Source organism: Oncorhynchus tshawytscha, linkage group LG04 (assembly GCF_018296145.1).
Source record: "Oncorhynchus tshawytscha isolate Ot180627B linkage group LG04, Otsh_v2.0, whole genome shotgun sequence".
Lineage (NCBI taxonomy): Eukaryota > Metazoa > Chordata > Actinopteri > Salmoniformes > Salmonidae > Oncorhynchus > Oncorhynchus tshawytscha.
In genome coordinates this window covers 11,732,779-11,876,957 of record NC_056432.1, presented here as the reverse complement: position 1 = coordinate 11,876,957, position 144,179 = coordinate 11,732,779, and the positions used below count along the sequence as shown (strand labels likewise).

The window sequence follows — 144,179 nt, the reverse complement described above, 5'->3', positions numbered from 1 at the left end:
AACTTGTTCAGGATCGGTGTCCCGTCCGTGGGACGGTTGAGCTAACGTAGGCTAATGTGATTAGCATGAGGTTGTAAGAAACAAACAAAAAATCCCAGGACATAGACATATCTGATTTGGGCAGAACGCTTAAATTCTTGTTAATCTAACTGCACTGTCCAATTTACAGTAGCTATTACAGTGAAATAATACCATGCTATTGTTTGAGGAGAGTGCACAATTATGAACTTGAAAATGCATGAATTAACCCATTAGGCATATTTGGGCAGTCTTGATATAACATTTTGAACAGATATGCAGGATTTCACTGGATCACTCTAAAACTTTACACATACAGTGCTGCCACCTAGTGGCCAAAGTCTAAATTGCGCCTGGGCTTGAATAATTCGTTATGCCCTTTCTCTTGCATTTCAAAATGATGGTACAAAAAAATACACAAAAACGTTTTTTTTTTCTTTGTATTATCTTTTACCAGATCTAAAGAGTTATATTCTACTACATTCCTTTCACATTTCTACAAACTTCAAAGTGTTTAGAATATGCATATCCTTGCTTCAGGGCCTTAGCTACAGGCAGTTAGGTTTGTGTATGTCATTTTAGGTGAAAATTGAAAATAAAGGGGTGGATCCTATATATATATATATATATTTAAGAGTGTTGTTCCATTTACTTAGCTGTGTCAACTGCAGTATTTCAATTCCCAGTTTCTCTCCCTTTGATTTCTACTTTTCAGATGGGTGCTGTTTAGGTCAGGGTGATGTCTGTACAAAAACAAAACAGGCTATTTTAGGTCACCCATATTGAAAAGAATTAGAACAATTAGACACCCTATTACACACGCATGTATCAATCTGATTAATGTGTTGTGCGGTAAGCAGACTCAGGTGTATACAGTGGGGAGAACAAGTATTTGACACACTGCCGATTTTGCAGGTTTTCCTACTTACAACGCATGTAGAGAGGCCTGTAATTTTTTTAATCATAGGTACACTTCAACTGTGAGAGACGGAATCTAAAACAAAAATCAATTTTCAGTATAGGGTACCCTTCAGCCACTTAGTGTGGACACCAGGTGAGGCCACACACACAGATTCCTTTAGAACACTGTCTCTTTAACTACCTTATATTCTCAATATTAGTCTCTCTCCTTCACTTCACCCCTCTTCCCCCTAAATCCTCTAGGTTATATCAGCTGCAACGGTAAACCCCTCTTGCCTCTGAACTGGCTACATAGAGGGCATTGCATGAGCAGAGGTCACCTGGTCGGGTCAACAGGAAATATTATTAAAGAGATGCTTTAGATAGAGATGTAATAGTCCCAGAGTTAATGATCCAAGGTCAGTTTTGCATTTCACCTCCTGATGATTATGATGACTGGCAGTGTTAGAATAAAATATTTTTTAAAAACAAGGCTTAAGCATGCTCTCTCTCTCCATCTGTCTCTCGTGTGCAGGTATGTTTTGATGTGAGAGAGGATGCCAACTCCCAGTCCCGTCATCGCCACCTCACCGGCTCTTAAGATAACCTTTGGGCCGACTGGGAGCCCAAGGCTGGTTAGGAGACGCCACTAGGGACACTTATGTAATTGTGATGAACTGAGAGTATATTAATTCTAGCACTGTGATTCATTAATCATATGCTGTCTTCCCTGCTCCTCTGTTCTTACCTCTTTCCCTTTCTGTCTTCTACACCTCTATCACCACATCCTCTTTCTTCCTCTGTTTTTATAATGCACACCAGATGTGCATTGCAGTACATATTTAACTTGTATTTATAATATATTTATAATGCATGTATTATCTATTTATAACACTTAGATAATGAACGTCGTTCAGAAAGGCGTTTCACATTCTCTACTGGTTGAAATTAAGTCTCTCATTTGATGAAATACTACACATTATCCTGTGTCCTCAGATCAATGCAGATTAAGGAAATTAGATATTGAGATGAATTGGTTTTAGAGTATTTACATGATACACATAGGAAGTGTAGTGGTGTACTGTTTAAATTTGTATTTGATTTCTGTATATATGAATTACAAATCAGCTTTTAACTAGTTAAATCATGATTCTAGTCTATTGCATAGTTACAATTTGTAACCAGTGAGGTCCCAGGACCAGGATTGGTAAACACTGTTGAAGTGTACACCACAGGTATGACAAAACATTTATTTTTTTCTTCTAATTATGTAACCAGTTTATAATAGCAATAAGGCACCTCAGGGGTTTGTGGTATATGGCCAATATACCACAGTTAGTGGCTGTGTCAAGGCATTCCACATTTGGCTGTATGTATTTTTAGATATAGGCCTATTGTAAATGTGCATTGCTGCGTTGTCTTTATTGAAGAAAGAAAAAGTACACATATAACTTGAAGCTACACATTATTGACAAAGGTAATGAACAGTCCATTGATCAGTACAGCAATTGATAAAACAAGACTATGTTTGAAACACAAGTGGTTCTGAGCTTTTGTCAATATTACACAGGTAAGCTAACAGCTAGCAGACATCTGTCTCCAACACACTACCTACCACCTGTTATGTTGGGCACCTATTGACCAAAAAAGGATGTTATGATCATTTATTGAAATGACATGTATTGCTATAATAAAGGTTTAAGGAAATACAGCCATGCACCAGAATACTACAAGACAAAACAGCTCAATCATGCCTGATGGTCTTGTATGTGTTGAGCGGAGCGACACGGGGGAACCCAAGAGCAGACTCAGATGAGGACACGGGGGAACCCAAGAGCAGACTCAGATGAGGACACGGGGGAACCCAAGAGCAGACTCAGATGAGGACACGGGGGAACCCAAGAGCAGACTCAGATGAGGACACGGGGGAACCCAAGAGCAGACTCAGATGAGGACACGGGGGAACCCAAGAGCAGACTCAGATGAGGACACGGGGGAACCCAAGAGCAGACTCAGATGAGGACACGGGGAACCCAAGAGCAGACTCAGATGAGGACACGGGGAACCCAAGAGCAGACTCAGATGAGGACACGGGGAACCCAAGAGCAGACTCAGATGAGGACACGGGGGAACCCAAGAGCAGACTCAGATGAGGACACGGGGAACCCAAGAGCAGACTCAGATGAGGACACGGGGGAACCCAAGAGCAGACTCAGATGAGGACACGGGGGAACCCAAGAGCAGACTCAGATGAGGACACGGGGGAACCCAAGAGCAGACTCAGATGAGGACACGGGGATGAATGAACCAAAATATTTGTTACACAGAGCGATATGGAGTGCAGATCCGCGGAAGCTCAGATGAGTTGCAGAAAAACAGATGTGGAGACTGAGGTTGGAGTTGGCTGAGTAGAACAGGGTGAACAGGTCCTGAGGGGAATCCAAGGTAGTGATGGTGAATAAAATCCAGAGCATGGTAGATGTGGAACAGGAGACAGAGAGAGCGGTAACTGCAATGAGAGGATAAACCGTGTGAGGCAGGGAAACAGGCACAACAGCGTAACAGGATCTTGCCTAATCATACATGGCTAGAATAATAACTGACTGAGCAGAGATTACGATCTGGCAGAGTGGAAGTGGCAGGATTGAGTATTTGTAGAGGTGTTGATTATGGAACGAGTTGCATCTGCTCTGACTCCAAAACACCTGTTTCCAACCCCACAATCACACAGAGAGGGAGAGAGAGAGAGAGAGTGTACAGGGGGAGTAACTGCAGGTTAAGGAGACACCGGATGAACACCAGAGGGCGGAGCAGGAGAAGATGTGACAGTAAGTATAAAAGCTAAACTAGCTTTCATTTAATTTTAAAAAAAAAACTTTAAAAAGGTACAGTGAGGGGAAAAAGTATTTGATCCCCTGCTGATTTTGTACCTTTTTCCCACTTACAAAGAAATTATCAGTCTATAATTTTAATGGTAGGTTTATTTGAACAGTGAGAGACAGAATAACAAAAAAATCCATGTCAAAAATGTTAGAAATTGATTTGCATTTTAATGAGGGAAATAAGTATTTGACCCCTCTGCAAAACATGACTTAGTACTTGGTGGCAAAACCCTTATTGGCAATCACAGAGGTCAGACGTTTCTTGTAGTTGGCCACCAGGTTTGCACACATCTCAGGAGGGATTTTGTCCCACTCCTCTTTGCAGATCTTCTCCAAGTCATTAAGGTTTCGAGGCTGACGTTTGGCAACTCAAACCTTCAGCTCCCTCCACAGATTTTCTTTGGGATTAGGGACTGGAGACTGGCTAGGCCACTCCAGGACCTTAAATGTGCTTCTTCTTAAGCCACTCCTTTGTTGCCTTGGCCGTGTGTTTTGGGTCATTGTCATGCTGGAATACCCACCCATGACCCATTTTCACTGCCCTGGCTGAGGGAAGGAGGTTCTCACCCAAGATTTGACGGTACATGGTCCCGTCCATCGTCCCTTTGATGTGGTGAAGTTGTCCCCTTAGCAGAGAAACACCCCCAAAGCATAATGTTTCCACCTCCATGTTTGACATTCATTTCCTCCACCTCCAAACACGGCGAGTTGAGTTGATGCCAAAGAGCTCCATTTTGGTCTCATCTGACCACAACACTTTCACCCAGTTGTCCTCTGAATCATTCAGATGTTCATTGGCAAACTTCAGACGGGCATGTATATGTGCTTTCTTTAGCAGGGGGACCTTGCAGGATTTCAGTCCTTCACGGTATAGTGTGTTACCAATTGTTTTCTTGGTGACTATGGTCCCAGCTGCCTTGAGATCATTGACAAGATCCTCCCGCGTAGTTCTGGGCTGATTCATCACCGTTCTCATGATCATTGCAACTCCACGAGGTGAGATCTTGCATGGAGCCCCAGGCCGAGGGAGATTGACAGTTCTTTTGTGTTTCTTCCATTTGCGAATAATCGCACCAACTGTTGTCACCTTCTCACCAAGCTGCTTGGCGATGGTCTTGACATCCTTGGATAGCTCTTTGGTCTTGGTCATGGTGGAGAGTTTGGAATCTGATTGATTGATTGCTTCTGTGGATAGGTGTCTTTTATACAGGTAACAAACTGAGATTAGGAGCACTCCCTTTAAGAGTGTTCTCCTAATCTCAGCTCGTTACCTGTATAAGACACATGGGAGCCAGAAATCTTTCTGATTGAGAGGGGGTCAAATATTTATTTCCCTCATTAAAATGCAAATCAATTTATAACATTTTTGACATGCTTTTTGACATGCTTTTTGTCTCACTGTTCAAATAAACCTACCATTAAAATTATAGACCGATAATTTCTTTGTCAGTGGGCAAACGTACAAAATCAGTAGGGGATCAAATACTTTTTTCCCTCACTGTAGCTTAATGGGATAATGTCTTACTGTGGTGTGTGAAGAATCCAATACTTTACCTTGCATGCAGTACAAATGGCATTCTTGTGGAAACACCTCCTCTAAGAGTATGAACTAGGCTGTTTGAGAAGGTTTGAATCCTAAGCAACCTGCCTACACACGGTTTGAAGTACAATACCAACATAGCTACTGTAGTAGGTCAAAGCTGTGTGCTGGAAAACCTTGGTAGAGCATGGATGGAATAGACATTGTGGTGCTCGTGAATTTCCTTCCTTTTTTGGCTTCAGACCAACAACTAGGTAGAGTGAGCATAGAGCTATAAGAGAATTAGTAGATATACAAATATACTGTGGGTATACACAGTTGATATACAGTGGATGTACAAATGTGCAGTATCAATATGAATATATCTAAATGCAGAAGTGCAAATGCAGTATAGCGCAGTTATTTCTGTGTAGGCTACCGTTCAGAGAATGCTTGATGCAGTGTGCAGCATAGAGTGCATAGTCCATAGGATGTTTTCAGGTGGTGTGGTTCTGGTCATGAGTGACTTGAACTGCCTGCCAGAGGTTCATTTTTTTCTTCTTTCCTGCACGCTTCCTTGCTCTGGAGCTAGGTGCATGACCCTCTGCAGACAGAACAATGCGTGGCAGTTTGCCCTTGTAGCGGGCAGACGCAGACCCAAGCCAGACTCTGATGGAGGAGGTGAGGATGGACTCAACGATTGATGCGTAAAACCAGGTCAGGCTTGACTGGGAGACATTGAGTTTTTTAAGCTGTCACAAGTAGGTAATACATGTATCTGCTGGTGTGTGCCTTCTTGGTGACTGCTGTGATGTTGCCTTCTTGGTGACTGCTGTGATGTTGCCTTCTTGGTTGTCCTCCCACTTGAAGTTGTGGGAGATTATGGTCCCCAGGAATTTTTATGATTCAGCAGTGCCATCAATCTTCAAATCAAATTGTATTTGCCGAATACAACAGGTATAGACTTAACATGAAATGCTTACTTACAAGCCCTTAACCAACAATTTCGTTTTAAGAAAATATTCACTTAATAAACTAAATTTTAACACAATAAATTAACAATAATGAAGCGTCATACAGGGGGTACCGGTACCGTGCGGTAGCAGAGAGAACAGTCTATGACTTGGGAGAACATTGAGGAGGGAGAGACGGTGGGGGTGTTTTCTGAAGTCAACCACCATCTCCACAGTTTTGTCTGTTGAGTTCCAAGTTATTGCGACTGTACCATTAGTCTTGAGTCATCCTGATCTCGCACGCTCACATTCCATTTCGCTACACGGGTCATCCTGATCTCGCAAGCTCACATTCCATTTCGCTACACGGGTCATCCTGATCTCGCACGCTCACATTCCATTTCGCTACCCGGGTCATCCTGATCTCACACACTCACATTCCATTTTGCTACACGGGTCATCCTGATCTCGCACGCTCACATTCCATTTCGCTACACGGGTCATCCTGATCTCGCAAGCTCACATTCCATTTTGCTACACAGGTTATCCTGATACATCTGTGTAGTGAAAGAGAATGCGAGATCAGGATGATATCGTATGAAGCTATTGCACCAGGCCACCAGCCAGTTGACCTCTCCACGGTACATGGACTTTCACCGTGAGTCATGAGACCGAACAGTGGTGTCATCTGCAAACTTGAGTAGTTTGACAGATGCGTTGTTGGAGGTGCAGTCATTGCAGTAGAGGTGAGAGCAGAAAGATAGTCAGAAAGGTGTTTTCCCATCTTCACGTGTTGTGGCCCGTTTGTCAGGAAGTCAGTCATCCACTGACAGATAGCGCTGGACACATTCAGCTGGGAGTTTTGTTTTGTAGCAGTTCTGGGATGATGGTATTGACGCAGAGCTGAAGTCCAATAACAATATCCTTGCATACGTCTTTGGGTTATCGAGGTGTTTGAGGATGTAGTGTAGGCCCATGTTGACAGCGTTGTCCACAGACCTGTTAGGTCTGTAGGCGATCTGCAGTGGGTCAAGGGAGGCATCAGTGATGGTTTAGAGAGGGGACAGTACCAGGCTCTCAAAGGTTTTCATGATGAACGAGGTGAGCGCGACAGGTTTGAAGTCGTTCAGGTAGGACACTTTTTTACAAGACTGGAACAACAACGGAGGATTGGAAACAAAAAAAATACAATAAGTCCTTGTAACACTAATAAATACAAAAATGTAATAAATTGTCAATGTAGATTCGGTCATAGTGTTTTAATCATCTCTATAATATATGTATTGATAAATTAAAAGGACTAGAAATTAGGCCCGACTACCCATTCCATACACCTCGGTCGTCAGTAGTTAAAGTCATAAACCCCCCTATTTCTACAATGTACCTTCTTAAAATGTGATTTTAAACCTAACCTTAAAATGAACCACACTGCTAAACGAATTGACCCACAACTCTAACCTTAATTTAAGATCCAAAAGCACATTTTGGTTTTTATGAATTTTTACAATATAGCAAAGTAGAAATTAGTTTGTAGCGACATCTGGTAAAGTGAAGCATTTTGCTTTAATTTAGAGACAACACAACCCTATTGTCCCATCTGGACTAGTCACCTGATGTTGAATTTAATGCCAACCATTTCAGTTTCCTCGCTCACATTAAATTCACATTTATTCTACAGACATTGTTATACCTTTAACTAGGCAAGTCAGTTAAGAACACATTTTTATTTTCAATGACTGCCTAGGAACAGTTAACTGCCTTGTTCAGGGGCAGAACGACAGTTTGTACCTTGTCAGCTCGGGGATTCAATCTTGCAACCTTTCAGTTATTAGTCCAACGTTCTAACCACTAGGCTACGCTGCCAACACAGAAACTGGCATCAGTTTAGCATCAAAAAAGTTTCCAATTCAAGAGAGGAAAACAGCCCAACATGAACAACTGTATTCATTCGAACATTGAAATCAAGGATACACACCTGGACAAAACAAGAATCTTTCAGCTGTTTTTATTGATTTGTTTAAATTACTTATAGGTAATGCTCATAGTATTATAAGTTCAGTCATTCATTCATTCAGGGGTGAGCAGCTGAAGGTAATTGCATTACTGTCTCTAGACACAATCCCATCTTGCCACATGGAAACAGGACATTCTTCTGGCAGTAGTGTACTAAAATATTTTGGTATTCTTTCCATGAAGTTGACCACAAACAGATTACAAAAGTATAAAGAAGCATTGGGTTGTCATCATTCCATTTTTAGCACACTGGATATAGAGGTATCATGCTGTGCAATGTCTCATCCAATAATTTGACATACTCCAAATGTCATAGAATTAAAAAAGGGAACTGTAACTCAGTACCAAATGTCCACCTAGTGTCAGATTTTTTTTAAACATAGTAATTAATAACATACAACTGATCATTCACTCAGTCACAATCACATCTATACCAACCACCTGTAGCCTGTTCAGGATCTTTACTGGCTTTCCACAAATTGATTTTCCATTACTTGTCCTACCATATGTTTGGCACAAGTAACAGACTTGTCTAAATCTACCAGTCTAGTATGGTATGACCAGAAAACAGAAAAGGCCCCCCTAAAAAATATAACAAATTAAAACTGGGTTATTCCATTATAGGTAAATGTATATTTAAAAAAAGTGACTAATGAAAATACTGTGCGTTAGATCTGGCCAAATGGATTGAGCCATTGTCACAAACGAACAAAAATTGCACTAAAAGGTGTGGTTTGGCAAAAACGAAAGGCAGATAAAAGCATTGGGTAGGCCTACACTTATTATTAGATTACTGTCAATGACAGGTTTGGGAGGAAAATCATAAGGCCCAGGTTAAAAAGAGAGAGAAGAATGTTCTAAATATGTAAACCATTGCTTGAGCAAAATTAATGTGGTATAAAGAATGAATGCACCGGTGTTCATTCTTCTATGGTCCCCTTTCAAAACCTCCGATGAAATGGAATGAAATGCATTTTCTCAACCATGTATATGTACTGATTTCTATTATGTGTCAGAGACACTCAATTCAGTAACAATCAGGGGGTCATCCTTTCTTTTGTGAATATAACAATGGTAGAACACAACAACGATAGAGAAAGTGATAAGTGATCGTAGTTTCTGATTGGAAAAAAACTACAACAAAAAAAGACTGTAAATACAAAGATTTTCCTTAAAAATAAACATCCAAAATGTACCATAGACTCATAGAAATGTAGTGACAGACAGTCATAGGACAACACATCATATTCCCACTGGCCCACAAGACCTAAAAATACCAGGAAAGTGCTGCTTTTAGAAAATCAACCAGCTCCACAGACTGCCCCAAGGGTTTGGAATTTTAAGGACACGCTCTCTGGCATTAAAATCAAGGTATTTTGGGGTGAAACAATCCTGCGAAGTGACAAGTGCCCTTTCTAATAATGGCTAACAGCTTGGCTGTGAGGTGAGGGGGAGGGAGGGGCGCCTCAATGGCTCTGAAGCCACTCCACCCTCAGTTCAGCCACCTCTTTTCCGTACCAGTCGTGAAGTTTGGAGAAGCACCCAGTCCCGGGGGAGACAGGACTCTCAAGAGATGCACCCCTCCTGCGCGGAGGGACGGGCGGAGGCCTGAACCCATCGCCCCCTCCATTCCCATTTCCCTCCCACTGCACACCAGAGTGGGGGCCCTCACCAAACCCATTGACCAGAGCAGAAGGCTTGCTCCAGGCCACCCCGTTCTCTTTAGAGGTGCCTGACGGGAGCTGCACCTCCTCCTGAAGGCTGCGAGCATGAGCCGAACCCTGTGCGAGCGCTGCACCTGTAACCTGGGTAGAGGGCACGTGGGAAGCGCTGAATGATGCTCCTGATTTGGAGCGTGCCACCCCCCCAGCCTTCTTGGAGGACTTGGACCTGCCCTGCAGCCCAGCAGCCCCCTCCTGGATTTCTTCCAGCTGCCTCTCCAACTCCCGCACCACCAGCCGCATGTAGTCGAAGCTGGCTCGCGACAGAGCCTTAACCCACGACTCCATGGCCGCTTGGTTCTCCGCCGCCATCTTGTAGACACGCGCCTTGGCGCAGTCAAACTTGATGGCAAAGGCGAACTCCTCAGCTGACTCGCAGAGCTCTACGGTGCAGCCCTCCAACACGATGACGCCGATGGGTTCCCGGCTCTCACGCTCCTCAAAGTAGAACAGCATGTTGCCCTTCAGGATCAACCAACGCCGATGGTAGGCTGTGTTTCGCTCCCCCTTCTTGAAGAGGAAGCCTGTCTTGTCTGGCGGCGAGTCGCAGGTGGCATAGTGAGCCACACTACGTTCATTCAGCTTCATCACACCTTCTCCACAGGGGTGTTCTTAAAAAAATGTTTAAAAAATAAATAAATCACAATACAGCATCTGGGTACTAGTCCAGCTCATCAATAAGATGAATTAATCAATTGTTTAGGTATACACACCTCGCACAACAAAGGTCAGAGGCATCTAGGATTAGACTACTGTAAACAAATTAAACAGCTCACAAGTCCTATACCTGCCCATTTGTAGTTTACAAGTACTGTAGCTTGCGAACAAAGACAGGGGTCAGGAAAGAGGTCACTGTAACGATCTCTGCTAGCTAGAGAAACTTAGCTTAATGCAGCGTTTCTCAAACACTGTCCTGGGGAACCCAAGGGGTGCATGTTTTGGTTTTTGCCCAGGCCAGCAGTCTGGGGAGCTCATCAACTTGATTATTTGAATCAGCTGTGTAGTGCTAGGGCAAAAAAATATATATAAAAAAATCCCGAGGACCGAGTTTGGGAAACGCTGGCGTATTGGCACCGATGTTATTTCATTGAACAGGTGAAAGTGAGTGATCTGCCATATATATTTAACCTTTCCAGATAAAAAATATATCACTGATTAGACTTATGTATCACAACAGGGTAGTGGTGCAAAAAAAGCGTTTTATATTTAACAGCATTTTCAGTCAATAGCGCCGAAGACTGGATGTAGACTATGGATATACTCACAGATCTCTCTCATATCCAGTTGGTGAACCCTTTACCGCAGGCCTGTTTGATCTCACAACAGCATCGCAGGTCAGAAATCACCATCCCCTTTCTCTCCGCTGGAGCTAGAAAAACACCGCAAATCTTACACTGTAATTTCGAAAACAAAAGGACAGTCTCACACCACAGGAAAGAAAAAAACGGCCTTTAAGTACCAACACATAAATGTTTCAGGAATAACGTTAGCCAGCTATACTTTCAATGGCTTAGATTGGACACGTCACCAGCACAAGGATGCAACGTTACCAATAACTCCCCTTGAAAACAGTACTAGCTAACCAATCCAACTACTGAAAGAAAGCTAACGTTAGCTAGCAAACACACACCTAGCTTGATGCCCCTAGCTAACTGGCTAAATGTTTTTGGTCCAGACAGTGAAAATTATCCAACGTCAGCAAATACAGTTTCCTCGCCTTAAAACAGGATACTTAATACTATGTCTGACATTTAAATATATAACATTATATATACATACATACAATTGTCCCATTTCCACAAGTGTTTTTTTTCTCATACCTTGCAGTGTTGTTTGAGCTCTTTTTCACCTTTTTCTCTTTAGCCTTTCATTCCTTTTTCACCCTATTCAGTCACGTGTTCTTTCGACACAGCATCACCCTAACCAGCAGAAGGCACACTTGCTGTCCCTCGCTCCGTGCGGGAGGTTCTTCTTTCAGTTTTATTGGCAAATCACTACCAACTGACATGTGCATACACTGCCACCTACTGTACTGGAGGGTAAGGCTGGTCACGACCGAAAGTTGAAGTCCGAGGTTTACAAACACTTAGGTTGGAGACAATAAAACTCGTTTTTCAACCACTCCACACATTTCTTGTTAACAAACTATACTTATAGGACTATAGTCGGTTAGGACATCTACTTTGTGCATCAAAAGAAATCAGCCAAGACCTCAGAAAACAAATTGTAGACCTCCACAAGTCTGGTTCATCCTTGGGAGCAATTTCTAAACGCCTGAAGGTACCACGTTCATCTGTACAAACAATAGTACGCAAGTATAAACACCATGGGACCACGCAGCTGTCATACCGCTCAGGAAGGAGATGCATTCTGTCTTCTAGAGATGAACGTACTTTGGTGCGAAAAGTGCAAATCAATCCCAGAACAACAGCAAAGGTCCTTGTGAAGATGATGTAGGAAACAGGTACAAAAGTATCTATATCCACAGTAAAACAAGTCTTATATTAACATAACTTGAAAGGCCGCTCAGCAAGGAATAAGCCACTGCTCCAAAACCGCCATAAAAAAAGCCAGACTACGGTTTGCAACTGCACATGGGGACAAATATGGTACTTTTTGGAGAAATGTCCTCTGGGCTGATGAAACAAAAATAAAACTGTTTGGCCATAATGACCATCGTTATGTTTGGAGGAAAAGGGGGGAATATTGCAAGCCGAAGAACATGTCCCAACCGTGAAGCATTGGGGATGGCAGCATGATAAGATAATTATGTTCTCCAGATACATCACCCAATTTAATTATATTACTCTCTGTCTGCAAACCATAATTTGTAAGATCCTGGTCGAATGAAACAGACGGAGATCCAGCTAAATAGACAAAAAGGTTTATTCACGGAACGTTCTGAAGTCAAGAATACAAAAAATTATTTTTATACTGACTTCTCACGCCCACACATTCACACAGCCATACGCACACATTCACACAGCCATACGCGCACACACACACACACACACACACACACACACACACACACACACACACACACATATCCACACACACATGCACACAAACAGACGCACACACATGTCCTGCTACGCACACACGGTCTGTCTCACTACCCAGCCGACAGAGATAGTGACCTTGTCCTTGAGACGTACTCCCCGTTCTCTCCCAAATCTCTAGTCAGGTTAGCACCGAGCTCAGACAGTCTGTGTTTAAAATACCATAAAGACATATTGTTTTACCCTAATTCTGACTAGGACTACACATTTATTGATTATGATTTTATACATTCTAATCAATTCCATACAATTATATGTTTCAGGGCGGGAATATTCTAATCATTCAATGAACAGACAATTCTCACCTATCACAGCATCATGTTGTGGGGGTGCTTTGCTGCAGGAGGGACTGGTGCACTTCCCAAAATAGATGGCATCATGAGGTAGGAAAAGTATGTGGACATATTAAAGCAACATCTCAAGACATCAGTCAAGAACTTACAGTTTTTTTCGATTGCTAAACGACAGTGGGCACAACTGGAGTCACATGTGCAAAACTCTAACTACAGTCTGCACTACCAACAGTCACCTGAGCTAAACAGTTCACATCACCTGCAAAACTCATTCCAAGCAACACAACTCTTAACACATGGCTCAAAACACGCTCAGTGCAGCCAAACACTATGCACAACCCTCACTGAGATAACACACACTGTCACTCAGAACACACTGAGAGTAAAAACACTAGCATCAAACACCAATACAGAAAATACAAACTTTTCATCTTTACAGTTTGAACAATTTCAGTGACTTCATACAAAGTAATATTTTCTTCAAAGAAAAGAGTGACATTCTTTCACATGATTTATTACATTTTTTAGAACATAACAATTCTTTAAGGTAAATGAAAATTAGCAGTTTGCTTCAATAATCTGTAGTAATTTACGGAATTACAGTAATGAGAAAAAAAAGGTAGAAACTAAAAGTACATACTGCAATTCGAACAAATAATTGAGGGGCTAATCCTGCCTCTCTCTAGCATCAGGCCACAGGTTTTCTTCAACATCACATCTAATGTTTTCTCTTGCCATGCACCTGGGGAAGAACCTTCTGGAGTGCCTTATCCATCCCTGGCAGTCCTCTGGACTCGTGTCTCACATCCGGCACGCATGGCTTCCAAAAGAGACATTTGGTCATGTGGGTGGTGACCAAACACTTTCCACCTCCAGGCAGAGAAAACTCCTCTATTGGGTTGAGGAAGGGTGAATATGCAGGCAGGTACAAAACCATAAATCTGTGATGTGCTGCAAATCAATCTGTGACAGCTTCAGAGTGGTGAAAAGCAACGTTATCGCAAACTATGACAAAAACTTGGGGGTTTCTTACTGGCTCCCCCTGTTCTGCTGGCACTAGCTGAGCATAGAGCTGTTCTAGGAAAGCTATAAGCCTTTCTGTGTTGTATGGGCCAATGAGTGGTGTGTTGAGAAGCAAACCATCATTGGCCATTGCAGCACACATGGTGATATTTCCCCCCCTTTGACCTATAACATTCCTTCCTCTGCGCCGTGTTTTGGCAAGGTTAAATCGAGCTTCATCGATAAATACAAATGAATGTGGTCTTTCCAGTGCTTCCACCTCCATTACTCTCTGAAAAACAGTAAGTGCACAGTTTTACTGTAGAAATGCTAGTGTTTTTTTTTTACTGTAAATATTTTGTATAGCTGTGTACGTAACCTCAGACGTCTTACCTGGACATATTGGTATCTTTGCTCTTTTACCCGTTCACTGTTTCTCTCGAACAGTACAGTGTATAACTGTTTCATTGTAACTTGGTGTTCCTTTAGGACTCGAGCAATAGTTGTTGTGCTGACAGAATTAACATTTTCAAATATATCATTATCAGCCAGCACTCTTATCTTGAATCTCCCGCAGTTTTATTGCATTGTTGACAACAACCATGTCAACAATAGCATTTTCCTGCGCATCTGAAAATATTTTTCCTCTTCCACCTGTTGGGGGCAGCCTTTGGGTCCTGTTGTAAAAATATATTTTACAGTCAAACTTACTGTTATATATATCTGTGTAAATATTCTATAATTGCAATACAAAATAGATTCCTGTAATGTTTTCATTTACTGTAAGGATGTACCTCTCACCTGTTTGCATGATGGAAAATTCGCATTACAGATGCCACTGTGGATCTTTGCAGATTGGGTTGCACCCTCAACCCTGCCTCTCTCAATGAGAGACCATGGTTCACGACATGGTCTATAAGTGTAGCCCTTATTTCATCTGAAATAACAGCTCTTTGTCTTCTTTGTCTTCCTCCACGCATCCGCCCTCTCCCTGCCACCCATCTCCCTCCACGAACCCATCTCCTTGTTCCATTTCCAAAATGAGTCTTTCTGAGCTCTACCTATATATACTGTAATATGTGTGTGTGTTCACTAACAAGTCTAAAACAAGACACCTGCTTAGCCTTTCAGCTGAAATTGCAATCAGCAGTGTTTGAAAGGCACAAGGCTGAAATCTATTCCGTTTTGAATGTGTGGTTCACAGTTTTGACAGCAGTGTGTTAGCATTTGAACAATGTGCTGTAAATCCACAGTGTTGTGCAGGTTGTGGTTAAAGTCATGGGATAAGTGTGTAGAGTTTTGAAAACTGTGTTCAAGCAATGAAAAACGAACTAGAGTTTGGTCCACATGAACTGCTGCTGTGCAGACTGTAGTTAGAGTTTTGCACATGTGACTCCAGTTGTGTCCACTGTCGTTTAGCAATCGAAAAAAACTGTAAAGCTTGGTGGGAAATGGATCTTCCAAATGGACAATGACCCCAAGCATTCTTCCAAAGTTGTGGCAAATGGCTTATTAAGGACAACAAAGTCAAGGTATTGGAGTGGCCATCAGAAAGCTCTGACCTCAATCCTATAGAAAATTTGTGGGCAGGACTAAAAAGTGTGTGCGAGCAAGGAGGCCTACAAACCTGACTCAGTTACACCAGCTCTGTCAGGAGGAATGGGCCAAAATTCACCCAACTTATTGTGGGAAGCTTGTGGAAGGCTACCCGAAACGTTTGAGCCAAGTTAAGCAATTTAAAGGCAATGCTACCAAATACTAATTGAGTGTATGTAAACTTCTGACCCACTGGGAATGTGATGAAATAAATCAAATCTGAAAGAAATAATTCTCTCTAATATTATTCTGACATTTCACGTTCTTAAAATAAAGTGGTGATCCTAACTGACCTAAAACAGAACATTTTAAATGTATTTGGCTAAGGTCTATGTAAACTTCCAACTTCAACTATATTTATACCACTATATTTTCTTAATTAACTGACCCAGAATTTCTAATAAAATAAAATAATTCCCAACAAACCTCACTACTCCCATTACCCCAACCCAAAATACCACCCACTCCCCTTTCCCATCCAACCTCTCTGACCCCATCAAACAACCTATCCCTTTCTACATCATACATTTCACAATATAAAAATACATGATCAACCATTTCCTCTACCATACAGCCATTACACATTCCAGGACCATGTTTCCCTATCAATTTCAAAGATGAATTCAATCGCATATTCCTAATATCATCCTACACAACATAACCTCCTCCCTTCTGTTCCCATTATATGACACTATCTCCCGTGCAGATTTCATTGTATCATAACAATTTCTGCCCTTACTATTTTCATCCCATTGTCTCTGCCAGCAATCTAACCCATTTTCCCGAATCAATGTTTTATTTTTCCCTCTACCCAACAACATTATATCCACAATATTCTTTCTCACTGCTCTTTTTGTTATTATATCTACTGTGTCATTTCCATTAACTGTATGAGCCGGAATTCAAAATAACTGAATTTCAATACCATGTCTTTATAAACCCAACAGCATCATTATTTCTACCCATAAATCCTCACGTTCTAACGTTCCTGATCTTAAACTACACTAAACTGATGCAGAGTCCCAACATATTACTAGTCTTCTTGATTGTGCCTCCTCTATCCATTGGACTCCAACAATTATAGCAACCGTTTCTGTTGAACATGCAGATAAATCATTTGTTAGTCTCTTGCATAGATTAATATAGAAATCAGGAATGAATACACCTGCTCCTGTCTTCCCAATCATGAGATCATTTGAACCATCTGTATACACTGCAAGACAAGAATAAAACGTATTACTACTATAATGACCCACTATTGTTCCTACATTATCTTCTCACACCACTGTTTCTTTTCTTCTGTCAGGCTCAGATCAACATGTGGTCTTGTATAAAACCACAGTGGCACATTTCCTATTGCCACAGATGGCCTTATAACAACATCTCTGAGTCCATATTCATCAACCCTTTTTCCAATCTCTGGGCCAAAACCCCTCTTTTGATATTGTTCATATTCCCAGCACTCTTCCAGTACTGACAGTATATGATGGTCTACCATACTACCCTTCAATCCAGTATGCCAGGGCTGGCTTAACTCTTCTAAGGGATAGTGGCATTTACCCAGTATCTACTTGTGAAGCCTCAACCGGTGTAGTTTTAAATGAACCATTGCACATCCTGAGTGCCCTCGCTTGCATCCTATCAAGGTGCAACAGCGATGCAAAAGCCGCAGAACCATATACAAAGTACTCAATCTAAATATTAATTCTAAATATTCAGTAAATATTGCCGCTCTGCCCCCCAATCATGCCCAACTATTGTCGTCACAATATGTAAGACTTTCTCATATTTAGTATCAATATACAGTGGGAGAACAAGTATTTGATACACTGCCGATTTTGCAGGTTTTCCTACTTACAAAGCATGTACAGGAAATCACATTGTATGATTTTTAAGTAATTAATTTGCATTTTATTGCATGACATAAGTATTTGATACATCAGAAAAGCAGAACTTAATGTTTGGTACAGAAACCTTTGTTTGCAATTACAGAGATCATGCGTTTCCTGTAGTTCTTGACCAGATTTGCACACACCGCAGCAGGGATTTTGGCCCACTCCTCCATACAGACCTTCTCCAGATCCTTCAGGTTTCGGGGCTGTCGCTGGGCAATACGGACTTTCAGCTCCCTCCAAAGATTTTCTATTGGGTTCAGGTCTGGTGACTGGCTAGGCCACTCCAGGACCTTGAGATGCTTCTTACGGTACCACTCCTTAGTTGCCCTGGCTGTGTGTTTCGGGTCGTTGTCATGCTGGAAGACCCAGCCACGACCCATCTTCAATGCTCTTACTGAGGGAAGGAGGTTGTTGGCCAAGATCTCGCGATACATGGCACCATCCATCCTCCCCTCAATACGGTGCAGTCGTCCTGTCCCCTTTGCAGAAAAGCATCCCCAATGAATGATGTTTCCACCTCCATGCTTCACGGTTGGGATGGTGTTCTTGGGGTTGTACTCATCCTTCTTCTTCCTCCAAACACGGCGAGTGGAGTTTAGACCTAAAAGCTCTATTTTTGTCTCATCGGACTACATGACCTTCTCCCATTCCTCCTCTGGATCATCCAGATGGTCATTGGCAAACTTCAGATGGGCCTGGACATGCGCTGGCTTGAGCAGGGGGACCTTGCATGCGCTGTAGGATTTTAATCCATGACGGCATAGTGTATTACTAATGGTTTTCTTTGAGACTGTGTCCCAGCTCTCTTCAGGTCATTGACCAGGTCCTGCCGTGTAGTTCTGGGCTGATCCCACACCTTCCTCATGATCATTGATGCCCCACGAGGTGAGATCTTGCATGGAGCCCCAGACCGAGGGTGATTTACCGTCATCTTGAACTTCTTCCATTTTCTAATAATTGCGCCAACAGTTGTTGCCTTCTCACCAAGCTGCTTGCCTATTGTCCTGTAGCCCATCCCAGCCTTGTGCAGGTCTACAATTTTTGTCTCTGATGTCCTTACACAGCTGTCTGGTCTTGGCCATTGTGGAGAGGTTGGAGTCTGTTTGATTGAGTGTGTGGACAGTTGTCTTTTATACAGGTAACGAGTTCAAACAGGTGCAGTTAATACAGGAATGAGTAGAGAACAGGAGGGCTTCTTAAAGAAAAACTAACAGGTCTGTGAGAGCTGGAATTCTTACTGGTTGGTAGGTGATCAAATACTTATGTCATGCAATAAAATGCTAATTAATTACTAAAAATCATACAATGTGATTATCTGGATTTTTGTTTTAGATTCCGCCTCTCACAGTTGAAGTGTACCTATGATAAAATTACAGGCCTCTACATGCTTTGTAAGTAGGAAAACCTGCAAAATCGTCAGTGTATCAAATACTTGTTCTCCCCACTGTATGTAATATGTCTCCATGTAAGCTTTTCATAATACCATTGCCCTAAATACTTTAATTCTGTTACCCTTTCCATTCATATTGCATATAATAGAACACTGACATCTTCCTTAAATCTTTTTATTGGTGAACAACATACGGCAACATGGCAACAACCCCATGATAAGGACCATTCCTTTACTGCTACAACAGCACCTTGTATTGTCTCTATTACATAAGGAATATTTCTTCCCATTTTCCAAATGGCACCATCATCTGCATATAATGCCTCCCCTACACCCTGTCCGATACCCCAAAGATATCATCAAACATCAATGTGAAATAAGATAGGACTAACAGCACTACCCTGTGGAGCTCCATTTTCTACCTCATATTCTCTTGATAACGCCAATCCCACTGTGACCTGGAAAGTTAGGTCAAACAAGAACTCCATAATCCAGTTATACATTCTCCCACCCTGCCTATTTCATTCAATTTAATCAGTAAACCTTCCCGCCACATTGTATCATATGCTTTTTCAATATCAAAATATACTATTGACGGCCTCCCGAGTGGCCCAGTGGTCTAAGGCACTGCATCGCACTGTGCCACGAGAGATTCTTGGCTCGAGTCCAGGCTCTGTTGCAGCTGGCCGTGACCGGGAGACCCATGGGGTGGCACACAATTGGCCCAGCATCGTCCAGGTTAGGGGAGGGTTTGGATGGCAGGGATGTCCTTGTCCCCTCGTGCACTAGCGAGTCCTGTGGCGGGCCGGGCGCAGTGCACGCTGACACAGTCACCAGGTGTACGGTGTTTCCTCAGACACGTTGGCTGCAGCTGCGGGTGGTGTACAGGAGGGCAGGTAGTTTGCCCTCTTGAGCATGGGAACAAGAAAGGGCGGTGCATTGAATATGTCTCCGGGTTAAGTGGGCGTTGTGTCAAGAAGCAGTGCAGCTTGGTTTGGTTGTGTTTCGGAGGACGCACGGCTCTCGACCTTCGCCTCTCCCGAGTCCATACATGAGTTGCAACGGTGAGACAAGACTGTAACTACAAATTGGATACCATGAAATTGGAGAGAAAAAGGGATGAATAATAAAAGAGATATATATATATATACTATTGACATAACTTCCTTCATTGCCTAAGCCTTGGTCACCTCCAGTACCAACTTTAACGAATGCATCAAGGCTAGTTCTTCATTTTCTGAATCCACTCTGGTGTGGACGTAATAGACCCCTATGTTCCAGATAATACATCAATCTTCCTACAATCAACTTTTCCATTAATTTACAGAGATTTGATGCAAGTGCAATATCAATCAATCAATCAATACAATTTATTTATAAAGCCCTTCTTACATCAGCTGATGTCACAAAGTGCTGTACAGAAACCCAGCCTAAAACCCCAAATACCAAGCAATGCAGGTGTAGAAGCACGGTGGCTGGGAAAAACTCCCTATAAAGAACAGAACCTAGGAAGAAACCTAGAGAGGAACCAGGCTATGAGGGGTAGCCAGTCCTCTTCTGGCTGTGCCAGATGGAGATTATAACAGAACATGGCCAAGATGTTCAAATGTTCATAGATGACCAGCAGGGTCAAATAATAATAATCACAGTGGTTGTCGAGGTCTGTAACTAGCAGGACTGGATGGATCTTTACCAGGTTTCACAAAAAGAATATGCAGATCCTGATGATAGCACTCCTGTCCTCCATATTTTGTTAAATACAATCAAAATATTTCCTAAATCTTCTGTAGGAAAATGTTTAAACAAAATGTAGCATAATCAATCCTCACCTGGAGCAGTGCAACCAAAGACCTCATTATTTCAAACGTGGCGAATTCAGCATCCAGAGATAATCCAGAATCACACTTCTTACGGTATACATCTTCATGTGTTCTTAGCTTTTCTTCCTGACATCTTTTACATTCATCACTTAGATTGTGAACTTTATTGCACTGCTGTAAAATCTCTTCCTAGAGCATCTGCTTTTTCTTTGTTTGAAACAGCCATAACATTGTCCTCAACTAACATAGTTATCTGCACTGTCTTTCCTTTCCCCATCATCCTCTTTAACATTTTCCACACATCCCCCAGTTGTTTCCCTCCCTATAGAAGAACAGAATTCCTGCCATGCACCTTTCTTGGCACTCTTAAGGATGTGTGGAAAAGTACCTTAGGAGAAGGTACTGATCACTGCAAACAGTACAATTCAGCAAGAGAAAGTTTTGAAATTTAACTCACTAAATGGGGGTCGGGTGGAATGTCACATTCCCAGTACTATGTCTCAAATGAGAGGAGTAATTGTTGGAATGTCACATTCCCAGTACTATGTCTCAAATGAGAGTAGTAAGTGGTGGATTGTCACATTCCCAGTACTATGTCTCAAATGAGAGTAGTAATTGGTGGAATGTCACATTCCCAGTACTATGTCTCAAATGAGAGTAGTAATTGTTGGAATGTCACATTCCCAGTACTATGTCTCAAATGAGAGTAGTAATTGTTGGAATGTCACATTCCCAGTACCAGTACTATGTCTCAAATGAGAGCAGTAATTGTTGGAATGTCACATTCCCAGTACTATGTCTCAAATGAGAGTAGTAATTGTTGGAATGTCACATTCCCAGTACTATGTCTCAAATGAGAGTAGTAATTGTTGGAATGTCACATTCCCAGTACTATGTCTCAAATGAGAGTAGTAATTGTTGGAATGTCACATTCCCAGTACTATGTCTCAAATGAGAGTAGTAATTCACATTCCCAGTGGTCTCAAATGTCACATTCCCAGTACTATGTCTCAAATGAGAGTAGTAATAATGTCACATTCCCAGTGTCTCAAATGAGAGTAGTAATTGTTGGAATGTCACATTCCCAGTACTACTATGTCTCAAATGAGAGCAGTAATTGTTGGAATGTCACATTCCCAGTACTATGTCTCAAATGAGAGCAGTAATTGTACTGGAATGTCACATTCCCAGTACTATGTCTCAAATGAGAGTAGTAATTGTTGGAATGTCACATTCCCAGTACTATGTCTCAAATGAGAGCAGTAATTGTTGGAATGTCACATTCCCAGTACTATGTCTCAAATGAGAGTAGTAATTGTTGGAATGTCACATTCCCAGTACTATGTCTCAAATGAGAGTAGTAATTGTTGGAATGTCACATTCCCAGTACTATGTCTCAAATGAGAGTAGTAATTGTTGGAATGTCACATTCCCAGTACTATGTCTCAAATGAGAGTAGTAATTGTTGGAATGTCACATTCCCAGTACTATGTCTCAAATGAGAGTAGTAATTGTTGGAATGTCACATTCCCAGTACTATGTCTCAAATGAGAGTAGTAATTGTTGGAATGTCACATTCCCAGTACTATGTCTCAAATGAGAGTAGTAATTGTTGGAATGTCAATGGAAAAAGTTAAGGCTTCCCTGAAAGGAGGAAAAATTATTGACGCTAAAAGGATGAAAAGCAAAAGAAGTGGCAGTTGAGTGGACACTACAACTGTACTGTTACAATTAGAAGGGAAGCTGCAGAATAGGGTGCAGCTAGGATCCCTCAGTTATCCGGTTAGAGAGTACGTGCCGCCTCTGTGCTTCAAGTGCCAACGGATGGAGCATGTTGCTAATGTGTGCAAAGGTAAAATGAGAAGTGCAAAGTGTGGTAGGGATCACGTGTATGGGAAATGTGGGTGTAACGGTTCTCTTGTGGTGAAGGAGAGTCGGACCAAAATGCAGCGTGTAGATTGCGACCCATGTTTAATCAAACAAACGTAACACGAATACACACAAAACACTACAAAACAATAAACGTAACGAAAACAGAAACAGCCTATACTTGTGTCAACTAACACAGCGACAGGAACAAAGACACTAAGGACAATCACCCACACCAAACTCAAAGAATATGGCTGCCTAAATATGGTTCCCAATCAGAGACAACGATAGACACCTGCCTCTGATTGAGAACCACTTCAGACAGCCATAGACTTATCTAGAACACCCCACTAGCTACAATCCCCCATATATACACACCACATACAAAAACCCATGCCACACCCTGGCCTGACCAAATAAATAAAGATAAACACAAAATACTTCGACCAGGGCGTGACAGAACCCCCCCCCCCCTAAGTTGCGGACTCCCGAACGCACCTCAAAACAAATAGGGAGGGTCCGGGTGGGCGTCTGTCCATGGTGGCGGCTCCGGCGCGGGACGTGGACCCCACTCAATTAATGTCTTAGTCCCCTCTCCTCGCGTCCCTGGATAGTCCACCCTCGCCGCCGACCATGGCCTAGTAGTCCTCACCCAGAAACCCACTGGACTGAGGAGCAGATCGGGACTGAGGGGCAGCTCGGGACTGAGGGGCAGCTCGGGACTGTGGGGAAGCTCAGGAGTGAGAGGAAGCTCAGGAGTGAGAGGAAGCTCAGGAGTGAGAGGAAGCTCAGGAGTGTAGATAAATCTACCAGATCCTGGCTGGCTGGTGGTTTCGGCAGATCCTGGCTGACTGGCAGATCCCGGCTGACTGGCAGATCCTGGCCGGCTGGCGGATCTGGCAGATCCTGGCCGACTGGCGGATCTGGCAGATCCTGGCCGACTGGCGGATACTGGCCGACTGGCAGATCCTGGCCGACTGGCAGATCCTGGCCGACTGGCGGATCTGGCAGGCAGATCCTGGCCGACTGGCAGATCCTGGCCGATCTGGAAGAGTCTGGCTGACTGGCGGATCTGGAAGAGTCTGGTTGACTAGCAGATCTGGAAGAGTCTGGTTGACTAGCAGATCTGGAAGAGTCTGGTTGACTAGCAGATCTGGAAGAGTCTGGTTGACTGGCAGATCTGGAAGAGTCTGGCTGACTGGCGGATCTGGAAGAGTCTGGCTGACTGGCGGATCTGGAAGAGTCTGGCTGACTGGCGGATCTGGAAGAGTCTGGCTGACTGGCAGATCTGGAAGAGTCTGGTTGACTGGCAGATCTGGAAGAGTCTGGTTGACTGGCAGATCTGGAAGAGTCTGGTTGACTGGCAGATCTGGAAGAGTCTGGTTGACTAGCAGATCTGGAAGGGTCTGGCTGACTGGCGGATCCTGGCAGACTGAAAGATCTGGCTGCTCCATGCTGACTGGCGGCTCTGGCTGCTCCATGCTGACTGGCGGCCTCTGGCTGCTCCATGTAGGCTGACAGCTCTGGTGGCTTTTTACAGACTGGCAGCTCTGGCGGCTCCGTGCAGACTGGCAGCACCTTGCAGACTGGCAGCTCCGTGCAGACTGGCAGCTCCTTGCAGACTGGCAGCTCCTTGCAGACTGGCAGCTCCTTGCAGACTGACAACTCTGGCTGCTCCATGCAGACTGACAGCTCTGGCTGCTCCATGCAGACTGACAGCTCTGGCTGCTCCATGCAGACTGACATCTCTGGCTGCTCCATGCCGACTGACATCTCTGGCTGCTCCATGCAGACTGACAGCTCTGACTGCTCCATGCAGACTGACAGCTCTGACTGCTCCATGCAGACTGACAGCTCTGACTGCTCCATGCAGACTGACAGCTCTGACTGCTCCATGCAGACTGACAGCTCTGGCTGCTTCATGCAAACTGACAGCTCTGGCTGCTCCATGCAGACTGACAGCTCTGGCTGCTTCATGCAGACTGGCAGCTCTGGCTGCGCTGAACAGGCGGGAGACTCCGGCAGCGCTGTAGAGGAGGAAGGCTCTGGCTGCGCTGAGACTCCTGCAGGCTGGGGAGACTCTGGCTGCGCTGAGGCGGGAGACTGGCAGATGAGGAAAGCTCTAACAGCGCTAGATAGGCGGGAGACTCCGGCAGCGCAGGAGAGGAGAAAGGCTCCGACAGCGCTGGAGAGGCGAGGCGCACTGTAGGCCTGATGCGTGGTGCTGGTACTGGTGGTACTGGACCGAGGACACGCACAGGAAGCCTGGTGCGGGGAGCTGCTACCGGAGGGCTGGGGTGTGGAGGTGGTACTGGATAGACCGGACCGTGCAGGCGCACTGGAGCTCTTGAGCACCGAGCCTGCCCAACCTTACCTGGCTCGATGCCCACTCTAGCCCGGCCGATCCGAGGAGCTGGAATATACCTCACCGGGCTATCCACCCGCACTGGGGACACCGTGTGCACCAATGCATAACACGGTGCCTGCCCGGTCTCTCTAGCCCCCCGGTAAGCACAGGGAGTTTGCGCAGGTCTCCTACCTGGCGTAGCCATACTCCCTGTGAGCCCCCCCCAAGAATTTTTTGGGGCTGACTCCCGGGCTTCCATCCGCTCTGCCGTGCTAGCTCCTCATAATGCCGCCTCTCTGCTTTTGCTGCCTCCAGCTCGGCTTTGGGGCGACAATAATCTCCAGGCTGATCCCAGGGTCCTTTACCGTCCAGTTCCTCCTCCCATGTCCATTTCTCCAGGTGGTGCAACCTCTCCCACTGTAGCTGCTGCTGCTCCTGCTGCTGCTGCCTCTGTTGCCTCTTCTCCTGTTTCACCTTTGGGCGGCTACACTCCCCTGGTTTAGACCAGGGTCCTCTCCCGTCGAGGATCTCCTCCCATGTCCAGAAATCCTTCTTACGCATCTCCTCTTTGGGCTGCTCCTGCCTGTTGACACGCTGCTTTGTCCGTTTGTGGTGGGTGATTCTGTAACGGTTCTCTTGTGGTGAAGGAGAGTCGGACCAAAATGCAGCGTGTAGATTGCGATCCATGTTTAATCAAACAAACGTAACACGAATACACACAAAACACTACAAAACAATAAACGTAACGAAAACCTAAACAGCCTATACTTGTGTCAACTAACACAGCGACAGGAACAAAGACACTAAGGACAATCACCCACACCAAACTCAAAGAATATGGCTGCCTAAATATGGTTCCCAATCAGAGACAACGATAAACACCTGCCTCTGATTGAGAACCACTTCAGACAGCCATAGACTTATCTAGAACACCCCACTAGCTACAATCCCCCATATATACACACCACATACAAAAACCCATGCCACACCCTGGCCTGATCAAATAAATAAAGATAAACACAAAATACTTCGACCAGGGCGTGACAGTGGGCCTGATGCTAGAGTTAAATGTTATAACTGTGAGGGCGGATTTGAAGTACAACAGGAAGCCATGGAAGCACAGAGGTACACAATTACAAACAACATATCCTATGCTGAGACTATTTGGAAAGTGAATAACAAACCTAGTGTTCAAAATACCCCAAATACAACATATTAGCAGATAGTCAACGCTCCTAGGACGCCTGTGGAACCTCAGCCCGATTGATATGCGAGCATAAACGCTTGATTACATAGAAAGATCATGGTAGAAGATTGTGTACACTTCTTGGCCTTCATGTGTAGGGCAATCAATATGACTGCTCCAGGTAAGCACAGGACTGCACAAATAAAATAATTAGTGAAGGCAGCCAAAGATATTCTGGGGATTTCTGAAGTTATGTAGAAATGATACATTGGATGCTGAACCAAAATTCAAATGATGATCAGCATAATACATAGTATTAATAATAATAGTAACAGTATTATGGTGTTTCATGTTGTTCAATGGAATGCTAGGAGTTTGATTGCCAATGGACAAGAATTTAAGAAGTGTGTACATGATTTAGATGTTTTACAGGACGTGATGTGTGAAAAAGGAAATGGTTTAAACCTCAATTGGATTCTATTATACCTGATCTCTGTGAGAAGTGATAGAAATTAGAGTTGGTGGGTTTCATTAATTAAAGAAGATGTAGCACTTAGAGAGATTCATGGTTTCAAAGAACATGAATGTGTGGCACTGGAGATTTGTAGAGAAGGGGGTAATATCACATTGTTTAATACTACCATAAACCTTGTAAACCTGTCTCTGAAAACCCGTATGGGTTGTAAACCCGTATCTGAATCTAGTTGCGATATCCAGTAAAGGTGATAATGAGATACAGTATGGTGTGGAGATTTCAGTGTGCATAACAGCTTGTGGGGCAGCAATATCACAGATGCTAATGGTTTAGTGGCTGAAGACTTTATGGAGCTTAAGGGGACTAGTTGGTATAAATTATGTTCGGGGGACATGGATAAATGTGACTAAAGCTGCATTGTCATGCTTAGATCTTACATTGGGTCCTCCTCCATTGCTGGTACACAGTATGCACATGGGGTGTAAATATAGAATCCACAATAGGTAGTGATCATTTTCCAGTCACATGAACATAGATCTTGAAGTACAGTATCAGTCAAAAGTTCGGATACACCTACTCATTCCAGGGTTTTTCTTTATTTTTGCTATTTTCTACATTGTAGAATAATAGTGAAGACATCAAAACTATGAAATAACACATATGGAATCATGTAGTAACCAAACATGTGTTAAACAAATCCAAATATATTTTATATTTGAGATTCTTCAAAGTAGCCACCCTTTGCTTTGCATACTCTTGGCATTCTCTCAACAAGCTTCATGGGGTAGTCACCGGGAATGCGTTTCAATTAAAACATGTGCCTTGTTAAGTTCATTTGTGGAATTTCTTTCCTTCTTTAATGTGTTTGAGCCAATCAGTTGTGTTGTGACAATGTAGGGGGGTATACATAAGATAGCCCTATTTGATAAGAGACCAAGTCCATAGTGTCACGACTACCGCCAAAGTTGGCTCCTCTCCTTGTTTGGGCGGCGTTCGGTGGTCGACGTCACCGGCTTTCTAGCCATCGCCGCTCCATTTTTCTTATGTCCATTTGTTTTGTCTTGTTCCCATACACACCTGGTTTTCATTCCCTAATCACACTGCATATATTTATTCCTCTGTTCACCTCCATGTCTTTGTGTGAAATTGTTTTTGTTACATGTTCTTGTGTACGCACCAGGCTGGGTTTTCCCCCGTTATTCCGTGGCTTTTCACGAGGGATGTTGATTGTACAACATTTGCAAAATTTTTGTGACAGTTTCGCCCATAGCACTTTTACCTTTGGCTGGAGGTTTGGACGCAGTGGCGTCTGACTGTTTTATTTGCCTCTGCCTTAATAAAGTGTTCACAACTCTCTGCTCTCCTGACTTCTCCACCAGTAGCGCACACCTTGACACAAAGTATGGCAAGAACAGCTCAAATAAGCAAAGGGAAACAACAGTCCATAATTACTTTAAGACATGAAGGTCAGTCAATCCGGAAAATTTCAAGAACTTTCACGTGCAGTCGCAAAAACCATCAAGCTCTATGATGAAATTGGCTCTCAGAAAGACAGCTACAGGAAAGGAAGACCCCGTTACCTCTGCTGCAGAGGATAAGTTTATGAGAGTTAACTGAACCTCAGATTGCAGCCCAAATAAATGTTTCACAGAGTCCAAGTAATAGACACATCTCAACATCAACTGTTCAGAGGAGACTGCGTGAATCAGGCCTTCATGGTCGAATTGCTGCAAAGAAACCACTACTCAAGGACACCAATAAGAAGAAGACTTGCTTGGGCCAAGAAACACGAGCAATGGACATTAGACCGGTGGAAATCTCTCCTTTGGTCTGATGAGTCCAAATCTGGGATTTTTGGTTCTAACCGCCGTGTCTTTGTGAGATGCAGAATAGGTGAACGGATGATCTCCACATGTGTGGTTCCCACCGTGAAGCATGGAGGAGAAGGTGGGATGGTATGGGGGTGCTTTGCAGGTGACATTGTCTGTGATGTATTTAGAATTCAAGGCACACTTAACCAGCATGGCTACCACAGAAATCTGCAGCGATACGCCATCCCATAAGGTTTGCGTTTAGTCAAATCAAACTTCATTTGTTACATGCGCCGAATACAACAAGTGTAGACTTTACAGTGAAATGCTTACTTACAAGCCCTTAATAACCAACAGTGCAGTTCAAGAAGAAGAAAATATTTACCAAGTAGACTAAAATTAAAAGTAATAATAAAAAGTAACACAATAAGAATAACAATAACGAGGCTACAGTATATACTATATCTGGCACCGGTATCGAGTCAGTGTGCGGGGGTACAGGCTAGTTGAGGTAATCTGTACATGTAGGTGGGGGCAAAGTGACTGTGCATCGGTTACAAACAACCAGAGAGTAGCAGCAGTATACAAAAGGTGGGGGGGGGCTCAATGTAAACTGTCCGGTGGCGATTTTATGAATGGTTGGGGGTAGAAGCTTGGGGGTAAAAGCTGTTGAGGAGCCTTTTGGTCCTAGACTTGGCGCTCCGGTACCTCTTGCTGTGTGGTAGCAGTGAAAAAAAGTCTATAACTAGGGTGGCTGGAGTCTCTGACAAAGGACAATCATTTGTTTATCTCTGACAAAGGATTATCATTTGTTTATCAACAGGACAATGACCCAAAACACACCTCCAGGCTGTGAAAAGGCTATTTGACCAAGGAGAGTGATGGAGTGCTGCATCAGACGACCTGGCCTCCACAATTACCCGACCTCAACCCAATTGAAAAGGTGTGGGATGAGTTGGACCTCAGAGTGAAGGACAAGCACCCAACATGTGGGAACTGTTGGAAAAGCATTCCTTATGAGGCTGGTTGAGAGAATGCCAAGAGTGTGCATAGCTGTCATCAAGGCAAATGGTAACTACTCTGAATAATTTGTTTAACACTTTTTTTGGTTACTACATGATACCCAATGTAATATTTCATAGTTTTGATGTCTTCACTATTATTCTGCAATGTAGAAAATAGTACAAATAAACAAAAACCCTAGAATGAGTAGGTGTGTCCAAACCTTTGACTGGTACTGTAAGTATACAGGTGGTAGACGAAAGATAGTTCCTTGGTGCCTGAAGTATGTAATAAAGCCATCAATGATCGTGAAAATACTTTTAAAACTTTGAAGAATAATTTGACATTTGATAGCATGATAGTCTCTCAGGGAAAGAGAGTGTTGGCTAAGAAAGTCATTAATAACCCCAATCTCTTCCCAAATATGTTTTTGTCAAATGCAAAGGATGGAAGTACTTACTTGCTGGTTCTGGGAACACTACCATAACTTTGCAACTTTCGACTCCAACCTCTTTGTCTAGTGGTCCTGCGCTTTACAGATCTACTCTCAACACTCTCATGGTTTCCCCAGCAGTGTTCGTCCCTCCATCACCCTCATTGCCATGTCTCTTACTCCTGTTCGTCCTATTTACAACAGGTGTAAATAGCTGATCATCACTGGTCATATCATCATTTACAATATCAGTTGCCCTAACGCTACCATCTGAACTATCTGCCATGCCAACCACAGCCACAGAACAAACAAACAAAGATACAGCTTGTTACTGACCATCCGTAGGCCACGTTCGCAGCTACGCTCGCGCCTGGGAGGTTGCAGAATGGTTCTAAACTAGAGCACATGGCATGCCCAGCCTGCCAGACACGCCCGATCCGATAAATCAATGGCATTATAGGGGTGGCAGAGGTGTTGTTTCTGGACTCTTGTTTTGCTTTTAACCCATTGACAGTAAAACAATAAGGTTGTCAATATTCACTACATGACCAAAGGTATGTGGATACCTGCTCATCGAACAGCTCATTTCAAAGTCATGGGCATATCAATATGGAGTTGGTCCCCCCTTTGCTGCTATAAGAGCATCCACACTTCTGGGAAGGCTTTCCATTAGAAATTGGAACATTTCTGCAGGGTCTTGCTCCCATTCAACCACAAGCATTAGTGAGGTCGGGCACGGATGTTGGGCGATTAGGCCTGGCTTGCAGTCGGCGTTCCAATTCATCACAAAGGTGTTCGATGGGGTTGAGGTCAGGGCTCTGTGCAGGCCCTGTTCTTCCACACTAATCTCGACAAACCATTTCTATATGGACCTTTCTTTGTGTACGGGGGCATTGTCATACTGATGCTACAACGTTGGAAGCACAGAATCGTATAGAATGTCATTGTATGCTGTAGCGTTAAGATTTCCCTTCACTGGAACTAAGGGGCATAGGCCGAACAATAAAAAACAGTCCCAGATAATTATTCCTCCTCCACCAATCTGTACAGTGGGCACTATGCATTGGGGCAGGTAGCATTCTCCTAAACCCAGATTCGTCCGTCGGACTGCCAGATGGTGAAGCGTGATTCAAATCAAATCAAATTGTATATGTCACATGCACTGAATACAACAGGTGTAGACCTTACCGTGAAATGCTTACTTACAAGCCCTTAACCAACAATGCAGTTCAAATCAAATCAAATCATCAAATCAAATTTTATTTGTCACATACACATGGTTAGCAGATGTTAATGCGAGTGTAGAGAAATGCTTGTGCTTCTAGTTCCGACAATGCAGTAATAACCAACAAGTAATCTAGCTAACAATTCCAAAACTACTACCTTATAGACACAAGTGTAAGGGGATAAAGAATATGTACATAAAGATATATGAGTGAGTGATGGTACAGAGCGGCATAGGCAAGAGACAGTAGATGGTATTGAGTGCAGTATATACATATGAGATGAGTATGTAAACAAAGTGGCATAGTTAAAGTGGCTAGTGATACATGTATTACATAAAGATGCAGTAGATGATATAGAGTACAGTATATACATATACATATGAGATGAATAATGTAGGGTATGTAAACATTATATTAGGTAGCATTGTTTAAAGTGGCTAGTGATATATTTGACATCATTTCCCATCAATTCCCATTATTAAAGTGGCTGGAGTTGAGTCAGTGTGTTGGCAGCAGCCACTCAATGTTAGTGATGGCTGTTTAACAGTCTGATGGCCTTGAGATAGAAGCTGTTTTTCAGTCTCTCGGTCCCAGCTTTGATGCACCTGTACTGACCTCGCCTTCTGGATGATAGCGGGGTGAACAGGCAGTGGCTCGGGTGGTTGTTGTCCTTGATGATCTTTATGGCCTTCCTGTGACATCGGGTGGTGTAGGTGTCCTGGAGGGCAGGTAGTTTGCCCCCGGTGATGCGTTGTGCAGACCTCACTACCCTCTGGAGAGCCTTACGGTTGTGGGCGGAGCAGTTGCCGTACCAGGCGGTGATACAGCCCGACAGGATGCTCTCGATTGTGCATCTGTAGAAGTTTGTGAGTGCTTTTGGTGACAAGCCAAATTTCTTCAGCCTCCTGAGGTTGAAGAGGCGCTGCTGCGCCTTCTTCACGATGCTGTCTGTGTGGGTGGACCAATTCAGTTTGTCTGTGATGTGTACGCCGAGGAACTTAAAACTTACTACCCTCTCCACTACTGTTCCATCAACGTGGATAGGGGGGTGTTCCCTCTGCTGTTTCCTGAAGTCCACAATCATCTCCTTAGTTTTGTTGACGTTGAGTGTGAGGTTATTTTCCTGACACCACACTCCGAGGGCCCTCACCTCCTCCCTGTAGGCCGTCTCGTCGTTGTTGGTAATCAAGCCTACCACTGTTGTGTCGTCCGCAAACTTGATGATTGAGTTGGAGGCGTGCGTGGCCACGCAGTCATGGGTGAACAGGGAGTACAGGAGAGGGCTCAGAACGCACCCTTGTGGGGCCCCAGTGTTGAGGATCAGCGGGGTGGAAATGTTGTTGCCTACCCTCACCACCTGGGGGCGGCCCGTCAGGAAGTCCAGTATCCAGTTGCACAGGGCGGGGTCGAGACCCAGGGTCTCGAGCTTGATGACGAGCTTGGAGGGCACTATGGTGTTAAATGCCGAGCTGTAGTCGATGAACAGCATTCTCACATAGGTATTCCTCTTGTCCAGATGGGTTAGGGCAGTGTGCAGTGTGGTTGAGATTGCATCGTCTGTGGACCTATTTGGGCGGTAAGCAAATTGGTGTGGGTCTAGGGTGTCAGGTAGGGTGGAGGTGATATGGTCCTTGACTAGTCTCTCAAAGCACTTCATGATGACGGAAGTGAGTGCTACGGGGCGGTAGTCGTTTAGCTCAGTTACCTTAGCTTTCTTGGGAACAGGAACAATGGTGGCCCTCTTGAAGCATGTGGGAACAACAGACTGGGATAGGGATTGATTGAATATGTCCGTAAACACACCAGCCAGCTGGTCTGCGCATGCTCTGAGGACGCGGCTGGGGATGCCGTCTGGGTTCAAGAAATAGAAGTAAGAAAATATTTACTAAATAAACTAAAGTTAAAAAAATGACATAACAACAATGAGGCTATATACAATAATTGTTCAGCAGTCTTAGGCTTGGGGGTAGAAGATGTTAAGGAGCCTTTGGTCCTAGACTTGGTGCTCCGGTAGCGCTTGCCGTGCATTAGCAGAGAAAACAGTCTATGACTTGGGTGACTGGAGTATTTGACAATTTTTTGGGCCTTCCTCTGACACAGCCTAGTATATAGGTCCTGGATGTCAGGAAGCTTGGCCCCAGTTATGTACTGGGCTGTACGCACTACCCACTGTAGGGTCAGATGCCGAGCAGTTGCCATACCAGGCGGTGATGCAACCGGTCTATAATGCTCTCGATGGTGCAGCTGTAGAACATTTTGAGGATCTGGGGACACATGCCAAATCTTTTCATTCTCCTGAGGGGGAAAAGCTGTTGTCGTTCCCTCTTCACAACTGTCTTGCTGGGTTTGGACCATGATAGTTCTTTGGTGATGTGGACACCAAGGAACTTGAAACTCTCAACCCGCTCCACGTCAGCCCCGTCGATGAGAATGGGGGCCTGTTCGGCCCTCCTTTTCCTATAGTCCCAAATCATCTCCTTTGTCTGGCTCACATTGAGGGAGAGGATGTTGTCCTGGCACAACACTGCCAGGTCTCTGACCTTCACCCTATAGGCTGTCTCATCGTTGTCGGTGATCAGGCCTACCACTGTTGTGGCGTCAGCAAATGTAATGATGGTGTTGGAGTCGTGCTTGGCCACACAGTCGTAAGTGAACAGGGAGTACAGGAGGGGACTAAGCACACACCCCTGAGGGTCCCCAGTGTTGAGGATCAGCATGGCACATGTGTTGTTGCCTACCCTTACAACCTGGGTGTAGCCAGTCAGGAAGTCAAGGATCCAGTTGCAGAGGGAGGTGTTTAGTCCCAGTGTCCTTAGCTTAGTGATGAGCTTCGGGGGCACTATGGTGTTGAACGCTGAGCTGTAGTCAATGAACAGCATTCTCACAAAGGTGTTCCTTTTGTCCAGGTGGGAAAGGGCAGTGTGGAGTGTGATTGAGATTGCGTCATCTGTGGATCTGTTGGGGCGGTTTGCAAATTGGAGTGGGTCTAGGGTTTCCAGCATGATGATGTTATGTGAGCCATGACCAGCCTATCAAAGCACCTCATGGCTACCGGCGTGAGTCCTACGGGAAGGTAATCATTTAGGCAGGTTACCTTCGCTTCTTGGGCACAGGGACTATGGTGGTCTGTTTGAAACATGTAGGCATTACAGATTCGGTCAGGAAGAGGTTGAAAATGTCAGTGAGGACACTTGCCAGTTGGTCCGCTCATGCTCTGAGTACACGTCCTGGTAATCCGTCTGGCCCCACGGCTTTATGAATGTTGACCTGTTTAAAGGTCTTGCTCACATCGGCTACGGAGAGCGGGATCACACAGTCGTCCGGAACAGCTGGTGCTCTCATGCATGCTTCAGTGTTGCTTGCCTCGAAGCAAGCATAAAAGACATTTAGCTCATCTGGTAGGCTCGCATCACTGGGCAGCTCGTGGCTGTAGTCCGTAATATTTTTCAAGCCCTGCAACATCCGACGAGCGTCAGAGCCGGAGTAGTAGTATTCCTCACTCCAGAGAACGCGTTTCCACTGCTACAGAGTCCAATGGCGGCGAGCTTTACACCACTCCAGCCAACGCTTGGCGAATGGTGATCTTAGGCTTGTGTGCAGCTGCTTGGCTATAGAACCCCATTTCATGAAGCTCCCGACAAACAGTTATTGTGCTGACGTTGCTTCCAGAGGCAGTTTGGAACTCTGTAGTGAGTGTTGCAACGAAGGACAGACGATTTTTACTCTTTGCGCACCTCAGCACTCAGCGATCCCATTCTGTGAGCTTGTGTGGCCTACCACTTCGCGGCTGAGCCGTTGTTACTCCTAGAGGTTTCCACTTCACAATAACATCACTTACAGTTGACCGGAGCAGCTCTAGCAGGGCAGACATTTGACAAACTGACTTGTTGGAAAGGTGGCATCCTATGACGGTGCCACATTGAAAGTCACTGAGCTCTTCAGTAAGGCCATTCTACTGCCAATGTCTGTCTATGGAGATTGCATGGCTGTGTGCTCGATTTTATACACCAGTCAGCAACGGGTGTGACTGAAATAGCTGAATCCACTAATTTGAAGGGGTGTCCACATACACGTGTATATATAGTGTAGGCTATATATTTCCTTACACAGTGTAGTATCATGGATGACACCTCTGGAAGTGTGCTCCAGTTGCATAAAAATGTGCTCTAGCAACAGCTGGGGCTCTTGAACAAAGGTAGACCACTATCAGAGGGATCTATTTGACCCAGTTCCTTTGATTCCAAATGGAGAATCTATGGGTATTATAATTATATTCATTCCATGTTTGTTTTTTACAATGAACGTCTTCAGCTAATTGGGACGATGGTCTTACATGGTACAATGATTACATTTTTTATTTAACCAGGCAAGTCAGTTAAGAACAAATTATTATTTACAGTGATGGCCTACCCCAGCCGACGCTGGGCCAATTATGCGCCGCCCTATGGACTCCTAATCACAGTCGGATGTGATGCAGCCTGGATTCGAACGAGGAACTGCAGTGACCCCTCTTCCACTGAGATGCGGTGCCTTAGACTGCTGCACCACTCAGGAGCCCAGATATCAATTGTCTTCCTTTTGCCTCTTGTCTTCATTCACTTTGAAATAGGTTTTTGACTCTCACTGGAAATCTGAGATAACGACAGTAGCACTAGCTTGGATGAGCGTTAATACTAACTTTTTCATTTGACTTACAGCGGGGTGATATACTGTAGGTCATTGACCTTTCAAATAGCTTTAGAAGCAAGCATTACCATTTCAAATCAACACAATCAACACTTACTTGAAATGATTCTGTAATTAACATGTTAAAGGAAAAACAAAGTATAAAGACTAACATAAGTGCAAAGTGCAAATGATGTCCAAAGATGTGGACATTGTTTCCCCAACACGTCATTGACAATGTTTTTTTATTTCCCGAGAGAACACAGTCACAAAGTCCGCATCGACTAAGGGTGGGCCGAAGTGAGGTGCACTCCAGTTGGTGGATCCTAACAGCCGCTCCAGGAAATGCATAGCAGACGACAGCGATGACAGGAGGAAGTGGTAAAAGAATCAGTCATGCATTCATTCAGTATCATTCCTCCTCTGATAAGCACAACAATGTATTTGGTTTAATCTAGTTTGCTTTCACATTTGACACAATTTTTTCCACCCCTATACCATAACAATAATGTGTTTATATATATATACATATATATATATACTCTCTCACTATATAAATAAATGATCCAGATATGCCCTGCAGAAACACATGTACTTTCAGAAGAATGACAGCCTTCTTTAAAACACGCCTTTCATCCCACGGAATAAAAAAAATATCCTCTTTTTAAATGTTACAATCTCTGTAGAAAGGTTTTATAAATATATAAATATATACAAATAAAATGTAATGCAAGTTATTCTTGCTTTAAGTGCATGCCATATCTTTGCAAGCAACTCGTATGACATTGATCACACATAGATTTCTTTACGCTCAACATAGCATTCCGAACACAAATTAGTGAACATCCTCAATTCCTATATTTTAGCCATTTAACTTGCCTCATATTGTATGATGGATTTTCAATATGACACATGTATGTATTTCATGTTCCTGTATATTAAGAGCAGTCACTGCAGATCAACAAATCTTGTCCAGCAGATTTTACTGACTGTTTATGTCTAATATCCCACAATTCACAAAAACCTGAAACCAACACATACAATTATGAACTGAGTGTGTCTGTTCTTGTTCAAATTATGTCATAAGAAAGTAACATGAACATGGTTATGTTTCTCTCTTTCTCACTTTCAATAGGAATGTCTGCTATAAGCAGACTTCCCACCCTTGAAGAGTTCTCAGAATGCTGGGGACATCAGTAATTCCACTGCCTATAATTATACATAGAATCTCCATTTCAATTGTAAATGAACCAGTCACATTTGGATGCAATGTTTTCATCTTATGTTTGCATTACATTTGAACTTTTACCATGCTTATCCCATGAATAAAACTGTGCTACTATGTCTTCCAATTCTCTATGAGGATTCATTATTTGGCCTTGGCTCAGAGGATTTGGTATTCTGTCAAAGGTATAGGGAGCCTCGGTCTCAGTGACTGTATGATGAACCAAAATTGATCCGTTTCATGTCAGTAAAGGCTGTTTCGACTTTTACCCAGAAGGACCTGCAGGGGAAACAAGGAAAACACATTAATGTGAGCATTCTGATAGGAAGAGGAAAATGCAATTGAACTTGCATAACAGCAGTAGCCATGGGAATGAACAGATTAAAAAAGAACATGACCACAATTCAAATAAAAGGATGGGGATGTTTTTTTGGTCAGAACATTATTTCACAATTCCTTTCAGTACATTCAAGGTTACATTAAACTTATTTGTTCATAAAATCACAAAAATGGTGAACAAAATAATACATTGTGAATTCTCTTATGTTTTTGATGTGCATGCAGCTACACCATAATAGCCAACATCAATAATCCAGTATGTGGTCGGAACCTTATACTTTTTAACTCACAGATAGATGTTGGTCAACTTGAATGCCTTGTACTTTGACTAAAAATCTTTATCTAATCATCAAATTTAAATGGATTACTTCAATGGTGATTACACATTATAGTAGAATGTTGATACTGTCCCTTTCTTTACAGTCTCTGAGTGACATAAAATCTTCTGCATTTTAAGTGTCAGACAGAGGAAGTGGCAGACAGAGGAACTGTGTGTGTTTCGTACATTCTTCATAGTCTCTTGACCAATTCTTCCACTTGACAAATTCTTGACTGTAGATCTGTACAGCTGTATCACCATTTGAAAAACAAACAAGTCCCAATTGCAATATTGTTTATCTTAAAAAAGGAGATGCAGCTGATGTCTCTCCTTTTAGTCTCCAAAGGAGCATAATAATCTGATGTCTCTCCTTTTAGTCTCCAAAGGAGCATAATAATCTGATGCCTCTCCCTTTAGTCTCCAAAGGAGCATAATAATCTGATGTCTCTCCTTTTAGCCTCCAAAGGAGCATAATAATCTGATGTCTCTCCTTTAAATAGTCTCAAAAGAAGCATAATAATCTGATGCCTCTCTTTTCAGTCTCCAGAGGAGCATAATAATCTGATGTCTCTCCTTCAAATAGTCTCCAAAGAAGCATAATAATCTGATGTCTCTCCTTTTAGTCTACAAATGAGCATAATAATCTGCTGTCTCTCCTTTTAGCCTCCAAAGGAGCATCATAATCTGATGTCTCTCCTTTAAATAGTCTCCAAAGAAGCATAATAATCTGATGTCTCTCCTTTTAGTCTCCAAAGGAGCATAATAATCTGATGTCTCTCCTTTTAGTCTCCAAAGGAGCATAATAATCTGATGTCTCTCCTTTTAGTCTCAAAAGAAGCATAATAATCTGATGTCTCTCTTTTCAGTCTCCAGAGGAGCATAATAATCTGATGTCTCTCCTTCAAATAGTCTCCGAAGGAGCATAATAATCTGATGCCTCTCCTTTTAGTCTCCAAAGGAGCATAATAATCTGATGTCTCTCCTTTTAGTCTCCAACAGAGCATAATAATCTGATATCTCTCCTCTTAATAGTCTACAAAGGAGCATAATAATCTGATGTATCTCCTTTAAATAGTCTCAAAAGAAGCATAATAATCTGATGTCTCTCTTTTCAGTCTCCAGAGGAGCATAATAATCTGATGTCTCTCCTTCAAATAGTCTCCAAAGGAGCATAATAATCTGATGCCTCTCCTTTTAGTCTCCAAAGGAGCATAATAATCTGATGTCTCTCATTTTAGTCTCCAACAGAGCATAATAATCTGATGTCTCTCCTTTTAGTCTCCAAAGGAGCATAATTATCTGATATCTCTCCTTTTAATAGTCTCTAAAGGAGCATGATAATCTCTCTCATTTTAGTCTCCAAAGGAGCATATTAATCTGATGTCTAAAAAGGAGCATAATAATCTGATGTCTCTCCTTTTAGTCTCCAACAGAGCATAATAATCTGAATGTAATAATCTGATGTCTCTCATTTTAGTCTCCAAAGGAGCATAATAATCTGATGTCTCTCCTTTTAATAGTCTCTAAAGGAGCATAATAATCTGATGTCTCTCTTTCAGACTCCAAAGGAGCATGATAATCTGATGTCTCTCATTTTAATAGTCTCCAAAGAAGCATAATTAAGTCTGATGTCTCTCCTTTTAGCCTCTCAAAGGAGGATGTCATAATAATCTGATGTCTCTCATTTTAGTCTCCAACAGAGCATAATAATCTGATGTCTCTCCTTTTAGTCTCCAAAGGAGCATAATTATCTGATATCTCTCCTTTTAATAGTCTCTAAAGGAGCATAATAATCTGATGTCTCTCCTTTCAGCCTCCAAAGGAGCATGATAATCTGATGTCTCTCATTTTAATAGTCTCCAAAGAAGCATATTAATCTGATGTCTCTCCTTTTAGTCTCAAAAGGAGCATAATAATCTGATGTCTCTCCTTTGAATCTCCAACAGAGCATAATAATCTGATGTCTCTCATTTTAGTCTCCAAAGGAGCATAATAATCTGATGTCTCTCCTTTTAATAGTCTCTAAAGGAGCATAATAATCTGATGTCTCTCATTTCAGACTCCAAAGGAGCATGATAATCTGATGTCTCTCATTTTAATAGTCTCCAAAGAAGCATAATAATCTGATGTCTCTCCTTTTAGTCTACAAATGAGCATAATAATCTGCTGTCTCTCCTTTTAGCCTCCAAAGGAGCATAATAATCTGATGTCTCTCCTTTTAGTCTCCAAAGGAGCATAATAATCTGATGTCTCTCCTTTCAATAGTCTCTAAAGGAGTATAATAATCTGATGTCTCTCTTTTCAGTCTCCAAAGGAGCATAATAATCTGATGTCTCTCCTTTAAATAGTCTCCAAAGAAGTATAATAATCTGATGTCTCTCCTTTTAATAGTCTCCAAAGGAGCATAATAATCTTGGATTACTTCACAACTTTCTCAAAAATGCTTCACAACTTTCTCAAAAATGCTCTCTCTCTCTCTCTCTCTCTCTCTCTCCCAATATGTATGAGATGTATTATTAGCACTCTGATGTTTTGATAATGTACTGTAGGTGAACATTATTTTGATATCTCCATTATGGACGGAACGCCTCTGGAACAAAACTGTATTATTTGTCTTTTCACTTTCCTTTTTGTTTAATTTCCTTTCACTTTATTTCAATTTAGGAAGCGTGTATCCAATTGAAATTAAAGACCTAACCAAGTGATACATGTTGAGTATATCAACAATTGTGTCTGGCACTGTAGGACGATATGGAAGAGTATGATAGCTAATTGTTAATTGAAACAACTGTAATTGTGTCACATTTATGCATATTCCTCTTTGCCAGGTCGGCAAGTGATGATGTCACACAGAATTTTTAGCCATCAGTTTTGCACAACAAGTTTTACACCAGCATTCTAAATGTCTAGAATAGTTTCCCACCCACAGGTACATGCAGAACATGTACTGTAGCTGGGTGGGTGGGATTCATCATTGCGATAGATACCTCTATATATAGTTCTGCTGTGGGCACACTCTTGTGGAAGTCTTTTCTAATCACCCTACAATGCCCATTTCCTTTTAGTGCATTTATGCATTTATGCATTTCAAGGGAATTGTTCTTAATTTGTTAGTATTCAATATGACATACATAGAGCTGTACTACTTGATGAAGGTTAAGACATTTATTTTATTTCTCCAGAATAAAATGTTTTTTACTAATCTCATCCACAATGCGACCAGGCGAAGCAAGCCTGCAGGGCATAAGCTGATATCGCTACATCCTTCATGGCATTCCTCATGTTTGTTACATTTTTTCATGTTTCTGTTTATTTAAAATGCTTGAATAAGCACCAATCCCTATCTAAATGTTGAATGCGGGTTAGTAAGCTTGTCCATGAGAGCAAAGACATTGAATCTCAGCAGCGTTCACATCCCACTTTTTTGTCTTTGTTCCCACAGACTCACCCACATTTTACACACACATCGCTTTCCCATGTCTACTTTAGAGCATTGTCAACATTTGTGTTGGTACAAAGGCAGTATGAAATAGTGTTATCGGCACAGTAATAGCCTAATCCTGCTCATTAGAAGGCTTGCTAGCAGGAGGTGCTACTATTTCCATCCACCTCCAGGGTATGCCTAATTTCCTCCCTTCCAAAGCACTGAAATGCTTTCATACCCTTTTGATCATTCCTTTCTGAATGACACGATAACATAATGAAGCACCCACACACAGCCACTACTGTTTAATTACAGTTCTATAAATTAATGGTAAATTAAGATTAAAATACCAACATATGTTGAATGGTAATACATCTAACTAAGATTTAACCTCAAAACATCTGAGGTTAAACACTTTCGAATAGTGTCTGTTCAGTCCACCATGGGAGATTTGACATGGTTCGTCTTCGCAAGCTAAACTCAATGTGACTATATTTATTTGACATCTTCCTATAACCTAAGCCACCAGTAGATGTTGCTCTAGATTCAGTAGTGTGACACACCCTCCCCATCTCAAGAAGTGAAGTATGGCAGTGAATCAATATCGGGTGACAAAAGATAGTATATGCCATCATTGTATTACTGTCTCAGCCCTATACACAGAGGTGTACTGTAGTATCTGGGTCAGCGGTCGGATTTGAGGCAAGCTTGATTTGTTGTTTAACCCAGAGCATAAATGTTCTAACACAGCTTCTTGTTTCTGAAAAAATCCCTTAAAAAAATATGATACAATGTTACTTCACATCTCTCAAACCAATCCTGCCAAACCCTTACACTAGCAGGACAGTTGTTAGCTGCCACTCACTCACCTCACCGTTCATTCTCTCCTTGTGCATTTCTGAGCTCAAGGCCACGTCTTCTAGCGCTCTTTTTTCCTCATCGTTTAGATAATCCACGTTTGACTGGAGTAGAAAGTGCTCATGAAATAGAAAACACTATAAATAATTTAGAAATATTTAAATGAAGGGTGATTAACATCAAACCGTTGTGGTGGTTGATTTTCGAAGGATGGTTTTCTGTGGTTTCAGGGAAGGGTTAGAATGAGGCACACAAGGCAGTTTTGTAGGAGGGAAACTATGGCTGACACTTAGACCGCCATTTTCTAACGTGAGCTGGGATGGTGGTGAGGAGGAGGAACACTGATGGACAGGGCTCATGTCATCAGTAAATTCTGTCTGTAAGTGCATATCTGTGTTGTCAACGTCATATTGCAGGTCACAGTCAGGGCAGTACCCGTGATACTGGACCTTTTCACTGAATCGGACCCTCTCCCGGGTTGCCTGGGGGCATTTGGTCTTTTCATGCCGTAGCAAAGGCATAGGCAAAAGTCCTCTCTCTTCCTTTGTACTATTAGAGATGCAACACGATAAGTCTCTGTTTGGCTTCCCTGGGAAAACACCATTACGCATAAGAGTCCCGTTAGCCTTGGCTAGTAGGCTCCCTGACAGTGGGTTCTTGTTGTGCTCCTCTGCTTTGATAGGTGTCAGCCTGGGAGGGGGCAGCGGAGGGTGGGGCTTCTTCATCACGGTCAGGATGGCGTGGCTGACAGACGGGGGCCTAAAGATGGCGATCTTGATCTTGTCGATGCTGGAGGCTGTGGTGGTGGTGGTGGTGCTGCTAGAGCTGCTGTTCAGGGTGTCTGTCTTGGAACTGTCTGTCATCTCCTCCTCCAGCTGTAGGTCACACGTGAGGGAGTCGATCTCATGCACAACCTGCACCAGGAGAAAAGGAAAAGGAGGACAGTACATATTTAGTTTGACAGACATCGAAATATAACAGACTAATAGAGTAGAAAATACAGCAGCAGCCAAAATGTATGAAGCACTTGTTGTTGTGCAACCTGGCTAGTAAATAGTTAGGCAGGGGAAGGGGCTTCTACTAGGCTAACATATGGAATTGTTTTAAGATGGTCATACCAAGGATCATTTACCCATTTGATTTTGAGTTTTAGGAACCCTTTAGGTATATAACAAAAAATATATGCATACATATATATGCAAAAAATATTTGATCAAACATTGAATTTGGCCTTACTGCTATTAGCCCATAGAAACACATTGAATAACAGATTCATACATAGTCCAAAAAATGTGTGCAAAAGAATTTTGTTTTAAAGTGTCTGTCCTATAGCTGAGAGATATAAGAAAGATACGGAAATTATTTGTAATTTTTTTTAACCCATATTTACCCCATTTTTCTTTTGCACTGAACTACTTCCATATAGATATACACTACATGACCAAAGGTATGTGGACACCTGCTCGTCTAACATCTCATTCCAAAATCATGGGCATTAATATGGAGTTGGCCCCCCCTATGCTATCTATTCTTCTGGGAAGGTTTTCCACTAGATGTTGGATCATTGCTGCAGGGACTTGCTTCCTTTCAGCCACAAGAGTATCAGTGAGGTTGGGCACTGACATTGGGCGATTAGGCTTGGCTCACAGTCGGCATTCCAATCCATCCCAAAGGTGTTCGATGGGGTTGAGGTCAGGGCTTTGTGCAGGCCAGTCAAGTTTTTCCACACTCATCTTGACAAACCATTTCTGTATGGACCTCGCTTTGTGCACGGGGGCATTGTCATGCTGAAACAGGAAAGAGACTTCCCCAAACTGATGCCACAAAGATGGAAGCACAGACTTGTCTAGAATGTCGGAATAAAGCTAAGCACAGGTATGCTGTAGCGTTACGATTTCCCTAAGGGGCCTAGCCAGAACAATAAAAAACAGCCCCAGATAATTATTCCTCATCCACCAAACTTTACAGTTGGCAGTTTACATTGGGGCAGGTAGCGTTCTCCTGGCATCTGCCAAACCCAGATACGTCTGTCGGACTGTCAGATGGTGAAGCGTGATTCTTCACTCCAGAGAGCGCCTTTCCACTGAGTCTAATGGCGGCGAGCTTTACACCACTCCAGCCGACGCAGGCATTGCGCATGCTGATCTTAGATTTGTGTGCGGCTGCTCTACAATGGAATCCCACTTAATGAAGCTCCCGACGAACAGATGATGTTGCTTTCAGAGGCAATTTGGAACTCTGTAGTGAGTGCTACAACTGAGGACGGACTATTTTTACGCACTACGCGCTTTAACTCTCGGCGATCATGTTCTGTGGGCTCGTGTGGCCTACCACTTCGCGGCTGAGCCTTTGTTGCTCCTAGACGTTTCCACTTCACAATAACAGCACTTACAGTTGACCGGGGCTGCTATAGCAGGACAGAAATTTTACGAACTGACTTGTTGTAAAGGTGGCATCCTAAGACTGTGCCACGTTAAAAGTAATTGAGCTCTTCAATATGGTCATTCTACTGCCAATGTTTGGCTGTAACCTCAATGTTATACACCTGTCAGCAAAACAACCAACGTGTATGTGTTTGTGAGAGTCTCACTTTTTCATCGAGGCATATTCATATGTAGCCAAACAGTTTGGACGCTACTGCAGAAGTTTTCGTGAGAAGACCAATTTTTGTGATGTCTCAGGGTCTGACAAACACCGCTGTAGCTCGGCAACCTTCCACCAAAGATGCGGAAGGCCGTCATTGGTGGATGCGGTAGAATGAGACATAGACGTGGACATCGACTCTAGGGCGTTATAAAGGCCCACTGCAGTCAAAAACTTGTTTTACAGTGCCTTCAGAAAGTATTCACACATTTTCCACATTTTGTTGTGTTGAATTTAAAATAGATTAAATTGAGATTTTGTGTCACTGGCCTACACACAATACCCCGTAATGTTCAAGTGGAATTTTGTTTTTAGACATTTTTACAAAGTTTATATTTTTTTGAGTCAATAAGTATTCAACCCCTTTGTTATAATAAGTTCAGGAGTAAACATTTGCCTAACAAGTGACATAATAAGCGACATGGACACTCTGTGTGCAATTGTAGTGTTTAACATGATTTTTGAATGACTACCTCATCTCTGTACCCCACACATACAATTATAAGGTCCCTCAGACTTGCAGTGAATTTCAAACAGAGATCCAACCACAAAGACCAGGGAGGTTTTCCCAATGCCTCGCAAAGAAGGGCACATATTGGTAGATGGGTAAAAATCATAAAGCAGACATTGAATATCCCTTTGAGCATGGTGAAGTTATTAATTACACTTTGGATGGTTCATCAATACCCCCAGTCACTACAAAGAAACAGGCGTCCTTCCTAACTCCGCATGCGGAGAGGAAGGAAACCGCTCAGAGATTTCACCATGAGGCCAATGGTGACTTTAAAACAGTTACAGAGTTTAATTGCTGTGATAGGAGGCTGAGGATGAATCAACAGCATTGTATTTACTTCACAATACTAACCAAAATGACAGAGTGAAAAGAAGGAAGCCTCTACAGAAAGAAATAATTATGTTTGCAATAAGGCACTAAAGTAATACTGAAAAAGGTGTGGCAAAGAAATGAACTTTATGTCCTGAATACAAAGCGTTATGTTTTGGGCAAATCCAACATGACACATCACTGAGTACCACTCTTCATATTTTCAAGCATGGTGGTGGCTGCATCATGTTATGGGTATGCTTGCCATCAGCAAGGACCAGGGAATTTTTTTAGGATAAAAAGAAACGGAATAGAGCTAAGCACAGGTAAAATCCTAGAGGAAAACCTGGTTCAGTCTGCCTTCCAATAGACACTGGGAGACAAATTCACTTTTCAGTAGGACAATAACCAAAAACACAAGGCCAAATATACAATGGAGTTGTTTACCAAGATGACATTGAATGTTCCTGAGTGGCCTAGTTACAGTTTTGACTCAAATCGTCTTGAAAATCTATGGCAAGACTTGAAAATGGGTGTTCAGCAATGGTCAACACCGAACTTGAAAGAGTTCGGAAAAGAAGTACTAATATTGTACAATCCATGTGTGCAAAGCTCTTAAAAAGGTACCCAGAAGGACTCCCAGCTGTAATTGCTGGCAATGGTGATTCTAACATGTATACTTACAGTAAAAAGTTTGGACACCCCTACTCATTCCGGGGTTTTTCTTTATTTGTACTATTTTCTACATTGTAGAATAATAGTGAAGACATCAAACTATATTTATTTTTATTTTTTTATTTTATTTCACCTTTATTTAACCAGGTAGGCTAGTTGAGAACAAGTTCTCATTTACAACTGCGACCTGGCCAAGATAAAGCATAGCAGTGTGAGCAGACAACACAGAGTTACACATGGAATAAACAAATTAACAAGTCAATAACACAGTAGAAAACAAAGGGGGAGTCTATATACAATGTACAATGTGTGCAAAAGGCATGAGGAGGTAGACGAATAGTTACAATTTTGCAGATTAACACTGGAGTGATATATTATCAGATGGTCATGTACAGGTAGAGATATTGGTGTGCAAAAGAGCAGAAAAGTAAATAAATAAAAACAGTATGGGGATGAGGTAGGTGAAAATGGGTGGGCTATTTACCAATAGACTATGTACAGCTGCAGCGATCGGTTAGCTGCTCAGATAGCTGATGTTTGAAGTTGGTGAGGGAGATAAAAGTCTCCAACTTCAGCGATTTTTGCAATTCGTTCCAGTCACAGGCAGCAGAGTACTGGAACGAAAGGCGGCCAAATGAGGTGTTGGCTTTAGGGATGATCAGTGAGATACACCTGCTGGAGCACGTGCTACGGATGGGTGTTGCCATCGTGACCAGTGAACTGAGATAAGGCGGAGCTTTACCTAGCATGGACTTGTAGATGACCTGGAGCCAGTGGGTCTGGCGACGAATATGTAGCGAGGGCCAGCCGACTAGAGCATACAAGTCGCAGTGGTGGGTGGTATAAGGTGCTTTAGTGACAAAACGGATGGCACTGTGATATACTGCATCCAGTTTGCTGAGTAGAGTGTTGGAAGCCATTTTGTAGATGACATCGCCGAAGTCGAGGATTGGTAGGATAGTCAGTTTTACTAGGGTAAGCTTGGCGGCGTGAGTGAAGGAGGCTTTGTTGCGGAATAGAAAGCCGACTCTTGATTTGATTTTTGATTGGAGGTGTTTGATATGAGTCTGGAAGGAGAATTTGCAGTCTAGCCAGACACCTAGGTACTTATAGATGTCCACATATTCAAGGTCGGAACCATCCAGGGTGGTGATGCTAGTAAAATCATGGAATCATGTAGTAGCATAAGAAGTGTTAAAGAAATCAAAATATTTTTTTATATTTGAGATTCTTCAAAATAGCCAACCTTTGCCTTGAGGACAGCTTTGCACACTCTTGGCATTCTCTCAACCAGCTTCATGAGGTGGTCACCTGCAATGCATTTAAATTAACAGGTGTGCCTTGTTAAAAGCTCATTTGTGGAATTTCTTTCCTTCTTAATGAGCCAATCAGTTGTGTTGTGACAAGGTAGAGGTGATATACAGAAGATAACCCTATTTGGTAAATTACCAAGTCCATATTATGGCAAGAACAGCTCAAATAAGCAAAGAGAAACGACAGTCCATCATTACCTTAAGACATGAAGGTCAGTCAATCTGGAAAATGTCAAGAACTTTAAAAGTTTATTCACGTGCAGTCGCAAAAAACCATCAAGCGCTATGATGAAGCTGGCTCTCATGAGGACCGCCACAGGAAAGGAAGACCCAGAGTTACCTCTGCTGCAGAGGAAAAGTTCATTAGAGTTACTAGCCTCAGATTTCAGCCCAAATAAATGCTTCACAGAGTTCAAGTAACAGATACATCTCAACATCAACTGTTCAGAGGAGACTGCGTGAATCAGGTCTTTATGGTCAAATTGCTGCAAAGAAACCACTACTCAAGGACACCAATAATAAGAGACTTGCTTGGGCCAAGAAACACCAGCAATGGACATTAGACCAGTGGAAATCTGTCCTTTGGTCGGATGTGTCCAAATTTGAAATGTTTGGTTCCAACAGGTGTGTGTTTGTGAGACGCAGAGTAGATGAATGGATTATCTCCGCATGTGTGGTTCCCAAAGTGAAGCGTAGAGGAGGAGGTGTTATGGTGTGGGGGTGCTTTGCTGGTGACACTGTCAGTGATTTATTTAGAATTCAAGGCACACTTAACAAGTGTGGCTACCACAGCATTCTGCAGCGATACGCCATCCCATCTGGTTTGCGATTAGTGGGACTATCATTTGTTTTTCAACAGGGCAATGACCCAAAACACACCTCCAGGCTCTGTAAGGGCTATTTGACCAAGAAAGAGAGTGATGGAGTGCTGCATCAGCTTATCTGGCCTTCACACTTACCCGACCTCAACCCAACTGAGATGGTTTGGGATGAGTTGGACCGCAGAGTGAAGGAAAAGCAGCCATTGAGTGCTCAGCATATGTGAGAACTCCTTCAAGACTGTTGGAAAAGCATTCCTGATAAAGCTGGTTGAGAGAATACCAAGAGTGTGCAAAGCTGTCATCATGGTAAAAGTGTGGCTACGTTGAAGAATCTAAAATCTCAAATATATTTTGATATATACCTTTTTGGTTACTACATGATTACATATGTGTTATTTCATCATTTTGATGTCTTCACTATTATTCTACAATGTAAAAAATAAAGAAAACCCCTTGAAAGAGTAGGTGTGTCCAAACTTTTGACTGGTACTGTATGTAAATGAGATATTTCTGTATTTAATTTTCAATAAATGTGCATTATACGGTATTGGGGGTAGATGGGTGAGAAAAAAACTTTCTGAAGGCACTGTATATAATGTATATTTCCACACTATGTGGTTGGAATAATATTGTGAAATTGTGAAAATGATGATAATGTCCTTCTAGTGTAAGAGCTGTTTGAAAAGTCTGCCTGAAATTTCAGCCTGTTTTGGTGGGATGGAGTTTTGGCCTGCCTGGTGACATCACCAGGTGGTTAATTAGTTAATAGACCAATAAGAGAGTTTTCAAACCTCTTCCAATAACAGCTTGTCTTCCGTTTCCCCTCCCCACTCAGACCACTCGCAGACAGTCCTAGCTAAATTTTTGCTTGAGAAATTGCTCATTGCTGAGAAGCTATTTTTGCTTCTTTTTGACTATTTTAGTTGAAAACAATCACAGTAAGGTACTTAATTGTTACCAGAAATGATTTGATATGGAAATAAAAACTGCTTAATTTGGCATTTAAACTAATTAATTATTCTAATAACTTTGTAGACATATGGTCCTCTCAAGCCAGATTCGCATGCAACACAACAATATTACACAGTATTCTCTGATTAATTGCAGGTCGTGTTTGATTAATTAATTTGCTAGACGTGTATTTGTAAGGTAAGGGCAAACTAGAAACTACCCATAATAATCCAATGAAAAGAACACACACCAAACTGTATGAAGACTCTAAATCAAAAGCAAGACCCTCCGGCTATAGCAATACTAACTTGATAACATACATGATCAGTTTATGTAAGAATGAATTCTGTGAGTATGCTCTTGCACGTGTTGGACATAATAAGATGAAATTGAAATTGTTGAAAGCACATACTTGGCCCCTCCATACATTCATGGTTGAGGTGATAATAATATACCTACATGACAGGCAGTGAAATTTGCAAAGACATCTCTTTGTAGCAAATGACTACATCTTCCCTTAGGTATGTTTACTAGTTTTGAGTAGAAATAAACCTTGATTACTCTATGTGTATGTGCATGTATAAAATACACAATGTTCAACACTATTATGGAGAGTCTGAAATGACTTGTTATTTTGTAATCTATTACTGACACAATACCTACTAATTATGACCTATGGTATAAGTTGCCTATCATTTCACATTTCAGTGGTAGCCAATACTTTGCCAAACCATATCTGCGAACAGTATCCACATAGTATACCATTTTAAAAGTCATTATATTTTAAAGTAATTGACGCTAGTGAAGTAATATCAGCATATCCACATTTAATGGAATATAAAACTGAGGTTGGGTAAAAAGCTCATGTAGAGTGAAATCTCCATACAGTCTTTAATGGATCATTTAGTGGGACACAAAAGAGAGTCACAGTATCCATTGCAACATGCTTAGGGGCATGATGGTTCTCTCTGTGCCAAGCATCTGGGTTCAGCTCCTCTTAAACATAGGCTTGAATCCAATAATTCAAGTGTGTGAGTTGCACTAGATAAATACTGCATCTAAATGGGATTTACTGAAACATTGGCTTTGACAATGAACTGACAATCCCCGAGGTGGGTTGTTTTAGTAGTGCACACTCTCCTAAATAGAATATTGATTTGTATGTTTTATTTCTTATTTAACCTTTATTTAACTAAGCAAGTCAGTTAAGAAAAAAAATCTTGTTTACAATGGCGGCCTAGGAACAGTGGGTTAACTGCCTTTTTCTGGGGCAGAAGAACAGATTTTTACCTTGTCAGTTCAGGGATTCGATCTAGCAACCTTTGGGTTAGATCGACGCTCTAACCACTAGGCTACCTTCTGCCCCAGATTGATGTTTCTATAACATTGTGTTTAATTCAAATACTTGTTGAAAATGTTGAAAGATCAGCATTATGTCAGAGGAAATGTGTGTCATGTATCCATCCATTACATACATCAATTAAGAAGAACAGTGTAGGTTTCATCTAAAGTGACAACCTGTCGTGTAAGGGTGGGTATTTCAGGTCCAGCAGGCCGGACAGTTCCTTTCGTACAAACATCTAGGTAGGCTACATCCACGCGTCAAAGCAGGTTAGATTGCGTGTCATTATAGGGACGATGGAAGACCACAAGGATCAATGTGTGAAATCAACAGAAAACAAATATAGTATGAGTTAAATGAATGAATGCTCTAAAATTGATATTCCTAACAATTGTATATCACTTAGACACAATGACAGCGCTGACACAATCCTGATACTGTAACAAGGTGCCTATCGAGAAGAGAGCTACTGTATAATTTGACAGGAGACAATTATAATAAAAACAGTAGGCTAGACTGCATTTAGATGATGAAATGCAATGCAAAACCATACCGGTGAACTACACGTGATTAATCATGATACATGTTTGCACTTCAATTATCAAAGCCCAGTGTTCGCACTAAGGCGCAGCTGCGTTGTCATCCTTCGCACATACAACGTGTCCTATATGTCTTTTATGTTCACTGATAAGATATGTGGTCACATACGAAAGGGCAATGCACAGGCCATGGACTTAATTATATCTGAGCCTTCAGATGTTTATTATAGAACAATCTTTTTCCCAATCAGTAAAAAATCTATACCCTAAACATACCTGCATTAAAACAAAAACAATGTTCATCTCAAATAAAAAACACAAAACATAAGCCAGACATAGGAAACCTATTCCACTAACCTCTTTGAGTTCCTTAGCTACATCCCTCAAGTCTCCCAGTATGGTCTCCAAATCCTTCACGATTGTCTTGATCTGCTTTTTGACTTTAACTTTGGAGACTACTCCTTCAGCAGATTCTACATTTGATGTCCCTGACATTCTTCGTTGGCACAACGTATTTTTAAGGATTACAAGTAAATCCTTCCGCTGCCGTCAGACCACTTTGCCTATGCATTTTAATGTTCTGTTTTCTTCACTTTCCTCCCATACAGGCTAAATCACGCAATAATGTAGCGAAGCGTGGTGACAGCGTCCCGGCCAGCACGCATGCGCAATAGAGCATAGCAAAAATAATATTATCTTAAAAATGTTTTATAAAATAATGTTGCTGAAGAGGTGTTTCTAGACAGTCGCTCGTGATCATTCCGCCGTTACCTTTTAACATTTCTGTCAAAAATACAAATGCTGATATGTCACATTTCCTTGTGGCAAGATGCCTAGTCAGATATTCGGTCCGTCATTTTAATCAGACTGAAATAATAAGAGAATGAAAAGGAACATGGTACATAGTACACATCAATCCAATCCACGTCCAATATTCTAATCATAATGGTCCATAGGCTGCGCCAGACATCCCCATTGAACGGATTGTCTCTAAAAAAATACATGTATATTCTATAGGTTACATACGACAGGCATAATATATTCATAAACTGCAGTTACTTTGCTGAATAAATGACAAGTGATAATAATCCCTTCTTCACATTGCATCTACATCGAAGCCTCCGTGGTGTCTGATAGCCTGCCCATACACCAGGGGAGAGAATGGTCTCTGCACGGCTGCGCGTGTCATGACACGCGCGCCGCAGAAGCAGGTCACCTTAGGCTGCTCTTCATGTTTTGATTCGAAAAGTGATACATCCGTGTTACTCACCATTATTTCCATAGTGTTATGGTTAAAACAATGTTTCCCGAACCGGTACACGTGACGTGTCATTACCCTCAGCCAGCACTTTCACATAGGCTATGTCATCTATTCCAACACTAGCACACCTGATTCAAGTAGCCAACTACAGTTGGATCAGGTGTACTAGATGAAATAGTCTTTAGATCACATTTGTCGAACGGCCGCGGTTCCGGATGACAGGTTCCTGGGTTAAAGCAAGGCTGCATTGAAGCAGTTTGGGAAAGTTTTGCACATTTCTAGGCTTTTGTTGGGGGGTAAATATTACGGCCTCTTTAGACTTTCTAACATAGGAACAACATAGAAAGCTTTCCAACTCACTATTACACAACATTCATCAAGTTCCTGGAATATTTCCCAATGGGCTTGTTTCTTCTGTTGGGACAACTCATCTTATATTGCCTGCATGTTTATATGAGAAAAGCTTTTGACTTCTGCTTTTTGGGTGATTATGCCTATAGACAAACTTTAAGATGTAATGAAATAATATTTCCAACCATACTAATCGACAATACTGTAGGCTATTTTAAACAATACTGTAGGCCTCGCTGTATGTCTCTCTCAAATGTCAATATGCCTTGTATACTGTTGCTCAGGTTAGTTATCATTGTTTTAGTTCACAATGGAGCCCCTAGTTCTACTCTTCATACCCCTGATACCTCCTTTGTCCCACCTCCTACACATGCGGTGACCTCACCCATTACAACCAGCATGTCCAGAGATACAACCTCTCTCATCATCACCCAGTGCCTGGGCTTACCTCCGCTGTACCCGCACCCCACCATACCCCTGTCTGCGCATTATGCCCTGAATATATTCTACCATGCCCAGAAACCTGCTCCTCTTATTCTCTGTCCCCAACGCTCTAGGCGACCAGTTTTGATAGCCTTTAGCCGCACCCTCATATTACTCCTTCTCTGTTCCGCGGGTGATGTGGAGGTAAACCCAGGCCCTGCATGTCCCCAGGCTCCCTCATTTGTTGACTTCTGTGATCGTAAAAGCCTTGGTTTCATGCATGTCAACATCAGAAGCCTCCTCCCTAAGTTTGTTTTACTCACTGCTCTAGCACACTCTGCTAACCCTGATGTCCTTGCTGTGTCTGAATCCTGGCTCAGGAAGGCCACCAAAAATTCAGAGATTTCCATACCCAACTATAACATCTTCCGTCAAGATAGATCTGCCAAAGGGGGAGGAGTTGCAGTCTACTGCAGAGATAGCCTGCAAAGTAATGTCATACTTTCCAGGTCCATACCCAAACAGTTCGAACTACTAATTTTGAAAATTACTCTCTCCAGAAATAAGTCTCTCACTGTTGCCGCCTGCTACCGACCCCCTCAGCTCCCAGCTGTGCCCTGGACACCATTTGTGAATTGATCGCCCCCCATCTAGCCTCAGAGTTTGTTCTGTTAAGTGACCTAAACTGGGATATGCTTAACACCCCGCCAGTCCTACAATCTAAGCTAGATGCCCTCAATCTCACACAAATCATCAAGGAACCCACCAGGTACAACCCTAACTCTGTAAACAAGGGCACCCTCATAGACGTCATCCTGACCAACTGGCCCTCCAAATACACCTCTGCTGTCTTCAACCAGGATCTCAGCGATCACTGCCTCATTGCCTGTATCCGCTACGGAGCCGCAGTCAAACGACCACCCCTCATCACGGTCAAACGCTCCCTAAAACACTTCTGTGAGCAGGCCTTTCTAATCGACCTGGCCCGTGTATCCTGGAAGGACATCGACCTCATCCCGTCAGTTGAGGATGCCTGGTCATTCTTTAAAAGTAACTTCCTCACCATTTTAGATAAGCATGCTCCGTTCAAAAATGCAGAACTAAGAACAGATACAGTCCTTGGTTCACCCCAGACCTGACTGCCCTCGACCAGCACAAAAACATCCTGTGGCGGACTGCAATAGCATCGAATAGTCCCCGTGATATGCAACTGTTCAGGGAAGTCCGGAACCAATACACGCAGTCAGTCAGGAAAGCTAAGGCCAGCTTCTTCAGGCAGAAGTTTGCATCCTGTAGCTCCAACTCCAAAAAGTTCTGGGACACTGTGAAGTCCATGGAGAACAAGAGCACCTCCTCCCAGCTGCCCACTGCACTGAGGCTAGGTAACACGGTCACCACCGATAAATCCATGATTATCGAAAACTTCAATAAGCATTTCTCAACGGCTGGCCATGCCTTCCGCCTGGCTACTCCAACCTCGGCCAACAGCTCCTCCCCCGGCAGCTCCTCGCCCAAGCCTCTCCAAGTTCTCCTTTACCCAAATCCAGATAGCAGATGTTCTGAAAGAGCTGCAAAACCTGGACCCGTACAAATCAGCTGGGCTTGACAATCTGGACCCCCTATTTCTGAAACTATCCGCCGCCATTGTCGCAACCCCTATTACCAGCCTGTTCAACCTCTCTTTCATATCGTCTGAGATCCCCAAGGATTGGAAAGCTGCCGCAGTCATCCCCCTCTTCAAAGGGGGAGACACCCTGGACCCAAACTGTTACAGACCTATATCCATCCTGCCCTGCCTATCTAAGGTCTTCGAAAGCCAAGTCAACAAACAGGTCACTGACCATCTCGAATCCCACCGTACCTTCTCCGCTGTGCAATCTGGCTTCCGAGCCGGTCACGGGTGCACCTCAGCCACACTCAAGGTACTAAACGATATCATAACCGCCATCGATAAAAGACAGTACTGTGCAGCCGTCTTCATCGACCTTGCCAAGGCTTTCGACTCTGTCAATCACCATATTCTCATCGGCAGACTCAGTAGCCTCGGTTTTTCGGATGACTGCCTTGCCTGGTTCACCAATTACTTTGCAGACAGAGTTCAGTGTGTCAAATCGGAGGGCATGCTGTCCGGTCCTCTGGCAGTCTCTATGGGGGTACCACAGGGTTCAATTCTCGGGCCGACTCTTTTCTCTGTGTATATCAATGATGTTGCTCTTGCTGCGGGCGATTCCCTGATCCACCTCTACGCAGACGACACCATTCTATATACTTTCGGCCCGTCATTGGACACTGTGCTATCTAACCTCCAAACAAGCTTCAATGCCATACAACACTCCTTCCGTGGCCTCCAACTCCTCTTAAACGCTAGTAAAACCAAATGCATGCTTTTCAACCGATCGCTGCCTGCACCCGCATGCCCGACTAGCATCACCACCCTGGATGGTTCCGACCTTGAATATGTGGACATCTATAAGTACCTAGGTGTCTGGCTAGACTGCAAACTCTCCTTCCAGACTCATATCAAACACCTCCAATCAAAAATCAAATCAAGAGTCGGCTTTCTATTCCGCAACAAAGCCTCCTTCACTCACGCCGCCAAGCTTACCCTAGTAAAACTGACTATCCTACCAATCCTCGACTTCGGCGATGTCATCTACAAAATGGCTTCCAACACTCTACTCAGCAAACTGGATGCAGTATATCACAGTGCCATCCGTTTTGTCACTAAAGCACCTTATACCACCCACCACTGCGACTTGTATGCTCTAGTCGGCTGGCCCTCGCTACATATTCGTCGCCAGACCCACTGGCTCCAGGTCATCTACAAGTCCATGCTAGGTAAAGCTCCGCCTTATCTCAGTTCACGATGGCAACACCCATCCGTAGCACGCGCTCCAGCAGGTGTATCTCACTGATCATCCCTAAAGCCAACACCTCATTTGGCCGCCTTTCGTTCCAGTACTCTGCTGCCTGTGACTGGAACGAATTGCAAAAATCGCTGAAGTTGGAGACTTTTATCTCCCTCACCAACTTCAAACATCAGCTATCTGAGCAGCTAACCGATCGCTGCAGCTGTACATAGTCTATTGGTAAATAGCCCACCCATTTTCACCTACCTCATCCCCATACTGTTTTTATTTATTTACTTTTCTGCTCTTTTGCACACCAATATCTCTGCCTGTACATGACCATCTGATCATATATCACTCCAGTGTTAATCTGCAAAATTGTAACTATTCGTCTACCTCCTCATGCCTTTTGCACACATTGTACATTGTATATAGACTCCCCCTTTGTTTTCTACTGTGTTATTGACTTGTTAATTTGTTTATTCCATGTGTAACTCTGTGTTGTCTGCTCACACTGCTATGCTTTATCTTGGCCAGGTCGCAGTTGTAAATGAGAACTTGTTCTCAACTAGCCTACCTGGTTAAATAAAGGTGAAATAAAATAAATAAATAAATATTTTAATGGGCAGGGTAATTTACTCTTGAAAATCTCACATCCAAGTTAAGCAATCACATCCATCATCATTGACCTGGGTGTGTCTTGCACACAACACAAGGCATGGATTGCTTGCCCAGGGTAAGCAGTCATTTATAATACTTAGGCCCCACTTGGACATCTAGTTCAATTTTGGAATAAGGGTGCTTCTGGTTTGGTCTGTATCCTCAAACCTAGACCCTATAGGCTATTTTTGCCATATATGTTCAGAGACAGGTGTGATCAATGATTTCATTTGAATAACTTCATATAGGCCCTATGACACGGTAGGCTATGTGAACAGACTAGAGATATTGGCTTTGTGAAGCTGTGGTTTTTAATTTGAGAAAAAAAATGAAAGGACATTTAAATGCTCCCACTGCTTTTCATTGATTTTCTCATAATAATGCAAAATGCTGAAGGCATACAATTGCAAGTATGTATCAGTCCAAGTTGAGTCAGTCAAACGCCCACTAAATTGTCATAATTCTTCCTCACTCAAACAAAGTGATTTGGCTGGTAGTGCTGCAGCCTTGGTTGTATGTCAAGAATTTATCTAAGATCCCATGATTGAGGAGCCCTTTAAAAAGTGCTCCTCAGTGTAATTTTCGAACTATAGCCTAGACTATAGCCTATTAACTCACCTGTATGTCTTATTGGCCAGAGTCAGAGCAGGGTCATCATCACTTATGTTGAGCCTAGTATTAAATTAGGCTACAACCTTCTTAAGATATATTTTGTTTGCTTGGAGAACTCAATGACAATGCCGTGCCATCCACAATGGTTTGGAGAGTTGTGACATTTGTTTGACCAGCTTCTTTTTGTTGTTGTTGTGCATCCGATAATTTTAATTAATTTGTGCATCAAATATGCACTGGATCATTATAGCAAAAGGTTCAGCTCAAGACGTAAGCACTTTTCAGCAGAGGGCATTTAAGTAATTAACAGGTTAAATTATCTTGGATTTATAATGGTTTGTACTTGGATCTCTGTGATTGGTTGTTGTTACCTTTGATTACCCAGCGCCCCTCTTGCGGAAGTAAGGCAAAGTTCACCCTGATAGCTGTTAACACTCTAGTCGTTGCCCTGCTGTCTTCACATACTACCAGCACAGTTTTGAATCTGGACACAAAGTTAAAATCCAGAACTAATTCATCATGTTAGAGCCTTTGGTTTTCGACGGGAAAGTTGTTATTGTCACTGGGGCCGGTGGAGGTAAATGACTGCTATCTTTTGCTAACATAGCTAGCTTCATTGGGATATGCTCATCTTGTTAATTGGTAACGTTTCGTTGTGCAAGGTGGTGTTGTGTTTTAGTGGTGGTTGACATGGTTGTGAATCCATTGTAAGGATTATGGCCAGGGGTATTCTTATTTGTCTGGTAGCAACCGTGGCTAAATAACTAGCTATCCTAACCAGCAGTAGTGCTTGGTGGCTATGCGCTATGTCAGAAAGTAGCCAGCTTGCTAAATTACTGGAGCAAGTTACCCACTGCTGTCATTGTTGCAACACTTAATACTTGAATCTGATATCGCTCGGCCACACAGGACAAAGTACATTTCGCTAATTCCAGATACCTTATGTGAGGGCATTCTTGCAACAAAGTGCCCAGTAGCCCATCGCATCCACGCATGAATACAACATGTACTGTGCTGGACACTTTGCTGCAACCGTAAGTCCCATTTTACTTTTTCATTTGACCGAGTATTAACTTAAACTTATTTCCATAGGACTTGGGAGAGAATATGCATTGGCTTTTGGTGTGAGGGGTGCCTCAGTAGTTGGTAAGTATTGTGAATGTATATTTTTAAGATGTACATTTTAAATAAGCTGGCAACTATACAGAAAATATGCTGTTCAATGCTTAGTTATTGGTTTAATTGTTTATCTTTTCTCTGCACACAGTTAATGACCTCGGAGGAGATATTAAAGGGGGAGGGAAGAGCTCCAATGCTGCTGATAAAGTTGTGGAAGAGATAAAAGCCAAGGGAGGCAAAGCAGTGGCTAACTATGGTGGGTAGATGGACCAAGTTATCTAACTCCATTTGAACTTTTGCACATGGTTCCAGAGTCTTGCGTGGCCAACCTTCCAAATCCTGTCTAGAGCCCTGTAATCTGAAGTTAGGTTCAAGGCTATGTGGGCAGGTTACAGGGCAAAATCACAGCCTTGAGTCTCAAATTCCATCCTTCCATTGCCCAATTTTACTTCCTTGTGTTTTTTTTGAGCCCTCAATGAAACTACGACTGTAGACATCCAGAACTGTTTAGGAGCATTATTATATCAGCTGTGAAAAGAAGCCATGCACATTTGTCTACTGTTTGACGTTTCCCTTTTTTACCTTGCCACCCAGAAGAGCATAGACTGGTTTCTTTCTTCCCAGAGTTTCTTTGCCACCCTCACACCTTGGTTAGGCATTTATTTATTTATTATTGTCATGTATGCCCCACAGATTCTGTAGAAGATGGTGAGAAATTGATCCAGACTGCCCTGGATGCTTTTGGGCGAATAGGTGCGTATTTAGACAACTGTTTTCCTTGTTTTAAAACCAATAACACAATGCACATTTTAACAATTTTAAACATAGCATGGCTGATGGTGTTAAGTCAAGCCTGATTATACAGTGCATTTGGAAAATATTCAGACTCTTGGACCTTACAAAAACATTTTTTTTATGTTACAGCTTTGTCTTTTTGGGTATGATGCTACAAGTTTGGGGAAAAACTCTCCAAATGCAGGTGTGATGTTCTTTGCAGATCCCCTCAAGTTCGGTCAGGTTGGATGTGGAGCGTCGCTGCACAGCTTTTTTCAGATCTCTCCAGAGATGTTCAAGACCGGGCTCTGGTTGGGCCACTCAAGGACATTCAGAGACTTGTCCAGAAGCCACTCCTGTGTTGTCTTGACTGTGTCCTTAGGTTTGTCCTGTTGGAAGGTGAACCTTTGCCACAGCCTGAGGTTCTGAGCACTCTGGAGCAGATTTTCATCAAGGATCTCTGTACTTTTCTCTGTTCATCTTTCCCTCGAGCTTGACCAGTCTCCCAGTCCCTGCCACTGGAAAAACATCCCCATAGCATGCTGCTGCCACCACCGTGCTTCACCCTAGGAATGGTGCCAAGTCTCCTCCAGGTGTGATGCTTGGCATTCAGGCCAAAGAGTTACATTTTGGTTATTAGCCCAGCAAATCTTGTTTCTCATTTTCTGAGAGTCTTTTGGGTGACTTTTGGCTAACTTCAAGGGGACTGTCATGTGGCTTCCCTCTGGCCACTCTACCATATAGGCCTGATTGGTGGAGTGCTGCAGTGATGGTTGTCCATCTGGAAGGTTCTCCCATCTGCACAGAGAAACTCGAGAGCTCTGTCAGTGACCATTGGGTTCTTCGTCAAGGAGGTGACCAAGGCTCTTCTCTGATTGCTCAGTCTGGCCAGGCTGCTAGCTCTAGGAAGAGTCTTGGTGGTTCCAAACTTCTTCCATTTAACATGGCTGGAGAACTGATTTCTTGGGGACCTTTAATGCTGCAGACAATTTTTGGTACCCTTCCTCAGATCTGTGCCTCCACACAATCCTGTCTCTGAGCTCTACAGACAATTCTTCGCTTTGTCATTTGGGGGGGTCTGAATAAGGCTGTAACAAAAGTCAAGGGGTCAGAATACTTTCCGACTGCATTGTATGTTCAGGCTTGCTTGATTGTGCAAATGGTTTGTTTTGGTATCTTACAGTACATGATTTGGTGATAAGAATTTTGATTTAAACAGACCTGTTGCTTATCTTTTCCAGATATTATTGTTAATAATGCTGGGTAAGGATGTGATTTATCTAAAATCCTTTTAATCAGATTTGATGACCACTTCTTTACAAAATAAACTAAACTGTAGTGTTTCAGATGGATATGTGACATGGAAAACTATTCCATTTTACTCAATGTATATAATAGAATAGAGGCCAAAGTGAACAACACCCTGTTTCATTGATTTCAAGGATACTTCGGGATCGTTCCTTTGGCAGAACGAGTGATTTGGATTGGGGTAAGGAGTTTATTTCTGAGTACACATTCATTCTGTCAATCATCACGGAAGGAGAATATTGCATATTAAACAGTCCTATGGAATGAATAGTAAATGTCTATCAGGCTGGAGAAGAGCTTTAATTCCAAGGACTTCAGCGTAGAGAAATTAATGACAAATACAGTCTGAGTAATAATTTGCAAGAACAGGATAACCTCTACATAGTTATTGTAATGCATCATTTGAGCCTGGTTTCTTCCTGGTTCTGGCCTTTTCTAGGGAGTTTTTCCTAGCCACTGTGCTTCTACATTTGCTTTGTTTGCTGTTTGTGTTTTTAGGCTGGGTTTCTGTACAGCACTTTGTGACAACGGCTGATGTAAAAAGGCCTTTATAAATACATTTGCTTGTATTTCAGACCTCATCCATAGAGTCCACCTGAGAGGGTCCTTCATGGTCACTAGAGCTGCCTGGAACCACATGAAGAAGCAGAAGTTTGGGAGGTGATGTCAAGGGTCAGACCCAGCACCATGTTGCCTATGTAAAAGGAAGTAGAGCTGACTGTTCTGCTGAATCCCAAATCGTACCCTAGAGCAGGCTCTGCAGTCCTGTAGATCAGTGTGGATTGGATAAGAATAAGCAACATGGTAATTGCCTTCTGATAGCCTGGATGGAATTCTCACCACCGCTTTGCTGTCATCTTTTCCAGGGGTTCTTAAAGTGGGGTCCATGGAGGTACTTCAGGGGTTGTGGCTAGACCCCCCCCAACTCCATACTCCCCAAATTGTACTTTTTATCCCCCCCCCAACTCCATATGACAAATTGTGCAGAATTGCAGGAAATTTGCTTGAAAATGGCACAATTTGCAACCCATGCCAAGAGATGGGCCTTTAAAATGTTCCTGCTCTGGACTTGGTTTGTCCGGACATGTACTGCCACAGTCCTAGTAATGCTATCCCTGCATGCTATTTTTTTTTTTTTTATCTCACTCAAGTTGTTCTGATTATGAGGGGGGTCCCTGATGACTCGGTCCAAGGACCCAAAAAGTTTGAGAACCCCTTGACCCACTCAATAATTTCAGCTCATAAGCAGTGCCTAGGGATTCAGAATTCCTTTTGTACATCCAATCAATCCAGCTCTCATACTGAACACACTCCAAACAGTTAGGTAATGGCCGGTGCGGAGTACAGAGCTGTTTCAGTTAGGGAATGGCCGGTGCCGAGTATAGAGCTGTTTCAGGTTTGCGCACAGGTGGACCCTGTCTTAAATTAATGTTGAGAAATCATCCTTATGATACCCCTTGATTTGCAGCATTGGCACCAAGAATAGAATAGTTTTTAGGTGGTTGTTAGCTTTTGACAGGCAGTGAAGCGGATGGGTTTCTTAACTATTGTTATTGCCACGTGCTTGAAACAGCCGTGGCGCTTCAGTCTAATTCGGTGCACAGTGTTGAATCAACGTGCCACGGTGCCCTGTCTGTTCCCAGGATCATCATGACTTCATCGGCTGCTGGCATCTATGGCAATTTTGGGCAGGCGAACTATAGCGCGGCGAAGCTGGGTCTGCTGGGATTGGCCAACACCCTAGCTATAGAGGGCCAAAAGTACAACATCCACTGCAACACCATCGCCCCGACCGCAGGCTCGCGCCTCACAGAGACTGTTATGCCCCCAGGTCAGAGGAGCCGCTGAGGAACTGCTCTGAACAGGCTGAGCAGCACACATTACTGGGTCATCTTATTAAGACTCAATGATTTCAGTTGATCTGTTGTGTAATATTGCGATGAGTTACCAGTGCTTGACATGTACTGATGGGTGCCTGTACTCACTGTGGGTGCCGGTATTGTTTTTATTTAGATGCAGGAGCTCTACATACTTTTGAGCTAATATTCTATTAAAGCAATAAGGCCTATGGGGTTGTGGTATATGGCCGATATACCACGGCTACGGGCAGCTCTTATGTGCGACTGAACATGGTGTGCCTGGATACAGCCCAGAGCCGTGGTATATTGGCAATATACCACAAATCCCAGAGGTGCCTTATTGCTATTACAAACTGGGTACCAATGTAATTAGAGCAGTAAAAATAAATATTTTTGGCATACCTGTGGTATATGGCCTGAAATACCATGGCTTTCAGTCAATCAGCATTCAGGGCTCAAACCACCCAGTTTAATACAGGAACTCGAGCAGTAGAAAACATTTGAGGTACCGGTTCTCTGCTCTAGTGATCTGCCTAAGTCTAGCACTGGTGCATCATGTAATATTGACATGTAAATGTGTTACTAAAGTTTGTCAAACTAGTGCACTCACAAACTGAGTAAACACAGATTAATCATGCGTTCTGACAAATGACGTTTAATAATGGGTTGGGCATTTAATGAGGTGTCGTAGATTGCTTTGGTGGGCTTGGCTGACATCTGTGATTTTTCTGCTGTGGTGTCTGCCACGTGATGTCCTTTTCATATCCCATATGAAAGTCGTGTGATACGGTCCCCTTTGCTGGTATAAAAAAAAAAAGTATCTTAAACTGTAGGACATGGGTGTCAAACTCATTCCACGGAGGGCCGAGTGTCTCGCGTTTTCACTCCTCCCTTGTACTTGATTGCTGAATTAAGGTCACTAATTAGTAAGGAACTCCCCTCACCTGGTTGTTTGGGTCTTCATTGAGAGGAAAAAACAGATCTGCGGACACTCGGCCCTCTGTGGAATGAGTTCGACACGCCTGTCCTATGGTTTATGAAGATTAAAAAATATATATGGATATACCAACATATCCCCACAATGTGCATACCTTTTCATGTTTTTCGCAACTTAACATGTAGCTTTTTTTGTCGTAGTTCTGTGTGAGTCCTTGAAAGCAGAATACGTGGCGCCCCTAGTTCTGTGGCTGTCTCATGACCAGTGTCAGGAAAATGGAGGCCTGTTCGAGGTTTGTTTGAGAACTGTATGAAATGTTCACTTATGCCTTAAACTGTGTCGCCTTACTCCCAATCCTTCCTGATTATTCTGTTCATGTTCTCCCTGTTAAGGTTGGTGCTGGCTGGATTGGAAAATGTGAGTTGAATTTATTATTCTCATTTGGGAGTATTTTCACCGTTCTACAATATTTTCCATCAATGTGTTTTGTGTAGTGCGCTGGGAGCGTTCACAGGGCCGCATTGTGAGGAAGAAGAACCAGGGCATGTTTCCTGAGACTGTACGAGACCAGTGGGACAACATCTGTGACTTCACCAATGCCACCAAACCTGCCAACATCAATGGTAACCAAGTCAAGCAGCCCTTAGACTGAACACCTATGCTGGCATATTTTGCCTCTGTCAGATACATTACAGATATTAGTCATTGACTTATCCACAGATGTATTGAATTTAAACTTTTTTTTGACAATAGTATAAAATGCAGAAAATTACTGACTAGGTAGGTGTCAGTGAAACATTCAATAGTCCACCTGCAGTAAATGCTGGAACTCTTTTGGTGTTGTAATAACAACCAATTTCATGGGACAAGGTCTGCAGTGTAAACCGAGTGGCTGACCAGGGATCAAACCTCTAAGAGGAGTGCACAAACTCATTTGCTTGTGCTGTTATGACACAATGTCAATTCCACCACTGGTATTTCCCCCTCGTCTTTGAATGACGAGCACAGTACAGAATCGAGCGGAGCGCCTTTGGGTCAGACACAGAAGAGAACATGACAAGGGTTCATTATTCTCTCCTCCCTCGGCTTGCCCTTGGATGTGCAGCAGCAGCATGGGGGTGGCAGCCTCCAGAGGAGTGCCTCATTACCATGACTTTGTAGTGCTCCTCATTTGTACCTTATTAGAGGACTTTTGGCTGTCTTTGTTCCACAACATCCTTATTGAGTGAAGATAATGAACCTCCTCTTATCCCATTTTTTTTTTTTTTTAGAGTCCGTGGCCACATTGGTGGAGGTGCTGTCAAGAGTGGAGACTGATGAGGGTATTGCCCCCAACCCCACCAGCGCTATGGCCACTGCTGCATCTGGGATCAGTCCTGTGAGTGGAGAGGTCAACAGTACTAGGCTGGAATGAAGTGAAGTCATGCATGTTGGTGACAGATGGTCTCATAATGATGCTCTGTGGGCCATGTCTTCAAAGATGTCTGTTTGGAGTGTCTTTGACACCAAGGGGCCATGGCTCCAAATCAAACAGTCCCTGGCAGGCTGATGTCAATGTACCCTAGCTGACCTACGGGGCCTGGTTCTACCTAAAATGCATGCTTAGTAACGACATGGCTTGTGTCCACTTTGTTCTGTGCTGATTTGTCGCTGTGCTTCCCCTTCAGCTGGAGGCGGTGGGACAGAAGCTTCCGGAGTCGACCTTCAGCTACTCCCAAACTCAGTGCATCCTGTACGCCCTAGGAGTGGGCATGTCCACCAAGGATGACGACCACCTCAAGTTCCTGTACGAGGGCCACGAGGACTTTAGCTGTCTGCCCACCTTCGGGGTCATCCCCTCCCAGGCAGCCATGATGGACGGAGGGCTAGGTTCTGTGCCTGGACTCAACTTTGACTTCACCAGGGTAAAAGCTCCAGGAAACAATCCCAATCATCTTTATTTCCCCAAGTACAGTAGAATTGACAGTTTATATGCATTATATAGAAAATAGATGCAGTAAACTCAGAACTCATCCCATACAGAAGTGGCAAGCAACTGTTGCTGTTCTCACACATGTCATTTAGTGGGTAAATATAATACATTTTATTTTGCTTGGAGCAAAGACTGAGACTGCTATTGTAACCATAACCAATTTACTCACCTTTGTTCATTCTGATATTGTCACTCAGTTGTTGCATGGAGAGCAGTATCTGGAGCTTTTCAAACCATTACCCACCTCCGGTATGTGTGCCCATTACACAAGTATCTCTGAGAACAACATTTTCTGCTTACAAAAGCCTGTTATTTAAAATAATTTGTCTGCATTTGCAGGAACACTGACGTCTCAGGCTAGAATCGCAGATGTGTTAGACAAAGGATCTGGCGCAGTTATTCTCCTGGATGGTTAGTTTTGTTAAGCTTACTTCCTTGTCCCTGAGAATTAGTGTGGTAGAGTAAAGGGTTTATAAGTGACGTTCCACAGGGTTGCATGAGATGAGCAAAGAAATAGCAGAGGAACTTTAACAATTAGTTATGGACCTGATATTAAAGGAAGGAAATTGAACACATGCAGTCTAAAGATTCTTTCAGAGAAACTTGAAAGAATATTTTATTTTCTCCTGTGGAATGTATTTAATTTTTTTTATTTTTTAAAAGTTTCATTATTGGTGAAAAAAAAGAAGCCATTTAGCAGGCACTTTTATGCAAAGCGACTTCATCTGCACACTGAAGTCCACTGTCTTGGCATTGCAAGCACCATGCTGTACCAACTGAGCTACAGAGGACCATTTGGAAGATAACAACGTTGTCTTTCTCCACAGTCCACACGTACAGTGGTAAAGAGCTGTTGTGTTACAACCAGTACTCTCTGTTCATCGTGGGGGCTGGTGGCTTTGGAGGAAAGAGAACATCTGATAAAGCCATGGTAACAAGGAGTCTGTTAACACCAATGCTTTCAAACTATTCAGAAGTACTACCATTATTTTTTTCTAGAACAAAATGGTTGACTCTTACTATTTTTCTTTCACCGTAACTTAACCTCACTCTTTCAGAGCACAGTAGCGCATCCAAACAGAACTCCTGATGCTGTGATGACTGACACCACAACAAGGGACCAGGTTTGTTGTTCCATCTAGTGTATACACTGATTTTTACTACTGGTGCCCAAACTGTTAGGATTTTTACAAAGGTTGAAGCATCAAATAAGTAGCCATAATGGCTCAACGGGAGCCTGACTCTCAGGATATTTCTAAAAGGAGTGACTTGACATTGATTCCATGCTTTCAGGCTGCCTTGTATCGTCTGAGTGGGGACTGGAACCCCCTCCACATAGACCCCAGCTTTGCAGCAATGGGAGGTGAGTCTTCTGACCTGGTACCAGATCTGTTTTGGCAATCGTGTCAACTCCTTGTCATGCCAAAAGAAGAGTGCCAAGGAGTTGACATGATTGCACCAAGCTTTGACTCTTTTATATGAATAAAACACTGCACGGTGTTATGCAGGATATTGTGTTGAATCATAAAGACCTCTTCTCTCCATTGTTCAGGATTCAAATCCCCTATTCTGCATGGCCTGTGCTCCTTTGGGTTTGCGGCTAGGCATGTGCTGAAGCAGTATGCCAACAACGATGCCTCCAGATTCAAGTCCATCAAGGTGAAGCACGATCTTGGCAGTAACGTCATAGACTGAATAGAACGGCCGTTCCCATTCAAGTCAATGATGTCATAATGGGGCAACTGGCAGACGTTGCGAGTGTACCCATCAATCTGTGCTGTGATTTGAGTCAGCTCAACTGACATTACAAAAAATATATTAAATTGCATGAGCGACATGAATTAACTTTCTACATTACCGTGGAAACCAGGCAGCCATTGCGAGTGTACCCTTGAGTTTACCGGTCAAATTGCCGGGGTTAGAGGTTCCAAGCCTGTTAAGTTCCCTATAAGAACACCCTACCGCTGCTCTTTTTCTTACACTTCTCTTAACTATCACTGACTTTGCTGATAGCTGCTTTGAGGAAGGTTTGACTTATGACTGTGAGATGTGGTTGTCTCACCTAGCTACCTTTTTAAGATGGGTGCTCTAACTGTAAGTCACTCTGGATAAGAGTGTTTGCTAAATGTCTAGAATTGAAAATGTAATAAGCTGTTTTTAAACAACTTTTTCCTGGTTCCTACTGTATCCTTCAGGTTCGCTTTGTAAAGCCAGTGCTACCAGGCCAGTCTCTACAGACTGAGATGTGGAAAGAAGGAAACCGAATTCACATTCAGTGCAAAGTAAGCAGTTTTATCATGGTTGTGCTAGAGGTTAATAGTGATCCATTAAGATTGAAAGAATTACCCAAATTAAGTCCAGTAACCTCTTTCCATGTGATAACCCAATCAATTTAACATGGATATTCGGTATGTCTTATTCCTCAGGTCAAGGAGAGCGGTGCTGTGGTTTTGTCAGGTGCCTATGTGGACTTGCATGCTGCTGCAGATGGCTCCCCACAAATTCTTCCTGAGGTACATCAGTCAGACTATTCATGTGTGATGCAAAATCCCAAAGGTGGAAATGACCTCTGACTAGTTTTTCCTGTTTTGAACCCTTCTAGGCAGGGGGACTCAAGAGTGAGCTGGTGTTTGCTGAGATCGGCCGTCGCATTAAGGACCTAGGGGCTGAGATGGTGAAGAAGGTCAATGCAGTGTTTGGCTGGGAGATCACCAAGGGAGGAAACACTGCAGCCCAGTGGAGTAAGTGAACCCTTGTTGCTTTACAAGCCCTCCTGTCAATCAATGCAGTCATGTTGAACCTATGCAGCCTGCTTCCCGGGCTCTGATTACGCCAAGTCCTGGACTAAAAATGATTCTCCATGGAGAATTACCATTGTGCACTTTAGTCTACTACTAAACTTAATCTGGATCTGGGAAACTGGCCCCATAGTGTTAATGCCTCAACCATAATTTCATTATGCTCTCCCCCAGCCATTGATTTGAAAACTGGAGCTGGCGCCTTGCACAAGGGCCCATACAGTGGCAAAACCGATGTGACCATCACTGTATCTGATGATGACTTCATGGAAGTAGTGCAGGGAAAACTCAACCCTCAGAAGGTACAGACATCTCCCCTAGCCTACATGCCTGGCAACATCTGAGACACTGTAGAAAGCTGCAAGGTGACTCAGCAGAAAACTGCCAATGTGTAGCACATTACACTTCAAAGGTTTTTAAAACTTGTTAAAAAAAATAAGTACATCCCAGTAAGAGTGGGTTTTCTTGGCAGGAATGAGCTACATTTCACCTTTCATTGTTTTGTGACTTTAGATCAGGGATGGATAACTGGCGGCCCTCCTTTCTGTAGGCCCGCGGATCAATTTCGGTAAAATAAAATGAGGGGTGGAGGGAACAATTTAATGTTGAGAGGTAGAATACACAAGTTGCAGTTTTGAGAAACTGCTGATGCATAACAAATTTCAACAAGTTCACTTAGGGCCCCCAAAAGGCTAGGATAGCCTTTTACTGCCTGTGTGCCACTGCAGCCCATCATGAGTGAAGTTTTTTTTTGTGGCTCCCACCCCAATCAAAGTTGCCCTTCCCTGATTTTTATACAGAACAAAAATGTTGGTTTCATGTGCTGAAATAATATCCCAGACATTTTTCATATGCGCAAAAAGCTTTTCTCAAGTTGTGCACAAATGTGTTGACATCCCTGTTAGTGAGCATGTCTCCTTTGCCAAGATAATCCATCTACCTGACAGGTGTGGCATATCAAGCAGCTGAGGAAACAGCAGTGAAGAAGAAAAAAAAATTTTTTTTTAGAGTGGCCTTTTATTTTCCCACACCTGAAAATAAAAGGCCACTCTAAAATTGTTTTTTTTTCTTCACACAACACAATGCCACAGATGTCTTGAGGGAGTGTGTAGTTAGCATGCTGACTACAGGAAAGTCCACCAGAGCTGTTGCAAGAGAATTGCTCATTTCTCTACCATAAGCTGTCTTAATGTAATTTTAGAGAATTTGGCAGTATGTCACAACCGCAGACCACGTGGAAGTCCTGGGTTGGCGTGGTTTACACATCTGGCTTCTACACGTGTGGGTTGTTCTGAGACATGCCACCTGGACAGCTGATAAATATGGGTTTGCACAACCAAAGAATTACTGCACGAACTGTCAGAAACCGTCTCTGGGAAGTTCAGCTGCGTGCTCGTTGTTCTCACCAGGGTGTTGACCTGACTGCAGTTCAGCATCGCAATTCCTGGAAGCTGAAAATTTCCCAGTTCTTCCATGGCCTGCATACTCCCCAGACATGTCACCGTTGAGTCTATTTGGAAATCAAATCAAATCAAATCTTATTTGTCACATACACATGGTTAGCAGATGTTAATGCGAGTGTAGCGAAATGCTTGTGCTTCTAGTTCCGACAATGCAGTAATAACGAACAAGTAATCTAACTAACAATTCCAAAAAAACTACTGTCTTATAACACAGTGTAAGGGGATAAAGAATATGTACATAAGGATATATGAATGAGTGATGGTACAGAGCAGCATAGGCAAGATACAGTAGATGATATCGAGTACAGTATATACATATGAGATAAGCATGTAAACCAAGTGGCATAGTTAAAGTGGCTAGTGATACATGTATTACATAAGGATGCAGTCGATGATATAGAGTACAGTATCAACGTATGCATATGAGATGAATAATGTAGGGTAAGTAACATTATATAAGGTAGTATTGTCTCTTGATGCTACCCATCCCGGATCCGGGATCGTGACTACGGCTCAAGCTCATTAGCATAACGCAAAATGCAAAAAAATATTCTTAGAAATATTTAACCTCAACACCTACACAAGTCCAATAGCTCAAATGAAAGATAAACACCTTGTTCATCTACCCAGCAAGTCAGATTTCTAAAATGTTTTACGGCGAAAACATAGCACACATTTATATTAGACCACCACCGAAACAAAAGGCAAGCGGCGGCCATTTTGTCCCAGAAAATATCAAATTTAAAAGTAGGATTAAAAAATAAATAATTCACTAACCTTTTGAAAATCTTCATCAGATGACAGTAATATTACATGTTACACAGTACATTTTTTTTTTTTCAATAATATGCCATTAATATCCATAAATCTCTGTTTACAATGACGACATTTCAAAAAATGCTACTCAAAATGTCCGGAGAAATTATGATAGCTCCGACAGATAACATCAGATAACAAGCAATAAACATGACTAAATATACATGTTCTACATATAGTTACAAAGATACACTTCTTCTTAATACAACCGCTGTGTTACATTTTTTAACGTTACAGAATTCGTTCACTAGTCTATGCTATGAGTCGGCGCTCAGATATTAGCAGTGTCTCCTCTACGTTTGGAGTCCACAGAAACCCAAAATAACCACAAATATTCCCTTACCTTTGATGTTCTTTGATCAGAAGACGTAGAAGGAGTCATACTTACCCAATACATCGTTTGGTTTCAAGTTGTGCGTCTTTGTATTAGCATATGCTAACAGCTTCAGCTGAAATGCACCCAAAATAACTTCTGCTCCTTCTGGTCCCGCACTCTTGCGCATCAAATCTTCAAAATTACATATTATATGTCGACTAAACTGGTCAAACTAAGTGCAGAATCGAGCAAAATGATGTTTTTATCATGTAAAACAATGATCATTGCGAACAAACGAACCGGCTTCAACTGGTGTCTATTGGAAAAGAACGTTCCCCAAATCGGCCGCGCGCAATAGAGTGCATGTATGTGAGAGTGAACCGGGCATTTTCGCCCGCCAAAGGATGAGGGAGCGTGAAATTCAAACAATGAACGTGCCAATTGAAAGCAGACATCGCGCTGAACAAATACATACTGTTCCCAGATCGGTAGCTGCCTGGGAAGGGTGGGGGCGATGACGTCAAAGTTGACCCAACTTTTCTCTTGACAAGAGAGAGTTTGGGAGAAAGGCTGCCCTGAGAGTTCTGCTTTACATACAGACATAATTTAAACGGTTTTAGAAACGTTAGTGTTTTCTATTCAATAATTATTATTATATGCATATAATAATTATTATTATATGCATATATTAGCAATTTTGGAAAAAAATATTTTCAGTTTACTATGGGCACGCACTTCCTCCAACGGGGGCAGTATTGAGCCATAAGCTCAAGAGGTTAAAGTGGCTAGTGATATATTTACATTTCCCATCAATTCCCATGATTAAAGTGGCTGGAGTAGAGTCAGTGTCATTGACAGTGTGTTGGCAGTAGCCACTCAATGTTAGTGGTGGCTGTTTAACAGTCTGATGGCCTTGAGATAGAAGCTGTTTTTCAGTCTCTCGGTCCCAGCTTTGATGCACCTGTACTGACCTCGCCTTCTGGATGACAGCGGGGTGAACAGGCAGTGGCTCGGGTGGTTGATGTCCTTGATGATCTTTATGGCCTTCCTGTAGCATCGGGTGGTGTAGGTGTCCTGGAGGGCAGGTAGTTTGCCCCCGGTGATGCGTTGTGCAGACCTCGCTACCCTCTGGAGAGCCTTACGGTTGAGGGCGGTGCAGTTGCCATACCAGGCGGTGATACAGCCCGCCAGGATGCTCTCGATTGTGCATCTGTAGAAGTTTGTGAGTGCTTTTGGTGACAAGCCAAATTTCTTCAGCCTCCTGAGGTTGAAGAGGCGCTGCTGCGCCTTCCTCACGATGCTGTCTGTGTGAGTGGACCAATTCAGTTTGTCTGTGATGTGTATGCCGAGGAACTTAAAACTTGCTACCCTCTCCACTACTGTTCCATCGATGTGGATGGGGGTGTTCCCTCTGCTGTTTCCTGAAGTCCACAATCATCTCCTTAGTTTTGTTGACGTTGAGTGTGAGGTTATTTTCCTGACACCACACTCCGAGGGCCCTCACCTCCTCCCTGTAGGCCGTCTCGTCGTTGTTGGTAATCAAGCCTACCACTGTTGTGTCGTCCGCAAACTTGATGATTGAGTTGGAGGCGTGCGTGGCCACGCAGTCGTGGGTGAACAGGGAGTACAGGAGAGGGCTCAGAACGCACCCTTGTGGGGCCCCAGTGTTGAGGATCAGCGGGGAGGAGATGTTGTTGCCTACCCTCACCACCTGGGGGCGGCCCGTCAGGAAGTCCAGTACCCAGTTGCACAGGGCGGGGTCGAGACCCAGGGTCTCGAGCTTGATGACGAGCTTGGAGGGTACTATGGTGTTGAATGCCGAGCTGTAGTCGATGAACAGCATTCTCACATAGGTATTCCTCTTGTCCAGATGGGTTAGGGCAGTGTGCAGTGTGGTTGAGATTGCATCGTCTGTGGACCTATTTGGGCGGTAAGCAAATTGGAGTGGGTCAAGGGTGTCAGGTAGGGTGGAGGTGATGTGGTCCTTGACTAGTCTCTCAAAGCACTTCATGATGACGGATGTGAGTGCTACGGGACGGTAGTCGTTTAGCTCAGTTACCTTAGCTTTCTTGGGAACAGGAACAATGGTGGCCCTCTTGAAGCATGTGGGAACAGCAGACTGGTATAGGGATTGATTGAATATGTCCGTAAACACACAGGCCAGCTGGTCTGCGCATGCTCTGAGGGCGCGGCTGGGGATGCCGTCTGGGCCTGCAGCCTTGCGAGGGTTAACACGTTTAAATGTCTTACTCACTTCGGCTGCAGTGAAGGAGAGACCGCATGTTTCCGTTGCAGGCCGTGTCAGTGGCACTGTATTGTCCTCAAAGCGGGCAAAAAGTTATTTAGTCTGCCTGGGAGCAAGACATCCTGGTCCGTGACTGGGCTGGGTTTCTTCCTGTAGTCCGTGATTGACTGTAGACCCTGCCACATGCCTCTTGTGTCTGAGCCGTTGAATTGAGATTCTACTTTGTCTCTGTACTGGCGCTTAGCTTGTTTGATAGCCTTGCGGAGGGAATAGCTGCACTGTTTGTATTCAGTCATGTTACCAGACACCTTGCCCTGATTAAAAGCAGTGGTTCGTGCCTTCAGTTTCACACGAATGCTGCCATCAATCCACGGTTTCTGGTTAGGGAATGTTTTAATCGTTGCTATGGGAAATGCTCTGGATCGATGTGTGCGACAGCGTGTTCCTGTTCCCACCAATAGCCATCAACTTCACACATGCCAGTGAAGGAGACAACATTCCTCAGGCCACACAAATCAACAACCTGAGCAAATATGCGAAGGAGATGGTATCACCAGATACTGACTGGTTTTCTGATCCGACCCTACCAAAACAAATCTGACCAACCTATTCATATGAAATCCATAGATTAGGCCCTAATTTATTTTTTCAATTGACTGATTTCCTTATGAACCAACTCATATTTTTCATTTAGTGTAGCTCCAGGAAGCCCTTAGCTTATGACCGTATATTTTTCTCAGTGACCTGAGACTTGTACTTGTTCTTCCAGGCATTCTTTGCAGGCAAGCTGAAAGTGCGAGGGAACATCATGCTGAGCCAGAAGCTGGAGGTGATCCTTAAAGACTATGCTAAACTGTGAGGTTGAGTGAAAGGAGAACCACTCAGTTATCTAATGTTTGTTTCACCTGAGGTAGCAGCATTAATTGCCAATGTGCATAAAGATGGCAGAAGTCACATCATTGTTTTAACACCATCCACAGAGTTCTCTAATGTGCCAATAAATCAGCACAATGTTATTTTCTTTGTTTTTTTCAAATTGCACCTCTTCCGTTGCAGTAATTTGACCTGGATTCCAATGCATCATATCCGGTGAAATGTTTAAATGATAATATAATGCTATTTCAACAACTAGCCACATTAGTGTTAGCTGGGATCATGATTTTTACTTTGACGCTGATGAAATGTATAGGGACGTTTATTAAACAGCTTTGATGGTTAAGATAGTGCAATTCTGAATGTCAAGTCAGATGACGGGTGCATGGGGCCAATATACTATGTCTCCTGGGGATGCTTGCTGTATTCCAGGGCAATGAAGAAAAGGCTAGCAGAACATGTCTGCTGTAATACATCTTTTCACTAAAATAGCATTTGTGCTCCCAGATTAGGCATAGTTTAAGTGTCCTGATTTCCCTAGAATCCAATGTAACCCACATTAACAAGTGTTGGCTTGGTGCAACATGCTACACTAATTTCTAATAAATCTTACGCACTTTCATCATGTGGCTTCTGACGGGGGATCAACTTTTTAATACCCTTTAATCAAGGTTCCAAACAGACAAGTGTACATTACAATAAGTTGCTTTATTATATTACACTTGTAAATCTGACTTAATCAACATATTCATAAAATTAGCTTTCTGAGCATATTCACAGTGTAAAGGAAGAAAAACAAGGAACCCCTATTGTATATGATGGTTCTAGTTAAATACTCATCCCTTGTCTGCGATAGCATATTACACTAAGCAATTTGTATCAGGAAATTAACGTATCTCCTACGCATTGTTGATTAAAGATTTTATTCAATTACTTTGCAATGAGTATGCAGTGATGTGTTTTACAGGGACAGCCATAGTTGTACTGCACCCCAGGAGGAAATTAGGGTTAAGTGCCTTACTCAAGAGCACAGCGACCTTTCGGTTACTGGCCCAACGCTCTAACCATAAATCAATGTACTTTGATTCTTATATCTGCATCATGATCAGGCACTATTGTTTAAACACAATCCATAAATATTACTGGTATTTCACAGAATTCTCTTCATAAAGCATCACAGTAAAGTTGTGAGGTGTAGTTTGTTCTATTTACAGAATGCAATAACTTAAGAAATCCTTTTCACCAGCTTATACCCCAAATATAGATTTGTCTACAGCAGCTGTGACACAATATGCCAAGGGGATGAAGTTATTGGGAATAATAGATATCTCAATCTATAAGTTACAAGGTCATTTCGTAAAAATAAAAAGCTATTGTTCAAACCACACAAGTACCCACATTCTTTTTATAGCTATCAGATGTGATTGGATAAAAGATAATTGGGCTGCTTGTCTAAATGCATCCTCACTGACGAGCTACTAAAGTCAATTTCATGTCAGCAAAGGTAAATCCACGATTTAAATGACTTATCTATGCATTTGTGGTTGATTTGGGGATGGGAGGAGGAAAGTGCTGTGTTGGAATAAAACAGTTTCTTACTCAAGACACTCATTGAAATTAGTGCTCTCTTTCTCTTATTGGCTAAAGAATAGGGTGCTTACGTGGTGTTACTATAAGCTACTTGATAGTTACAGCATTCTGTCTAAAATAGTCAAGGGGAAGAGCAGACCAATTATATTGGGTTTCCCTGATAAGTGGGTCCTTAAAGCTGTGTGTACCTCAATGATCACTTGATTGATCAATTGCACACAAGGTTCAACCAGAACTAAATACCACTCAACAATACCTAGGGGAAATGGGTGCAGTACCAGTATGAGTTAGATTTATAAGGACACATCACCACTGTTTTGAATCTAGACCACAACAATACTAAACAGAATATTATACTTAAGGCTTGGCTTGCTCTCTGGGATCTAAACTATGCACTGCATATCATTTTACCTTATTTATGAGCAAACAGAGCGAATTCCTTATGATTCGATAATGTGCTTTATATCAACTGGCCTTAACAACTCAAGCAAGCAGGGATGTCAGTATTTTACAGTCTTAAAATGGATGCAGAGGACTGTAGAAACACCTGACATCCCAAATCATACACTGCACAGATCATCTCATCTTGACATGTAAGATTCCAATATGATGATTGCCTTAGAAAAGTGATCACTGGTGAGAGGAGGAAGCTTGCGTCCGTTTTTGAGTGTCCTCTCCTTGTGCAGACAGACAGTCAGTCCCTCCACACTCATCTTGCAGTAACTTGTGCAAACAAAGGCAGTCTTGGTCACGTAAACCACAAGCTGAGGCTTTGCTTAGTTAGCTAAATGATGAACTTGACGTCGTTCTTCAGGTTGCCATTGTTGACGCTGAAGCGGTCAGGGAGAATCCTCATCTTCATGGTACCGTCGGCGCCACACGAAAAAATGTGGTTGGCCGGGCCCACCTCAATCTGCATCACGCCCGTGCCCAGATTCCGGAACAGGGACTGGCGAGCGTGCTCGTTGGGGAACTGATGCAGTAAGCACTGCGTGGACAGGCTCCACACCTGCAACATCACACCACAGTCAGGGTTGGAGCTAAAGTAACCTTTTTGTTATTTTTGCATACGATTTATGGATTTAAATATTTAACATGCTATACAGGGGGGAACCAAATATCTATTGTAATCCTGATTTTGCAATAGGCTGCTCCCACCACCCTACTCCCCTTGAACCTCCCAAAATCCACCCATAAACCTACCCTATACCGATCCACAACCGTTGTTTTTGACCCATCCTAACCCAGTCACCTGGAAAGAATAAACAAGCAACAGGTGCAGTGAGGGGGACTATGTGGCTAGTGAGGGAGGGAGGGCACCTTGATGTTGCCCTCGGCAGAGCCGCTGATGAAGCTGCCCTCGGTGGGGTCCACAGCCAGGGCCTTGACGGGGGAGTCGTGGGCCTGGAAGCTCTGGCGCTGGTGCCTGTGGGGGAGCTCCAGCACGCTGATCCAGCCCTTCCTGCCACCTGTGATCAGCAGCTGCTGCCTGGGGGCCAGCGACAGCACCGTGGCCCCCGAATCATGACAACTAAAGGCTGCAGAGAGAGGAGAGGGGCAAAATAGGAACAACTTAAATGTAGCTAACTTGGCTACTTTCTGTATTATTGTTTGATGTACTGGCTTCAATAGAAAGAGCCAGTGTTGGAGGACTCACCGTGCACTAGACTGTTAATAGTGTTGTGGAGGACTCACCGTGTACTAGACTGTTAATAGTGTTGTGGAGGACTCACCGTGCACTAGACTGTTAATAGTGTTGTGGAGGACTCACCGTGTACTAGACTGTTAATAGTGTTGTGGAGGACTCACCGTGTACTAGACTGTTCATTGGATTCACCAATGTATCCCAAAGACACACATTCCTATGGAGACAAAACAAAGCATTACTTACAGCGCATTAGACCAACTGAAACAGGCACTCTATAACATCAGCCCATTTGGTCCCCAGTGAAGTGATTGAGAGGTTTGATCGCAGGGCTCTGTAGCAGGGCTACGACGCAGGGCTATGTAGTGTACCTGTTGTCTGTTGACAGCCCTGCTGTGGCTATGAGGGAGGATGAGCCCACGAACACAAAGTCGTGAGCCGTCTTATTATGGCACTGCAATGTCTGTGGAGGAAAGAACATCACCAATAAACAACGCTACCAGACAGTAGGAGGCACAGCTAACTGCCAAAATAAAGTGTACATCAACATACAGTGTACTAATAGGGCATTGGGCCACCACTAGCCGCCAGAACAGCTTCAATGCATCTTGGGATAGATTCTATAAGTGTCTGGAACTATTTTTGAGGGATGAGACACCATTCTTCCACAACAAATTCCATCATTTGGTGTTTTGTTGACGTTGTTGGAAAACGCTGTCTCAGGCGCCGCTCCAGAGTCTCCCATAAGAGTTCAATTGGATTGAGATCTGGTGACTGAAACGGCCAGGGCATATGGTTTACATCATTTTTATGCTCATCAAACCATTTAGTGACCACCCTTGCCGTGTGGATGGGGGATTTGTCATTCTGACCATTTTTATACATGACCCTAAGCATGATGGGATGTTAATAGCTTAATTAACTCAGGAACCACAACTGTGTTGAAGCACCTGCTTTCAATATATGTTGTATCCTTCATTTACTCGTGTTTCCTTTATTTTGGCAGTTACATGTAGACAGAGACAGACAGGCGCTTTTTGTTCCTACCAGGTAGGGTTTAGGGGTGTTCCCAGTCGTATTGGTCTGCCATAGACGTAGGGCTCCGTCAGCGTCAACGATACCAAACTGGACAACACAGCCAAGAGATGACCATTTAAGGAAGATCATTCAAATAAGGAGTAAAAGTAATGTCCAGCAACTACATCATTCCTCAGCGGTAGCCATGTTGTTGAGGGACTGAGTTGGTTGGGGAAAACATTACTTGGTGAATAATTCAATGTAAACTAAATATGCGTTCCAGCGCAGTACTTTTGACCAGATTCTTATGAGCCCTGGTCAAAAGTAGTGCACTATAAAGGGAAATTGGGAATAGGTTGCAAATGGGGAAGGAAAATGTAGTCACCTTGTTTCCTTGGTGGTTGAATCGTATCCGTGTGACTCTGGAATTGCCTGGACTTCGGAAGCAGATGATCTGCTGAGAGTGGCCCCACTCAAACATCCGGACACTTCCGTCCTGCGCTCCTGTTAAGTCTGAGGGAGGGAGGGACTTGGTAATCAAAACCACAACAATAGGATTCTCCAATCCCAATGTAGTATTGACAATAAAAGGGTGTGTATATTCTTGGAATATTAGCATAAGGCAAGGATGATAACATCAAGGTCTAAACAAAATAGACATGGTACACATAACTAGCATGTGTGGCAGTTTCAGTCATTGTATACAAGCAGGAAAGAAGTGACATCTACTTACAGTAAGGCAAGGTTGGGTGAGAGGTCATCCTTCTCACGTTGTTGATGTTCCTCTTGATGAGCTGCACCAGGAAATAAAACGACAAGATACTCAACAAGACACGCGAGTAGAATGTACTGCATTGTGCTCAATATCAGTGGCAAAAAAAAAGCAAAGGAACCGCAGTAAAAGCTCTGTCGGCCTCACCACGGCAGCGCCTCTCCCTGTCTGCAGGCCCCCGAGCCAGGGCATGTTGATGGGCGTCCCTAGGCTGCTGTGGGTATAGGGGGTGGTGCCGTGGAGGGTGTTGAAGTCGTCCCGGGCCTGGATCACCAGGAAGTCATCACTAGTGTGAGAGTGCGTGTGAGAGAGAGAAGAGTTTGAGAGGACACTCCCAGACAGAACAGTATTAACACAGTGCTGACTGCATCCAAGAGCCAAGATTCAGACTTTTACCTCTTTCCAATCTAAACATCTCTGATATGGTCAATAGGAGGTATTCAGCAGCCAAATTACAGGTAGGGACACAGAGGGACACTCAAAGTTCCTACACAACTCTAGAACACACTTTATTTTCTTGTTTGGGTAATTGAGATCCGGGCTCACCCTTTGGCCTCGGCCTCCGTATCGTCATCGATCCACGTCAGAATCTGAGTGGCCAAGATGGAGGACACGTCCAGCTCCTGGATGTCATGAGTGGAGGCCATGACTAAGCAGTTCCGATTAGCCTGGGACACAGAGAGAATAGAGAAAGAGGAGAGAAATCCAAATCAGTCCTTCCACTTCACACAGCCTATTGAGTAAATGTGACACCTTGCTAGTCTAACATAACGACGCAGACGTCTCCTGTGGAGAACATGCGTAGAACAGACGTCTCCTGTGGAGAACATGCGTAGAACAGACGTCTCCTGTGGAGAACATGCGTAGAACAGACGTCTCCTGTGGAGAACATGCGTAGAACAGACGTCTCCTGTGGAGAACATGCGTAGAACAGACATCTCCTGTGGAGAACATGCGTAGAACAGACATCTCCTGTGGAGAACATGCGTAGAACAGACGTCTCCTGTGGAGAACATGTGTAGTACCTTGTTGATGGCGAAGGCGGTAATGATGTCCGAGTCCTTGTGGATGATCCGGGCCTTGCCTCCGGGGTAGCCCAGATCTGCCTCGCTCTGTAGAGCAATGCATGAATCATTACAGTTTCTGCATGTCTGAATCATTATACAGTCTCTGCCCGTCTGAATCATTATACAGTCTCTGCCCGTCTGAATCATTTCAGTGTGACCTAAAGGAAGTGGTGGGAGATGAATGGACGACGCATGCCTGTTTGCAGTAGGAGGGTGTGTATCTCTAACAGAGCCTTGCCTCAGGGCTACAGGGTGGGAGACTAGAGCATCAAGAACCCACAGTTATCAGGATTAGTGCCATTTTCAACCTCTGGAGACAATGCTCGGCACACGAGGCTCAGCAAACCCACTGAGATGGGCATCTTATTGTATAATATAAAAGGGGTGTATTGACACGAGACGCCGAACGGAGGCTTTCACAGAACATTAGGTTGAATTACATTCTACATCACAATTAATTAAATGGTAAATACCACATTTCCTCTCAGAGAGTGTTCGGCTTGACTATGAAGTCTAAATATGGTGACTTGCCATTTTCACATAGTACTTCATCTTAACCCGACGAACATTCAACGTGACACTCTGGGCCTGCTAATCAGAACCTATTGGACTTCATGACAGTCTTATTCTCCTCTGCACATTCTGTGGAATTAGTTTGTGATGAACTATGGCAACCTAATCACTGTATAGACTAGGAAAAGGCTTTATCACAAAGTACAGGACATGCGTTTTATGTCATAATTTTACCGTCCAAAAACTCTGAAAGTGTAAAATCACACCATATACCGTATATATAGTAAATTTTGTCTTAGATCTAGTCTACTGTATAACATTCAGATAAAAGCATGGCAATGTCTTTCATGTAGCTCTATACCATGACAGTATAAACATGGTTTGGTTCTTTATGAAGCTGTTCATTACAAAATTCATACAAATCTCAGATTGCCTAATGAAAGCAATGCACATGCATTTGTTAGCTCATGCTAACAAGATTTCAATAAAACCAATGCAGCTTTTTGAAATGAGCCAAATTGCTTAACTAATTGGTTCAATTATTTCAAACAACTTGGGGAATTTGCCAAATGAATAATGCGCTGGGAAAGTGTGACATTCACTTCTGTGTTTTAAATGGTCTTCAAGTGCAAAAAGCACAAAATGCAATGTAAAACCTTCATAAAATGCATTAGTTTGAAGTAAATTAATTCACTAATATAATTTGATATACAATGCATCTGGAAAGTATTCAGACCCCTTGACTTTTTCCACATTTTGTTACGTTACCGCCTTATTCTAAAATGTATTCAATTGTTTTTTCCTCCTCATCAATCTACACACAATACCCCATAATGACAAAGTAAAAACCAGTTTAGAAATGTTTGCAAATGAATACAAAATAAAAAACATTTACATAAGAATGTTTGAAAGGCACACAACTGTCTATATAAGGTCCCACAGTTGACAGTGCATGTCAGAACAAAAACCAAGCCATGAGGTCGAAGGAATTGTCCGTAGAGCTCCGAGACAGGATTGTGCCGCATTAAAGGTCCCCATGAACACAGTGGCCTCCATCATTCTTAAACCACCAAGACTGACCAGCTCTAGGAAAACAGCGCAATCGAGGGAGGAGGGCCGTGGTAAGGTAGGTGACCAAGTAGCGCAGCGATCTAAGGCACTGCATCTCAGTGCAAGAAGTGTCACTACAGTCCCTGGTTAGAATCCAGGCTGTATCACATCCGGCCATGATTGGGAGTCCCATAGGGTGGTGCCAATTGGCCCAGCGTTGTCCAGGTTTGGTCGGGGTAGGCCGTCATTGTAAATAAGAATTTGTCCTTAACTGACTTGCCTAGTTATATGATGGTTAAATGTAATTATTATTTTTGTTTTAACCCGATGGCCACTGACAGAACTCTAGAGTTTCTCCGTGGAGATGGGAGAACCTTCCAGAAAGCCAACCATCTCTGCAGCACTCCACCAATCAGGCCTTTATGGTAGAGTGGCCAGACAGAAGCTACTCCTCAGTAAAATGCACATGACAGGCCGCTTGGTGTTTGTCAAAAGGCACCTCAAGACTCAAGAAACAAGATTCTCTGGTCTGATGAAACCAAGATTAAACTCTTTGGCCTGAATGCCAAGCGTCACATCTGGAAGAAACCATCCCTATGGTGAAGCATGGTGGTGGCAGCATCATGCTGTGGGGATGTTTTTCAGCAGCAGCGACACTAGTCAGGATTGAGGCAAAGATGAACGGAGCAAAGTACAGAGAGACCCTTGATGAAAACCTGCTCCATAGCGCTCAGGACCTCAGACTGGAGCGAAGGTTCACCTTCCAACAGGACAACGACCCTAAGCACACAGCAAAGATAAGGCAGGAGTGGCTACGGGACAAGTCTCTGAATGTCCTTGAGTGGCCCAGCCAGAGGCCGGACTTGAACATCTCTGGAGAGACCTGAAAATAGCTGTGCAGCAACGCTCCCCATCCAACCTGGCAGAGCTTGAGAAACTCTGCAGAGAGGAATGGGATTAAGTCCCCAAATACAGGTGTGGAAAGCTAGTAGCATCATACCCAAGAAGACATGAGGCCGTAACCACTGCCAAACAAAGTACTGAGTAAAGGGTCTGAATAGTTATGTAAATGTGACATTGTTTTTTTATTTGTAATAAATTAGCAAACAATTCTAAAAACCTGTTTTTGCTTTACCCTTATGGAATATTGTGTGTAGATTGCTAAAAATAAATAAAACATGTAATCAATTTTAGAATAAGGCTGTAACTTAAAATGAGGAAAAAGTCAATGGGTCTGAATACTTTCAGAAGGCACCGTGTGTGTGTGTGAGATACATACATAAACTCAGCAAAAAAAGAAACGTCCCTTTTTCAGGACCCTGTCTTTCGAAGATAATTCGTAAAACTTAAAATAACTAAACAGATCTTCATTGTAAAGGGTTTAAACACTTTCCCATGCTTGTTCAATGAACCATAAACAGTTAATGAACATGTACCCGCGGAATGGTCGTTAAGACACTAACAGCTTACAGACGGTAGGCAATTAAGGTCACAGTTTTAAAACTAAAGAGGCCTTTCTACTGACTCTGGAAAACAACAAAAGAAAGATGCCCAGGGTCCTTGCTCATCTGCGTGAATGTGCCTTAGGCATGCTGCAAGGAGGCATGAGGACTGCAGATGTGGCCAGGGCAATAAATTGCCATGTCCGTACTGTGAGACGCCTAAGACAGCGCTACAGGGAGACAGGATGGACAGCTGATCGTCCTCGCAGTGGCAGACCACGTGTAACAACACCTGCACAGGATCGGTACATCCGAACATCACACCTGCGGGACAGGTACAGGATGGCAACAACAACTGCCCGAGGAACGCACAATCCCTCCATCAGTGCTCAGACTGTCCGCAATAGGCTGAGAGAGGCTGGACTGAGGGCTTGTAGGCCTGTTGTAAGGCAGGTCCTCACCAGACAAACCCACCGTCGCTGGACCAGACAGGACTGGCAAAAAGTGCTCTTCACTGACGAGTCGCGGTTTTGTCTCACCAGGGCTGATGGTCGGATTTGCGTTTATCGTCGAAGGAATGAGCGTTACACCGAGGCCTGTACTCTGGAGCGGGATCGATTTGGAGGTGGAGGGTCGATCATGGTCTGGGGCAGTGTGTCACAGCATCATCGGACTGAGCTTGTTGTCATTGTAGGCAATCTGAACGCTGTGCGTTACAGGGAAGACATCCTCCTCCCTCATGTGGTACTCTTCCTGCAGGCTCATCCTGACATGTCCCTCCAGCATGACAAAGCCACCAGCCATACTGCTCTGTTCTGTGTGTGATTTCCTGAAAGACAGGAGTGTCAGTGTTCTGCCACAGCCAGAGAAGAGCCTGGATCTTAACCCCATTGAGCATGTCTGGGACCTGTTGGATCAGAGGGTGAGGGCTAGGGCCATTCCCCCCCAGAAATGTCTGCGAACTTGCAGGTGCTTTGTGGAAGAACGGGGTAACATCTCACAGCAAGAACTGGCAAATCTGGTGCAGTCCATGAGGAGGAGATGCACTGCAGTACTTAATGCAGCTGGTGGCCACACCAGATACTGACTGTTGCTTTTGATCCCCTGCTTTTTCAAGAACACATTATTCCATTTCTGTTAGTCACATGTCTGTGGAACTTGTCTCAGTTATTGAATCTTATGTTCATTCACATGTTAAGTTTGCTGAAAATAAACACATTTGACAGCGAGGACGTTTCTTTTTTTGCTGAGTTTACATACATATAAATAAATAAAGTGCCAGTCAAAGGTTGACACACCTACTCATTCCAGGGTTTTTCTTTATTTGTACTATTATTTGTACTATTTTCTACATTGTAGAATAATAGTAAATACATCACAAATATGAAATAACACATATGAAATCATGTAGTAACCAAAAAAATGTCAAATACAAAATATATATTGATTGTTTTAAGATTCTTTAAAGTAGCCACCCTTCGCATTGATGACAGCTTTGCACACTCTTTGCATCCGCTCAATGAGCTTCATGAGGTAGTCACCTGGAATGCATTTCAATTAACAGGTGTTAAATGTTAATTTGTGGAATTTCTTTCCTTCTTAATTTGTTTGAGCCAATCAGTTGAGTTGTGACAAGGTAGGGGTGGTATACAGAAGATAGCCCTATTCGGTAAAAGACCAAGTCCATATTATGGCGAGAACATATCAAATAAGCAAAGAGAAACAACAGTCCATCATTACTTTAAGACATCAAGCTCAATCAATGCCGGATAATTTGCAGTCACAAAAACCATGAAGCGTTATGATGAAACCGTCTCTCATGAGGACCACCACAGGAAAGGAAGATCCAGAATTATCTCTGCTGCAGAGGATAAGTTCATTAGAGTTACCAGCCTCAGAAATTGCAGCCCAAATAAATGCTTCACAGAGTTCAACACATCTCAACATCAACTGTTCAGAGGAGGCTGCGTGAATCAGGCCTTCATGGTCAAATTGCTGCAAAGAAACCACTACTAAAGACACAAATTAGAAGAAGAGACTTGCTTGGGCCAAGAAACACGAGCAATGGACATTAGACCGGTGGAAATCTGTACTTTGGTCTGATGAGTCCAAATTTGAGAATTTTGGTTCCAACCGTCTTTGTGAGACGCAGAGTAGGCGAACAGATGATCTCTGCATGTGTGGTTCCCACCGTGAAGCATGGAGGAGGAGGTGTGATGGTGCTTTGCTGGTGACACGGTCTGATTAATTTAGAATTCAAGGAACACTTAACCAGCATGGCTACCACAGCATCCTGCAGCGATACGCCATCCCATCTGCATTGTGCTTAGTGGGACTATCATTTGTTTTTCAATAGGACAATGACCCAACACACCTCCAGACTGTGTAAGGACAATTTGACCAAGAAGGAGAGTGATGGAGTGCTGCATCAGATGACTTGGCCTACACAATCACCCTACCTCAACCCAATTGAGATGGTTTGGGATGAGTTGGATAGCAGAGTGAAGGCAAAGCAGCCAACAAGTGCTTAACATTTGAGGGAACCTCTTCAAGCATTCCACGTGAAGCTGGTTGTGCCTAGATTGTGCAAAGCTGTCATCAAGGCAAAGGGTGGCTATATAAAATATATTTTGACTGAACACTTTTTTGGTTACTCCATGAGTCCATATGTGTTTTTTCATAGTTTTGATTTCGTCACTACTATTCTACAATGTAGAAAATAGTAAAAATAAAGAAAAACCCTTGAATGAGTAGGTGTGTCCAAATGTTTGACTGGTATTTTCTACATTGTAGAATAATAGTGAAGATATCAAAACTATGACCGTGTTTTTATGAATTTCATGATATAATCTTGAAGTCAAGTTAAAAACAGAAAACGCGGACATGGAAGTGGACGCGGAAATAGATGACATTTTCCCAGCGTAAAACACAGGTGTCAATTAAAAACAGGAAAAAAACTGAAATGATTTTACTGGTCAATGAGCATGATAATTTTACAACCCATAAACCCCCACCACCAAAATTATCCAAAGCAGTACCTGGTTACAGCTAGGCTCCTCCATCCCTGAACATTTGTCATTTTCATTGAGGTCCTCAACCGACTTAATTATTTGAGAAGCCCCCAAGACATCAGACAAAACAATGTGATGAATCATGCAGAGTCAACAGGAAACACAATCTAGAATTAGACGGTTAATTATCAGGGTTTAAGAACAATATTATTCACCAGAAATCCACAAAGTAAAAGGCAATTAGGATATAAATACAGGAACCATGCAAAACAAAAGCACAAATGCGTCAACTGGGATAGAAAAAGTTAATGACACGCTCTCTGGGACTAGAAATTATGTTTTAGGTATTATTCAATGGGAGATGTTATTTAGTGACAGTGTGCAATGTGTCAGTGCTCAGACTGCTCAGCTGTCTGCATGCGGTGGGTGGGTGGGTGAAGTGGAGCGGTAGCTACCTCGTTTTGGTTTCGTTTCTTGGTGAAAATATTGCGGATGAACGTTTCCTGCACCTCTTCCTGTTTGACCAGGTACTGCCACAGCCTCTTCACAGGCAGGGCAGAGTGGTGACTGGACCTGTAGCCACACAACACTCCCCTCGGTTATACAGCTCACTTACAAAAGGCATTTATGACGTTGTGTGGATCATATCAGTGTGTACCGAAAACCTACATTTACAGCAGTGGTCACTAACCTTTTCGGAGTCAAGATCACTTTCGATGTCAAAAAGCAAGCCTAGATCTGACACTCAGATTTATTTAGAAAAGGACTTGTAATGCGCATATGCAACATTAACTTAATAAAAACAGTTCTGTAGGAAGGTTTTGTGCAGTAGGACTGATACATTCTCACAGCATATTGACTATGCTTGGCCTGCCAATATTGTTCTTCTCAGACCATATTATATTTTAAAACTCAATCTTTTATAACAAATTAGATCATTTGTTGTATCAGTTGGGAGGCACAGCTGAGAATAAATTGAAATAATTAGCTTTTTTATTTTACTGGACTGATTGTCAATCTCAGTGGTGGGAGAGAGAAGCAGAGGGTTCATCCCTCACTGCCCTCTCTTTTTCTCTGGTGAAACTGACCAGAGAGAGGAGACACTGTGTTCCTCCTGACGGCCCAACTTGAGACACACCACATTATTTCTGTCTCATGCACAAATTCATGTTGTTCCTATGACCAGAGAAAGTGAAATATCCCTTGGTATTAAAATATACACGACAAGCTGCTAATAATTAAAAAAATTGGCCCATCGATACACTTGGCTACTCATGTACTGCAGCTGCAGTGCTGGTTGTAGCGTGAGTGGAAGTAGCGAGAAACACGTTTTATGTTCTGTAAAAGTGCTGAATAAAAACAGTGTTAACAGTGTTGAATAAAAACATAAACATGAAGTCACTTATAAAAACAGCAGCTCTTTGCTGTATTGTTTGACAGTCTCTCTCTGGTCGTGGTTTTAAAAGTTATGAGATCTCACGTAAGCTAGTATCAAACTCTACTGTTGGGTCGTGAAAGCTGTAGGCATGGTATTTTGAGCTATCTGACTGGCCAGAGCAGTAGGTACACTTGATTTAGCTCTCCTGGTCCATCTGGTAGGCGGAGTTTGTCCCTTCAGACAAATGAAATGGTTCAAAATGGGAACACTTCGCCTACCTAGCGCAGAGGGCCTCTGAATCAAGTGCACCTACCATCAACCTCGCAAGACGAATAGAACAAAAAAAATAGCGCCGCAAGGCTTTGGGGAACAGCATCGTTGGCTTTTCTACAGAAATGCGCCCTGATGATCGACTAGGAATGCGCCCTGATGATCGACCAGTCGAATGCAATTGACCGGTTGGTGACCACTGATTTACAGAATGTTATGGCAAACATATCAATATACAGAGAATTCCTGTTTGGCACTCACCTGAAGGGTGTGTTGGAGGGCTCAAACAGGGCTTTGTGTCTGAGGATGGCGGGGCCCGAGGCAGCCGTCTCGTCCAGAGGGTGTGTGGAGATGTACTTGGAGGGCGGCCCCCCGAAGATCTCCAGCCTCTTCAGCAACACCTGCTCCCAACGCTGGAGGGTCTTCAGCACCGCGTGACACAGAGGAGAGCCCACAGGTAGATCTAAGAGAAACACACAAACACTAGGTGACATTAACAACAGTACATTCAGAGACGTGAGACTTCACAAAAAGGGCAGGCAGTTATCTAAAAGGGAGTCTGGTTCAATATCACAAAATCCCTCTCTTAGTTTGGACTTCACAAGCACTAATGCTTCCAACTAAAATTGTCTCCACAAATATACATTAGTCCAGTGGTTGTGAAGGCTAGTTGTCGTTAGTGTACGGTACCTAGTAGGTCGTGTCCTGCCATGGGGTAGAATGACTTCAGGTTGCCTAGGACCAGCTGGACCATGGCCAGACGCATCAGACACCAACTGGACACACACACACACAAATCACCATTGTTATGTCTAACCATCACTGACAAGAGTAACGTCCATTTGCTTTGATAGTGCTGCCCACCGACTGTACCTGTAGGAGTTGGGATTGGAATGTTCTCGGCTAGGAGAGTTGGGGTCAAAGTCTCCAAACTCGTCATCATCATCATCATCATCCTCGTCCTGACTGCCCTGGCTCTCCTCCGATTCGTACTCCACCCTGCTCTCTGACGGAGGGAGGAAAGGCTGTGGGAAGAGGAGGAGAAAACACTATAAACACAGACATACAGTTGAAGTCAGAAGTTTACATACACCTTAGCCAAGTACATTTAAAATCAGTTTCACAATTCCTGACATTTAATCCTAGTAAAAATTCCCCGTCTTAGGTCAGTTAGGATCACCACTTTATTTTAAGAATGTGAAGTGATTTATTTCAGCTTTTATTTCTTTCATCACATTCCCAACGGGTCAGAAGTTCACATACACTCAATAAGTGTTTGGTAGCATTGCCTTTAAATAGTTTAACTTGGATCAAACATTTTGGGTAGACTTCCACAAGCTTCCCACAATAAGTTGGGTGAATTATGGCCTATTCCTCCTGACAGAGCTGGTGTAACCGAGTCAGGTTTGTAGGCCTCCTTGCTCGCACACACTTTTTCAGTTCTGCCCACAATTTTTTCTATAGGATTGAGGTTTGGGCTTTGTGATGGCCACTCCAACAAACTTGACTTTGTTGTCCTTAAGCCATTTTGCCAAAATTTGGAAGGATGCTTGGGATCATTGTCCATTCGGAAGACCCATTTGCGACCAAGCTTTAACTTCCTGATGTCATGAGATGTTGCTTCAATATATCCCCATAATTTGCCTCCCTCATGATGCCATCTATTTTGTGAAGTGCACCAGTCCCTCCTGCAGCAATGCACCCCTGCAACATGATGCTGCCACCCCCGTGCTTCCCGGTTGGGATGGTGTTCGTCGGCTTGTAAGCCTTTCCCTTTTTCCTCCAAACATAACGATGGTCATGATAGCCAAACAGTTCTATTTTTGTTTCATCAGACCAGGGGACATTTCTCCAAAAAGTACGATTTTTGTCCCCATGTGCAGTTGCAAACCATAGTCTGGCTTTTTATATGGCGGTTTTGGAGCAGTGGCTTATTCCTTTCTGCACGGCCTTTCAGGTTATGTCGATATAGGACTCGTTTTACTGTGGATATAGATACTTTTGTACCTGTTTCCTCCAGCATCTTCACAAGGTCCTTTGCTGTTGTTCTGGGATTGATTTTCACTTTTCGCACCAAAGTACGTTCATCTCTAGGAGACAGAACGCATCTCCTTCCTGAGCGGATGATGGCTGCGTGGTCCCATGGTGTTTATACTTGTGTACTATTATTTTTACAGATGAACCTGGTACCTTCAGGTGTTCGAAAATTGCTCCCAAGGATGAACCAGACTTGTGGTCTTGGCTGATTTCTTTTGATTTTCCCATGATGTCAGGCAAAGAGGCACTGGGTTTGAAGGTAGGCCTTGAAATACATCCACAGGTAAACCTCCAATTGACTCAAATGATGTCAATGAGTCTATCAGAAGCTTCTAAAGCCATGACATCATTTTCTGGAATTTTCCAAGCTGTTTAAAGGCACAGTCAACTTAGTGTATGTAAACCTCCGACCCACTGGAATTGTGATACAGTGAATTATAAGTTAAATAATCTGTCTGTAAACAACAGACTTGCCAAAACTATAGTTTGTTATTAACAAGAAATGTGTGGAGTGGTTGAAAAACTAGCTTTAAATGACTCCAACCTAAGTGTATGTAAACTTCTGACTTCAACTGTACATACATGTTAGAATGAGCTGAATGACTGGGTATTTTAGAGGGGCATGGTTTAAGTGAACTATGAACCTGGAAGTGTACACTACTACGGTACCTTTGCGATAAAGTAGTCCCAGATGCTGAGCTCCGGGGGGACAAAGTGCTCTTTGAAGATGGAGGTCTCTTGCTCCACCACAGGGCTGGTTGGGCTGGGGGTCTCTGGCCCCTCTCTGGAGGCACTGCGTGGCGACGACGACAGCAGCTTGAAGCGCCTGGGCTTCCTATCGAACTCCTCATTGGCTGCTGAGACAACCACACACATGCCATATTTATTGGACATACTGGACTTATAATATTACGGATAATATTGAGACGAACAAGAGCTGCAGTGTGTGTAGACTGTTGTTCCAGCCCAGCTGTAATACGCCTGATTCAACCAATCACAATCTTCAACAGATCTTTGAATCAGGGGTGAAGGCTGCCCACACAGCTCCGAGTTGCCCACCCTTGCGTTACAGTTACATCAGCCTCTACATCTGACGAGCACACACACACACACCTGGAGGTGACATGGCCTTACTGGGCTTCTCTGTGATGGGGGTACGCGCCCCCCCTCCGAACACAGCCACCCACAGCTTGCTGTTGAGCGGGTGGGCCACGATGCGGAACAGCTCGTTGCTGGAGTGGGTGGCCAGGCCGTGCACAAACAGGCTGAGGAAGACGGCCGTCAGGATCTCACACAGTAACACGGCCAGGCCTGGCTGGCTCTCCTCACCAGCAGAGTTCAACAGGCGGATCAGGGTACTGATACCTGACACACAGAGACCGTGAGGGAGTGCGAGTGAATGAATTGACTAGAATTAAAGAATCACTTTATTCAAAAAACCACATTATTTCAGTATGTTGTTCATTAGTCCACTGTTGATATAGTCCCAACAAATGTTTTTTTTAGATGGAGCACTTTTACTGATGTAAAAGGCATCACACTTTTTTGCTTTTTAATGAAAGAACAAAATACTAATTAACAAAATATTAACTAATCGTAATTAACAAAATACAAAAATGTGTTTGTGTTTAAAGTGATCCTTTAAAAGTTGTATGTTTAGGACTGTGGTGTTAAAGGGGCAATCTGCAATTGCTACATACATTTGACTTCTACATTAATACTATGTACCCATTGATTTTTGAAGAATATTATTTAGAAATGCTTCATAAGATTAGTTCAACAATCGTAACCCATCAGAAGCCAAAATAGATTTTTTTTCTTCCAATGTTTGTAAACAAACACTATCGCCTCAAGCCATGGTTAAAACTGTCATGTTGATCTCATGGATGGTCAGTCCTTGCATCCCATAGCTGTCTATGAATTTGAGAGTGGTTACATTTGTCCAGACCCATCCCTCAGCGGGGTCTACACTTTGTTATTGTTTGAACTGCAGATTGCCCCTTTAATGTAGCAATCAAGCAATGGTTCTCCAAACAGGGTACAATTTCTGTGAAATTAAGTGAAAACTGGTGGAAGTAAAGTGGGATTACCTGGCCACTGTGCTGGGTGGGTGTTGGGCAGTACAGTCTCCTCCATGCTCACAGTGCGTACCGAGTGGTGCTGGAAGGAGAGGATACTCTGGTACACTATCCCAGTGAACTGGTTCACATGGCTGGGAGGAGAGAAAGACAAGGAAGTACACACACTCAGTCATTTAGCAAGAAGGAAGGGGACGGTCCATTAAACAAGGGATTATCAACCAGGGGAAACGGCGACGTGTACATAGACCTATATGGAGCGGACTGTAAATGTTTTAACTTCTCTGAATCCAGAGAACAGCAGACCCATTTAACACATAAAACACTAATACACTGCTGTGGCTCCTCACCCTCTGGTTACAATAAAGAATTCAGGAGATCTATAGATGAAGCGCAGAAGTGTATTCTGACATCAAAGAGCCTTCTCTAGATATTTAATGAGTTGGGAGGCAGCACAGAGTTCCATCTCTCACAGGGGGGATATATAGCTCTCTCAACATGATGGTTCTATTTCAGTATACTGACGGGTATATTAGAGTGCATTGTATATCTACTAAGTCCTCTATTAAGCTTGCATGAAAGAGCTGATTCCTGTCACATAACACAGAATTGAGTTACTGGAAGTGTACAGGCTAAATCTGCAATATTAGAACATAAAGTGCTTCTTTAGTGGACAGAGCAGGTTGAAAAGGACCGTGAAACTGCAACAGCCAGCGTTTCGAAGCCTTTCACATGTTCGCCAGATGGAATCACCTACCATGAGTTGAATTTAGAGTCAACGTTTCAACAAACCTCTAACACGACTGCGGCGTGAGTTTTCATTAGCATAACAAAAGGGGAGTGTTGAATTAGAAAAAGCTAATTTAGTCGGACTGCACCGCTTCATTCTCCACACAAGAGGGGGAACTGTAGGGCACGGCTCAAAACAAAGTCCTTACTCATTTACAGATCTGTGAGCTTTGAAATGCCAAGGTCAGGCGGAGGGCCGGGCGCAGTCACGTGATTCCTATTTTAAGGTCATTCAACTATTAGATGAGACAAAGAAGAAAGCCTTTTCTCTACTTTTTAACGTCATACACTTTTCTCCTAGGTAGTAGTACAGCTGTTAAGAGAATCAAAAAACAGGACAAGGTTTTAATGATCATTATCCCAACATTATCATACACATACACTGACAGGCAGATTCTCAAAATCAGATGCATGGTGCAGTTGAAATGTCTGAACCATTGCCTAATGTGCATTTCCCAGCATGCTGTTGGTTGTGAGCCGTTCTAGTACAGAGATCAGGAGCACAGATCAAAGTTGGCGGTGTTAGGATTCAGACTAACCTGTGGTTGTGGCCGTCGCAGAGACACTGGTATATGCAGGCGGACAGCGAGGCTGCCAGTGTGTGCATCACATAGATCTGGGAGAACAGGAGGTATGAGACACATTAGGAGCAGCAGAACAGCACCATCAACTCACCTTATATTACCAGTGATATCCATCTATCACAATATCTCCACTAAAACACTTCTGATAAGATATGACCCCTGTCAAATTCACAGCACATTACCGCCCCTGTCAAATTCACAGCACATTACCGCCCCTGTCAAATTCACAGCACATTACCGCCCCTGTCAAATTCACAGCACATTACCGCCCCTGTCAAATTCACAGCACATTACCGCCCCTGTCAAATTCACAGCACATTACCGCCCCTGTCAAATTCACAGCACATTACCGCCCCTGTCAAATTCACAGCACATTACCGCCCCTGTCAAATTCACAGCACATTACCCCCCCACATCCACCCCGCACAACCAACACAAGTACCACTCTGATCTCTCAACATGCTCTTTGTTTGGAGCACACAGCATGACGATAGCCTTGGCTGGTGCACGTGTGTCTGACCTCGTTGTTGACGACGTCTGGGTGTGGAGGGGAGTCCAGTGCGTTGATGGTGTGTAGGATGTCGTGGGTGAGGTTGGTCAGATGGACGATGGGGTTGGCCACAACTGTCTTGGCACTGGCAGTGCAGGCCAGCAGGAGAGGAATGGAGGCGTGGTGCAGGTAGGGGGCGACGGCTGACTGGACACCGTCATCCTGTGGACATAGAGTAGCGTGGCGTGAAGTGTGGCTCCAAGACTAACAGACAAAATACATAAACAACAACTGAGCTGGATCTGTCTGAGCTAACTCTGTGTGTGTGTGTGCTGAGCCATATGGCAGACTGAGCATTTACCACTATAACATTGTTTTTGACCCCCCCCCCCACACACACACACTTTTTATCTGAAATTATCATCACCCATCACTCATATAACAGTTTAAAATGTTTTGAGCTAGTAATGTCAATATTTATCTTTAGAAATGAGCTATGACATACATAGACCGTTTATGTAATGCAGCTTTGGATTTCACCCTTCTCAAAAACAGGGAATTTCACCCCCATTTGGAACTTTACAGAGAGCCGCTCTCTTCTCCCGTTCTGACCAGTGCATCTTGCAAAAATGATTGCTGTCCTTGTTATGACATTTCATTTTTACCCTGTTCAGTTAAAAATGACCAAATGCACTGATTGTTTGAAGCAGAACTACCAAAAAAATATATTTTGTATAGTGAACCTGGCAATCGAAAAGCCCCAATCATCAGTTAAATGTGCAATCAGCAGCAAGATGAGAGTTGTGTCCACGATGGTAGACTACACAGCCATGCTGGTAAAACACAATTTTCTACAGTGCATTTGGTAACAATGACATTGACAATTACATTGGTTGTCCCTAAAGCCTATGATTTATTATTGCAAAAGCCATTTTCCAAACATCTGAATGCTGAAGGTGTGGGGCAGATATAGCCTACACATATTGAAGCAGGGATGGGGGACGGCCTACTTCTCGTTGGAGCGAGAAGCTGCTTCTCCTGCACTGTGCGCAGTTATCTGAATTTTAGATCAATGTCAAATGCAGTTACGGGTATAAAAGTTCAATAGGCTGAAGGAGAGGACGCATCAACTCAGTCACAACATGAGGTATTTTCGTAATAAGGCAGGAAAAATAAGGAACAAAACACGTCAACGAACAGCCGATTCGGTTTTATTACCGATTAATGCTTTACTTGGATCAGTTTGGGATCCGCGGACCGATGCATTCGCATCTTAAACATTTGAACCAGTAAACGATGCGTATCGGCAAATTTTTACATCCCTAAAAAGAAGATGCAACAGAATTACATCCTGGCTACTATTCTGCGGTTCACTCATCAGATCAGATGCTTTGATGTCAAACTTAAAGTAAGTCATCTCAGACAGAGGCGTTACTGTCGTGTGGTATGACAGGAGCATCTGATGTTCCAAACGCTCCAGAGGAGAGCAGTGTTTGTGTGTTCCTGGTTTGGAGACTCCATGCTTGTCTCCCTATAAGTAGGACGAGACGTCAGGAGAGAATTGGAATCAGTCTTGTCTGTCAGACAGCCAGCCACTCACTACAGAAGTCACTGATTCCAACCATCAGCAAAACCCCAGCCCGGCAAACGCGAGGCTGAAACAAAATGGCAAGCTCCCCTTTCTTTGCATCAGCTTTTGTGTTGCCCTTCCTTCGTATCCCTCAGAGAACTTGCTGTCAAGTACTGAAATGCAAGAGCCTTTTTCTTAGTCTTGTTTACAACAAAGATACTTTTTTGTTAGAAGAGTTTTAATGCTGCACTGAACAAAAATATATATAAACGCAATGTGTAAAGTGTTGGTCCCATGTTTTGTTAGATGAAATAAAGTATCACAGAAATGTTTAATACGCACAACAAGCTAATTTCTCTCAGATTTTGTCCCCCAAAGTGTTTACATCCCTGTTAGTGAGCATTTCTCATTTGCCAAGTTAATCCATACACCTGACAGGTGTGGTATATCAATAATCTGATTAAACAGCATGATCATTACACAGGTGCACCTTGTGCTGGGGACAATAAAAGGCCACTCTAAAATGTACAGTTTTGTCACACAACACAATGCCACAGATGTCTTGAGGGAGCGTGCAATTGGCATGCTGACTGCAAGAACATCCACCAGAGCTGTTGCCAAAGAATTTAATATTTATTTCTCTACCATAATGTTGTTTTAGATCATTTGTCAGGAGGTCCAACCGGCCTCACAACCGCAGACCATGTGTATGGCGTTGTGTGGGTGAGTGGTTTGCTGATGTCAACATTGTGAACAGAGTGCCCCATGGTCGCGATGGGGTTATGGTATGGGCAGGCATAAGCTACGGACAATGAACACAAATGCATTTTATCGATGGCAATTTTAATGCAAAGAGATACTGTGACAAGATCCTGAGGCCCATAGTTGTGCCATTCATCCACCGCCATCACCTCATGTTTCAGCATGATAATGCACAGCCCCATATTGCAAGGAACTGTACAGAATTCCTGGAAGCAGAAAATGTCCCAGTTCTTCCATGCCCTGCATACTAACCAGACATGTTAGCAATTGGGCACGTTTGGGATGCTCTGGATTGACGTGTACGACAGAGTGTTCCAGTTCCCGCCAATATCCAGCAACTTTGCACAGCCATTGAAGAGGAGTGGGACAACATTCCACAGGCCACAATTAACAACCTGAGAAACTCTATGCGAAGGAGATGTGTCGCCCTGCATGATGCAAATAGTGGTCACACCAGATACTGACTGGTTTTCTGATCCACGCCCCTACCTTCTATTTTTAAGGTATCTGTGACCAACAGATGCATATCTGTATTCCCAGTCATGTGAAATCCATGGATTAATTGATTTCAATTGACTGATTTCCTTATATGAACTGTAACTCAGTAAAATCTTTGAAATTGTTGCATGCTGCGTTTATATTTCTGTTCAGTATAATTATAAAACTGGGTGGTTGGAGCCCTGCATGCTGATTGGCTGAAAGCCGTGGTATATCAGACAGTATACCACAGGTATGGCAAAATTTAATTACGTTGGTAACCAGTTAATAATAGCAATAAGTCAACTCGGGGGTTTGTGATATGGCCAATATAGCTATGATCCTTATTGATGTCACTTGTTAGATCCACTTCAATCAGTGTAAATGAAAGGGAGGACACGGGCTAAAGAATGATTTTTAAGCCTTGAGACATGGATTGTGTATGTGTGCCATTCAGAGGGTGGGCAAGAAAAAATATTTACGTTTCTATAGGGTATGGTAGTAGGTTCCCAGGTATACTGGTTTGAGTCAAAAACTGCAACGCTGCTGGGTGTTTCATGCTCAACAGTTTCCCATGTGTATCAAGAATGGTCCACCACCCAAAGGACATCCAGCCAACTTGACACAACTGTGGGAACCATTGGAGTCAACATGGGCCAGCATCCCCGTGGAACACCTTGTAGAGTCCATGCCCCGACCAATTGAGGCTGTTCTGAAGGCAAAAGGGGGTGCTAATGTTCCTAATGTTTTGTACACATTATATATGGCTATTGTATCCATTTGTTACTCATTTTAATAAGATTGACAACATACAGTGTGTGCGTTGGTGTGTGCTGTACCTGTTGGGACTCCTGAAGCAGCAGGATGAGTTCCATGCGCACCGAGGCCAGGCCTCCTCCGTGGGAGCCGTGCAAGCTGCAGTAGCTGAGGAACATGCGCAGGAGAGGCTGGTTGCTCTGGAGCCAGTGTCTGCGGGTGCGCTGAGCCTCACCAGGGTGGGCCTGGGCCTCCTCCTCTCCACCCGGCCCTGCCATTCCCAGGGCCAGCTCTGGCAGGCAGGGCTTGTAGCTGCAGCACCTCTGCAGGGCCACCACCTCCCTCTCCAGCCACTGGCACAGCTGGTAGCGAAGCTTCCCTCCGTCCAGCTCGTAACCCGTGGACAGAGTCCGCAGCTCCGTGGTCAGGATCTTTAGGCAGGCGCTGAATTTGAGTTGAGCGGCCAGGATGTCCTCAGAGGGCATGAGGAAGTCACCCTCGTCCAGCAGCATCTCCGTCAATGGAGAGATGGCGTCTTGAAAGACGCTACTGGTGTTGTCGGCACTCTTCATGGCCAAGCCCTGTGGTTCGTCGTCGTCCTCCTCTTCCTCCTCCTTGTCGCTGTCCCATTTCAACTCCAGGGCTTCATCCTGAACCGACACAGAGGGCTGGCCCCAGTCAAAACTCAGCACAGAGTCCGATTGGCTATTGGACAAGCTGTCTGACACAGACTCGAAGCCGTTCAACGCGGGCTGAGACCAGTCCAAATCTGACGCCTGTTCCTTTTTCGTCTCGCTCAGGTCGGGGTTGGTGGTATCGTCCTGGGGGAGCTTGGATCTTTTGACGACTTTGGGCATTTTGGAGAGGACCTCCAGGGCCAGCATGGGGCAGCCGGCCTGCAGGTGAGCGTAGGCTGCGGTGAAGAACAGCCTCCTCTCCACCAGGCTGATTGAGTTTGCCATGCGACCCTCCGCTGTCAGACCCATCCTGGTCTTCTCAGACGAGCCAAAATGGCGGCGCAGCAGTAAGGGATGTGTGCGGAGGTAGGTGTAGAAGTTGAAGACCTCCGGGCTACAGAGGGACGTGGACGAGGTACCTGCAAATCACAGCTCTGTCATTTCCCCAGGCATTCACATCATCAATTTATCTTTAAAATAATCAAACGTCAAATCTAAGGGAAAAAGCATCGTTCTCTTACTACTACCTGGTTGAGTTGTGTGGCCAGCCTGAGTAGAGGACACTAGGTTTGGGGCAGCAGGCTGCTCCAACAGAGTATCCAGGGCCCGGCTGTAGTCCTCCAGCACCCAGTAAGCCGTGCTACGCAGGAAGGGGTCCTGGTGGCCGGGGAGCTGGCGGTCTTGGCCCAGCACGTGCCTCTGCAGGATGCGTTTGTAGGTGGAGGACGTCTCAAACTCGGACTCATAGAGCCGGGAGATCACCAGGGCCAGCTGCAGGTCCTGCATCTTCTCCAGGCAAACCTGTACAAGGCAGGCCAAACCTCATCCAACAGTGTTGAAAGCATTTGCAGTAGCAACACAGAAAAATACCTCACAGGAATATCAAATAAGGTCACCTCTACCCTTTGCATGGCCAGATGTAATTTGTATCAATGCTCAAAGACACAACTTTGTATTTAATTATATATATTTTTTAAAGAGAGAGCTACCTCTCTCCTGAAAATCTTTGTATGAAAAAGGTGGACCTCATATCTACTGTAGCTGCTGACAGCGAAATTAGGACATTTTTTTTATACCTCCACTGCGTCCTTGAGGGAGCCTGCCAAAAGAAAGAAGGCTGCAGAGTGCTGGAAGCGCTGCTTCCCCAGCAGAGAGAAGGCGTTCTTCAAGGCAGCCCTCCTCCACCTTTCCTCACCGAAGTTGTTGCTGAAGAACGCAGTCATTTTAGCATTCTTCTGAGACCTTGATGGAACAACACACGTTGGCATTAGACTATCTGTAATGTGAAATAATTGTTTCAATCTTTTCAGGGGATATGGGAAATTATATTCAAGAACTTCTCAAAGACGTTACCTGTACAGTCCCCAGACCACCGCTTTCTTTTTCATAGCGAGATAGAAGATGGCGGCGTCCAGAGGATCGTTCTGCCTTTGAAAAGACGCTTTTGCGACCTGATGAATAACGGAGGTAGAAAAACACATTTGTATATAGGTCATTCCACATTCTCTGATTTATATTACTGAATTCTGTGTTGCAGCAAAATCTGACTCTGTTCTCCTTTTGTATTTCAAAGGCAACCAATAACTCTTAACTATCTATCTATCTATCTATCTACACACGTTCAAAAGTTAGGGGTCACTTAGAAATGTCTTTATTTTTTTTAAGACAAGCACATTTTTTGTCCATTAAAATAACATTGAATTGATCAGAAATACAGTGTAGACATTGTTAATGTGGTAAGCCATCACTCCTGTGTTCCAATGGCACGTTGTGTTAGTTACACAACACAATGCAACACAGTTGATCCTGACTAGTCTCCCAGTCCCTGCCGTTGAAAAACATCCCCACAGCATGATGCTGTCACCACCATAATTCACTGTAGGGATGGTGCCAGGTTTCCTCCAGACATGACGCTTGGCATTCAGGCAAAATCTTTGTTTCATCAGACCAGAGAATCTTGCTTCTCATGGTCTGAGAGTCCTTTAGATGCCTTTTGACAAACTCTAAGCAGGCTGTCATGTGCCTTTTACTGAGGAGTGGCTTCCGTCTGGCCACTCTACCATAAAGGCCTGATTGGTGAAGTGCTGCAGAGATGGTTGTCCTTCTGGAAGGTTATCCCATATTCACAGAGTTACTCTGGAGCTGTGTCAGTGTGACCATTGGGTTCTTGGTCACCTCCCTGACCAAGGCATTTCTCCCCCGATTGCTCAGTTTGGCCGGACAGCCAGCTCTAATAAGAGTCTTGGTGGTTCCAAACTTCTTCCATTTAAGAATGATGGAGGCCACTGTGTTCTCGGGGGACCTTCAATGCTGTAGAAATTTTTGGTACCCTTCCCCAGATCTGTGCCTTGACACAATCCTGTCTCGGAGCTCTACGGACAATTCCTTCGACCTCATGGCTTGGTTTTTGCTCCGACATGCATTATCAACTGTGGGACCTTATATAAACAGGTGTGTGCCTTTCCAAATCATGTCCAAATCAATTGAATTTACCACAGGTGGATTTTGAGTCACATAGCAAAGGGTCTGAGTATTGATGGAAATGTCATATTTCAGTTTGACATTTTTTATAAATACGCAAACATTTAAAAAAAAAAAAAACTTTTCGCTTTATGGGGTATTGTGTGTAGATTGATGTATTATTCTTTTTTTTAAATCAATTTTAGATTAAGGTTGTAACATAACAAAATGTGGAAAAAGTGAAGGGGTCTGAATACTTGCCAAATGCACTGTATGTATGCATGTATATATTTATTTAAAGGGAGGAAAAATGATCGCAATAGGTATATGGGACACATGTGCTCACTTTTTCTATACACCTCCGGAGTTTATTGGTGCTCCTGAGCCACCAGCCCATGCCCATGGCGCGGAGCTCGGGCCAGGTGGGGTCTCCTTTCTGCAAGGCAGGTAACATGTGGAGCAGCTCGTCCTCAGCCTCGGAGTGGAAGGCCCAGGCGTAGTGACAGGTGGACAGACCTGGAGGACCAAACACAGGTTGTCAAGACAATCAAACATCACACTAGTCTACACAGCACCAGGCTGGAGGAACTAGAGTTGTTTGACTATGTAATAATGTTAATTTACCCACATTGATTTAATTTATATGTATTTTTTTTACAAAAATAGGCTAATCAGCATAGGTCAGCCATGCAGGAATTAAACCCACAAGTCTAGTGTTGCAACAAGAATCATGTTCTAGCCATCTGAACCTCAGTGGGCTGCTGTGCTCAGTTGTGTTGAGTTCAGCCCTGCCTACCTTGGTGAAGCAGCTGAGCGCGATGGGCAGGAGGCAGGGTGGTCAGCAGGAACGTATGGAGCCTCACAGCCAACAGGAACTTCAGACCGCACTCATCCAAAGTTTCTCCACCTAGTCAATGGAAAGAACATGACCATCTGCAGTATTCCTCCTCACAGGCCTTCTACTAGAATAAAACAAATACACCCCCTTTGTTCACAGTAGTCCATTGAACAACATTTTGTAAGGAGAATGACTATAAAAGGACAGTTTGTGTTGGGTTAAATGAGATACAGTACCTTTACCCCTGCTCTGGCTCTCCCGGATGTCAGTGCTTGTGGTGGCGATGGTGTCAGCCAGGGCCATGAGGGACATCTGCTCCATGCGGGTCAGGCCCGGCAGGCTGGAGTGGAGCAGGTGGCTGGACAGAACCTGGGCGTGCTCTGGCCCAAAGAAGGTGGGGCTATATTGAGACAGGTCTATGACCTTAGCACCGCCGTCCTCCTGGTCGCTGTCCATATGCTCCAGGTCGTCCACACCCACCCCGCTGCTCTGGAAGAGCTCATCGTAGGCGTCCGTCTGACTGGACCCGTGGCCACTGTCTCCACTCAAGCTGGCCACCTTGTCCTTGGGCTTGGGGGAGCAGTCCTCGTCGGCCGCCAGCAGCGCGTACAGGGGCAGGGGAGGGATGGAGTCAATCTCTGTGTAGTCCGAGCTCTCGCCCTTGCTGAAGAGCTTGGGGTCTCTGGAGGTGCTGCCGCCGGCGCTGATGGTGCGCGAGCGGAGACGCTTGTCTTGGTTGGTGCCGTTGTCTTTGAGGGCCACAATCTCCCCGGCAATGCATTTGACGAGGTGGGAGAGGATGGCCTTGGCCCGCCGGACCTTCCCCAGGTCCATGAGCTCCAGCAGCTGTACCGGGTGGTACTGGGGCAGGGTGGGGAACAGGTGGTGTGCTGCCTCAAACAGCCCGTAGTCCTCCATCTCCGCAGGCAGGTCGTACACTGTCCTCTTCCCACTCAGCTTCTGGGCCAGGCTGGTCATGGACCTGGTCAAGCTCTTCTTGGGAGGAGTGGGGTTCAGGCCCTCCTCATGGCTCTGTTTCATTGCAGCCAGGAGAGATGACACGCTGCCCATGTCTGTGGTGGTGGTGTTCGAGGCCGTGGACTTGGCCAGGGCCGGGGGCTGCCACTGGGAGTACACGTGCATCTCACAGTCCATGCCCACCACCAGGATGCCGTCTCTCACCCAGGACAGGGAGACGGGGATGGGCAGGGAGCCTTCCACGGAGGAGACCAGGTCCACGGAGCGCAGGAGGACCAGGCGGGAAGAGCTCTGCTCCCTGGGGCCCTCAGACAGGCCCAGTTCAGGAGGTTTGCCAGAGAGCAGGCCATACATGTAGAGTTTGGAACCAATCCCCACAGTAAGAATGTGGGAGCCGTCCTCCCTGGAGACCCAGTCCAGGTGGACCAGACTCTTACCAGAGGTCCCCAGGCAGTCGTCATTGGGCAGATAGATGTCCAGGTTATTATTCTCCACATTCAGGTCCTTGACGCCACTCTCCATGTTATTGTTGTTGTTACCAGTGGGAGTGGAGGCATCCAGGACGAGGGTCTGCTCTAGCACCCAGTGGGAGCCACCTGTGGACTCACACTGGAATAACCCTACATGGACCAGTGGTTCCCTGACACCCTGCTGAGGGTTAGGGCTCAGGTGGTTAGGGCTCAGGTGAGGGCTAGGGTTGTGTCGGTAGGCCACTGCAATGCGGCTGGTGTGACAACAGCTGACCGTGACTGGTCTGCCTGACACGGTCACGGCACTGCTGTTGCCCAGCCCCTCCTCCACCAATAGAGGCCATTCCTCCCAGGTGTACGTCAGCTCCTTGGTGTCTGGCTCCACTGCAGCCACCCTGCACCTCCAGAACCTCACCTTCCCGTCTGAACAGGAAGTGGCCAGGAGATAGGGAGCGCCACCTGCCGGCTGCAGGGAGGACGCGCTCAGATGACCTGGAACAAGAACAATCATTGGTTAGTTAGTTTAGCCATACTTCCTGGGTAGGCTTGTACACTTGCGGCGGCAGGTAGCCTAGTGGTTAGAGTGTTGGGCCAGTAACCGAAAGGATGGTGGATCGAATCCCCGAGCTGACAAGGTAAAAATCTGTCGTCTGCCCCTGAACGAGGCACTGTTCCTAGGCCGTCATTGTCAATAAGAATTTATTCTTAACTGACTTGCCTAGTTAAGTTTTTTTTAAGACACAAACTCAATACAATTGACTTAAGCTATATCTATGCTGAAATATAACAGTTTGATGCCAGCAAAGTAACAAAAATGCATCCACCCCCCAAAACCTTTCCAAACAAAGGGCTGTTAATGATCTCTTATCCAATTTCAGTTGAACTGGTTCCATTCTATAGAATTAGCCAACTTTGTGAGTTGATTACATTCCTGTGGAAGAACAAACAGGATTGTCCCATTATACAGGATAGGAGGGCAGTGTGACTGTGGTTCAGTTCCCTCTCACCTGCTGAGGGCGTGACACTGATCACCTCAACACCATCTGGAAGAGCTAGCTCCTGGCTGTACAACCTGTGAGTGGCCAGGGTGAGGCGACTGGCACTCTGCAGGTTGGACGTGCAAGGCTTGTTCTTCTGGGCCGAGGGGGAGCTGAACGTCTCAAAGCTAAAGGAGCTGTTCATTGGCGACGAGGTCATATTCTCCTTTTCAGGCAGAGCGCCGGTCTCGTCTGTAAAGACACATAAAAACAAATACGTTTTTTTAGAGCCAGGTTAAAGCTGGCTGGCTGGCACACAATGCCCAACAATGCTGTAACATAGAAATGGATCCTTGAGGTCACACACCCATAGTGATTTGGCCAGCTGCCAGTTGCAGGTGCCACATATGCAGGAAAGACCTGCCAGTCTGGGTGAACTCTACCACCACCAGGAAGAAGCGGGCGGAGAAGCCTGGCTGGCTGGAGGCTGCAGGAGCAAAAACAAAACAAACACAAGAACACGTACATCACACTGAATGAGATGGCCTGGAGAGTAAAGTGAAGGTTATATTAGTGAGTGTCTCCCCTAATCCTACCAGTCTCTATAGCGGGAGCTTCCTGAGTGGCTTCTCTCCGCTCACTGCCCAGAATCAGATCCTCTTCAAACACATGCAGCAGCTGAGTCTCCTTTCCCTGCTGCAGAACACACATTTTGCAGTTATATTTTTTGTCATTTAGCAAGACGCTCTTATCCAGAGCGACTTATAGTAGTGAGTGCATACATTTTTATACTTTTTCAGTTGGTAGAGCACCATACTCTACCAACTGAGCTAGACAGGACACACAATAGGACAGGATATACTTTGTCACCGAGGGGAAAAGTGTCTTGAACAATTAAAGAGTGCTTCCATACATAAATACATAGAATCTAACCATGCATAATCATCATCATAATACACACACACACACACACATACAAAAAGTGAATTATTTCATACCAAGGCCAGGCTGTGACTTGGTGGTAACTCCGCATGATTTAGCCTACTGGCTAGGCTACAGTGTAAAACACCTACGGCATGGCTGACCTTTTCATTAAGATGGCAAGAAGCCATTAAACAATGTGTTAAAATAGAATTCAGTCATGTATTGAATATTGGATTGCGATTACTATGCCTAGCAAACCCCAATCATGGTGCTGAAAAAGGTCAGTGAAAATCTGTGTGCACTCAATAGAACATATTTCCTTCTTCCATAAACGTATACTTACGAAGTCAGTAATGGCATCTAGCTCGATGATACAACCTGGTTTAGCAGTCGATTGCTGGCTGATGATGTTAAAAACTTTCCCGACATATTTCTGAGACAAAGTAAAAAAATATATAAATGTTTAGATATCGAGAATAGTGAGGGTAAATAAAAATGATGTTGATCTGAGATATCAAAAAAAAAGACATTGTGCTGGTGGTCGACTTACTGAAATATCTGGGTTGGAGAGCTCACTGAGTAGTTTCTTGGCTTCAATAACAGCCTGATAAAGCCTCAGCGAGTGACCGTCACTGGCCACGAAGCAGGCACTGGGAGAGTTGCAGTAGACACCTGCAGTAGAGAAGAAAACTATTGCAACAAGCCATCTGCTGACAGATATTGTAGCTACCAGAGTTGTCAAAGGTAAATCCCACTGACGGTCTCCTTCCTTACCAAGGCAGTTGCTGGGGATAAGTGTGGGCAGCCAGGCTACATTGGAGAAGGCGGAGGAGTGGAGAGAGTTGATCCTGGCCAGCTCAGACACCCCTCCAGAGAAGGACAGAGGTCCCACTGGATCCACCCTCCACAGAATGAGCTCGCTGTAGATGGCGTTGGGGTCCTGCGACACAGCGCCCAGGGACACCCGGCTGGGCCCGCCCCCAAAGGGTTGAGAAAGGGTGGTCAAGGGGGCGTGGACACTGTCCACGTCGGGGGTGCGCAGAGCATTGTGGTGTGAGGTGGTGAGCAACAGGGGCAGCAGGGAGTGGCAGGCCAGGTCGTTGAGGTGGAAGCGGTGGCCGCAGTAGCGTGACTTGTGGGACACGCTGAGCACAGTGGAGAAGGCCGACTCCTCTGCGAAGCTGACCGCCCACTGGTTGAGGGAGCCATCGGAGTGCGTGGAGATCATGAGCACGTTGGGGGTGAAGATGCTGAGGCGGAGGCTGCTGGAGTAAGAGGTCGCCTTGCTCTGGCCGTAGGGAATCAGCACCGACGAGGAATGTGGCAGGCCGGCAGGCCGCTGGCGGCCATGTTGGATGGCTAGGTCCACGTTCTTGTTACAGGCGTACATGACCACGCTGCGGCTCAGGGAGTTGGCGTCGCCCGTGGGGAAGGCCACAGGAATCCGGGACACAAAGGACACCTGTCACGGGACAACGGAGACATGATTGGTCAGAGGGTGCTGCTTCACTTCTTCACCAAAGATAATTAGCATATTATTATGCATTACGCTTTCTGACATTTTTATCAAATGAAGGCAGCCAGCCCTAATAAATGTCATTGAGATTCCATCAGCAGCGTTGACTGCCGGATCAAAAGAGGCCCAACCATTATACTGCAGATAAACGCATTTCCAATTTCAAATCATGTCAGACTTAATTATAATATAATTAACACAGCGTCAGTGAGAATCCATTAAAATGTAAGCTGTACAACGCAACTGTCAAAATGATTCGTTTCTTGGAGACAGCTAATGTTGTTTTCAACTAGTAGCACGTTGATTTATGTTAATATTCCACGTATTAAAAGACGCAAAAAAGAAACAAAAATGAAATCAGTCAGACCACATAACACAGTGCCTACAGAAAGTATTCATACCCCTTTACTTATTCCACATTTCGTTGTGTTACAGCCTGAATTCAAAATGGGTTAAATCAATCTGTTCTCACCCATCTCCACACAATATAACAAAGTGAAAACATTTTTTAATTTTGCACATTTGTTGAAAATGAAATCTCATTTACATAAATATTCACACCCCTTTGCTGACACTCCAAATTGAGCTCAGGTGCATCCGATTTCCTTAGATCATCCTTGAGATGTCACTACAACTTGATTTGAGTGCAGCTGTGGCCAATTCAATTGTTTGGACATGATTTAGAAAGAAACACACCTTTCTATATAAAAATTCCAACAGTTGAGCAGTGCATTTGTTGTCTGAAGAAATAGCCTTGAATTTTACATATTGTCTCAAACAATCATTGGTTCCTGTAGATGCTGGGTAGAGATATGAAGGGAAGACAGTCATGACCCCCTTTTCAGACCTTTTGTCAGAACGCCCAGAATATATTCTATAAGTTAAGATAGGAGACGGTGCCAGTTACATACAGGAACCAACCCTATGAACCATGCCCGTGAAGCTTGTTTGTATAGCCGTAAATAAGAGAACTAACGGGACTGACCCGACAGAGCTCCTGGCAGACTTCAGACTGGTACTTTAGGGACTGAGTGTCTGTGTTGGATTTCCACAACAATCTGGAGTCAACGAAACAGGATGACTGATTCTGCCTGCGGAGCTTTCTAGTGAGGGTCTGCGAGGAAAACCGGTGGGGCATTTTATGAAACGTGAGGGAAATTCCCGTCTGACCAAAAGATGAGGACCCGCCCAGACCCATACTGCGAGCTGCCCAGGAGGAGACACATCATCTGCAAATATTTGAGGGACAGAGAGTTTTTCGACCTATAACCTTAGTGAAGGGGTTCCATCCACCACTGCCCATCGTAGCCTGGGACTACTAGTAATAGCACGGGGTGTTGTTTTATATCTATGGGAAGTAGAAGTCTATAGGCATTTCTGAGAATTGTCCATGTGATCTGGGTCCACTGTACCATAGTTTCTGGGAGGCTAGAGAACTGTTGAAGATACATATGGTGCACAGGATGCAGATGGGGTGGTGTGGATATAAATACCTAAATTGTTTGATAACGTTATACAGGGATTCTGTGTGATGTGAAGATATAGAAGGAGAGAATACTAAACTGAGCAAAAACAAAAAAACAGCCTCACTGTCAACTGCTTTTATTTTCAGCAAACTGTGTAAATGTGTAAATATTTGTATGAACATAACAAGATTCAAGAACAGACAAACTGAACAAGTTCCACAGAAATGTGACTAAAAGAATTTGAATAATGTGTCCCTGAACAAAGGGGGTGTCAAAAGTAAGTCAGTATCTGCTGACACCAGCTGTATTAAGTACTGCAGCCTTTGATATATTATCGAATATATATTTTAAAAACAACCTGAGGATTGATTATAAAAAACGTTTGACATGTTTCTGTGGACATTATGGATATTATTTGGAATATACGTCTGCGTTGTCGTGACCGCTCTTTCCTGTGGATTTCTGAACATAATGCAACAAACAAATGTAGGTATTTTGGGTATAAAAATAATCTTTATGGAACAAAAGGAACACTGTATATCCAATGTATTGTTTTATTGCAGTGGTCACCAACTGGAATTCCTAGTCGATTACCACACATTTAAAAACATTTTTTTAACCCTTTTCTCCCCAATTTCATGGTAGTTACAGTCTTGTCCATCGCTGCAACTCCTGTACGGACTTGGGGGAGGCAAAGGTTGAGTGCCGTGCGTCCCCCGAAAACAAGACCCTGCCAAGCCGCATTGCTTCTTGACATACTGCTCGCTTAACCAGGAAGCCTGGCGACCGTGTCAGCATGCATGCGCCCGGCCTGCCACAGGAGTCACTAGAGCGCGATGGGACAAGGACATCCAGGCTGGCCAAACCCTCCCCGGACTACGCTGGGCCGATTGTGCGCCGCCTCATGGGACTCCCGTTCGGGGCCGGCTGCAACACAGCCCGGGATCGAACCCAGCAGCGCCACTCGGGAGGCCTCACCACACATTTCTGTAGAAAAGCCCACGATAAAGTATTGCGCTTCTTTTGTTTTGTATTGCGCCGTTGGCGGAAGGTGCCCTTGATTCAGAAGCCCTGTGCACCGGTTAGGCAAAGTGTTCCCGTTCTGAACCATTTAATTTGCCTGAAATTATTTTTTAAAATCTGCCTACCCAGTAGACTAGAAGATCTGTGGCTAAATCGAGTACATCTACTGCGCTGGCCAATCGGATAGCTCCAAATCACCATGCCTATAGCTTCCATGACCCCGGCCACAGTAAACTTTGATATTAATCTACATTAGATTTCATAAAAGACCAGAGAGAATGTCAAAGAATTCCCGCAAAGAGCTGCTGTTTTTGTTTCTCTTTTATTCAACACCATTACAAAACATCTCTACTTCCACTCGCGCTGCAATGAACGAGTAACTAAGTGTATCAATAGCCCAGTGTTCTTTATTATTAGCAGCTCGTTGTGTCTATTTTAATATTAAGGAATTTCACTTTCTCTGGTCATAGGAACAACATGAATTTGTGTATGATTTGGATGCGGTGCGACTCGAGTTTAGCCGTCAGGTGGAAGACTGCGTCCCCTCTCTATGGTCCCTCCGCTGAGATTAATATATAGTGTTCAAAACAACTGGGAACTCGGAAATCTCAGACTTCAGTGGGTTCAACACAACTAGGAACTCTGGGAAAAAAACAAACAAGATCCGACTTGGAAGAATCTTATTGAACGGTCATCCAACTCGGAATTCAAAGTCGGAAACTCGGGCATCTTTCCAGAGCTCAGACCTGAAGATCACTGACATCATGATTTGATGTTCTTTTTTCACAGTTGTCTTGAAAGCACCATGACCATCAGATGCAGGTACCATCAGTCCAGTAAAATAAAAAGCTAATTATTTACAGTTTTGCTCAGCTGTGCCTCGCAAGTGCTACACCAAGTGATCTATTTTGTTACCAAAGCTCGAGATTTGAAATATAATATGGTCTGAGAAGAAAAATATTGAAAGGCCAGGCATACAGACCATATGCTGTGAATGTATTAGGCCTGCCTAATAAACCTAATTCCTCCAAAACTGTTTGTATTAGGTTAATCTAAAATAAATGTAGTCATGGTTTAAAAGAAATTCTGAGCGGTAGTTCACGGCTTGCTTTTTGACTGCATAAGTGATCTTGACTCAGAAAAGGTTGTTCTATTGTGAAGCAGGAACCATAGAAATGTCAGTTATGCAACTTTACTGATACTTTTATGACAGGGTAGGTCAATCCATCAGAGATCACATGCAGTTCGATCACATACAGTGCCTACGGAAAGTATTCAGACTCCTTGACTTTTTCCACATGACTTTTTGTTACGTTACACTCTTATTCTAAAATTGATTAAATAGATTTTCCCCTCACCATTCTTAAAAACAAAATACCCCATAATGTTATATCAAAAACAGATCATTTATTACAAATAAAAAACAGAAATATCACATTTACATACACCACTGTTCAAAAGTTTGGGTTCACTTAGAAATGTCCTTGTTTTTGAAAGAAAAGCAAAAATCTTTGTCCATCAAAATAACATAAAATTGATCAGAAATACAGTGTAGACATTGTTAATGTTGTAAACAAGTATTGTAGCTGGAAACGGATGATTTTTTAAATGGAATATCTACATGTGTACAGAGGCCCAATATCAGTAACGATCACTCCTGTGTTCCAATGGCACGTTGTGTTAGCTAATCCAAGTTTATAATTTTAAAAAGGCTAATTGATCATTAGAAAACCCTTTTGCAATTATGTTAGCACATCTGAAAACTGTTGTTCTGATTAAAGAAGCAATACAACTGGCCTTCTTTAGACTAGTTGAGTATCTGGAGCATCAGCACTTATGGGTTCGATTACAGGCTCAAAATGGCCAGAAACAAGGAACGTTCTTCTGAAACTCGTCAGTCTATTCTTGTTCGGAGAAATGAAGGCTATTTCCCACGAGAAATTGCCAAGAAACTGAAGATCTCGTACAACGCTGTGTACTACTCCCTTCACAGAACAGTGCAAACTGGCTCTAACCAGAATAGAAAGAGGAGTGGGAGGCCCCAGTGCACAACTGATCAAGAGGACAAGTACATTAGTGTCTAGTTTGAGAAATACACCTCACAAGTCTTCAACTGGCAGCTTCATTCAATAGTACCAGCAAAACACCAGTCTCAACATCAATAGTGAAGAGGCGACTCCGGGATGCTGAACTTCTAGGCAGAGTTGCACAGAAAAAGCCATCTCTCAGACTGGCCAATAAAAATAAAAGATTAAGATGGGCAAAAGAACACAGAAACTGGAAAGAGGAACTCACAGGGCGTCCCGGAGTCACCTCTTCACTGTTGACGTTGAGATAAACACTGTTCTTGGGGACCTTCTATGCTGCAGACATTTTCTGGTACCTTTCCCCGGATCTGTGCCTTGACACAATCCTGTCTCGGAGCTCTTCGGACAATTCCTTGACCTCAAGGCTTGGTTTTTGCACTGTCAACTGTGTGACCTTATATAGACAGGTGTATGTGCCTTTCCAAATCATGTCCAATCAACTCAATTTACCACAGGTGGACTCCAACTTGCAGAAACATCTCAAGGATGATCAATGGAAACAAGATACATCTGAGCTCAATTTCAAGTCTCATAGCAAAGGGTCTGCATACTTATGTAAATAAGGTATCTTTTGAAAAAAGTGTATTTACTTTGTCATTATGGGGAATTGAAGGGGGAAAAAACAATTTAATCAATTTTAGAATAAGACTAATGTAACATAATGTGGAAAAAGTCAAGTGGTCTGAATACTTGCCGAAGGCACTGTATTGTGATGCAAAACAACAGAAATGTCAGTTAGGTTGCTTTACTGATGAAGATTACATACCTGGACCTGCCGGAACATGCCGGGCTGGTATTCATCCAGCCAGTCCACATGCCACACCAGCAGAGAGCCATCCATGGGGTGGATACTGAACAGCATGTCTGCCCCTCTGTTCCAGTCCTCCAGTAGTACCTCTACCTGGTGCTCCACCGCTGCAGCAGGCAGCTGGGTGGACGCCACATCGGGTCCTCCCTCTGCCGCTCGCCTAGAAGCCTCCTCTACCTCCTCATAGTCAAGCTCTGGGAGACAGACCGACAAGAGAGCTCATATCCAAAGACCATTCATTTCTAGGTTAAAGCGGCAATCAGCAGGTGAAACAATAAAGCGATCTCCCCAACCATTTCGTTAAACAGCTGAGGGATAGGGCTGGAGAAATGTAACCACTCAAATTCATAGAGCTACGGATGTAAGGGCTGACCATCCATGACAAAATTACAGTTTTAACCATATTTTGTGACTTTATAGTATTTCTTTACATTTACTTTGTTTACAAACAGTGGAGTAAAACAAGCTTTTATATTGGGTTCTGATGAGGTACGACAGTTGAACTAAGCTCATGAGGCAGTTAAACAATATGTTATATTGTTCAAGAAACAGTGGGTACGTTTCATTAACTCCAAATCGGATGAAGCAACTGCAGATTGCCTCTTTAAAAAAGTGTATTATATTGCTCTATGACTTTTTATTTTATGACATGTTGTGCAATCTGGTAAAGTGTGAGAATGAAATAATTTAGGCCACGTCTCAATTCCCTCCATTCCATGGAGGTCCGGGTGATTACAGGTTTTTGTTCCACCCTTATTTGATGGATGATTTAAGGTCACTAATTAGTAAGGATCTCCAGGACAAGGGTTGCCTACCCCTGGTGTATTCACTAAGAACCAAACCTAAAAAAACTGCCAAAACTCTGAGGTACTAACATAAACTTGTCCAATTAAAAAAAGCTTGTTTTCTTTACAAAGCATTTTCCGTTGCAAAACATTGTGTCCTAATGAATCCACCCCTGCTCTCTACCTAGTACCTACCCTCCTGGGAGTTTTCCGAGTGGTTCTGCTCCACACTGCCTCTGAGCTGCTGCAGGAACACCTCCATGGCCAGGGTGAGAAGCAGCTCCTTGTTGTTGAGCCAGTGCACGGTGAAGGGCCCGCCAGGCTCCTCGTCATCTCCCCCACACAGCGACGTGATAGAGGGCAGCAGGGGGATATCTGCTCCAAACAACACACCCATACTGGATCACTTAACTGGTGTACACTCATTTGTGCACACAGTTGGTCCTGGTTGCAGAGCCCTGCATTACCCTGGGACTCCCATATCGCCCGACAGAACAATGTGCGGCGCGGTCTGAATGTTTCATGCTGCGGGGCAGGCAGCGGACGATCAGAAAGACAAATTCAGGATGAAAATATTATTTTATTTCTGCAAATGATTTAATAATGGCCGTGTCGCCGTTTAAAAGCACTGCAATCTGTTATAAAACCACTTATCATACGAATCCCTCTCAATCATTCTTGCTCCTCTCCTCTGAGGCTCGTTACACAACCGGCTCACGCCTGCTTCAAACAGTAGTGGTGGAAAATATATATATATTTTTTATCTGATGTGATGTGATTGAGTTTGTGGCCACTTGTGATGAATTATAAAAGCAATTATCAGCTTGCAGTTCTCACTGGAAAGTATGTTGTTAATCATTTTCTACAGGTAATGAAATTATGGCTATTATGATCGGGCACTAGTCAGCCTATCAATAGCCTATTTGTTGCCTTTCCATTTGCTTACTGACAGTTTGAATTGAGATGATTGGAATTGGAAGTTTACAAGGTGAACAGGGACTTTCTGGGACTTTCCAACCAGCAAATGTCTTCTGAAATCATGCATTCATTGCACATTATAATGCATAAGATAGAGGTTTTGAAGATGTGTAATTTTAACATTGGGGGACTGGGTACAGGAGCTGGAAGAGATTTGGCGGGCGGTGGGATGTCAGCAAAAAAACCTGTGGGGGCAGGCGCAGTATGAAATCCTCTACTTGGTTGTTCTTGGGCAGGTCACATTATCCCTAAATATGTGTGATGATCAGTAGAGTTGGGAATTGCCAGGGACCTCACGATACAATATTTTCTAGAGCCCGACCAATGTGGTATTTTTGGTCCGATATCGATTCCGATTTTTTGGGGGGGACAAATCATACCCCTACCAATATATCTGCCGATATACTGTTTCATAGTGGGGAAATGAAAAAGTGTAATTTTTCCACACTGAATTCTCCTGAATTGGCATCCAAAAGAGCAATTGTCCATTAACTATGCTTAAAAATGTCGATTTCATACATTGTGACAATGACATCATGAGTACGGCCGCAATTGTTCAGATAAACATGAGATTCCCTTTTTCCATCCCATTTATTTAATATCGTTTAACGGTTGAATTATCGTCTCGATACTGTTATATCGTCCGATACTGTTATATCGTCCGATACTGTTATATCGTCCGATACTGTTATATCGTCCGATACTGTTATATCGTCCGATACTGTCAGTGAACCGATGTCACAATACTTAGGTGCCGATACGATTGTATACGTATTGCGATCCAATACTGTGATTTTATTGCGATTCCATGGTCCAAACACTGCTCACAATATGTCGGCTCCAGAGGGAAGCGAGAGCCATGAGAAAACGAGTTTTGATCAGTCATGGAAATAAAAGTGTGGGAAACAAATTAGCTCCCCATTTAAAAAAAGATGGGAGTACCAGCTATGAAGGAAAAATACTGGTATTTTGGTGCAGGTACAAGCCTAATAATATCACGATGTTGTCAAAACGATACAATATATTGCCAAAAATAATATCCCGATATGTAACTGTATCAACTCCACCCGATATGTAACTGTATCAACTCCACCCTCCATCACTAACGGTCAGTTAGATGGGCTTATAATATTGCCTCTTAGGCATAACCTCTGCATTGTCATTCTTATGAATGAAGTACAGAAGGGGTTTACGACAGGCTCTGTTATCCTAAAATCAACTGTTAAGCAATGTAAACATCCTTGAATTAATGCCACTGAACCACTGTCTGTGTGCGGTACCTGTGGCAGGGTTGATGCTGGCAGCGATGTGGAAGTGGCAGAGAGCGTTGGCATGGGGCACGCTGTTGGTCTTGTGGTTGTGGTGACTGTTCTGCTGGGTCGGGAGGCGGCCGGTTAGGGAGGGCTGGGCCACACCTCTCAAGGGGGCTCTCCACGACTCCTGCAGATTCAACTGAAGCAACAAAATAGCTCCTAAGTAGGGATCTCGCTCTCATATGCTTTGGAAAACCAGACCGGAACTAAAAAAGTACCTCTGATATCTCAGTCAGTGATGTTAATGAATAACTCAGCAATGTTAGCAGACTTTCCTCTGGGCATTGAATATACATTTGCATATCTATTTTTCCTGCAATGTAATTTGTCCCTTGATCCTCAATATTTTCTGGCAAGATGCATAACCATGTAATGACAGTCGTCCAATAAGGAAAAGTTCTTTACACAACTAAAGTGAAGGCAATGCATCTGATCATATAACTAGTTACTAGAGCACCTCAACAAAAAACTAAATACATTTGTCCGCAAAAATGAACACACCAACTTTAAATCAACGGATGTACTGTATAGAAACAATTTTTTTTTGTGTGTGATCTTGTCAAGGGCTGCGAAGCCTAGAAAACAAGCTTTCTGTCAGATATCCTTATAGCTCTAAGCCTGTTACGCTCTCTTAACTTCTCACCAGCCTGATAGACTACGCGGTGGAAACATTCTTCCTACCTCCAGGGAATTCCTGTCCTGTGTTTTGATACGAGAGGGAGTCTTCTTGCTGCTTGACGATTTCAGTGAGTCGCTGCTCTGTCCGTTATTATTAACGTGACTGAGCGTGTGTCCGGACAGCAAGCTGTCACTGGGAAGCAGGGTCTCGGCCCACAGGCGACACACACTGTCCTTACAGCATGTCAGTAGAACATTGCACACTGAACCCCTGGAGGGAAAAACACAAGAGGACACAACTCCATCAGGTCAGGTATGGAGAAACATATTCTAAAGACTTAGCGATGGGCCTTACCGTGGCATGTACTTGCTGGTCTTCCTCCAGGAGAAGCCTGTTACAGTGCGTGGGTGTGCCAGGTAGACAAAAGAGAAGTCGAGCTCGCCCTGAGCGTTGTGCTCCGGTGGGGTGAACAGCTTGGTCACGCCAGACTGCCATTTGCTCGTGCCGTACCACACTTTGACCAGACAGTCGTCCTGAAAACAACGGCATCACTGGGAGTTAGCACACGAAGGGTTACATGGCTGTTGTTAGAATGCGTTTCTCTGTAAGGTCTTTACTTATTAAAAAAAAAAAAGAACATCTTTATGCGCATGAATGGACAACAAAGGCCACCCACCTGTCCGGCAGTAGCAAAGAATTCTCCATCTGGAGAGAACTTCATGAGCTGAATTGGGGAGGCAGTTCTATTAAGATGAGGGAGACACAACAATACATCAGATGGATCCATGAGAATGTTTTTTTTTGGGGGGGGGGTATTTTTTTATTTGGTCTTCTTCTTAACAGGCTACATTAGAACTATTTAATAGTGCAGTTCTTACTTGCAGTGCCAGATACACCTCCAGGGACACTGAGGGTCACCAATTGTCATGTCTGTCTGTTCCACTGCCTCATCAAAACCATCGCTGATATTGGACCACAGCTGCAGGCTAGCGGACCCAGTTAAGAGACGAGTGCCTGTGTGCAAAATATAAAACAAAAATCAGACAAATGGAGAGAGAAGATTATTTTTAAAGAACACAGGACGTTTTAATTTGCAAAGATAGTATCAAGAGCCGTGTGTAATCTTAACGTGGATCCATAAAGCTTATTACAGAGCAGTGATACTATCAAGAGCAGTGTGTGGGTTTCTTATTTTTTCTCACGTTATTCAACTGTTACTATGCACCTGTAACAAAAGATAGCTCAGATGTTCCGAGTGCCTTTTGAATTTGGAAAGATAACAAATATACATAGAATAATGGATTTACCTGTGGGGTCCCAGGCCAGGTTACGCACTACGGACTGCAAAACAAACTGTCCACTCTTCTGCCACTGGTATCTCAGTTCCTGTAAGAACACAAGCATTCAAACGATCAAATCCAAATTGTCAATACCAAGTCATTAGGAACAATAAATGAATAATTTCCTCACATATTATTTGTATCAGAAAGTTACACTGCAGTGCAGTCAGTAAGAATCAATTACTATTAGAGAATCAATACAATTAGCACTTACTGCTGATGTCCTGTCCTTCTGGTTCATGAGCTGAACCGGCTCAAAGACACAGACAATACTTCCATAGGAAGCTGCAACCTGTCCGCAGCAATTGAAGAGAAGGGACATTTTATTCAATGTGAAGGATTGACCTTCTCACTCTCATTATACCGTAACAAGTACCAAGCACAATACTTGTGACTTTTGAAAGGACTGTGAGCTGCAGCCTAATGGTTAGAGTGAAGAAGATTAAAAGATGTGAGTATTGCAATTATGACTTAAGATAGTTGTGGTAGTAGCATCCTCACAAATTGTAAATAACCAAATGAATTCTAAAACATTTCTTGGCAACCTTAGAAACGTAATGTAATTTTACTGTAGCCCTTAAAACTCATACCTGTATATGGGTTGAATATAATAGATTAAAGACACTGATACATTTTTCAATTGGAATGAAATGGCTGTACAGTAACATGCTTTATATGACGCCAGAACTCTGGCTCTGCGGTTCACATCGGTGTATGGGTTTTGACTGACAGATGTCCAGAACTTGGGTGACAAGCCAATCCCTCCCACTAATTGCGCAACTTCTGCAAATGTTTTGCTGTCTGAGGGAGGTAAATGCTGTAAATTAACAGGCCTATGCATACTGAACAAAAAATATAAAACGCAACATGTAAAGTGTTGGTCCCATATTTCATGAGCTGAAATAAAAGATCCCAGGAATGTTCCAAAAAGCTTATTTCGCTCAAACTTTGTGTACAAATTTGTTTACATCCCTGTGAGTGAGCAGTTTTCCTTTGCCAAGATAATCCAGTCACCTGACAGGCATGGCATATCAAAAAGCTGATTAAACAGCGTGATCATTCCACAGCTGCACTTTGCAGTTGGCATGCTGACTGCAGGAATGTCCACAAGACCTGTTGCCAAATAATTTAGCGTTCATTTCTGTAACCAAAGCTGCCTCAGATGTCGTTATAGAGAATTTGGCAGTACGTCCAACCAGCCTCACAACCGCAGACCACATAAGCCCAGGACCTCCACATTCGGCTTCTTCACCTGTGATGACGGACGTGCTACCTGTCCCAGACCTGCTGTTTTCAACTCTCTAGAGACAGCATGAGTGGTAGAGATACTCTTAATGATCGGCTATGAAAAGCCAACTGACATTTACTCCTGAGGTGCTGACTTGCTGCACCCTCGACAACTACTGTGATTATTATTATTTTACCATGCTGGTCATTTATGAACATTTGAACATCTTGGCCATGTTCTGTTATAATCTCCACCTGGCACAGCCAGAAGAGGACTGGCCACCCCTCATAGCCTGGTTCCTCTCTAGGTTTCTTCCTAGTTTTTCCTAGCCACCGTGCTTCTACACCTGCATTGCTTGCTGTTTGGGGTTTTAGGCTGGGTTTCTGTACAGCACTTTGAGATATCAGCTGATGTACGAAGGGCTATATAAATACATTTGATTTGATGAAACTGGGTTTGCACAACCCAAGGATTTCTGCACAAACTGTCTCAGGGAAGCTCATCTGCGTGCTCGTCATCCTCACCAGGGTCTTGACTGCAGTTTGGCTCCATAGTCGACTTCAGTGGCCACTGACACACTGGAGAAGTGTGCTCTTCACGGATGAATCTCGGTTTGAACTGTACCGGGCAGATGGCAGACAGCGTGTATGGCGTCATGTGGGTGAGCTGTTTGCGGATGTCAATGTTGTGAATAGAGTGCCCCATGGTGGCGGTGGGGTTATGGTATGGGCAGGCATACAATGCATTCGTAAAGTATTCAGACCCCTTGACTTTTTCCACATTGCTACATTATAGCCTTACTCTAAAATGGATTCAATTATTTTTTCCCCCCTCTACACACAATACCCCATAATGACAAAGTGAAAACAGGTTTAGAAATGTTTGCTTATTAAAAATAAAAACCAAATACCTTAAGTATTCAGACCCTTTGCTATGACTCGAAATTAAGCTCAGATGCATCTAGTTTCCATTGATCATCCTTGAGATGTTTCTACAACTTGATTAGAGTCCACCTGTGGTAAATTAAATTGATTGGACATGATTTGGAAAGGCACACACACCTGCCTATATAAAGGGCCCACAGTTGACAGTGTAAAAACGAAGCCATGAGGTCGAAGGAATTTTCCAGGTGAGCTCCGAGACAGGATTATGTCGAGACACAGACCTAGGGAAGTGTACCCAAAAATGTCTGCAGCATTGAAGGTCCCCAAGAAGACAGTGGCCTCCATCATTCTTAAATGGAAGAAGTCTGGAACAAACCAAGAATCTTCCTAGAGCAATCGGGGAGAAGGACCTTGGTCAGGGAGGTGACCAAGAATGCGATGGTCACCGAGTTCCTCTGTGGAGATGGTTTTCCTTCTGGAAGGTTCTCCCATCTCTGTAGCACTCCACCAAATCATGCCTTTATGGTGGAGTGGCCTGAAGAAAGCCACTCTTCAGTAAAAGACATGACAGCCCTCTTGGAGTTTGCCAAAAGGTACCTAAAGACTCCCAGATCATGAGAAACAAGATTCTCTGGTCTGATGAAACCAAGATTGCACTCTTTGGCCTGAATGCCAAGAGTCACGTCTGGAAGAAACCTGGCACCATCCCTAAAGTGAAAAATGGTCAAGGCAGCATCATGCTATGCGGGATGTTTTTCAGCGGCAGGGACTGGGAGACTAGTCAGGATCAAGGGAAAGATGAACAGAGCAAAGTACAGAGAGATCCTTGATGAAAACCTGCTCCAGAGCGCTCAGTACCTCAGGCTGGGGTGAATGTTCACCTTCGAAAAGGACAATGAATCTAAGCACACAGCCAAGACAAAGCCGGAGAGGCTTTAGGACAAGTCTTTGAATGTTCTTGAGAGGCCCAGCCAGAGCCCGGAATTGAACCCGATCGAACATCTCTGGGGAGACCTCAAATTGCTGTGCAGCGACGCTCCCCATCCAACCTGACAGAGATTGAGAGGATCTGCAGAGAAGAATGGGAGAAAGTCCCCAAATACAAGTGTGCCAAGCTTGTAGTGTCATACATAAGACTCTAGGCTGTTGGGCCAGTAACCAGAAGGTTTCTGGATCGAATCCCCGAGCTGACAAGGTAAAAATCTGTCGTTCTGCTCCTGAGCAAGGCTGTTCCCCAGGCACCGAAGAGGTGAATGTCGATTAAGGCAGCCCCCCCCTCGGATTTCCCTTTCAACAAAGTACGGGTCTGAATACTTAAATGTGATATTTCAGTTCTTGCTTCGTCATTATAGGGTATTGTGTGTAGATTGATGAGAAATAAGGCTGTAAAGTAACAAAATGTGGGAGAAGTCAAGGCGGCTGAATATTTCGAATGCACTGTAAGCTACAGATAATGAACACAATTGCATTTTATTGGTGGCAATTTGAATGCACAGAGATAACGTGATGAGATGCTTTCAGCCCATTGTCATGGCATTAATCTGCCAGTATCACCTCATGTTTCAGTATAATAATGCATGACCTCATGTCTCAAGGATCAGTACACAATTCCTGGAGGCTGAAAATGTCCCAGTTCTTCCATGGCCTGCATACTCAACAGACATGTCTACCATTGAGCCTGTTTGGAATGATCTGGATCGATGTGTACGACAGCATGTTCCAGTTCCCGCCAATATCCAGCAACTTTGCACAGCCATTGAAGAGGAGTGGGACAACATTCCACAGGCCACAATCAACAGCCCGATCAACTCTATACAAAGGAGATGTTGTGCTGCAGGAGGCGAATAGTGGTGACACCAGATACTGACTGGTTTTCTGATCCACGCACCTACCTTTTTACATATCTATATTCCCAGTCATGAAATCCATAGATAAGGGCCTAATGAATTTATTTACATTTTATTATTATTTTATTTAACTAGGCAAGTCAGTTAAGAACAAATTCTTATTTACAATGACGGCCTAGGAAGTGGGAACTGCCTTGTTCAGGGGCAGAACGACAGATTTTTACCTTGTCAGCTTCGATCTAGCAACCTTTGGGTTACAGGCCCAACGCTCTAACCACTAGGCTACCTGGTTTTCTTATGTAAAGGGTGTATTTTGAAAAATGAGACATTTAGGATTATAATAAATACCCCGATGATGTCATACAAGCAAGCCAAATACCTGTGAGTCCAAAAGTGCACATTTCCACATGATAAAACTCATGTAATATGCAGTGTCAGATTGTGATCACGATGTTTGATGTACATTTACAAGGGTTGTTCTGAGCCGAATTAGTCTGTCTATTATTAAGAAAATTCACCATGGCACAAGCTAGTGTTATCATGATAACAGAATTTTGACTTCCATATCAATACCAGGTTTAGTATCACGATACTAAATATCAAAACGATACCAGAAAAAAAAAAGACTACATATTAGCCAGTCACAGAATGGCACTTGATCCAGCCAGATAAACTCAGCTACAGCTCTGTTAAATCGTTAGTTCAATATCATTACATTTGAACATTGTCAAATTTTTGGAGACAACCATGTATGCATAAATTGAGTAAATGATACAATCAATTTGACTTTGTAACTTCAAAACAATATATTGGTAATAATTTATTTAAATTACAAAAATATCTATTGATAAACTGGGTATATCAAGATGGAGCCTAAGTCTATTCACAATACAGGTGAATGCATATTATTCAGTAGGAGTGTGTGCATGCATTGAGTTATTGGACTGCTTTGCGATCACAGACTGGAACATGTTCCGGGATTCTTCCGACGACATTGAGGAATACACCACATCATTCACTGGCTTTATCAATAAGTGCATTGAGGACGTCGTCCCTACAGTGACTGTACGTACATACCCCAACCAGAAGCCATGGATTACAGGCAACATTCGCACTGAGCTAAAGGGTAGAGCTGCCGCTTTCAAGATGCGGGACTCTAACCCGGAAGCTTACAAGAAATCCCGATACGCCCTGCGACGAACCATCACAGGCAAAGCAGCAATACAGGGCTAAGAATGAATCATACTACACCGGCTCCGACACTTGTCGGATGTGGCAGGGCTTGCAAACTATTACAGACTACAAAGGGAAGCACAGCCGCGAGCTGCCCAGTGACACGAGCCTACCAGACGAGCTAAATCACTTCTATGCTCGCTTCGAGGCAAGCAACACTGAGGCATGCATGAGAGCATTAGCTGTTCCGGACGACTGTGAGATGACCCTCTCCGTAGCCGACGTGAGTAAGACCTTTAAACAGGTCAACATACACAAGGCTGCGGGGCCACACGGATTACCAGGACGTGTGCTCCGGGCATGTGCTGACCAACTGGCAGGTGTCTTCACTGACATTTTCAACATGTCCCTGATTGAGTCTGTAATACCAACATGCTTCAAGCAGACCACCATAGTCCCTGTGCCCAAGAACACAAAGGCAACCTGCCTTTGGTTCAACACTAGTTCCCTCAAAGCTCATCACCAATCTAAGGATCCTGCGACTAAAAACCTTCCTCTGCAACTGGATCCTGGACTTCCTGACAGGCCGCCTCCAGGTGGTGAGGGTAGGTACCAACACATCTGCCACGCTGATCCTTAACACTGGATCTCCCCAGGGGTGCGTGCTCAGTCCCCTCTTGTACTCCCTGTTCACCCACGACTGCATGGCCAGGCACGACTTCAACACCATCATTAAGTTTGCTGACGACAACAGTGGTAGGCCTGATCATCGACAACGACGAGACAGCCTATAGGGAGGAGGTCAGAGAACTGGCCGGGTGGTGCCAGAATAACTACCTTTCCATCAATGTAACAAAGACTAAGGAGATGATTGTTGACTACAGGAAAAGGAGCACCGAGCACGTCCCCATTCTCATCGATGGGGCTGTAGTGGAGCAGGTTGAGAGCTTCAAATTCCTTGGTGTCCACATCAACAACAAACTAGAATGGTCCAAACACACCAAGACAGTCGTGAAGAGGACACGACAAAGCCTATTCCCCCTCAGGAAACTAAAAAGATTTGGCATGGGTCCTGAGATCCTCAAAAGGTTCTACAGCTGCAACATCAAGAGCATCCTGACCGGTTGCATCACTGCCTGGTACGGCAATTGCTCGGCTTCCGACCGCAATGAACTTCAGGGTAGTGCGTACGGCCCAGTACATCACTGGGGCAAAGCTGCCTGCCACCCCAAACCTCAACACCAGGCAGTGTCAGAGGAAGGCCCTAAAAATTGTCAAAGAACCCAGCCACCCCAGTTATAGACTGTTCTCTCTACTACCGCATGGCAAGCGGTACCGGAGTGCCAAGTCTAGGACAAAAAGGATTCTCAATAGTTTTTACCCCCAAGCCATAAGACTCCCGAACAGGTAAACAAATGGTTACCCGGACTATTTGCATTGTGTGCCACCCCTCCCCAACCCTTCTTTTACGCTGCTGCTACTCTCTGTTTATCTTATATGCATAGTCACTTTGACTATACATTCATGTACATACTACCTCAATTGGCCCGACCAACCAGTGCTCCCGCACATTGGCTAACCGTATTGTGTCCCACCACCAGCCAACCCCTCTTTTTACGCTTCTGCTACTCTCTGCTCATCATATATGCAGTCACTAACGATACCTACATCTACATACTACCTCAATAAGCCTGACTAACAGGTGTCTGTATATAGCCTTGTGGGTAGCCTAGTGGTTAGAGCGTTGGACTAGTAACCGGAAGGTTGCAAGTTCAAATCCCTGAGCTAACGAGGTACAAATCTGTCATCCTGCCCCTGAATTTGTTCTTAACTGACTTGCCTAGTTAAATAAAGGTAAAAAATAAACACACACATACCTTTTTTTTTGGCACCATTGGTTAGAGCCTGTAAGTAAGCATTTCACTGTAAGGTTTACACCTATTGTATTTGGCGCACTTGACGAATAAACTTTGATTGAGCTTGTTTTAGCTGATTCCATTTGGCTACAAATGACAATCCCTTCCATTTAGGACTATTTTATTGGCAACTGATAAGATAACTTACTACTTTATTGTGCTGATTAACAATATTTGCATAGATGGGTTAGCTGCCAACGTCACAGAAACAATGCACACGTTTCTATGGGGCAGAAGTCCGGGTGTTGTTGAGATTCTGGATGGCGAGAACGACAAGAAACTGTTATGTGGGGAATCGTTTCAGCTTGTTCTTCATACCATGTCTTATTTTGACTGACCTCAGGTCTATGCTAATATGGGTCAAATTCGCTAACTAACAACAACTGTAAAGAGGTATTTGACAACAAGTGCTCATTGTGCAAATGTATTTACGTGTTCAATAAACATTGGCGACGAAATACAGTTTACATGTCATCAATCTAAGCCAACCGCGTCTGATTTGCCCCATAATTGCGCACGTGTCAAATGTTGCTAGACAACCAACCCTTCTATAGGATAAGCAATCTCTTATTTTCTAAGTGTGCCTGTATAAGAAATGAATGACAATTTGTTAGGCAGAATGTGGTTGTGGAATCTGATTTGGTAAAGGAAGATGAAGAACTGAATGAGTTTTTGGTGGCAAGGAGACGAAGTGAATTAATAAAATGTTGGAGGGTCAACTTTGAAATCAGCCATTCTTGGCGTTATGGTTTGCATATTATCACAAACAAAGTACTAGGGTAGTGAATTCAGCTGTAAACTAACAAGGAAAGTCAGCTTACAATTAAAGCTGGAAGCTACCTGCATCGTCTTGCATTGTAAGTGTTCTAGCCTGTATGGACATTGTTTTTGCAGACAGTAACGAACAGTTTCAACATTTCAACATAACGTGTTGCATTATTCAAGTTAACTTCTGTGCAGCTTGTGGGGACTAGGGAGCTAATGCAGCGCAGACAGCTCTAGCGATGAATGAGTAAGTAGAGCAAGCTATTTGCACTATAAAAGGGACTGCGCTGATACAGACTTGATCCTCTCAAGCACCTGAATGCACTCATGACTTTCTATGAATGGCAATGTGAAAGCCTAACACCGTCATGCTAGTCCTGTTGACAACAGAACAAGCTTTCAAAATGATGCCCGCTTGACCCAGATTGCGATTTATAACGGGCCGTTCATGGATTACGTAAACAGTAATTGTGTGATGGCGGGGATGCAGGGTCGAGTTCCAAACAAAACAACTACAAGTGTGCTTGCTCTAGTTCAACGGCATGCTTGGAGAGTAAACAACAACAAAAAACAGTAGTTGAAGACTTTTCTTTGGAGTAAATAAATAAAGAGAGAGAGAGAGAAGAAAGAAGAGAAAGGAGAGAGGAAAGAGAGAATGGGAGAGAGAATTTTATGGTTTTATGTGGCATCTATCCCACATTTTCCATAAATATTCTTATCATGTTACTGAAAGTAACCAGAGTACCTTATGATTTATCAAAAAATGCAGCGAAAAGTACATTAAATGTCAAATGCACATAAAATCAACAGTGTAATGTTCGGATTCAGTCTCGTGTCAGGTGAACAGTTGTGTCCTCAACTTTGGTCAAATAATCTTCCCACAATCTTCAAACTGTTCCCTGTCAATTGCTACCATGGTTATGCATATGCTTTTCACATTTATTCTGTAAGAAACATTTCAACTTATCATATAGGCCAATTCCCATGAGTGTAAAGGGTTAAGCATTTTACCACATGCTAAATGTCTAATTAGCATAATTTGAAATCTGCACCAGACCCAATAATTAACACATAGGAATCAAGTATATTGGCCTCTTTCTAACTCTGAAAGTTACTGGTTGATCTAAAACGAGGTAGTCCATAGTCAGGCACAAAAATAACTATAGGCTAACTTCCTTAGATAATACAGGTTGTGTCTAATAATGACAATATTCCAACAGTCAGGAGAGCTACATGTCATGGGTAGTGACTCGTGAGCCTGAGTCACAACATACAACATTTTCCCACCGTGTATTGGCTGGCTAAGTTTGTTTCTCTTTCTTCATTTCCTTTTTCTGAAATATTGTGATATCTATTGCATTTGTAATATTGCATCATAATTCACACATTTTGCTGCTTAGAAACAATATAGCAAATAAATGCTCAATATTGCTCAAGGTTTAGCTACAATATAGCCTATAACAAATTGATGGCCAATATTGATACAAAGCAACAGCCATGTAAACAATATGACTTGGATATACAAATAGGGTCATAGTAGCATGCAATCTCAACTGGTTCTTCGCCAAACAGCATTGTCTATAAGTTGCAGTAACTACACCAGACAAGTAATACAAGAAACAATGTCTCTTACCTGGCCTCCCTGTAGTGAGCTGTCCACACAGCCCACCTGGATGTTCCCATGCTTCGCTCCTGGGATGATCTGTAGCCTTTCAAAGTCACTGCCCAAAATCACAACGTCACAGCCAGAGGCATATGCCTATCACATGAGAGGGTGGGATGAGGGAGGAATGTCACTCAGTTAGGACAATAATCACAAAGAACTGTCAAGTGTGATTTGATAAAAGTTGAACTTCTAGTATGACTTTGCATTGCATGACACTGACAAGCAGATGATATCTGTAGTATGCATACTAATTCCATGAATAAATATACGGACAAAATGCAGACTGTCAACACGGCATAAGCAGCACAATGTAACTTTTGCCTGCACTAGAGGACAGAGACAAAAATAGTCTGATATTGATCGGCTCAGTGAAAGACTGTGGGTATAGTATCAGATTCTCTTCTCTGAACAGTGCTGCTGGACTAGCACGGAGGATTCCCAAAGCATGCTTAAAATGTAGGGAGACTGACTGTCTGAAATATCTTACCGTGAATGGTTGGTTGTTTATGCTACCTACAGAAAAACAATTGTCCCCTGGGTTGACGGCCCCAGTAAGGACTTGGTGAAGATTCATGGTCCTTTGTAACGCTGTCTTCCTGCCCTCACAATGTGGCCTTGATCCAGGACAAATTCATGATAAACCAATGCAATGACGTGGTCATTGTGCTTCAAATCATAAAGTCAGTTCCCCTGTGAGAAAGAGAAACATGTCCGTTGTTAGTTGTGCTACTGACAGTTATTAAGACACTAGCTAGGTAACTTGTAGCCATCGCACTCAATGTCATATTCTCAGCAAGACAATCTTCAGTGGCAAACATCACCAGACATGTCAGTTAGTGAGAAAACTAACGCTGGGTTGATAACTTGGTACAGTACAATATTGCTAGATTAGCAAGTAAACAAAAATGACTACATACCTAGCTAGCCAATGACAGCGAACTAGCAGTAGCAGGTAGCTAGCTGTAGCTAAAGATTACAGCTAGTTAGTTAGCTAATGACAATGTTGAGACATTAGCCCATTGGATAATTTACACCCCTTATCCCATGAAATCATCGCTCCTACATGGAAAACCAACCTGAACGTAGAGGTGTTTGGCCCGCAAACTAGAACGGACACCGGCATAACAATCGTTTCTAAACTGGAAAGAGGTGAGCAAGTTCCGTGTGCCAACTCACGTGACACCATCACTCGGAAATAGATGACAGATAGCAACCCATTTAGCTAAATAAAAGCAACATATTGTCTATCATTGTGATTTTTTTTAAAGATATAGCTATACATAAGCAAGTGGTCAACTATCAAGTCCATTCACGCAACAACCAACTAGCTAGCTAGCAAAGACACGAGCATGCTACCTAGCTTTGGGACACAGCGGGAGTCACTGTAACTAATATATAGATTACAGATGTTTCCCATAGCTAAGCTACCTAGCTAGCCATGTTGTTGCGTCTCTACAGGCTTACTAGCTAGTTATCGTCAACTAAACGAACTAGTTAGCTGCAGTTTCGATACAAAATATTACGTTACAGTATAGAACACTATTGGGCGAAATCCGAAATGTAACGTTACAGCTAGCTAGCCTAGTGTCAAAATGCACTTACTTCTCGTCGTTTGGTTTGACTCATGAATGCATTGCGACCTGCTATCATATGACTGCTAGCAAGCAGTCCGTCATTCAGTCGCGTTGGTTGCTAACTATTCTTCTTGTAAGATAACGGACAATTTCAAATAATATGCTAAATACACACGTTAAACCATTTAGCTAGCTGTGGTATAGAGTTAGCTAGTGGCGCTCCTCTCCCGTGTGACGGTCATGAAACCGTGCTATGGATTGTGGTCATTGTAGTAATTGATGGTGCGTGATTTCATCAATGACGATGCTGTTTGCGGAATATGTTTGCCCTTTACGGATGCCCTCTACATACGGAGAGAGAGGTGCTTAAGATAAACTCTCGAAGTTTCAGAATGGATTGAAAATGGCAGCCCTATTGGTCAGGGAGAAATCCTAACCAGTCTAGGGAAAGGGAGATACCTAGTCAGTTGTACAACATAATCCAGATTTTTCTTCCACAGGAAAATAAAAGTAAGGCCTGTGATTTATCAGAAATTGTGTAATAGAATTATTGTCAACCTAAAATCGTGTCATATAATTATAAATACAGTTTATATAGGCTTTATACAAATTGTATGTATAAGTAGTCTCTAAAATATATGTAAACAGATCATAAATGTCTCAAATTGTGTTGTCTTGCAAAGCTGTGAGTGCTATTATATGATACAATATCAGTCTTACCATCAACTGATTTCAGCCAGTGTATGGCTGTGTATTAACTGCATTGTTTGAATGGAATGCTGGCATATTGTCAGTTAATACTAACAAACATATGGTGCAAATACATTCTTAAAATACATTATTTTACACAATTTCTTATCACAGAACTGGCAAACCATGGTTGACCAACTCCCTGACCAAAATAGCTGACCTTTAGACCATCAGAAGAAGGTTCATGTCCAGTATTCTAAATTATAATTCCTTACTTGCTACACCATTCAATATCCTCATGCCTTCATAACTTGGGGCTCCCGAGTGTCACAGCAGTCTAAGGCACTGCGTCTCAGTGTTCAAGGCATCACTAGACACCCTGGTTTGATTCCCGGCTGTATAACAACCGCCTGTGATTGGGAGACCCATAGGGCAGTGCACAATTGGCCCAGTGTTTTCAGAGTTTGGCCGGTGTAGGCTGTCATTGTAAATAATAATTTGTTCTTAACTGACTTGTCTAGTTAAATTTAAAAAAATAACAATGCTGGCCCTCACACAGTCAACTAAAATAGCATGCAGTGTATTGGGTCCAATTCCCAAGTCATTCCCCATTCCCCAATAATGATAAAAAACAATAAGGGAGTTGTACTCTTTATGTCCAAAAAGGTAATTTCTGGACAATATTTCTGTCCATTTAGGGGACAGACCCCTTTTGGCTCAAGAGCACCCCCAGAGGCAAGAATTCTGTACAGTTCTTTAATTTTCTCTTTTCCTCGGACTCTCCTCCTCACTGCTGACAGCGATGGGTAAATCAATGATGCTGATCTGGGCCTATAATTTGTATGAACATTAAATGTTTTAATTTCTTTTATCAAGGGAGAGCTTAGACGCAGTCCCCCACTACCAAAAATTATGCAGTCGAGATTCCCACATTTTTTTAATTCACAGAAGTCAGCACGGCCTGAGTGCAATGGTCGAGCCTTGTCCTGGGTGATCAAGGTATCTCACATGCCAGGTAAGTTTATCATGTTTTCTTACCTCTTTCAACCCTTACGACAAGTCCTACAGGATTTTGAGTGCATTTTTCTGTGGGACAACCTTCAGAAGTAAATAAAAAAATAAAAAAAGAGAATTCTTGCAGGAACAAATATCATGCAGGAAAATTTTACATGTTAGGACCTTTTTTTAAGGGAAATATTTCACTCCTTCATTCTTATTTAAGACGAACATCAGCCTTGCAACTTGGTTTGCTGTAAATGCGGAATAGGCATATAAATGGTTTGTTAACAAAAACACTATTTAGAAACAAAACATAACTCCATTTTGCGTTATGATTCGGTTAAAACCAATGTAGAAAATAGTTTTTTTTTAAATAGAAAAACCCTTGAATGAGAAGGTGTGTCCAAAACTTTTGACTGGTACTGTACATGTACTGTATGTTGAAATGACCATTGTAAATATTGCAGATTATACCTTTAAAGCTAGAAGAGTTCATTGGAATAATAACAAAGCATTTACCTCACCTGTTAGTCAAAAGCTGAGAGATGGGCCTGGAGAAATGTAACCACTCTCAAATTCATAGACAGAGCTATGCATGCAAGGACTGAATATACATTATATAAAAATTATAGTTTTCAAATTAAATACAATTTTGCAAATGTTATCGCAACGGCAGCAAAATGCTTATGTTTCTAGCTCCGACAGTGCAGTAATACCTAACAATGCAAAACAATACAGATACATCCAAAAAATGTAAATAAAGAAATTAATAAATATCAGAATGATTCCCGGAATGTATGTATATAATGCTGTGAAATGTATATATATTATGTATGTATGTAATGCTGTGAAATAGACTGTTTGGGCAGCATATGAATAGAAAAGCTGTGTACAGCAGTAGTTACACTGGATGAGCCTTGACTAGAATACAGTATATACGTTTGAAGTCAGAAGTTTACATACACTTAGGTTGGAGTCATTAAAACTCGTTTTTCAACCACTCCACAAATTTCTTGTTAACACACTATAGTTTTGGCAAGTCGGTTAGGACATCTACTTTGTGCATGACACAAGTAATTTTTCCCACAATTGTTTACAGACAGATTATTTCACTTATAATTCACTGTATCACAATTCCAGTGGGTCAGTAGTTTACATACTCTAAATTGACTGTGCCTTTAAACAGCTTGGAAAATTCCAGAAAATAATGTCATGGCTTTAGAAGCTTCGGATGGGCTAATTGACATCATTTGAGTCAATTGGAGGTGTACCTGTAGATGTATTTCAAGGCCTACCGTCAAACTCAGTGCCTCTTTGCTTGACATCATGGGAAAATCAAAAGAAATCAACCAAGACCTCAAAAAATAAAAATAAATTATAGACCTCCACAAATCTTTTTCATTCTTGGGAGCAATTTCCAAACGCCTGAAGGTACCACTTTAATCTGTACAAACAATAGTACGCAAGTTTTAACACGATGGGACCACGCAGTCGTCATACTGTGTCACGACTTCCACCGAAGGTGGCTCCTCTCCCTGTTCGGGCGGCGCTCGTCACTCATCGTCGCCGGTCTACTAGCTGCCACCGATCCCTTTTCTTTTTCGTTTGGTTTTGTCTGTCTTGTTGTTCACCTGTGTCTAGTTTAGGTTATTAGTGGGAGTATTTAATCTTGCCCTACCCTCTTGGTTTTGTGCGGGATTGTTCATGTAGCTGTCATTTTGTTTGGGTTGCGTTTTTGTTTGTTCTGTTAAACAGGTGTTTTTCTGGACTGCGTTCCTGTCGTTTTGTAGCTACTGTTGTGGTCCTGTTCCTGTGCTTTGGACATGTAAATAAACACCCTTTCTTGCAATTAGCTCTTTCCTGTGCCTGACTCCACACCCACCTCTCCTAGGGAGAACTTGACATACTGCTCAGGAAGGAGTTGCGTTCTGTCTCCTAGAGATGAACGTACTTTGGTGCGAAAAGTGCAAATCAATCCCAGAACAACAGCAAAGGACCCTGTGAAGATGCTGTAGGAAACAGGTACAAAAGTATCTATATCTACAGTAAAACGAGTCCTATATTGGCATAACCTGAATGACCGCTCAGCGAGGAAGAAGCCATTGCTACAAACCCGCCATAAAAAAGCCAGACTACGGTTTGCAACTGCACATGGGGACAAAGATCATAATTTTTGGAGAAATGTCCTCTGGTTTGATGAAACAAAAATAGAACTGTTTGGCCATAAGGACCATTGTTATGTTTGGAGGAAAAAGGGAGAGCCTTGCAAGCCGAAGAACACCATCCCAACCGTGACGCACGGGGGTGGCAGCATCATGTTGTGGGGATGCTCTGCTGCAGGAGGGACTGGTGCACTTCACAAAATAGATGGCTGCATGAGGGAGGAAAATTATATGGATATATTGAAGCAACATCTCATGACATCAGTCAGGAAGTTAAAGCTTGGTCGCAAATGGGTCTTCCAGATGGACAATGACCCCAAGCATTCAACAAAGTCAAGGTATTGGAGTGGTCATCACAAAGCCCTGACCTCAATCCTATAGAAAATTTGTGGGCAGAACTGAAAAAGCGTGTGCGAGCAATGAGGCCTACAAACCTGACTCAGTTACACCAGCTCTGTCAGGAGGAATGGGCCAAAATTCACCCAACTTATTATGGGAAGCTTGTGGAAGTCTACCCGAAACATTTGACCCAAGTTAAATAATTTAAAGGCAATGCTAGCAAATACTAATTGAGTGTATGTAAACTTCTGACCCACTGGGAATGTGATGACTGAAATAAAAGCTGAAATAAATCATTCTCTCTCCTATTATTCTGACATTTCACATTCTTAAAATAAAGTGGTGATCCTAACTGACCTAAGACAGGGAATTTTTACTAGGATTAAATATCAGGAATTGTGAAAAACTGAGTTTAAATGTATTTGGCTAATGTGTATGTAAACTTCTGACTTCAACTGTACATATGAAGTGGGTAAAACAGTATGTAAACAAGTGACCAGCGTTCAATGACTATGTACATAGGGCAGCAGTCTCTAAGGTGCAGGGTAGAGTACCGGGTGGTAGCCGGCTAGAAACAGTGATTAAGGTGCAGGGTAGAGTACTGGGTGCCAGTTGGCAGAGGATGGCTAGTGATGACTATTTAACAGTCTGAAGGCCTGGAGATAGAAGCTGTTTTTCAGTAGCTATTCATGACGATTTAACAGACCGATGGCCTGGAGATAGAAGCTGTTTTTCAGTAGCTAGTGATGAATATTTAACAGTCTGATGGCCTGAAGATAGAAGCTGTTTTTCAGTCTCTCTGTACCAGCTTTGATGCACCTGTACGGTCTCTTCCTTCTAGATGGTAGTGAGGTGAACAGGCTATGGCTGAGGTCGTTGATCATCTTGGCATTCCTGTGACACCGGGTGTAGCTGTCCTGGAGGGCAGGCAGTGTGCCCCCGCACCACCCTCTGGAGAGCCCTGTATTTGCGGACAGTTCAATTACCGTACCAGGCAGTGATACAGCCCGACAGGATGCTCTCAATGGTGCATCTGTAGAAATTGGTGAGGGTCTTAGGGACCAAGCCAAATGTCTACAGCATCCTGACGTTGAAGAGGCACTGTTATGCCTTCTTCACCACACTGTCTGGGTGTATAGACCATTGTCAGTGATGTGCATGCCGAGGGACTTGAAGCTTTTCACCCTCTCCACTGTGGCCCCGTCAATGCGGATGGTGGCGTTCTCTCTCTGCTGTTTCCTGAAGTCCAGAGAGGTTATTTTCCTGGTACCACTCCGCCAGGGCCCTCACCTCCTCCCTGTAGGCTGTCTCATCATTGTTGGTAATCGGGACTACCACTGTTGTGCCGTCAGCAAACTTGATGATTGGTAAACAGGGAGTACAGGAGGGGGCTGAGCACACACCCTTGTGGGGCCCCCGGGTTGTTGCCTACCTTCACCACCTGGGGTCAGCCCATCAGAAAGTCCAGGACCCAGTTGCACAGGGCGGGGTTCAGATCCAGGGCCCCGAGCTTAGTGATGAGCTTGGAGGGTACTATTTGGTATTTAATAGGATCCCCGCTGCACAAGCATCAGCTACACTTTCTGGGGTCCACATGAATCATGACATAATACTTAGTGCAGAACATTATTCGTCAAGGACTGAAATATCAAATCAAATCAAATCAAATCAAATTTATTTATATAGCCCTTCGTACATCAGCTGATATCTCAAAGTGCTGTACAGAAACCCAGCCTAAAACCCCAAACAGCAAGCAATGCAGGTGTGGAAGCACGCATTTAAAGCATACATTTAAAACATCACACATAGCCTATATATCAGTACATACACACAATATGTAGGTCTAATACATAGTACAGTGCAAATTACAATACAGTATATATAAAATGACTGTGTCTCTTCACAGACCCCTTTCTGCAGTAAGGTGTTGTTTTATCTGCTTTTTAAACTGATTGTTTTTCTAGCTTGAGTTACCTAGGGTGGCAGGGAATTCCATGTTGTCATGGGCATGGCTCTATTTAGTACTTTGTGTTTCCCAGCCACTGTTCTGGACCTGGGGACTGTGAAGAGACTGGCTGCATGTCTTGTGTTTTACCGATGAGTGTCTGAACCTTGTGCCAACTACTTGAACAGAAAGTTTGGGTACCTTCAACACAACACCCCGCACAAAGACCAATAGCGATGCAGTCAATCTCTCTTCAAGTTTGAGCCAGCAGAGACTGATATGCATGTTACTGACTGTCACGTGCTGACCATAGTTCTTGTGTGTTTTCCTTGTTTTAGTGTTGGTCAGGACGTGAGCTGGGTGGGCATTCTATGTTGTGTGTCTAGTTTGTCTATTTCTATGTTTGGCCTGATATGGTTCTCAATCAGAGGCAGGTGTTAGTCATTGTCTCTGATTGGGAACCATATTTAGGTAGCCTGTTTTGTGTTGGGATTTGTGGGTGGTTGTTTCCTGTCTTTGTGTTCTCTGCACCAGATAGGACTGTTTTGGTTTTGCCACATTTGTTATTTTGTATTCATGTTTAGTTTTTCTTATTAAAAAACATGAACTCTAACCACGCTGCGTTTTGGTCCTCCTCTCCTTAGACGGAAGAAAGCCGTTACACTGACACTTTCCCTCCATGTACATTGGCAAGAAAAAGTATGTGAACCCTTTGGAAATACCTGGAATTGTGCATAAATTGGTCATAAAATGTTCTGACCTTCATCTAGGTCACAACAGTAGACAACCACAATCTGCTTTAACTAATAACACACAAACAATTATACATTTTCATGTCTTTATTGAACACACCGTGTAAACATTCACAGTGCAGGGTGGGAAAAGTATGTGAACCTTTGGTTTCAATAACTGATTGACCCTCCTTTGGCAGCAATAACCTCAACCAAACTTTTTCTGTATTTGCGGATCAGACCTGCACAACGGTCAAGAGGAATTTTGGACCATTCCTCTTTACAAAACTGTTTCAGTTCAGCAATATTCTTGGGATGTCTGGTGTGAAATGCTCTCTTGAGGTCTTGCCACAGCATCTCAATCGGGTTGAGGTCAGGACTCTGACACTCCAGAAGGCGTATTTTCTTCTGTTGAAGCCATTCTTGTTGATTTACTTCTGTGTTTTGGGTCGTTGTCCTGTTGCGTCACCCAACTTCCGTTGAGCTTCAATTTGCAGACAGCCTAACATTCTCCTGCAAAATGTCTTGATAAACTTGAATACATTTTTCCGTCTGATAGTAAGCTGTCCAGGCCCTGAGACAGCAAAGCAGCCCCAAACCATGATGCTCCCTCCACCATACTTTACAGTTGGGATGAGGTTTTGATGTTGGTGTGCTGTGCCTTTTTTCCTCAACACATGGTGTTGTGTGTTCCTTTTTTCTGTCCCTGTACACTTTTGCAAACTTCAGGCTTGCGGCAATGGTTTTCTTTGGACAGCAGACTCGTCAACAGAGATGTTCGCGTGTTCCAGAGATTTCTGTAAGTCTTTAGGTGACTCTCTAGGATTCTTCTTAACTTCATTGAGCATTCTGCACTGTGCTCTTGCAGTCATCTTTGCAGGATGGCCACTCCTGGGGAGAGTAGCAACAGTGCTGAACTTTTTCAATTTATAGACAATTTGTCTTACCCTGGACTGATGATCATCAAGGCTTTTAGAGATACTTTTGTAACCCTTTCCAGCTTTATGCAAGTCAACAATTCTTAATCTTAGGTCTTCTGAGATCTCTTTTGTTTGAGGAATGGTTCACATCAGGCAATTCTTCTTGTGAATAGCAAACAAAAATGTTGTGAGTGTTTTTTATAGGGTAAGGCAGCTCTATCCAACATCTCCAATCATCTCATTGATTGGACTCCAGGTTAGCTGACTCCAATTAGCTTTTGGAGAAGTCATTAGCCTCGGGGTTTACACACTTTTTCCAAACTACACTGTGAATGTTTAAATGATGTATCAATATAGACAAGAAACCTACAATCATTTCAGTGTTATTAGTTTAAGCACACTATGTTTGTCTATTGTTGTGACTTAGATGAAAATCAGATCAAATTTGATGACCAATTTATGCAGAAATCCAGGTAATTCCAAATGGTTCACATACTTTTTCTTGCCACTGTACATCTAAGTGTGATACGTGCTGCTTGGTTCTGGACCAACTGCAATTTACCTATGTCTTTTCCGCACATGACCACACAGCTGGATATTAGTCCATGTGCGACAAAACCAGGGCCTGTAGGACCTGTCTGGTCAACTGAGATGTCAAGAAGGAAAAGCAACGCCCTATCATGGACAGACCTCTTCCCACTATGGTGTTGAAGGCTGTGCTGTAGTGGAAGAACAGCATTCTTACAAATGTAGATGGGATAGGGAAGTGTGCAATCAATGGCGATTGCGTCATCTGTGGATCTGTTGGGGCGGTATGCAAATTGTAATGGGTCTAGGGTGTCGGGTAAGGTGGAGGTGATATGATCCTTAATTAGCCTCTCAAAGCACTTCATGATGACAGAAGTGAGTGCTTTGGGGAGATAGTAATTTAGTTAAATTACCTTTGCTTTCTTGAGTACAGGAACAATGATTGACATCTTGACACAATGGTTACATCAAGCTTGTGACTCATTCAGGACTATCCTTAATTATTGTAGCATCCACATTCATTTAGAAGTGTTTAGATACATATTCTGTTCTTATTTACAATAAATTAAACTAAAAAATGACATAATGCATTATTAACCAATGATTTTCTATTGGGAACAAAATAATCTGAAACACAACCAAAACAAACAGCAAATCCATCCAACAGATGGAGAGTCACAAGCTTGATGTAATCATTGTGTGCTATGAATATGGGACCAAATACTAAACTTTTGACTACTTCAATACACATATAAGGGAATTTGACCCAATACTTTTGGTCCCCTAAAAAGTGGGACAATGTACAAAAAGTACTATAATTTCTTAACGGTTCACCCGATATGGATGAAAATACCCTCAAATTAAAGATGACAGTCTGCATATTAACATCACATCATTGAATCCCCCACCTGGAAGCCCTCTAGGTTGTGGGTTTGTGGTATTATCAGGCCGTCTGGTGTTATTACCGCGTGCGTCCCCGCATGGATATTTGGTCAATAATCTCTTTATTAATCACTGTGTATTGTCATATTGACAGTATGCCTGCCTTCATTGTCAAGGCTAACGTCACAGTGGAAGTGCATCGAACGTCATTTCAAGGTCAGCTAAATAGTGCAGAGATAAGTGGGACAGACAGTCTCCTGAATAATTAAAAGTCTGACATGTCATTGACATTAAGATGGTTTAGGGATATATTGTTTTCTACGGCAGTTGGTGAAACTGTTGACTGTGCTGACCAGAAGTAGGTCACAACGTCATTAAAGATGCAGTCCATGCCTCACACTAAATATTACATTGCTTAGAACACACACACGCACGGCAATAATTCCTACCAAAAAAAAACTATGTTTAAATGTATTTATTTTTAAACGACCTGTGTCCTCATATGTAGCTACGGGCCTGCACACACCACAGGTTTAGTCTCCCTCAGTATAAACATGTCACATTATCTGTGTGTACATGATAGTACCCCCCCATTGAATACGGCTTTGAATAGAAACACGCTGACTGGAAAATGCTAGAGAAAAGCTGTGCCCCAAGTGTGTTATGTCAGGTAATCTGCATAAGAACTTGTTTTTCGGGAATAAAATGTAATTCTCTTAGGCCTCACTGGTGGCTAACTTTGTCAGTGAGTGCACGGATCAGACTTCTGCAAAAATAGATATTCTATTTTGACATGGCAAAGAATTGCAGTTGCAATAAGATATATATATATTTTTTAAAGATGATTTTATTTATATATATATTTTTTACCTTTATTTAACTAGGCAAGTCAGTTAAGAACAAATTCTCATTTTCAATGACGGCCTAGGAATAGTGGGTTAACTGCCTGTTCAGGGGCAGAACAACAGATTTGTACCTTGTCAGCTCGGGGATTTGAACTTGCAAGACAGACAGACATGGTCAACAAACACTAGCCAACATGGATCTAGTGGTTACCGTTGGACTAGTAACCGGAAGGTTACTAGTCCAACGCTTTAACCACTAGGCTAAGAGTCTGCCGCTGTTTGTTGACCATGTCTGTCTGTTTGTTGACCATGTCTGTCTGTTTGTTGACCATGTCTGTTTGTTTGTTGACCATGTCTGTCTGTTTGTTTGTTGACCATGTCTGTTTGTTGACCATGTCTGTCTGTTTGTTGACCATGTCTGTCTGTTTGTTTGTTGACCATGTCTGTTTGTTGACCATGTCTGTCTGTTTGTTGACCATTTCTGTCTGCTTGTTGACCATGTCTGTTTGTTGACCATGTCTGTTTGTTGACCATGTCTGTCTGTTTGTTGACCATGTCTGTCTGTTGACCATGTCTGTCTGTTTGGTTGTTGACCATGTCTGTTTGTTGACCATGTCTGTTTGTTGACCATGTCTGTTTGTTTGTTGACCATGTCTGTTTGTTGACTATGTCTGTTTGTTGACCATGTCTGTTTGTTGACCATGTCTGCTTGTTGACCATGTCTGTTTGTTGACTATGTCTGTTTGTTGACCATGTCTGTTTGTTTGTTGACCATGTCTGTCTGTTTGTTGACCATGTCTGTCTGTTTGTTGACCATGTCTGTTTGTTTGACCATGTCTGTTTGTTGACCATGTCTGTCTGTTTGTTGACCATGTCTGTTTGTTGACCACGTCTGTCTGTTTGTTGACCATGTCTGTTTGTTGACCCATGTCTGTTTGCTGACCATGTCTGTTTGTTGACCATGTCTGTTTGTTGACCATGTCTGTTTGTTGACCATGTCTGTTTGTTGACCATGTCTGTTTGTTGACCATGTCTGTTTGTTGACCATGTCTGTGACCATGTCTGCTTGTTGACCATGTCTGTCTTGTTGACCATGTCTGTTTTGTTGACCATGTCTGTTTGTTGACCATGTCTGTTTTGTTGACCATGTCTGTTTGTTGACCATGTCTGTCTGTTGTTGACCATGTCTGTTTGTTGACCCATGTCTTTTTGTTGACCATGTCTGTCTGCTTGTTGACCATGTCTGTTTGTTTACCATGTCTGTTTGTTGACCATGTCTGTTTGTTGACCATGTCTGTTTGTTGACCACGTCTGTTTGTTGACCATGTCTGTTTGTTGACCATGTCTGTTTGTTGACCATGTCTGTCTGTTTGTTGACCATGTCTGTTTGTTGACCCATGTCTGTTTGTTGACCATGTCTGTTTGTTGACCATGTCTGTTTGTTTGACCATGTCTGTTTGTTGACCATGTCTGTTTGTTGACCATGTCTGTTTGTTGACCATGTCTGCTTGTTGACCCATGTCTGTATGTTGACCATGTCTGCTTGTTGACCATGTCTGTTTGTTGACCATGTCTGTTTGTTGACCATATCTGCTTGTTGACCATGTCTGTTTGTTGACCATGTCTGCTCGTTGACCATGTCTGTTTGTTGACCATGTCTGTTTGTTGACCCATGTCTGTTTGTTGACCATGTCTGTTTGTTGACCACGTCTGTTTGTTGACCATGTCTGTTTGTTGACCATGTCTGCTTGTTGACCATGTCTGTTTGTTGACCATGTCTGTTTGTTGACCATGTCTGTTTGTTGACCATGTCTGTTTGTTTGTCTGTGACCATGTCTGTTTGTTGACCATGTCTGTTTGTTTGACCATCTGTTTGTTGACCATGTCTGTTTGTTGACCATGTCTGTTTGTTTTCCATGTCTGTTGTTGACCATGTCTGTTTGTTGACCATGTCTGTTTGTTGACCATGTCTGCTTGTTGACCATGTCTGTTTGTTGACCATGTCTGTTTGTTTGTTGACAATGTCTGTCTGTTTGTTGACCATGTCTGTCTGTTTGTTGACCATGTCTGTCTGTTTGTTTGTTGACCATGTCTGTTTGTTTGTTGACCACGTCTGTTTGTTGACCATGTCTGTTTGTTGACCATGTCTGCTTGTTGACCCATGTCTGCTTGTTGACCATGTCTGTTTGTTGACCATGTCTGCTTGTTGATCCATGTCTGTTTGTTAACCATGTCTGTCTGCTTGTTGACCATGTCTGTTTGTTGACCATGTCTGTCTGTTTGTTGACCATGTCTGTCTGTTTGTTGACCATGTCTGTCTGTTTGTTGACCATGTCTGTTTGTTGACCATGTCTGTTTGTTGACCATGTCTGTTTGTTGACCATGTCTGTTTGTTTGTTGACCATGTCTGTCTGTTTGTTGACCATGTCTGTTTGTTGACCATGTCTGTCTGTTGTGACCCATGTCTGCTTGTTGACCATGTCTGTTTGTTGACCATGTCTGTTTGTTGACCCATGTCTGCTTGTTGACTTGTTGACCATGTCTGTTTGTTGACCATGTCTGTTTGTTGACCATGTCTGTCTGTTTGTTGACCATGTCTGTCTGTTTGTTGACCATGTTTGTTGACCATGTCTGTTTGTTGACCATGTCTGTTTGTTGACCATGTCTGTTTGTTGACCATGTCTGTTTGTTGACCATGTCTGTTTGTTGACCATGTCTGTTTGTTAACTGTGTTGACCATGTCTGTTTGTTGACCATGTCTGTTGTTTGACCATGTCTGTCTGTTTGTTGACCATGTCTGTCTGTTTGTTGTTGACCATGTCTGTTTGTTGACCATGTCTGTCTGTTTGTTGACCATGTCTGTTTTGTTGACCATGTCTGTCTGTTTGTTGACCATGTCTGTTTGTTGACCATGTCTGTTTGTTGACCATGTCTGTTTGTTGTTGACATGTCTGACCATGTCTGTTGTTGACCATGTCTGTTTGTTGACCATGTCTGTTGTTGACCCATGTCTGCTTGTTGACCATGTCTGTTTGTTGACCATGTCTGTTTGTTGTTCTGTTTGACCATGTCTGTTTGTTGACCATGTCTGTTGTTGACCCATGTCTGTTTGACCATGTCTGTTTTGTTGACCATGTCTGTTTGTTGACCATGTCTGTCTGTTTGTTGACCATGTCTGTCTGTTTGTTGACCATGTCTGTCTGTTTGTTGACCATCTGTTTGTTGACCATGTCTGTTTGTTGACCATGTCTGTTTGTTGTTCCATGTCTGTTTGTTGACCATGTCTGTTTGTTGACCATGTCTGTTTGTTGACCATGTCTGTTTGTTGACCATGTCTGTTTGTTGACCATGTTGTTTGTTGACCATGTCTGTTTGTTGACCATGTCTGTCTGTTTGACCATGTCTGTTTTTGTTTGTTGACCATGTCCATGTCTGTTTGTTGACCATGTCTGTTCTGTTTGTTGACCATGTCTGTCTGTTTGTTGACCATGTCTGTCTGTTTGTTTGTTGACCATGTCTGTTTGTTGACCATGTCTGTCTGTTTGTTGACCATTTCTGTCTGTTTGTTAACCATGTCTGTCTGTTGACCATGTCTGTCTGTTTGTTTGTTGACCATGTCTGTTTGTTGACCATGTCTGTTTGTTGACCATGTCTGTTTGTTTGTTGACCATGTCTATTTGTTGACCATGTCTGTTTGTTTGTTGACCATGTCTGTTTGTTGACTATGTCTGATTTTTGACCATGTCTGTTTGTTTGTTGACCATGTCTGTCTGTTTGTTGACCATGTCTGTCTGTTTGTTGACCATGTCTGTTTGTTGACCATGTCTGTTTGTTGACCATGTCTGTTTGTTTGTTGACCACGTCTGTTTGTTGACCATGTCTGTTTGTTGACCATGTCTGTTTGTTCTGTTTGTTGACCATGTCTGTCTGCTTGTTGACCATGTCTGTTTGTTGACCATGTCTGTCTGTTTGTTGACCATGTCTGTCTGTTTGTTGACCATGTCTGTCTGTTTGTTTGACCATGTCTGTTTGTTTGTTGACCATCTGTTTGTTGACCATGTCTGTTTGTTGACCATGTCTGCTTGTTGACCATGTCTGTTTGTTGACCATGTCTGCTTGTTGACCCATGTCTGTTTGTTAACCATGTCTGTCTGCTTGTTGACCATGTGTGTTTGTTGACCATGTCTGTCTGTTTGTTGACCATGTCTGTCTGTTTGTTGACCATGTCTGTCTGTTTGTTGACCATGTATGTCTGTTGACCATGTCTGTCTGTTTGGTTGTTGACCATGTCTGTTTGTTGACCATGTCTGTTTGTTGACCATGTCTGTTTGTTTGTTGACCATGTCTGTTTGTTGACCATGTCTGTTTGTTGACCATGTCTGTTTGTTGACTTGTCTGTTTGTTTGTTGACCATGTCTGTTTTGTTGACCATGTCTGTTTGTTGACCATGTCTTGTTGACCCATGTCTGTTTGTTGACCATGTCTGTCTGTTGTTGACCATGTCTGTTTGTTGACCATGTCTGTTGTTTGTTGACCATGTCTGTCTGTTTGTTGACCATGTCTGTTTGTTTGTTGACCATGTCTGTCTGTTTGTTGTTGACCATGTCTGTTTGTTGACCATGTCTGTTGTTTGTTGACCATGTCTGTTTGTTGACCATGTCTGTTTGTTGACCATGTCTGTTTGTTGACCATGTCTGTTTGTTGACCCATGTCTGTTTGTTGACCATGTCTGTTTGTTGACCATGTATGTTTGTTTGTTGACCACGTCTGTTTGTTGACCATGTCTGTTTGTTGACCATGTCTGTTTGTTGTTCATGTCTGCTTGTTGACCCATGTCTGCTTGTTGACCATGTCTGTTTGTTGACCATGTCTGCTTGTTGACCCATGTCTGCTTGTTGACCATGTCTGTTTGTTGACCATGTCTATCTGTTTGTTGACCATGTCTGTCTGTTTGTTTACCATGTCTGTCTGTTTGTTTGTTGACCATGTCTGTTTGTTGACCATGTCTGTTTGTTGACCATGTCTGTCTGTTTGATGACCATGTCTGTCTGTTTGTTGACCATGTCTGTCTGTTTGTTTGTTGACCCATGTCTGTTTGTTGACTGTCTGTTTGTTGACCATGTCTGTTTGTTGACCATGTCTGTTTGTTGACCATGTCTGTTTGTTGACCATGTCTGTTTGTTGACCATGTCTGTTTGTTGACCATGTCTGTTTGTTGACCATGTCTGTTTGTTGACCATGTCTGTTTGTTGACCATGTCTGTCTGTTTGACCATGTCTGTTTTTGTTTGTTGACCATGTCTGTTTGTTGACCATGTCTGTTTGTTGACCATGTCTGTTTGTTTGTTGACCATGTCTGTTTTTGTTGACCATGTCTGTCTGTTTGTTTGTTGACCATGTCTGTTTGTTGACCATGTCTGTCTTTTGTTGACCATGTCTGTCTGTTTGTTGACCATGTCTGTTTGTTGACCATGTCTGTTTGTTGACCATGTCTGTTTGTTGACCATGTCTGTTTGTTGACCATGTCTGTTTGTTTGACCATGTCTGTTTGTTGACCATGTCTGTTTGTTGTTTGACCATGTCTGTTTGTTGACCATGTCTGTTTGTTTGTTGACCATGTCTGTTTGTTTGTTGACCATGTCTGTTTTTGTTGACCATGTCTGTTTGTTTGTTGACCATGTCTGTTTGTTGACCATGTCTGTTTGTTGACCATGTCTGTTTGTTGACCATGTCTGTTTGTTGACCATGTCTGTTTGTTGACCATGTCTGTTGTTTGTTCTGTTTGTTAACCATGTCTGTTGCTTGTTGACCATGTCTGTTTGTTGACCATGTCTGTCTGTTTGTTGACCATGTCTGTCTGTTTGTTGACCATGTCTGTCTGTTTGTTTGTTGACCATGTCTGTTTGTTTGTTGACCATGTCTGTTTGTTGACCATGTCTGTTTGTTGACCATGTCTGTTTGTTGACCATGTCTGTTTGTTGACCATGTCTGTTTGTTGACCATGTCTGTTTGTTGACCATGTCTGTCTGTTTGTTGACCATGTCTGTTTGTTGACCATGTCTGTTGTTTGTTGACCATGTCTGTCTGTTTGTTGACCATGTCTGTCTGTTTGTTGACCATGTCTGTTTGTTGACCATGTCTGTTTTTGTTGACCATGTCTGTTTGTTGACCATGTCTGTTTGTTGACCATGTCTGTTTGTTTGACCATGTCTGTTTGTTGACCATGTCTGTTTGTTGACCATGTCTGTTTGTTGACCTGTTTGTTTGACCATGTCTGTCTTTGTTGACCATGTCTGTTTGTTGACCATGTCTGTTTGTTGACCATGTCTGTTTGTTGACCATGTCTGTCTGCTTGTTGAAGACCATGTCTGTCTGTTTGTTGACCATGTCTGTCTGTTTGTTGACCATGTCTGTCTGTTTGTTGACCATGTCTGTTTGTTTGTTGACCATGTCTGTCTGTTTGTTTGTTGACCATGTCTGTTTGTTGACCATGTCTGTCTGTTTGTTGACCATGTCTGTTTGTTTTTGTTGACCATGTCTGTT

The 144,179-nt window shown here is 43.3% G+C and overlaps 4 protein-coding genes and 1 pseudogene across 13 annotated transcripts; 1 reads left to right on the top strand and 4 right to left on the bottom strand.

Annotated features, from left to right (window-relative positions):
* Nucleotides 1-8,261: 8,261 nt before the first annotated feature.
* Nucleotides 8,262-11,979, bottom strand: pheta1 (PH domain containing endocytic trafficking adaptor 1). Of its 2 annotated transcripts, none has more exons than XM_024415746.2 (3): nucleotides 11,827-11,979; nucleotides 11,272-11,375; nucleotides 8,262-10,617 (listed from the first exon to the last, which is right to left on the bottom strand). In XM_024415746.2, the coding sequence occupies exon 3, from the start codon at nucleotides 10,592-10,594 to the stop codon at nucleotides 9,752-9,754; it is 843 nt and encodes a 280-aa protein (XP_024271514.1). In that variant the 5' UTR covers nucleotides 10,595-10,617; nucleotides 11,272-11,375; nucleotides 11,827-11,979; the 3' UTR covers nucleotides 8,262-9,751. The 2 variants fall into 2 exon arrangements, with proteins under 2 accessions (XP_024271514.1, XP_024271523.1); XM_024415755.1 differs by having other exon boundaries at nucleotides 11,272-11,400; nucleotides 11,827-11,970.
* Nucleotides 11,980-35,856: 23,877 nt separating this feature from the next.
* Nucleotides 35,857-52,466, bottom strand: LOC112249642 (protein Largen-like). The gene is made up of 3 exons (XM_024419430.2): nucleotides 51,708-52,466; nucleotides 42,255-43,157; nucleotides 35,857-37,582 (listed from the first exon to the last, which is right to left on the bottom strand). Exons 1-2 carry the CDS (start codon nucleotides 51,843-51,845, stop codon nucleotides 42,423-42,425), a joined length of 873 nt encoding a protein of 290 aa, XP_024275198.1. The 5' UTR covers nucleotides 51,846-52,466; the 3' UTR covers nucleotides 35,857-37,582; nucleotides 42,255-42,422.
* Nucleotides 52,467-57,883: 5,417 nt separating this feature from the next.
* hsd17b4 (hydroxysteroid (17-beta) dehydrogenase 4) lies at nucleotides 57,884-74,919 on the top strand. 2 transcript variants are annotated; one of them, XM_024415729.2, is made up of 24 exons: nucleotides 57,886-58,083; nucleotides 58,599-58,652; nucleotides 58,774-58,881; nucleotides 59,319-59,378; nucleotides 60,641-60,662; nucleotides 60,842-60,888; nucleotides 61,283-61,367; nucleotides 62,351-62,538; nucleotides 63,704-63,795; nucleotides 63,896-63,920; nucleotides 63,998-64,126; nucleotides 64,775-64,881; nucleotides 65,171-65,407; nucleotides 65,673-65,724; nucleotides 65,815-65,886; nucleotides 66,303-66,406; nucleotides 66,534-66,599; nucleotides 66,769-66,838; nucleotides 67,028-67,134; nucleotides 67,671-67,757; nucleotides 67,902-67,988; nucleotides 68,078-68,216; nucleotides 68,448-68,575; nucleotides 73,883-74,919. In XM_024415729.2, the coding sequence occupies exons 1-24, from the start codon at nucleotides 58,026-58,028 to the stop codon at nucleotides 73,970-73,972; spliced, it is 2,214 nt and encodes a 737-aa protein (XP_024271497.1). In that variant the 5' UTR covers nucleotides 57,886-58,025; the 3' UTR covers nucleotides 73,973-74,919. The 2 variants fall into 2 exon arrangements, with proteins under 2 accessions (XP_024271505.1, XP_024271497.1); XM_024415737.2 differs by lacking the exon at nucleotides 68,448-68,575 and having other exon boundaries at nucleotides 57,884-58,083.
* Nucleotides 74,676-127,935, bottom strand: LOC112247022 (dmX-like protein 1). Of its 8 annotated transcripts, none has more exons than XM_042320312.1 (45): nucleotides 127,625-127,929; nucleotides 126,510-126,712; nucleotides 125,990-126,115; nucleotides 116,758-116,835; nucleotides 116,511-116,589; nucleotides 116,082-116,217; nucleotides 115,880-115,946; nucleotides 115,558-115,736; nucleotides 115,266-115,473; nucleotides 114,552-114,723; nucleotides 112,489-112,668; nucleotides 111,467-111,702; nucleotides 105,383-106,070; nucleotides 105,159-105,280; nucleotides 104,952-105,041; nucleotides 104,281-104,380; nucleotides 104,052-104,171; nucleotides 103,715-103,936; nucleotides 101,496-103,199; nucleotides 101,218-101,328; nucleotides 100,768-100,937; nucleotides 99,315-99,412; nucleotides 99,038-99,203; nucleotides 98,486-98,762; nucleotides 97,368-98,380; nucleotides 93,750-93,941; nucleotides 93,185-93,261; nucleotides 91,869-91,990; nucleotides 90,892-91,143; nucleotides 90,448-90,632; nucleotides 88,615-88,766; nucleotides 88,432-88,517; nucleotides 88,003-88,204; nucleotides 86,549-86,666; nucleotides 86,121-86,183; nucleotides 80,036-80,122; nucleotides 79,557-79,678; nucleotides 79,158-79,296; nucleotides 78,972-79,032; nucleotides 78,624-78,751; nucleotides 78,269-78,346; nucleotides 77,593-77,684; nucleotides 77,386-77,438; nucleotides 76,897-77,114; nucleotides 74,676-76,585 (listed from the first exon to the last, which is right to left on the bottom strand). In XM_042320312.1, exons 2-45 carry the CDS (start codon nucleotides 126,594-126,596, stop codon nucleotides 76,361-76,363), a joined length of 9,081 nt encoding a protein of 3,026 aa, XP_042176246.1. In that variant the 5' UTR covers nucleotides 126,597-126,712; nucleotides 127,625-127,929; the 3' UTR covers nucleotides 74,676-76,360. The 8 variants fall into 8 exon arrangements, with proteins under 8 accessions (XP_042176246.1, XP_042176247.1, XP_042176248.1 ...); XM_042320313.1 differs by having other exon boundaries at nucleotides 90,448-90,635; nucleotides 90,913-91,143; XM_042320314.1 differs by having other exon boundaries at nucleotides 90,913-91,143.
* A 1,223-nt stretch (nucleotides 127,936-129,158) lies between these two features.
* On the bottom strand, nucleotides 129,159-129,309 carry LOC112249774 (annotated as a pseudogene).
* Between the last annotated feature and the right edge of the window lie 14,870 nt (nucleotides 129,310-144,179).

Excerpts from the sequence above, each read along its gene's own strand:
- pheta1 (XM_024415746.2), bottom strand. The coding sequence starts at position 10,594 with ATGAAGCTGAATGAACGTAGTGTGGCTCACTATGCCACCTGCGACTCG.
- LOC112249642 (XM_024419430.2), bottom strand. The coding sequence starts at position 51,845 with ATGTCAGGGACATCAAATGTAGAATCTGCTGAAGGAGTAGTCTCCAAA. Across the intron at positions 43,158-51,707 it reads TAGCTAAGGAACTCAAAGAG|GTTGTGCATGAGATCGACTC; the intron begins GTTAGTGGAATA and ends CTCCTGGTGCAG.
- hsd17b4 (XM_024415729.2), top strand. The coding sequence starts at position 58,026 with ATGTTAGAGCCTTTGGTTTTCGACGGGAAAGTTGTTATTGTCACTGGG. Across the intron at positions 58,653-58,773 it reads GAGGGGTGCCTCAGTAGTTG|TTAATGACCTCGGAGGAGAT; the intron begins GTAAGTATTGTG and ends CTCTGCACACAG. Across the intron at positions 60,663-60,841 it reads ATTATTGTTAATAATGCTGG|GATACTTCGGGATCGTTCCT; the intron begins GTAAGGATGTGA and ends ATTGATTTCAAG.
- LOC112247022 (XM_042320309.1), bottom strand. The coding sequence starts at position 126,596 with ATGAATCTTCACCAAGTCCTTACTGGGGCCGTCAACCCAGGGGACAAT. Across the intron at positions 104,381-104,951 it reads TAGATGCCATTACTGACTTC|CAGGGAAAGGAGACTCAGCT; the intron begins GTAAGTATACGT and ends TGTGTTCTGCAG. Across the intron at positions 103,200-103,714 it reads CAGTGTCACGCCCTCAGCAG|GTCATCTGAGCGCGTCCTCC; the intron begins GTGAGAGGGAAC and ends TTCTTGTTCCAG.